Raw genomic sequence first — 142740 nt, 5'->3', positions numbered from 1 at the left:
TTGTGGAACTCTCTCTTGCACTGATTTCAGGAGAAATGTGGCTGAGGAAGTTGTCAACATCTTTCTGGAAAACATGCAAGTCGATAGAATTATAAACTGCTGTTAAAAAAACATTGCTGGTAAAGAAATGTAACTTACTGTGTTGTTTCTTGCAGAGATCCTTTCCATAATCGTGTCCAGCAATCCATACAGGCCAAGCACTGATGCAACTCAGAATGTTGCATAGGGAATAACTGCTTTGTAAACAATTTTAGCACAAGGTTGCAACGTAAAATAAAATGGGTCTATTTATGAAAGCATTGCAATAACATTTATTTAGTATTTAAAGGACAGTTAACCTGGATAATGTTTATTAATGATAGATGGTTACCAGCCAGAATATCTCAACAGTAGTCAACTAATGTAAACTTCACCCGTTAGAAAAGATGCTAATGTTACATGACGTGCAAATCTAAATTAGTTAAGATATGCATGGTATTATCATTCTCATGAGCTAGCAACATCACGCATTTACACAAATTCAGTCTTTTTCTAAATATACAGCCAATAATCTTAAATAACTCAATAGAATAACTAAACGATAGCACCGCTGACTAAACCCAGCTGGGCACATGTCAATTTAACGGACTTATGGTCGAATCGGTCAACAAGCCTGGCAGAGCGAACTCATTACAGATATAAGAAGTGTATCTGACACTCAGTAATGATATAATGATGTTTAATTACCTGTGGTTGTCCGCGATTTGCAGCTGACGGATATAATCCATCTTCAGAGGTATGCCGTGAGTCGCGTTTGGGGTGACGTCAACACCCTCGTTGACTGATTGGCTAGAGGAGGAGCTGTCAATCTAGAACTAGTGGACCAATGGTGGCGCCGAAGCCCGCCCTAATTACCATGAAACTTGAACTGCAGCATTTAGAAAACCAAGCGCAGAAAGTGGAAACGAGAGCAAAGGGGAAAAGACCGTAAGCACGGACAAAAAAATAAATATGAGCGAAACCTGATTTTGTTTGTGATTTGGAAAATGTTGAATTCATGTTTCAAGTTTTATGTAGAACTATTGTAAACGTGTTAACATTTTGGATTCACGCTTATTACTTTTCGATCCGTGACCGCGTTGTTTGTTGTTTGCATTTGTTTTTTAGTTTTTTGCGCTATTATTTTACACGTGTTTTCAATTTTTTTATTTACGCTCATTATTTTTCAAACCATGACCACAATACTTGTGGCGGGTAACTGATCCCATAAGTTCATTCACTTCCCTAAACTCAGAGCTGTCGCCACAAATGACCCATCTCTGCAGCAGCACTTCAGCCACAGAGAGTTTGTGAATGTTTTGGAAGAGCTAAGGGGGGAGTTTGAATCCAGATTCAAGGATGTGAATGAACACAAGGATATTTTTAAATCATTGAAAACCCCTTCCATGTGGATGTGTCATCTCTCACCCCAACTATCACTCTTCTCTGCCCTAGTCATCGTGCTGCTGTAGAAAGTGAAATTGTAGAACTGCAGACAAAAGACATTCTCAAAGCTGAACTCGGAGCAGGTGTTGAACAATTCTGGAATTTGGTGTCTGAAGGAGATTTTCCCACTTTGAAGCCACTTGTGCAAAAAATCATGTCCTTCTTTGTGAGCACCTACACTTGTGAGTCAACATTCTCAACCATGAACAATATAAAGAGGAAACACAGAAACCGCCTCACTGATGAACATCTTGCATGCCTCACACGCATCGCAACAACAAGCTACAAATACAATATAAGGAAAGTTAAAGAAATGCATGCATGCTTCCGCTCATCGCAGCATTAAGGTAATCCTGCTTTTTGTAATTAAAGTAAATCATCTTGTTTAATTTTCCCTCTTCTATATTTGTAACATTGCATATTGTATGTTCACGGATGCCAGATTGATAAGCAGACATTTTTTTTAAGACTGGATGAAAAGTGGCTCCCCTTTTGACTTTGTCCTGTTATTGTGGCTCTCATGACTAAAATAGTGCAGACCACTGCCCTACATAGTCACAAAAAAGAAATAAGCAACGACTTTCAAAGTATCCTATATTTATTTAACAACACCTACTCCCATCACAAATACATAGAATTGATAGAGCCATCACAGAGGAAGTCCACAGACAAGACACAAACAAAAATCCATTGAATCCATCTCGTAGAATCAAGTAGCATTTTGGTCCTCAGCTCATTTTAAACAGAAATCACCGTCACCTCAGGATTCAATAGGACAATCAAGTTATAGCGCAATATAAACATTTTGAAATCTGCGGTTTTATTCGCAACAACAATAAACAAACAAAATTTACAGCATTTTCATGGAGCCACCACAAGGAAAAAATGGATCAAATGCAGTATCATCTGCTCCTAAACTCTTTTGAACTGGTTTTAAAACAGTAAACAACCTGTCACATCACAGTTCAACAAGACAGGCAAGGGTTAAACATTTTAGTGCAATATAAACATTTGGAAATCTGCCCAATACACAATTTGAATCCTAAATAATGGGGAAGAGCATGTATGTAATTTGAAATGCTTGATTTCATTTGGCAAACACATCTTACACAAACATTTTTCTAGACTTTGAATGTGTAACAGGTGCTGCTCGCAGACGAGCGGTTCAGATAGTGGTTCAGATGGCGGTTAGACTCGAGACCCATCACCGCGTCCTCGTTGACGGATGGTGCCTTAGCAGACTAGTTGCTAACGTTTACTAGCGTAAAGAAATTCCCTATTTTCTGTATATATTTGACATTTTCTGCGTTCCTGATATCCTTCTCCCTTTTAAATTTCAGATAAGCGCTCCCACTTAGCTACTCCATGTTTGCATTTTTTGAGTCGTGTTGTGTTGTAGGGCTTGCCATCACGCGAATGGCTCAGTGCACGTTGATTGGTGTTACCGCCCGATTGCCCAATTGCCCATATGGTTAATCCGGCCCTGGCTGCAGCACTCTCCAGGAGTTCCACGGGCCGAATGCATTTTCTGTCACTCACTGTTACAGTACTAAAGGTTTCTCTCTTATAGAATGTTAAATGCAGGCGTCTGACCAAAACTGAAGGGAACATCTACTGGAATGACTGGACTGACCGCAGGAGCCGATGGAGCCGCTGGTCCTGCCCCAAGATCCCTCTTGTGCCTCCAGAGCCCCCTTCAAATATTCTAAAAGATTAACCAATAACTGATGCTCATACTCTCAAAAGCCATAAACCAAAGGAAATCAAGAGTATCAAGGTTGCAAGACCATGGAAATACCGACCTTGACCTGAGGAGGCAGCAGTAGATCCACATGTAGGTGCAGGGATTGGTTGCTGACCAAATACAGAGATATATTTGTCTGCCAAAGCAGAAATTAATTTGAAGGAAATTGGTGTAAAAGCAGAGTTAGAAAATGCATATGACCACCTGAGTATCATTTACCTTCAACACTCTTACCAAACGCAGGCCTGGGGGGATCTTTCAGGTGGTCTTGCTTGCTGAAAGAGAAAAGCACGGATGTTGTTGATTTTGTGGACTGCTGCAGCTCCTATTATATCTATTATAATCGAAACTTCACCTGGTTTAGGGCTCTCACATGCCACACATTTCACATTTGTGAACTAAGTACACATCCCAGTCCTAAATTTCTCTCCAAATCTCAGCAGTCCAGTCCCAGTAGAAGTGGTAGCCCTGGTTGTTGAGGAGGCAGCAGATGAGGCTTTGGCCAGAGAAGGGGAAATCAGGATGGATTTCACTCGAATGCCAGGTTTTGCCGTGTCAAAACACATTCAGCTCTTTAACTTTAACAGTGAATAACAATCTACATGTATGACTGTGACAGCAGAGATAAACTTGTGAAGGTGATCTTGTTGTTGATAGCAGAACCTCATTGATGATGTGTTGGACAGTGATTCCAGGTCCACTAACTGCTGTCAGCGAGTCTTCTGAAGATGTTGTGTACTCCTCAGTTCTCCTCTCAACTCCTGCTCTGATGTGTTCAGTGATGCTCTTCAGGACTTGATCGGGCCTCCATCAGTATCGTCCTTCTTCAAGTGACTTTGGTCAGCAGTTAAGAATCTGTTCCAGTGTTCTCCGTCTGCTGCTTTTCATTCTTCTTTATGTTACTGTTAAAGTCCAGATCAACCTTAACACTGCACGTGTGTAACAAAAATGTTCTTGATTCACACAAATTAATATCAATAAACATGTTAAATTATATTAGTAATAAAGATCAAATGTGTGAGAATGTTGTCATGTTGTAGGTAAGTAAAGTGACAGAAGTCTTGAGAGTTTATTGTCTTTATTAAAACATCAATATGACACTGACAGAGATGCTGTTTGACTCTATATAAGCATTGATGTGATTCTACTGTAGACAAACACACACATGATGATATATGTGCTTATACAATCATTCACAACAACATCAATGAATCAAACCTCCGTAAATCATCACATCATGAACATCAATTACACAAAATAAAGTCGAAACATTACAATATTTTCTTCAAATATTCACTCGCTCATGTTTAATCGAGACATTTTCCATCTAAACATCAACCACTGAATTATCACAGATGTCAATAAGGTATAAGACAAATTATTTGAATAACATCGATTTTCTATCATAAATTATTATTTGTTGAATATCTGTATTCATAAATCACAGATTTTCACCTTACTGAACAAGCCAAGTGTAAATCCAGGATAGAGCGGTTGAGTGAATGTGGTGCTGATGCTGTGGATGAGGGTCATTTTGTCAGAGATGCTGTAGAAGGACAGAATTCCTGCTCTCTCATCCACATACACTCCTATTCTATCAGATCTGAGCTTTACAGAGAGATCAGTGCTGATGTTATTGTGTTTGAATGAGTAACTGGAGTCAGAGCAGATCAAACTCCAGGACTGATCATTACATCCAAACATACACTTATGAGCCGGTACCTTCCTCCTGATGCTCTTATATGACACTGATATATCCACACAATCACCAGTCCACTCAATCTCCCAGTAAGAGCGTCCACACACACTCTCTCTACACAACACCTGACACACATCATCAAATCTGTCTGGATGATCAGGATACTGATGCTGTTGTGGGTAAGTGTATGTAATCTCTCTGTTGTCCTCAGACAGACTGAGAAGTTTATGCACTGTATTTATATCCGGAGTCAACTGAAGAGAATCTGAGGAACATAAAACACATCATCTGCATCTTTACATCACAAAAGTGATAAATCAGAGAAATATTGAGATATTCTTCAGTGTTGACATCAGACTTCAAACAGAGAATCCTCCGTCATTATTGTTTTCAAGATATGATTCACTCGGCTCAATTGATGCTGTTAAACTGAATGAAATCTCAGATTCTGTCCATCTGAACACACACACACATCATTTTATGTTGTTAGTTTTGTGAGGAGTTCATCTGTCAGCTGTCGTCCAGTACAGACGCTCTTTCTGTCGTCTTCATTAATGTCACAAACTCATATTTGACACCATATGAACTGAAGATGAGATTCTTACACAAACAATAATTCACTGATTCAAATCATTTGTTCTGGACTCTCTCAACAGCTCTTGATATCACACGTGTCATGAGATTCTTCATTGTTGTGTTTCTCTGTAAAGTTTGTGTGTTTGATGATGTTGTGGATGTGTTGATGTGTTTGGAGACACTTACACTGGAGGAACTGATCTCTGGTCTTGAGTTCAGGACTGAGAATAATCTCTGTGTGTCTCACTTGAGAAATAAAGAGACATTTGATTCTCAATCACGTCTCATGAAATCATTTGTGTTTCTACATGATAACAGCTGATGGATGTAAAGAGTCAATGGATGATACTTCACCTCTCTCAGAGATCTTTTCTAGCCCTCGTGTGCAGAAACGCTCCAGTTCGTCTCTCAGATGAGACACAGATTTGATGACATCATCAAAAGAGAGGAGAGAGCTGACAGTGATGCTGGACAGAGAGTCTGAAGATCCAGAGAGAGACGGCAAACTCTACACGCACACACACATGCACACACACACACGCACACACACACGCGCGCGCACACACACACACACACACACGCACACACACACACACACACACACACACACAGACACACACACACACAATGAAACACATGTTGTTGTGTATCTAAAGAGCACTGGTCTGTTTTTCACATGTCTGTTACCTTCAGCAAATGGATGTGATGATGTGAGTGTAAAAGCTTCTCCAGCTCAGCGTCTCTCCTCCTCAGATCATCGATCTCCTGCTTCAGTCGCTCCAAGAGTCCTTCAGCTGAACTCACTGCAGCCGTCTCCTGATCTCTGATCAGCTGTGTGACCTCAGAGCGTCTTCTCTCAATGGACGAGATCAGTTCAGTGAACATCATCTCACAGTCCTCCACTGCTGTCTGTGCACACCGCTGTTACACACACACACACACATTACTGTGAGACACACTGAGACTTCACTGAGACTCCTCTGAGATCTTCTGCTCCAAACTCACCTTGTGAGACTCAACAGCATCTTTGAGCTTCTGAAGGTCTTTCTGTTTCTTCTGGATCTGCTGCTGAAGTTTATTCTTTGTTTCTCCAAACTGACTCTGAAGAATTGAACACAATGACTGTATAACAGAGTCTGTTTGAACTATTAATGGTCATATATGTAGTGGGTTGGACTCAGCGGATGACATCGCGGCAAAGTGCGTCCTACGCAGGTTTCCGCTTGAGACCGGATAAAAGTGCAGACAGCAGGGCGTGGTTAGGATTGCATACATGGCTGTCTAGCGCGACACTCGCGAGAAGCTCTTCACTGAGTTTGGCATTTTTCTTTTTGTTCAAGTTAGTCTTTTTTTTGTGTGTTTGATACTCGCTTGCTTGTTTACTGCCGGTCTGTAAGGACGATGATCGTGCCGTAGCAAATTCCGCAGACCAGCTGCGACTCCGTGATCTGGCAGGTGACTAATAAATCCTGTATCAATTCTTTGTAATTCTCCTTGATCCATGAGGTTTCCCATAACGGGTGAAGCATATTGTTCTGCAGTTGCTGCTTGGTAACATGGTATCTCATGAATGGAAGAACTGTAAAGGTAGCTCTTGGATGGAAGAACTGTAAAGGTAATTGTTTGTTTTTATTATACGATTGGAATGAGTGTATTGTTACAGTGCAAGGTTTAATTGTGTATTGTGTTTTAACAGTGTCATCGGAGTTTGTTTTGTTGACCACTGTTTTTCCCATTACTTGAATTTTGTGAATTTCGTTTTCTAGTATTTGAACTCTGTTAATTGTGTCTTGAAGTATTTGTTTGGGTCATTTGTTATACTTTGTTTTCCTTTTGTTTGTTTTGTTCGTTTGGCTGTAGCCGCCATTTCTAGGTTAATGGTCCCCTTGGCCACTAAAGGGTGGTGTATTGCAGTGAAGACACAAATGTATTGGTGCTGTTGATATTACATGTGTGCTGTGATTTGATTTCTTGGCTTGTACTAATCATGGCCAAGGGTGGTTGTTTTAGATCTGCCCAGAACCTTGTCCGTTCGACGCGATGTGCTGGCTACAGCCTATATGTTAATTGTTTTGATTTTGTGTTACATGTTTGGTTGCCGCCTGAGTCAGGTGGTTATCTTGCTGTTGGGCTTAAATAAATTAACTGATGTTAAGTGAACTGGTACAACAGTTACAGGCAGAAAATGTTAGGCTTAGAGAGAAACAAGTCAAAGGGAGGTTGTCAACCCAGCTGTTGCTCCGGGGGAGAATTCTTCATCTGGGCCTACTCCACAGACTTCTTCCTCGTCGACTTCGATGCCTGAGTCTTCCCTCCCTGTGTTGACAGAACGATATGTTTATGTTCCGAGGGAACGGAAGTGTCCTCATTTCTCAGGAAAATCTTCCCAGAATCTGATGGGTGTAGAGGACTGGATAGAGGAGGTGCGTAGTTCTTTAAACCTACGTAAAATGTCAGATCCCGAACAAGTTTTCTTTGTTGTTGATTTGTTGGAAGGGGAGGCGAAGGCAGAGATTAAGTTTAGAACTTCTGTGGAGAAAGATACGGCAGAAAAAAATTTCTCCATTCTATTAGAAAGCTATGGTTGTCCCAAGTCTTGTGTAGGTTTACAAACACAGTTTTTCCAGCAAAAACAGATGGAAGGGGAGTCACTGCGGGAATATTCTTATGCCCTTATGTCCCTTGTTGAAGCAATTAAGAGGAGAGATCCAAAATCCCTTGTTAATCCTGACTTCGTGCTTCGAGACCAATTCATTGAACAAGTTAGAGATGACCTGTTAAGACGTGAATTAAAGCGACAAGTTCGTATGGCCACCTCCCTTACGTTCCTACATGTATGTACGGAAGCGATACAGTGGATAGAGGAAGGGGAACGTATTGTCGGTCCACGCCGCCGTGCTCATTCCTATAGTGCCCAGGGTGGAGTGGGAGAGGTTCATGCCAAGGTAGTTTCTGTACAATCAGTCGACGAGTTATCAGAATTAAAAGAGTGCCTTCGTAAGCAACAAACACAGTTAGATGCCATTATGAAACAACTGGAAACCCGTGTGTTGCCGAAAAGATTTGATGGTCGGTCACAGGGCACTAAGTTCCCCTATCAGCCCGGATGGTAAACCTATATGTATTTGTTGTAATAAACCGGGTCATATTGCTAGGTTTTGTAATCTATCCCAGAATGCTGTAGAGAGAGAGGGGTTACGAACTGAGAGCCATTCCATGGCTACAGGTAGACCAACAGTCGATCAATCGGAAAACTAAAACCCTCCGTTGCTGGTGCCCAGGCAGCGGATGGGGAGTCTTTGGGCGAGGAGGTAGATAATGGTATTAAGCTCATAGGGAATTGTCCGGTTGTAGAAATCAAACTAAGAGGAATATCAGTACCTTGTTTATTAGACACCGGTTCTATGGTGACTACCATTACCGAACAGTTTTTTACTGAACATCTTCAACCCATTTTGGGAACGGAGTTACAGTCATGTAATTGGTTAAAGTTAAAGGCAGCTAATGGCCTTGCTATCCTGTATTTGGGCTATTTAGAGGTAGAAGTTCAAGTTCTCAATAGATTGCTTCCAAGAATGGGAATCTTAGTAGTTAAGAATGCAAATGGAGCGCAGGAGCAGGGAAAAATCGGTCGAGTCCCAGGGTTACTTGGGATAAATATTATTAATCAGTGCTATCAAGAACTGTTTGTACAGCATGGAGATTCCTTGTTTCAGACTCCAGGAGTAAGAGTGTCGGGAAAAGAATGGAAGTCCGCTTTGGCGGAGTGTAGACAGCTTGACCGAGTCAAGGAGAATGGTCGGTTAGGTCTGATTCTGGTTCGTCTTGGACCTGCGGTTTTGGTGCCAGCTGGTACGTGGAAGTTTGTTCCAGCTACATGCCGTAACGATCTTGGATCTGCAGTTTCCTCAGGTTTGCTGGAACCCTTGCCTTTAGAGAATTGCCAACTGCCCTGCAACTTGATGATATCCTCATCTTTCTTGCCAGTAAACCGGGGGAGGCTAGAAGTGCCTGTGGTGAATGTGGGGAGGCAGGATAGGTGAATTCGGTCTAAAGCTGTGAATTCCACTTGGCTTCGGTACAGTCGACAATGCAGGTAGAATTTAATACCCAAGTATCCATGGAAGAGCAGGTAGCTGTGGTTCAAACCGTGATAGCCGAAGAATTTCCGGCATTGGGTTTTTCACAGCTTGCTTGGCCTAATTTGTCTTCCCAGGAAGAATCGAAGGTGTGTAGTCTGTTGAACAGGTACAGTGAGGTGTTTAGTAGAGGGGAAGGTGATTTGGGTTGTACTCCCTTGGTGGAGCATACTATACCTTTGTTGGATGAGGCGCCAGTACGACAGCGTTACCGTAGATTGCCCCCATCTCAATACGATCAGGTAAAACTGCACATCCAAGAGTTATTAGATCAAGGAGTAGTGAAGCCAAGCTCTAGTCCATATGCCTCTCCGATTGTAGTCGTTCAGAAGAAGGATGGTGCATTCGGCTATGTGTGGATTATAGAGTATTGAATTCAAGGACTCGGAAAGATGCCTTTCCTCTTCCGCGGACTGAGGAATCCCTGGATGCTCTGGGAGGAGCTAGGTTATTTAGCACTTTAGATCTAGCTAGTGGTTACAACCAGGTTCCAGTAGCCAGGAGAGATCATGAGAAGACTGCGTTTTACACACCCTTCGGGCTGTTCGAGTTTACCAGAGTGCCATTTGGGTTGTGCAATGCACCAAGTAGATTTCAACGTCTCATGGAACGGATATTTGGTGACCAGAGGTTCCATGCGTTGCTTTTATATCTTGATGACATAGTTGTTTTTTCAACTTCTTTCCAACAGCATCTGGATAGTTTAGAAATGGTGTTGAGTCGTCTCCAGAAATATAATTAGTTAAGGAAAAGGTTAGTGCCGTTTCACAGTGGCCAAGACCTGATAACGTAAAGGAATTACGGTCCTTTTTAGGTCTTGCCTCATATTATCGCCGATTTGTTGAAGGATTTGCGTCAGTTGCCGCACCCTTGCACAAGTTAGTGGGCTCTTTGCAGAGTAGTGGAAAGCACGTTCGAAAACAGCGGGGTCCGTTAGTACAACATTGGACTGTAGTACCGACAAGTTCTTGCTTTTGCTGTGAACGCGATACCGATTAGAGAGAAATCTGACCTTTCGGCACTCCAGGCTCTAGACCCTGTGATTGGCCATTTCTTAATTTTTTGGAGAAAGGGAACCATACCTTCTAATTGTGAAGTGGCTCAGGGTCCTGAAGGGTTCAAGGGGTTAGTAAAGCAGAGGGGATGCATCAGAGAGAACCATGGCGTATTGTATCGACAAATCTAGCTTCCGCCCGCGAGACTATCTTACAAGTGCTGCTTCCCAGTGATCTGCGTACGGAGGCATTAAATAATGTACATAACAACCATGGCCATCAGGGTGTTGAGCGAACTATACAGCTGCTTAGAGAGAGGTGCTATTGGCCAGGGTTGTGGACGGATGTGAAGCGTTGGTGCAATGAATGCGAGCGGTGTGTAATGGCAAAGGCTATACAGCCTAAGTTTCGCACCTATATGGAAAGGTTGACTGCCTGCAGACCGTTAGAAATCATTGCTATCGATTTCACCCTTATGGAACAAGCTAGCAATGGTCAGGAAAATGTGTTGGTGGTTACGGATGTGTTTTCCAAGTTCACTCAAGCATTTCCCATGTCCGATCAGAGAGCAAAGACAGTGGCTAAAGTATTAGTCGAAAAGTGGTTTTCTGTATATGGGGTACCTAAGCGTATACACTCTGATCAAGGCCGCTGTTTTGAAAGCGAGTTGTTTGAACATCTATGCTGTCTTTACGGCATTCAGAAAAGTCGCACTGCACCATATCATCCTGAAGGAAATGGGCAATGTGAACGGTTCAACCGCACGTTACAGGATTTGTTGAGGACCTTGCCTCCAGAACAGAAAAGGAAATGGCCACAGTTTCTTCCACGATTGTTGTGTGCATACAATACCACCATCCACCATTCACCAATCTACACAGCACTCACCTTACGAACTAATGTTTGGACAGAAGCCACAGTTGCCGATTGATTTTTTATTGGGCGCTGTGGGGGAAGAGTTAGTGGAAGGGAGTGGAAGTGATTGGATATTGCAACACAGGGATCATCTATTAGTTGCATATAAGAGTGCGCGTAAGTGTTTGGAGAAGAGAGCCCCTTCTCGGGGAGTAAACTCAGAGAGTGGTGTGCATTTACTTGCTCCAGGGACCTTAGTTTACTGTAGGAGTCACTAATTGGGTAGGAATAAGATTCAAGATGCATGGGCTCCTAATGTGTTTGAGGTGGTAGAATGTAAGGATGGCCTTGGTAATGTATACAAGGTACAACGACAAGAAGGGGTAGGGTCGTCTAAATGCCTCCATAGGTCTGTGTTGAAACCCATTCCTGCTGCAGGTGGATGGAATTCATTAGCCCCGGGACTCTTACCAGGTGCCGAAGGGGTAGAGGAAGACACCGAAGCAAAGGAGGGAAATTATGGGTTAGTGGTGGAAATGGTTGTTCCCCAGCCCAGTGTTTTGGGGCATGGAAGCGAGGTCAGGGAGAGTGGGAGTCGAAATCTATCTTCATTAGGGACACGTTTGGTAACATATGTAGATAATGTGCCAGTCCCAATTGATAATCAAAGAGATGGAGATGATATGGTTGTTACCTCAGCGAGACGTACAACTCGCTCTACTGCGGGGCTGCACTCTAACCCTTTCCGACTTCCTCAATCTGTATCGCAGGGTACGGGTTCTAGTGATGCTACTGTGAATTCTCACCGCATTACATTTTAGATCTTGACAGTGTGAGTAGTATTTGAGTATTCACCGGGACGGTGAAATTTTTTTGTGGGGGTATATGTAGTGGGTTGGACTCAGCGGATGACATCGCGGCAAAGTGCGTCCTACGCAGGTTCCGCTTGAGACCGGATAAGGGTCAAGACCAAGATGGCGGCGCGTGAACATCGCGAGGCTCAGCGTCTCTCCAGTTTTAGCATTTATATAGTGTATTTCTTGCTCATCTCGGGTCTGTTCGTCCAGAACAGTTGTGCATTTACATCGTACACCCGGCAGGAGCTTTTGGATAACAGTTTACGCTTGTCCGGAAGTTGCATCAGCAACATTCAACTCGTCCCTGAGATAGTCAGAACAAACGATGCAACGCACCCTACACGGCCGGGCGGAAGTGCTCGTCGGCGGCGGCGAGATTGTAAACAAAGGCGGGGGAAGCGCGGAGGGCTAAGAGCTAGGCTAAAGCTAACACCACACCGGCTCTCTTTACCCGGCATTTTCCTTGCTAATGTTCGATCATTAGTAAACAAAATTGACGAGATTAGACTCCGCATCGTCAACAGCAAAATACTTTTGAACTGCAATGTCATAATCTTCACGGAAACATGGCTACACAGCGGCATACCGGACAACGCTATTGAGTTAGCGGGCTACAACACACACCGGGCGGATAGAACGGCAGAGGAATCCGGTAAGACAAGAGAAGGTGGATGGTGCATTTACATCAACAAAGCTTGGTGCACGAACTCTGTTATTGTCGGGAGACACTGCTCGGCTAACCTTGAGTTTCTCATGGTTAATTGTAGACCGTTTTATCTGCCACGGGAATTCACTTCCACCATTATAACGGCAGCTTATATTCCACCGGATGCTGATGCCAAGCTTGCTATGAAAGAACTTCATGCAGCCATCAGTAAACAACAGATTGCTCACCCGGAGGCTGCATTTATTGTTGCGGGAGATTTTAATCACTCAAACTTAAAGACAGTGCTCCCTAAATTTCATCAGCATGTTTCCTGCCACACAAGAGGAAACAAAACTTTGGATCATGTCTACACAAACATGGCTGAAGCTTACACCGCGACCCCCCTCCCCCAACTGGGTCAATCTGATCACCTTTCTTTGTTCCTCACCCCAAGTACATTAATCGCATTAATCGTGTGAAGCCATCAGTGAAGACCATCAAGGTGTGGCCTGCGGGGGCAGACTTTTCACTCCAGGAAAGGTTTCTACACACAGACTGGAGTCTGTTTGCTTCTCAGGCCACCAGTGGCTCTCACACGGACATCGACAGTTACACCTCCTCTTTATTGGACTACATAAATTCCACCATTGATAGTGTCACAACCCAGAAGCAGATCCCCACGTACCCTAATCAGAAGCCATGGATGAACAAGGAAGTGCGCCTCCTGTTGAAAGCACGCAACACTGCCTTCCGATCGGATGATGCACAGGCCTATAGTACTTCTAGGGCAAATCTGAAGAGGGGCATCAAAAAGGCCAAGCACTGCTACAAGCTGAAGCTAGAGGAGCATTTTTCTAATTCTGACCCTCGACGCATGTGGCAGGGCATCCAGGCCATCAGTGACTACAAACCCAAACACTCCACCCCCATAGCCACAGATGCCGTCTTCCTGAACGAGCTTAATGACTTTTATGCTCGCTTTGAGAGAGACAATAAGGAAACAGCTACCAAGCTCACACCCTCTGCTGACCACCCAATCATCACACTTAACTCCACTGATGTTCACACTGCACTAAGCCGGATCAACGCGCGCAAGGCTGCTGGCCCAGATGGCATCCCTGGTCGTGTACTCAAGGCATATGCGGAGCAGCTCGCTGGGGTCTTCACGGACATCTTTAACCTGTCCCTCGCCCAAGCAGTGGTTCCAGCATGTCTTAAATCCACCTCCATTGTGCCCATCCCAAAACATTCGAACCCGACATGCCTTAACGACTACCGCCCTGTAGCACTCACACCCATTGTTATGAAGTGCTTTGAGCGGCTGGTCCTGGCACACCTAAAGGTCTCCCTACCACCCACACTGGACCCATACCAATTCGCCTATCGCAACAATAGGAGCACGGATGATGCAGTGTCCATGGCGCTGCACTCTGTGCTCACACATCTGGACAATAAGGACACTTTTGCACGCATGTTGTTTGTAGACTTCAGCTCTGCTTTCAATACCGTCATCCCTTCCAAGCTAATCATCAAACTTGGAAACCTAGGCATTAACAACTCTACCTGCAATTGGATTATGGACTTCCTGACGAACAGGCCTCAGCTTGTTAGGTTAGGCCACATCTGCTCCACCACCACCACCCTCAACACTGGTGTACCACAGGGCTGCGTCCTGAGCCCCTTTCTCTACTCCCTTTTCACACGCGTCTCTTCTTTCTGAGGACACTGAAGAAGAACCAACTGTCTTCAACTATCCTGGTGAACTTCTATCGCTACACGATAGAGAGCATCCTGACCAACTGTGTCACAGTCCGGTACGGGCACTGTTCTGTTGCTGAGCGCAAGGCACTGCAGCGGGTGGTGAAAACAGCCCAACGCATCACAGGGACTACACTTTCTCCCATTGAGGACATCCAGAAGAAACGCTGTCTGCGTCGAGCTCGCAGCATTCTAAAGGACTCCGCTCACCCCGCTCATAGACTGTTTACTCTCCTGCCTTCCGGTAGGCGCTTCCGGTGCCTCCGGACAAGAACCAGAAGACTAAGAAACAGCTTTTTTCCCAGAGCTGTTTCATTATTGAACTCTGCCCCCCACTGATTCCACTACCTCTCTTACCTTGAACTCCAAGCTGCTATAACATTGTTTACACTGCACTACAGGGCTGCATGCATGACTGAACTGTACACACCAGTACTTCATGTTATCTGCTCTACTGGACTGTTTACACACGCACAGCATCATTTGCACTCTATACTGCTCACTTGCACACCAGGAATATGCTCATTTGCACTAATGGACCACTTTCATAACTGCACTAACTTATCTACTGCACTGTAACTCTATTAACTGCATCTACTCATCTATTGCACTGTAACCTTAATAACTGCATCTACTCATCTATTGCACTGTAACCTCAATAACTGCATTAACTAATCTACTGCACTGTAACCTCAATAACTGCATTAACTAATCTACTGCACTGTAACTCTATTAACTGCATTTACTCATCTTCTGGACTGCAACCTATTATTAACTCTTATACTGCACTGTAACTTTAATAACCGCATTAACTCATCGACTGCACTGTTACTTTAACAACTGCATTAACTCACCTATTGTCATGATTCTGCTGCATCATGTCATGTTTTCTTAGTATAGTGGCAGGATCATGACAGAACATCATGTTAAATGTGGAGAGAGACAATTATTGTTCTTCTGGCCTTCCATAATCTCTCTCCGGTCTCGTCTTTGTTCCCATCCTCTCGTTACCCTCTTTATTGATTAATGCCCTTCACCTGTTTCCCTCTTGATTTGCTCCCTTATTTAATGCCCTTGTGTCTTCTGTCTTGTGCTGGTTCATTGTGATTTGGTTGGTGAGTTCATGTCTTGTCAGTTTAGTTATTTGTAGTTAATGTCAAGAGTTTATTTAAGTGTAGTTAGTTATAGTCCTGTCTTGTCATGTTATTATATTGTCATGTTTTGTTATGTTACCCCCACGTGGGTCTTTGTTTTATTATTTATTAAATTATCTGTTAACCCCTTACCCGCTGTCTGCACCTGGGCCCTCTCTCTGTCTCACACCACGAGATTCATGACACCTATTGCACTGCAACTTCAACAGCTAATGTCAATAATCTATGCACACTTAAATCACTCGCACTATTGTTTAGTCTAAATTATTATCTGCTCATATCCACCTGTACATTAATGTTCATAGTGTTAATGTTCATAGTATATAGTGATCTGTATATATTGTTCATAGTATATACCTACTGTCATATTTTCATAGAAAATACCTACTGTAAAATATTTTCATAACTGTATAATATTTTATCAATATTGTATTCTGTATTTATTCTAACTGTATATCCTGCACTTCTGGTTAGACCTAAACTACATTTCGTTACACTGTACTTGTATATGTGTAATGACAATAAATTTTAATCTAATCTAATAAAAGTGCAGACAGCAGGGCGTGGTTAGGATTGCATACATGGCTGTCTAGCGCGACACTCGCGAGAAGCTCTTCACTGAGTTTGGCATTTTTCTTTTTGTTCAAGTTAGTCTTTTTTTTGTGTGTTTGATACTCGCTTGCTTGTTTACTGCCGGTCTGTAAGGACGATGATCGTGCCGTAGCAAATTCCGCAGACCAGCTGCGACTCCGTGATCTGGCAGGTGACTAATAAATCCTGTATCAATTCTTTGTAATTCTCCTTGATCCATGAGGTTTCCCATAACGGGTGAAGCATATTGTTCTGCAGTTGCTGCTTGGTGACATGGTATCTCATGAATGGAAGAACTGTAAAGGTAGCTCTTGGATGGAAGAACTGTAAAGGTAATTTTTTGTTTTTATTATATATATATATATATATATATATATATATATATATATATATAATAAGGTGGTTATCTTGCTGTTGGGCTTAAATAAATTATTTGAAGCCGTGTACCAACACACATTCTGAAGTGTTCATTCCTTTGCAACTTGAGCGGGCTTATTGCCTTGATGGGTAATTAGGGTGAATGTGGACCTTATCACATATAGCTCAATAAACTTCTATGGTAAGACAATGAAAAAGCATCTTTTGAAGAATAAAATAAGCACCTGTTTCTCCGTCCACGCTGCAGCAGATGAAACCGTCTCATGGTTTTTGTGTTCATCTATACACTGAACACATATAAGCTTCTGATCCGTGCGACAGTAAATCTCCAGAATCTTGTGGTGTCGAGGGCAGATCATGTCATGAAGTGGTTCAGTGGCGTCTATCAGGTTGTGTCTTTGACCTCTGAAGAGATTCTCGTGCTGCTCCAGATGAGTTTGACAGTAAGAGTTGAGACACATCAGACAGGATTTGATGGCTTTGTGTTTTCTTCCAGTACAGACGTCACACTCCACATCTCCAGCGGAACGGTGATCAGAAACAGCACATTTAGTCTTCTTCAGTTTCTCCGTCATCTCAGCAAACATCACATTCTTTGCTAGAACAGGTCTTGGACTGAAGGTTTGTCTGCACTGAGGGCAGCTGTAGATTCCCGTCTGATCTTCTGGATTCCAGCAGTCTGTGATACATCTCATACAGTAAGTGTGTCCACAGGGAACAGTCACTGGATCCTTCAGTAGATCCAGACACACTGAACACATGAAGTGATCCTCTGAAAAACTCGCTTCTGCCATTTCACCGTATCAACACACACAGATAGAAACACCAAACACTCCACAGATCCAAGTCACTTGAGTTTCTTTTTCTCTGAACTGAAGGACTTCCTGCTTCAGTTTATGTAACAGGTTTTACATTTACATTTACATTGAGTCATTTAGCAGACGCTTTGCTTTTATCCAAAGTGACTTACAGAGAGTTCAGGGAGCAATAAGCGCTATGTCATAAGAGCAATAGTACTATAGGTGCTAATACAAAGTTACTAGTTTCAACAAAAGCTAGACCACTACCTGTTGAGAGAGGAGAGGGTTGGGTGTGTTTTTCTTCTCATTTGTCTGTCAAGTATTCACAGAAGAGATGGGTTTTAAGTCGTTTGACTTTTTGTTTGACAGGTGATGTAATAAGCACATACTCTAGATGACAGCAAAGTCCTTTATGATTTAATCGTTTTAAATAATAATCTGTGTTCAGCTTATTTTATGATATTTGTTGGAGAATTTTTTAAGGAGTTTTTACAGTGGCCTATACGGGACAAACTGCATTCTGTGAGTTTAATACAACTAGTTGGAATTAACTTTAACTACTTTGGTGTTTAAAGTCACAATGAAATGAATACTGAAGTTTTGTGGCTTTTAGTTTGAATGTGTCGCGCTGCTCAGAAAATACAGAGACTCTGATGGTGAAGCAGCATCCCTGTGTCTGTGTTTTATTTATCATACATCTTCCCTCATCAGGCTGTGGTGAGGGCGCTACATTTTGGAGGCACCGCTGGGATGAAATGCAGTGAAGGACGGCGTCCATAGGTCCAGTGTCATTCGTCTTAACTTGAGGTCCAAGGGAACAGCAGAGTGAGAACGATCAGCATCTGGAGGTCAAGCACACACTTTTTGAGGTTAATTGTCGAAACCAAGAGTGTTGTCATCTTTCAGATCAGCTAAGACTCTTCGTCCACATTACACTGCACACACCCAATGCCCAAGTGAACTATGGATCAATTAGAGGATTTAAGAGTGGAAGTTGTAGGAGCATTGTATTTATTGTCAAAAGAACAGTGTGTAAAATTGTGTGATTTTTTTGGGGCATTGAAAAGAGTGAAAATGTTATAAATGGGAGCTGCTCATTTGTCATTTTTAAGCCCTTGTGAGACATTTTGAGAGGGAGGGGTTAAAAGAACTTGAAGATGATGGCATGTCCGAACTTCTGTGCATTATAGACAAAATTTGGGGAATTCAGCAGGGTAGTGAATGTACCTCAGAGCAGCAGACCGAACAGAATGTCCAGCAGGTGATGATTGACAAAATAGCACAGACTACAGATCAAGAAAAGTTACAAAAAGAAATTTACATGTTACAATTAGCACTACAAAAGTGAATTGAAAAAAAAAACAATTTGTTGTTTCCACTACACTGTGGGGTGTTAGTGCCGCCCCCCACACAAACGCCCAGCTATGCTGGCAGCAACAACCACAACAAAACCCCATGATAAATTGTCCCTCGACTCGACCAATTGTACCGACATGGAACAGAGAGTTTAAGATCTCCGGCCAGATAGGTGAACCAGGGCAAAATGATAAACTCAGTTTCTCAGTAGCGCACCAAATTGAACATGCACTTAGCAGAGGCTTCTCTGAGCTTGATATCGTTGATGCAGTAATACGAGCAATTGCCCCAGGGATGCAGCTTCGCAGTTACTTGGAGGGAAAATCAAACTTAACCCTGCCCACACTAAGACGCATACTTAGAGCTCATTTCCAAGAAAGAGGTTCGACTGAGCTTTATAAACAACTTACTTCAGAAGTACAAAGCAGCAAAGAGACACCACAAAGCTTTCTTCTCCGCTGTCTAGATTTAAGACGAAAGATTTTGTTTGCATCCCAGGAAGCAGATTCCAGTTTGACGTACGACCCAAAGTTGGTCCAGAGTATGTTTCTTCAAACCATCCTGACAGGTCTACAGAACGACAGCATTAGAAGTGACCTTAGACCCTATCTGACACAGGCCAATGTTAGTGACGAACTGCTCTTCGATAAAGTCAATCAGGCATGTTTCCATGAGACCGAGCAGCAAAACAAAAGGAAACTTGTCCAGTCATTTGTCCCTAAAGTGCACACAGTTCAATCCAGTGACACCGTCGATGCTATCGAGAAAAATAGGAAACCACCATATCAGAAAAAGTCAGAGCAGAAAGAACTTGACATTCTAACTGAGCTGAAAGAGATGCGCTCAGGCATGGCCCTGTTAAAAGATCTCTGTGCAGAAGTCTCTCAAATCCGTGAGTCTATTAAGCAACTTCAGGTCATGTCTCCTCAGTGTCCTCCTCCAGTGTTGGATGTCACCAATTCGTCTTTACCACAGGTTCAATATCCACCTCCACCACAATGGTTTCCACGCCAATGTTATCAGCCTCCAAGTCGAGTAAGGACATTTTTTAGATTAGATTAGATTCAACTTTATTGTCATTACACATATACAAGTACAGTGTAACGAAATGTAGTTTAGGTCTAACCAGAAGTGCAGTAAATGCGTTACATGCCAACAAAGTGGATTAAATGTCTACTGTACTCACTGTTACAAGTGCACGGGTCGAGCACGGGTACCCATCACACAGCAGGAAGGACATTTAAACGAGGCTGGGTCACAACCGCGGGACTGGCTGTGACCAGAGTTGAAGAAGAGTCCCCTCAAATTTGTACATACTGCGGCACCATCCGTTCTAACTTATTACTGAGGAACTGTGCAAACTGTAAGCAGACGTTATATTGCTCAAAAGCATGCCAAGCAGATCACTGGGCAGATCATAGAAAACAGTGTGGACTGAACTCAAGTATAAATTTTAATCCTGGCTCAACCACAAAAACTCAAGATACCAAACAACCATCTTGTGCGGCGCTTGTTGGAAAACAGTGCCTTATACAATGCTATCTTCAAGATTTGCATGTAAAAGCATTATGGGACACCGGATCTCAAGTATGTATTGTTGTGAGATGTGGAAAAATGAGCACTTAACAAATGTACGATTGCGAGATGTTTCTGAAGCCATCGATGCAGGACTCTGCCTTGTAGCCGCTAATGGTCAGGATATACCGTTTACTGGGTGGATAGAAGTTACGTTTGCATTTGTGCCTTAAGAAAGAAAGGACAAAGGGCTCATCATACCCGTGTTAGTAATGAAAGGCGGACATCTGTGTCATCCCATCATCGGATACAATGTGATTGAGCAGGTAGCCAACCAAAACAGATTAATCCAGCTACACAGCAATGAGATGTTGGAGACAGCCGTTCCCAATTTAGAAGGACATGAAATAAGAGCATTCATCAAAAGAGTCCAGGCAGAAACGTCATGCGAGTACGTCCTCAAGAACACAAAGGAAAGAGTACATGTTCCTAGCCACACCTCTGTTCAAGTTGAATGTAGAGTACAGACATCGACACCAATGGAAGAAATTGTGTTACTTTATGAACCTGATGTGAATCCTACCTGGCCTGAGGGATTTGAGTTCTGTGAAACCCTTGTAAAATTGCGACGACAGACCTCCCCACACGTCATTGTCACTGTCCAAAACCCCACCGGTCATGACATCATGTTGAATGGCAGAACAGTGCATCCGGTACAGGCTGTATACCCAGCCGCTGCCCTCGAAACTCCCTCCTGTGAGCCTGTAAACATAAGTCATGTCAGGAATGAGATCACCCAGAATTCTAATTCAACACAGGAACCACCATTAGATTTAAGCCATCTCAGTGAATGGAAGAGACAAATGGTACAACAAATGTTGAGAGAGGAAGCAGCTTCTTTCTCAAAATCTGATGACGACATTGGCTGCATAGAAGGGTTGCAGATAGCCATCTCCCTGAAAGACACCATCCCCGTTGCTCGTACTTACCAGTCAGTACCTCGCCCCCTGTATAAAGAGATTAAGGACTACCTACATGATCTCATTGCTCAGGGATGGGTTCAGAAGTCAAATTCACCATATTCCTCACCTGTAGTCTGTGTTCGAAAAAAGGATGGCAGCCTAAGGTTGTGTATCGACTACCGGGAATTGAATCGGAAGATAAATCCTGACAGACAGCCCATTCCACGAGTTCAAGACATCATGGACAGTCTTGGGGGAAACACCTGGTTCTCACTACTTGACCAAGGGAAGGCATACCACCAGGGTTTCATGTCTAAGGAGAGTAGACCTTTGACAGCTTTTGTGACACCATGGGGACTCTACGAGTGGATACAGATCCTGTTTGGTCTCATGAATGCTCCTGCGGCTTTCCAACGCTGCATGGAAGAGTGCCTGGAAGATCTCAGAAACAACTGCTGTGTCCCCTACCTGGATGACACGCTTGTGTTCAGTAAATCCTTTGAAGACCATGTAAGTGATGTGAGAAAGGTCCTGCAACATCTGAGGCGATATGGAATTAAACTCAAGCCTAGCAAATGTGAGTTGTTCGTGGCGTGAAGTACGTTACCTGGGGAAGATTGTGTCCGCAGAGGGCAGTAAAATGGATCCCGCTGACACTTCAGCCGTAAGAGCTCTCAAAGAGAGAAGACCCAGCACTGTAGGACAGTTGAGAGCAGTACTTGGCCTGTTAAGTTATTATAGGCAGTATATCCAAGACTTTTCCAAGATTGCTGGACCGCTCTATTACTTGCTGAAAGGAGCAGCTGAGCCCGAGGAAAGACGACCAAATGGAGTTGCAAGTAAGTGTATAAAGAACAAGAAACAAGGAGTACCTTCTCGGAAACCCATTCTATGGTTGGAACATCATCAACAGAGGCTGGAGAAGTTGATTGACTGTTTGGCGGAGCCTCCAGTCCTTGGATTTCCAGACTTTTCAGAGCCATTTATACTCCACACAGATGCTTCGAACTTGGTACTTAGTGCTGTTCTATACCAAAAACAAGAAGGGAAACTTCGAGACATTGCCTACGGATCTCGCACATTGACAGCCGCTGAGCAGAACTATCACCTTCATTCGGGAAAATTGGAGTTTCTTGCTTTAAAGTGGTCAATCACAGAGAAGTTTCGTGACTACCTTTACTACGCACCTACCTTCACAGTATATAGTGACAATAATCCGCTGACCTATGTACTGACCAGCGCTAAACTCAATGCGACTGGATGCAGATGGGTTGCAGAGCTCGCAGACTTCCACTTCATGATCAAATACCCCCCTGGAAAAGACAATATTGATGCAGACAGTTTATCTCGAATGCCGCTGCACATTGAAATAATGATGGCACAGTGTACAGAGGAAATTACATTTGATTGTGTTGGGGCAACGGAGCAAGCAATAGAAGCGCAAGACCAAACATGTCCTGGGAAGCGATGACCTCACAAAAGCCAACAGGGTATACAGAGTTGACTGAGAACTACTCTCAAGACAAGATAAGACAGGCTCAGAGAGATGACGCCCACATTGGACCAGTAGTTAAACTGATGTTGGATCGAGAAAAAAAACCCAGACACTTAGTGAAGACCTTAAGTACACAGAGTAAAAGTTTACTTCGTCATTGGGACACGTTTTCCTTGAAAGAGGATGGAATTCTTCTAAGAAAAACAACTACCCGAACTCAGCTTGTGTTGCCAGAACAAACCACATGTCTTGCAGGAGTTACATTGTAAAATGGGACATCAAGTAGTGGAAAGGATAATATCTTTGATTGGAGACAGGTTCTTTTGGTGGAAAATGCAGGGTGAAATTGAACATTTCGTGACCAAATGTTGTCACTGCTTGAAACAAAAAAGTAAGGAAACTAGAGCATCACTCTTAAATATTGTCACCACCCATCCATTTGAACTGGTCTCTATCGACTTTTTGCACCTTGACAGGAGTAAAGGAGGGTATGAATATATCCTGGTGATAGTCGATCACTTCACGAGGTTCGCACAAGCTTTCGCCACCACATCAAAGTCGGCAAAAACCGTGGCTGAACGAATCTTTAATGATTACACCTTGAAGTTTGGGTTCCCCCAGAGAATTCACCATGACCAGGGAGCTGAATTTGAAAATCAGTTGCTTTCCCAGCTAAAGAAGAACTATGGAGTTGTAGGATCGCGAACGACGCCCTACCACCCACAAGGAAATGGGCAGGTGGAACGCTTTAATCGGACGTTGCTCCAGATGTTAAAGACACTAACAGAAGCACAGAAGTCCAACTGGAAGGAATCGTTGAACAAACTTACCTTTGCCTATAACAGCACGCGATGCGATGTTACTGGATTCTCGCCATTCTATCTCCTGTTTGGACGTTCACCAAGATTACCTGTAGATTTGCTTTTCGGATTGACATCAGAGGAAGGGACTGAGGATCACCAGGAATATGTAAAGAGATGGAGCCAAGGAATGAGGGAAGCATACGAGATTGCCAAAGACAACAACAAGAAAGTAACAGAGAGAAACCATGAGGGAAAAGTGAGAAGCTGCATGTTGCACCCAGGAGATCGTGTTCTGGTGAGAAACCTTACGCCAAGAGGATGGACAGAAAAGTTGTGAAACTATTGCAATACACACGGTTGTTCATCGTGTGGGAGAAGAGGGCCCTGTCTATGAACTAAAACCGGAAGGAGGAAAAGGAAGGGCAAAAGGGTTCCTCACCGAAATCTCTTGTTACCGTGGCTCAGAGGAAGAAAGTGAAGAGCCTGGCTATTATTACTTACCTGTGTTCCAGCCCCAACAACTTGAAGAGAGAAATCACCTAGAAGGAATAAATCTACCTGTCATCAAGCACCAGCAACCTGACAAGAGAAATCTGTTAGAAAAAACAAACTTACCTGCAGAACAGCGTTGTCGACCTGTGGAGGAGAATCAGTTTGCAGAAAAAAACTTACCTCTGGAACAGAGTTGTCTGCCTGTGGAGAGAAGAAACGAGTGTGAGGAAACAGACGTACCACTTTTCCAGCCAAAAGAAACTGGAATAGAAAGAAATGTGAGAGAAGGTGTGAGGGTGGATCAAGGATTTGTAGTTGATGATGTGCCAAATGGACATGCCGCGTCAATGGAAGGGAACATTGAAAGAGAACAGGAGTTCAGATAGTCTAAGAGAGAGCGAAGTTTACCGAAGATGGTCACCTATGATAACCTTGGTACCCCAGCATGCTATGGGATAGAGTGTATAAACCCACACATGTTTCAGTTCCCTCAATATGGGAGGCAAAACTTGAATCCTTGGACACCTCCAGTACCAATGTATCAGCCAGTATATTTACAGCCATACAAGGAATTCTATTGAATTGTAAATTGGGTAAAGTGTCTTGGAAGAACAACAAAAGACTGTGATTCTCCAAAATAGATCTTATTGAAGCACTTTAGATACAGTAAAACAATAGATACACGGCTTAGAACATTTAGTTAGAACAACACCAACTGGGAAAATAAAGGGTTAATGTCGGCGCGACATTTATTTTCGATGGGGAGAGTGTGGTGGTTCTAAAGTGCATGGGCCATGCACATATTGCCTGCTGAAATGTATTTTTCATATCGCTCTTGTTATGATACTGTTGAGGTGTGATAAAAATGGTTTAAATTACAATATTTACAAAAGAAGAAAATACAGAGACTCTGATGGTGAAGCAGCATCCCCGTGTCTGTGTTTTATTTATCATACATCTTCCCTCATCAGGCTGTGGTGAGGGTCCTACACGCACAGTAATGTTCTTTTGTAAAGTGTGTTTATAAAAACAACTTGCTGTAAATAACATAATTTAACTAAAGGCCTCGTCCTGTTTTAAATTTATTGTCCGGGAAACCGTCCCACTGAGATAAATTCATTTTCTTCAGCAGGTGTAAAACATCTTTACATGAAGAAACATCATATATAGTGAAAAGCGTTATGAATGCTAATCTAATATACACACATAGATTGAAATGTACGGTGTGATAATACATTTATCTGAAAGCTAAATAATGATGTTTTTTATTGTTCTTTAAGTGACCAATAAATCATCAGCGCTAACATATACAGTTTATACTTTCTTAACATACATTTATGAATCAGTTTGTTCGTTTCTTTCCTATAAACCTTTCACGTAAGACGTCTCATGGTGGAGGACTTTTGTTCTGGCAGGAGTTTACCGGACGTTATAAATGTTCATGGTCAGTCCATCTTTCTTCAGCTTTTAATAATAAACCTTGAAAACATCTGACATTCTTTATCCTGTTTGGTATTTTTTAAGAATCTGTTCTTTGGTCTGTGTGGATTATTTCTGTGTTTTCAGTGTAAGGTTTGCTTGATAATAACTAACTGAAGAACTCATGACAGAGGTTTATTTATTGTTAAATCAGCTGCACATCAGTTATGAAAACTCACGAGGATATGTGACGTATATTTGGCAAATTGAGAAGATAAATATTCATGCATTTTAAATATGTCAATATTTACAATAAAACGCTTTTGACGTTATAATGTACATCTATTGATGAAAGGCAAATATATCCACTCAGTCCGTTGTTAAAAACAGAAGAGACAGACGGTCTTGATGTACGGTTTCAGCATCCAGCCAAAGCCAAAGATTTTCTTAAATCCTCCAGATGATTGTTTGCTTGTGTGATCATCATACGGACGACATCCTGCAGAATACAAATGTATTTAAATAGCACTTATTCAAAGCAGCTCAACAAGAAATCACAGAACAAAATGATCAAATATACAGCATACGTGCAGAATATAATACATGGCATTATGGCACAATTATTTTATCCTCAAAGAAACGAGTCATTAAACATAACAGGTCTCACACCAGACAGTGATGAACTCTTTAAAGTGTCAAATTGAAAGACAGGTTGACCTGATCTGTCTCGCTCTTGTTTCTCTTGAACTCTTCTCTGGCCCAGTCTCTCAGATATCTGCGGTCGGACTCATTCGGTACTTTGCAGATGGTCCGAAGCAAATCTCTGTACATTCCTAAAACTCTCTGCCTCTGTAAAAACTGACCACGACAACACATGCAACAGTTCTTAACTTTACTTACCAACATCCATGTGCAAAATGTCAATATATTTCATAGACTGTATTCATTTATTTATGTAGTGATGTAAATCAAATATTTTGATTGAGCAACATTTTTTTATATGTAATAATAAATGAATAATATGCTCATAGTTCATTGCATGCATGCATCCTATTAATACATGAATAATTGACAGATCATTATTTAAAAAAGATAATGCAAATATATATTTATTGTGAGTTTGTATGTAACCTTCATGATCTGTGAACTTGTGTTCCAGCTTCTATAAACGATCATTATAACACGGCACGAGCGTAGAACAGTTACGCTTTCACATTGACTCAGTGCCGTCAGTTTGATATATTTGTGATCTAATAAATATAACGATGATATATAAGTCATTCATGTCCTTGCACTGTTTCCTTCGGTTAAGGGAGTTTAATCAATTTTAACCAGCCGCAGAAACTGCGGTCTTGCGCATGCGTAAAAAGACAAACAACAATAGTGCAGACAGACATGCGAAACGTGTGAATATATAATTTGTTCATCGTGTGAATGATCAGATTCTGATGTGACATGTGTAAATCTGTTAGATTCGTCCGTGTAATAAAGTAAAACAGAAAATGTACCTGTTTGAGAGTGAGAGCGGCCATTGGTAACCTAGAGACGGCCATGTTGCGGAGCTAGTTGATCCGAAGGTGACTTCTCATTGGTCAGAAGTGGTGGCGTCACAAAAGCGACGCAGGAAAAGTTCACAATAAAAGTCCTTCATTATGGTTATTTATGTTAATGATCATTAATTACATGCTATGCAGCATTAAAGCGAGAATTATTCCAGTGCAACCCCCTGAAAGGATGAAGGTGATTTGGTGTAATTCGCATTAAATGTAAATAGTTATGGATGTTCATTCAAACAGTTAAGATGTCGCACATTGATTATAACATTTGTAATAAACATTTAAATATTTGTGAATCCCTTGCAGTAGTTTTATCAAAGATTTTATCAGAGTTCTCTTAAAACCCTTGGGTCCAATCACATAATACAATTCTACTAATTAAAAGTCATTTTGTTGAACTAATGAAGTCCTATTGTTGTTCTGTCATTGTAACTAAACTACATTTAAATTGAAATGTAAATTTGCAATAAAGTTAAGCATGAAACTGGTCTTCCCTATTCTATACATAAAAGCTGATCAGTGTTGAGTGAGCCTCAACACTTTTACGCTAGGATGGATTGAATTTGAGCTTTTGTTAGTGTAATGTGTAAATAATTGAGAGCCTTTATAGATTCGTTTATATATTTTGTTGTGGGATCAGTGCTTCAGATTTGATTTATTATTGTATTAAAAAGTTCAGCTTTATTATTTTTAGTATCTAGAAAACAAGTTTTCACGTGTAAAAGCTGAATAGCACACTTGTCAAACAAAAGCAGACATGAAGACTGAAATAAGACATGTTTTGTGCTTTTATTTATCACCACGCCACTCCTTCCACATTCAAGACAAATTTACTACTCAAAATAGCTATAGCTGCACTTTTTTGGGCATAAAACCACCAGATTAATCCAAGAAATAGTGTTCAATACATTCAGAGCTGCGCAAGAGAAATATAAAAACATATGACTGAAAAAAGGTCAATGATCCAAACACAGTTGTGTAGTGTTTCTTGCAAATGAACGAAAGGCTTTGGTAGTGACAGTGAAGAGAAACCAGTGCAGGGCTTCTCCAATGTGTTTCTCAGACATCTGGAGTCAAACCCATTTAAACGTCATATACTGATAATGAGTTTATACATGTTGGTCATTATTTTTACAGTACAGTAGAGAGAATAAGAAACCGTTATTACCCCAGTTAACTTCCTAACCATTTAAGCAAATTTACACTGCATAATTTATATATATATACAATCTATGTGTGTATAAATAGAAAAATAACAGAGAGGAGCAAGAATTAACAATGTTTTCTCTTGAGATATAAATCACTGGTGAGTTGTGCAGTCTACATGGATGACGCCCTTCATAGTGTCAGTGAGAGAGAGAGATGAAACCTGTGCAGTCTGTCGATGGGCAAATCAACACAATCATAAATACAGATATCATCTGATCAACTAGTTTTTACAAAGTCTTTCAATAAGTTAAAACAAAAAGTGTAAAAATACAGAGTTCCACTGCATTAGATTCTCAGCTGTCTAAAGGCACCAGACATGTGAATCTTGAACACAACAAATAAATACAGCACAAAGTGTCTAGACAGACTCGAGCATTCACACCAGCCGAGAGGAAAATGAGAGAACATTTAAAAACCATTTCTCATGAAGACATGTCCGGCTCTCATCTCACCCCAAAGTCAAGAGAGACTAAATGCTTAACAATATGACGTCTATCTCATTATTATATGTTGCATCTCGTGTTCTCAATGGTGAAACTCATTAGATTCTCATTACTAATACAGAAGATTTAACTGTATGACTTATGGCAAAACAAATCAATTTGTAAATATTACACTTTTATATTACCGATCATTTGAATCTGCTTACAAAACAGTAAAACAATTACAAAAGAGCCATGACAGTAAAATGAGAAAAATTGTTATATTTTGGGGGGAAAATTTGACCCAGACATGTTCTCAAGCGTTTCACATTCACACTACACATACACCATATCCCGCTCCTGCTCCGCCCCCAGCCCTTTACAAGAGTTGACAGGCTCGTCGTCCTCCGTACCGTATCCCTCACTTTCGATGGGTTTGGGACAGCTGTACGGATGGCCGTTATCATCAAAGAATCGGCGGAAGGTGAACTCGTAGAAGGCGTGCTCCGGGTGCTTGCCGTTCTTGAACCAGCGGTTGAGCGTGTCGTTGTGATTGCTGTCGGCGTCGTCGCTCCATAGTTTGTCAGGGTCCACGGGGTCGAAGTTGGAGGTGTCGGTGCAGTGAGTGATTTTGGGGATGTAAGGTGCGTGGTGTTGCTGCCTGAGGTCCGAGGAGAAGTCGATGGTCTTGAAGAAGGGCTGGGCTTTGATCTCGTCGGCTCTGTTTTTCCCGAGCCGGTCCTCTGGGCCACGGCAGAGCTTGAGGATGAGATCGGTAGCCTCCGGACTCAGCTTGGCTTGCGGGGGGATGTGTAGCATCGTCTGCCAGTTGATCACCTGTGAGCGATACGAATGTTTACTATGAAGACAAACACATTATAATGTTGTATGTCAATGGATATATTATGATAAGCAGCTGTTTTTCTTGATGCCTCGGGTCAGGCTAGTCCTAGATTTTTTCCTGCTTTGCCAACAGCTTCACTAATCCCTCAAAACATTATACATTTACGTAACATAGTTTCACATCTACATTTTAAAATTAGAAATAAAAATATTACCAAAAGCAACTCAAAGTAAATACATAGATTTGTCATTAAACCAAACACGTAGCATTTTTGATAGGACAGTGGAGAGAAAGACAGGAAGCCACTGCATGAGAGAGGAGCACGTGGCAGGACTCGAACTCAGCATCAAACATATCGGCGCACTCTCCACCAACATCACATGATATGACAAACACATTTCCACACAGTCTCACCTTCATCTGGGTCTCAAGAGGAGTCGTTGCCAGAAAAGGAGGCTGACCGACCAACATCTCATAGAGGATAACACCCACACTCCACCAATCACACAGCTGTGTGTAACCTAAGCCAATAGAAATGTGTTTCAGCACAAATCATATCCTCAGCACAATTATACACACTCTGAACAAACAGTTACAACCATTTTACACTAGATTTACACTGGCAGACAACAATATTTATGGTCAGACGAGCTCTCAAAATGATAAAAAAAAGAAGAGTAATATGAGCATGCGAATTAGTCACATGCTGAATGACAATAAAGTAAATGTTAAAGAGCGTTTACCCGTGCGCAGCAGAACCTCAGGTGCGATGTAATTTGGTGTTCCCACGAGTGAATGTGCCAGACAGCGCTGATGTTGTCGAGCTGCTCTGCGCTCCAGCGGCTTCAGTCGATCTCCACAGCGGCAGCTAGCGGGATCCTCCCATTCCTTACTGAAGTCCATACTGTCCTGACGCACGTGATCACCTGACGACAAACACACACGCTTAAATATATGGACCAAAAATATTTATATATAATTATTATAGGTCTTAATCAACATTATATTAAGCACCTCTAATTATCTAATTGCAATCATATATCCAAATATAACTGTATAAATACAAATTTCTCGTATTGTTTAAAAGAAGTACTTATGTTTATGTCTTATAAGTATTTATTTAAAAACACAAAGTTAATCGATCTGACAGCACTAAAAATCGTATTCTTTTCAGGTTGTCGATTGGCTCACCACTCTGGTAGTATTTAGAGTCGTGTGTCCAGCGGAACCCCGTGCACAGACCAAAGTCCGTCAGCTTGATGTGTCCGTCCTGATCTATCAGAATGTTGTCTGGTTTGATGTCTCTGTGGATGAAACCCATTTTGTGGACACTTTCCACAGCACATGTTAGTTCTGCGATGTAAAACCGGGCCAAGTCCTCTTGAAATATGCCCATCCTGATCAGCAGACTCATCATGTCGCCACCGGGGATGTAGTCCATGACAAAATACAAATTATCTTTATCCTGGAAAGAGTAGTACAAGCGGACGACCCACTCATTGTCTGCCTCGGCGAGAATATCTCTCTCTGCTTTCACGTGGGCCACCTGGTTCCTCAACAGCACATCTTTTTTACGGAGGGTCTTCATGGCGTACAGCGCTCCTGTGTCCACTTTCCGCGCCAAGCACACCTCGCCGAACGCTCCGATTCCCAGAGTCTTGATCTTCTCGAACATGGATTTGTCCATTTTGGCACGCTTGAGGCGGATGTAGTTGGACTCTTTTTGGCACAGCATCATGCGCATCTGCTCCTGCGCATCGCCCGACAGCCCCACCTGAACATGACACACCATTTGAACACAATACATACTGTACATACTTACAAAATGCACAAACAAACAGGTGAACTCAAATGATTTCTGATAGCACACAGGGACTGGTCACACATTGCATATTGAAAACACTGGCAGGCAACATCCAGCAAAGCATGCAACGTGTACGAGTTTCCTACATTGACACTTCAAGCGCCCAACTGAAAGAGTCTTACTTTACCACACCCGAGTGAAGAACACTCCAGAAGAAACCTTAGAAAAGTATGAAAACCAGCTGATCAGACAGAAAAGAGAGAACATCCATAAACTGAAAGATAGAGAAGAAGAAGAGGACAAAGGGAAAGGACAGAAAAACAGCTGCAGTCAATAGAAATGATAGTGCAGAGCACAGGAGTAAAGAGAGAACGTTACATGAGAAGTCACACTCACCCGTTGCATCTCGCTCTCCAGCTGTTTCTTCCTTCTGTTCCTCTGCTTGTGATTCTTCAATATGTTCTCCACATGCTGCTCCATGAAGAACTTAAAGGCCTGCACAGAGTACACGGGAAGCCGGCTTTCCCCCTTACGGTCCTCATCCCGTTTATTACGCCGCACGGGTACGGGAGACGTGGTGATTTGTTTCTTCTCACGTTCCTCAGAGCTCTCTGTGCGTTCGATGGAGCAGGTGCTGTCAGCGTCGTTTTCCGGCCCGTCCTCTTCTTTGCTGCTGGGTTTGGAAGCGGGGTTAGAGTCATACCCTGGTGGAGGCGGCTGCTGGAGCAGGTATTTAGGGTAAGGCGGAGGTGGGCCTTGGTAACTCGGGACTTCGGGTGCAGTCACTGGTTCTTGATAGACGTTGAGCGGAGGGGCCGGCTGCTGCACCCAGGGCGGGTGCGTTGGGGCCACAGCGGTGTGCAGCTCTGGTTTCTGCACGCGCATGCTCTTTACCGGCTGCAGGATGGGAGCTTGCGTAATGGTGGTGACAGTGGTGGCAACGGTAGTGGCGGATGGCTGAGAGCTGGGACACTGCCGGCCACTGGACTGGCCGTTGGTGAAGGAGTTTGAGCGTCCTGGGACGCTGTGTGGCCACGACGGAGGAACTTCCTGTTTACCGTTGTGGCCAGGGGACATCTGAGGCTGCTGCATGGGCTGTCTGACCTGGGGCATCACTCCAAGGTTGTACATATCAAGGTTGTGACTGTTCCGGTTAGGGACCAGCATGCTCTGTGGAAGGTTGGAACTGTTTGAGGGTGCGGCTGCGCTGGACTGCACCTGCTGAGCCGTGGGACTCTGTCTGTTTGACTGGTGCATGGGATACGGAGGAGGGGGCGGCTGTCGGCTGCTGCTACTTATGCCTGCGTACTCGCTCTGTACAGTGCCATTCTGCGGCCAGGATGGGGGGAAAGTGAATTTACTGCCCCCGGAGTTCTGCATGATGATGGGCTGCCGACCCACCGGCACTGGACTGAGGCCTCGCTGAGCCTGGGACGGAGGGTTAATGTAGCTGTCCGGCCAGGGTCCCTGAGGCACGGGGGAGATACGGGGAACTAGATAATCGAGGTTCCCAGAACCGCGCTTGTGTTGGGAGTTATTGGAGTCCCACGAGGAGGGAGGAGGGGTGATGCTACGCACTTGGCGGGAGAGATTTTGAGGGTAGTTTGCGGGTCGTGTGAGGTCACCCTGAGGTCCTGGGCTACTCGGGCGGTATATTATGCCGTCAGTTAGCAGAGCGCTGTGCCGCTGTGGGGCAAGAGATTCCTTAGAGCCTTTCCAGCTCGGCCGTCGCAACACCGGCTGCTGAACTTGAGATGGACCTAGTTAGGACACATTCATATGTGAATAACAACTAGAGAATTCAGAATTGGTTATTTGCAATCTAAACACCAATAGAAGACGAATAGAGTTTGACTCGTCCCGCTGTAACATTAAATGATGCTGCAGATTGTCTTGAATTGTTCAGAGTAAATAAATGTCTGTAATGATATCTACCTGCTTGTTTTAAAGCCGAGTTTACCGGACGCATGGCAGCGGCAGGGATCTGCTCCCTCAAAGGCACCTGGAAGTTTTTACTGATGTAGTCCACAGCCGCCTCCACGCTGCGACTGTCCGTCTGTTTCAGAGCATGAACCACCAACTCCTGAAAACAAACAACACACATGAGGACGTGACATTCACATCGAGACTGAGAAGCGTTTACTTTCTACAAAGCATCTTACTACACTTGATTTATAAAAAGACACATTTATATACAAGCTTGTCAAATTTGTATTGGAATAACTTTATACTTTTCTTTATAAGAGTCCCATGTTAATATGGTGTCTCGTGATAATTACCATGATCAATTATAATATAATAACACTATTTGTTTAGTACCCGTGTGTTGATACAATAGTATTTAATAAATACTGATTATTTTTACAAAGGCCTCTTTTTAGAAACTTTTAAAGGTCCAGTGTGTGAAATTGTATGTACTAGTGTATGGCATCTAGTGGTGATGCTGTGAATTGCAACCAACGCCTCACTCCACCCCTCCCTTTCGAAAGCACTACGGTGGCTGACACAGGAATAAGAGGATGCGGTGTATGTAGATAGAAATAGCTCATTCTAAGATGATGAAAACATAACGCTTTATTTTGCAAGATCTTTAAACACCTCTCAACACACTTATGTACATTGAACTGCATTTCTGTCAATAGATCCTCTTAAAAATGACACTCTTTCATATCATGAAATCAAGTCAAATAAGAAATCTTGTTCAGTTTAGTTATCGAACTTCATTATTTATTATTATTTATTTGTTTCTTGTGTTTGGCCCAACTCAAATTGTCCAGAATAGATCAAATTCTTTAGATATTCTTAAATTCTTGCTAGTTGCATGTCTTGTATATCACTGCGAGCTGTTTTTCTGCTTACATAAATCGAGATCGTGCAGTCAGGATGTACCGTACATAAAAACGGGACAAACAAAATAATCGGGTTCTGATGTGTCGTGAGATATTCTTGCGCTCAGAAGCCTGTATAACGCATTATGTCTGAATACATAATACAGGCTTCTGAGTACAAGAATATGTATAAAAGCATGCAACATACAATTTAAAAAATACTCAACATAACTAGAACAGTTCAGCTGCCTTCAAAGCGTTAAATACCAGGCCAAGTTACCAAACCAGAACCCAAAAAACATTATAAGTGGTATGAAAGCTGAGAGGGAAGAGACACATTCCTGAACACTGTTGATCACAGTAACACTGCCATAAACACATGACATCTCCTGCAATGATGTACGCGGTTTGTGTTAGCTGTTCAGTACTCCACGTCCCTAACTGTTCTTATAGGAATACAATCACCTACACCTGCATACATTATTTTCATTTACAAACTAAAATTAAATATGGATATACATGACTGAACGAAATGCAAATGCTCTATAAATTATATTATGTATTAGTCAGGACGAGCAGTTTTACACAATTCTTCCGAAAGAATGTTGACATGCAGAAATGCTTTTTCTCTACTTTAAAGCAAAATGATGGGCAGAAGTTCTCCTCTGACGTGAAAAAAAACGAAACTAGATAATGAAATCTGCCATCAAACATTTTCACAAGTTATTATTTTGCAGCCCAAAATGAATAAAGACACTAGCTTCTCTAATAAATTATAATAAATGATTATTATTATAAGTAATGTACTACAGACTTTCTAGACGATGACATCATCGTCATATACAATATTTACTACGCTGCCCAAAGTGAACACAAGCTCAAAGTGTAGCGTGGACCACAACGTGAGGTTAAAAATGCAATAAACATCAAATAAATTGTGTACGTTTTCCACTCCAATCACTGCAACACACCCACAGTTGAGCATTCGAGTTATGACATTCAGAGCTCTTTATTTTTCCCGGAACTTGTCTGGCGACATACCATACCTTCATTTCTCAAATAACAAAATTATAAAGTGACAGCAGAGCACATTCTTAGCACAAACGAAGGATCGGACACGTCAGAGTTAACCCGCTCAGCATTTTCAGCGATTCGACAAACCTCATCAAAACCTGCATCTTGAAGCTCCTGCAGCATGCGCTTGTTGATGGCGAACGGCATCAGCGATTCGCGGATCTCCTGCAGGGCTCTGTGATGGGGGTTCTTGGGGTTGGTACTGCGCCCCTGTTGTCGGGGATCGTCCAGGGAACCCTTCCCGGCGTCCGACGGCCGGGAGAGGTTCCGCAGGCTCTCCCGGATCTCCTGCAGCATCTGTTGACTGTTCCCATTGCAGTTGCTTGCAGGAAATGTCTTGGGTCGCATCTGTCTGTATCCCTCGGGTTTCTCTGCCCTCTTCATGTAAAACTCATGCGTTGAGTGCCAAGGCAGTGAAGATGTGAAGAACGGTCAGGATCTGAAGCCGTGCTGAAGCCCCCCACCCCAGAACCATGTTTACAGATAGATAGATAGATAGATAGATAGATAGATAGATAGATAGATAGATAGATAGATAGATAGATAGATAGATAGATAGATAGATAGATAGATAGATAGATAGATAGATAGATAGATATTAGTAATAGTGATAGTTCAGCATCATAAACAAAACAGTTAAATATAAGTCCATGTTAAAAGCTCCCTCACGTTAGACCTCATACATGACTGTACAGGACAAAGCACATAACAACAGACTGGGATGTCCACAGCTAGTTACACACCGCTAGGCTAGCATTACATCAAGTAGGACGTTTGGTAAAACTACAAATGTCAAAAACCATTATATGAAATGAAATATCATGTTTAAACTCTCGAGTCGAATTTAAAGTTGATAATTGACGTATGAAACGCTGTAGCAGGTGACTGAGGCCTAAAGATGAGGCGATATGTTAGCCGTACTAAACTCGGCACGAGCCGCGAGTTCACGTCACTTACCGTTTAATTCGGGTGAATCATGGCGTTTGTACATGTATGTGTCGGATCATGAGGCTGTGCTGTATGCTGTGCTGTATGCTGTGTGCTGTGCTGTTGGTCACAGGTGAACTTATTCGGCTTCTCTGCGGTATTTACTGTCGTCTCGAGTTTAACATCGCCTGTCATGCGCGTCACAAGAGCCCGGATGTGGCAACCCTGCCGCCCCTCCCCCTCGCGGGTGGCCCGGATGTGGACCAGCTTCCGTCCCTCATAAAAGCTTTTCTGGCTTGTAAAGTTATTTACACAATTACGCGAGTAAAGATTATTATTAACAAAATTACAGTATTTCTAAAGAATACATATATTTTTAATATTTCATGTACGGTTACATTTTTATATTTCGAATGGTAATGTTCCTTGTGGCATTAGTAAAAAGAAATAGTTTTATTTACAAAATGGTAGAAATAGCTAGTAGCCTGTTTATTTATATCTATGGGTGTTTCCGAATAAAATTCCTCCATTTAGATATATAAGGGAGAGCCCAATTCGTTTTTTTATTCTACACGTGCTAATAAGAACAGCTACAATATGAAAGAATTGTATAATAAAAGCATAAAATGAAAAATGCAACATTGGACCTTTTTATGCAATTCAATATCTTCTTCTAAGAAAGAGTTACCCTGATGTTGAATGACATAAAGGAGGACAGAATTTTCATCTGTGGGTAAACCTTCAACACAACATGAACAGAATCTAATCTTTAAAAACATGTTAGATGCATCCAGAGCTTCTCTTTTACAAAGAACTGTTGTGATCATTTGTACTGAAGCTCAAATGATGACAAACCAGCTCCATGAAAGTAGCCCTTAATATATGTGCACTATATTTTGATCCCCAACAGAAAAGACAAGTGGATAAAAAGCTTGTTTAGCAGTATGTTTATTTGTTCAGAGCTGTTTGTGCGTGTGCAGGAATCACACAAACATGCACAGAGTATTGGCATTGAAAACCACGGACAATCAAAAGAAGCACTGAAGTGTGCAGCTTCATCCACTGCGCTTGTGTGGATCTGAATGAGACGGCACATCTTCTGCGAGAGATAGATACTGGTGAAAAGCTTCTGATCTGAGATCTGCAGTGATGTGAAATATTTCACGAGAGCTTGGCTATACTTGCTGCTGCAATGCACAATCCTCACACAAAAATAACTTCTCTCATCGTTCAAATCCTGTATTATTTTCCTTCCACGAAAGACAAAAGAGGTACAGAGAGCTTCTCTTTTACAAAGAAATGACATGATGATTTGTACTGACAAGCTCAAATAATGACAAAACACCTCCATGAAAGTAGCCCTTAACTTATGTGCACTTCTATACAAGTCTTCCTAACAAGCCATACGATGAAAGCTAAACTAAAATCATAATTCAACGATAAGCTCCGTCACATTTTTATAAAGCTAGAAAAAAAAAGATAATTGTAAAGTCAAGTGTCTTCATGCATCAAGTGTCAGTTTTGAATGTAACACTTTAGTTGTATAAACCCTCATTCGCTTTCATCATGCGAAAAACAACAGCTCTGACATTTCTGATCATCTTTTGAGGGTTAAAGAAAACAATGGAGGGCTGGAACAACTCCAGGATGAAAGGATGATCTTTTTGTGTGAACTGTCCCTTTAAACGGTACGGTGGAGTATATAGAGTGGATTCTTTATTCTGATCGGATGAGCTGCATTTGGTGCGGTTATGATAAACATGCACATTCGATATTAATGCACTTTATCGCTGCATTGCCCGGCAGCCGTAAACAGCCTAAAATAAGGCTAATGATCCATTTAGCTTACTGGAAGTAATTTGTATTCTAAATATTTAAATAATATGAAAAAATAATTTGAAATCTAAACATTAGTGTCATATCGCATTGCTGTGGCCAGCGAAAACAAGTTCATTGAAGTATTCCTGACATAATAAACTAAAGCCAATATTTCATTATTTCTCAGAATAATGTACAGCAGATCATTTTTGATAAATGATGATGATCCCATCAAAGTTCAATTTTGAGAAACGACAGACCGTCATTATTTATCAGTAAGATGCTTTGTGTTATAGGAATATGATCACGGCTTTGTTTTGCATTGAGCCTTATTGCTTTGCTCTAGAATTTCTTTGCCTGGGCATCTGAACACACAAGCCGCGACTATAAACATGGATCTTTAGAGCAAAGAGAACCCTTCACATTATAAACCAGTAAATGATGCTTTAATAACAGGCTGGATTCAGCATAACAGCCAACTGGCGTGTCCGTTTACATTAAGCTGAGATGCACGAAGAAACTATTCAATTGGCGTAATACTGAAATCAACACAAAAAAATGAGCATCTGCACGCCAACAAAATAAAACAAAAACAACAACAAATGCATCACGCAATCCTCAAAAATCACACAATCCTCAAACCACAGGCATGTCAATCCCAGCACAAAGCCCTATTCCACTTCTTCTAGATTAAAGATTCTGTTGAGGACATCGATCTTTAACAACAGTCCGACTGTCACGGGTATGAAACAGAGCATTTGTACAGGCTTCCCTCAGTGAAGTCCAGATGGTTGTCTTTGTGTCTGTGTGAGTTTGTGTGCACGTGGTGTGATGGGTATTGCCGGTATTGATCGTCCTTTCATAGTTCATCCCTATAAAAAACAAAAGAGCATAAAGTTACCACATACATTAAAGGTCAGCACACGCATGCGTGCACAACACAACATGTGCTTACTTGACTGTATAAACACAAAAGCATACACAACACAAGTGTCCGTACAGTTTAAAACGGCACATGATTTGTTTCTCAAATCTGAGCTTGACAACCGACTGTCCACACTTTCATTCTGAGAGTGATGTTTGTTCAGAAAGTGTGGTCAGTCTCTCTACAGGTTGCCATGGTAACAAGGTAGGCATCAGATTGAAGCCAGCTGTCTGTATGGATTAATTTAGCCTCATGAGCATCACAGCAATGAAATCAAAAGCTATAATTTATTCCTTTATATACACAATACTGCTTAATAAATGTCACGTGTACAGCTATAAAAAACATTTGAAGTCTGACATGCCTAAAAACATCCAGTGTCAGTGTGAACAAAGCCATGATGTCAAATCTAAACAGACTTTGCTTTCATATCATTCAGAAAGCAAAAAAGTTTTCTAAACTACAATGTTATGTTTTTTGGTGGTATCAGGCACACTGGTGAGTTAAGGCCAGTATTTTATATTGGCATGGATCAGTAGCAAACGCAGGCTCTTTCTGCTCCGCGCTGGAGCCTACGCTTCACCTGTGCCCTAGAAGAGAGTGGGACAGAGGACAGAAGTCACTTCCACCTTGACCACTGCTTGTCTTTGTCTGTTAAAGGCACGTAAATCACGCCCATCAGCGGCTTCATTTTGGTACTGCCATCCTCTAGTTTGTCATACTGCTCCAGCATCTGGTTACCCCCCGCTGGACCCACCGGCAGAATGAGACGCCCGCCGGGTTTCAGTTGGTCCAACAACTACAAAACAAACACATCGATCTCGGATTGTTGGTATATGTTATACCTGAAGCATATACATGTGCTGAACCATGTGAGGATGAATAAACAATCCCAGAATGTATATGGTTTGAATACTGGAAACACTAAAGAGTGTGTGAGTTTGAGGACAAACGTACTGCTTGTGGCACATTGGGAGCGGCGGCTCCAACATGTATGGCGTCATAAGGCGCTTCCTCTGGTAAACCCATTCTTCCGTCTCCAACTGCAAGAACACAGTACGTCAGTATATACACTCTTTAATTCTCTCCCTATGGTGAGCATCTACTCGTCACAAAACAGTAAAGTGTCTTTTAAATTTACTATAGTGGCTATAAGGACAATTTGTGAACATGGATTAACATATTAAAGACAGAAATGATAGAAAGCCAGCTTGGACCTCATTAATACAAAAGGATGTTAAAAATATTTTTAATAACTTGTCTCTTAATAACTGGTGTCAGTCTTCTAAAACAATAGCTTAAAATATTGACATTTGTTTTAAGTGTCTTTAGTTTGTTCTTTTTCTTAACACAATATTGTGGATTTTAAATATTTGCAATCATATCAGATGTCGTCCATTTGATGAAAGTGATTCATAGCTTTCTGGCATTAGCATCTCATGAACTGGTTTATTATGAAGCTAAATGCAAAAGAGAATTTAAGAAAAGAGCATAGTTTCAAAACCAACCGATGAGTCTGACTCTCCCAGAAGAGATCAAACTGGGGTCATCTTTCTTTACATTAGTTACGGATTCGTCCACCAGCTCCTTTATATGATCTATGCCAATAACTTTCCCCTTCGGCCCAACCTGCAACACAGACACAGCACAAACACCCAGACCTTCAATACACAATAGCTTTAATGAATAACATTTTATTTTATTTACTTCAGAAAAAATTAAAGTGAGAATTTCTTTGTTTTTAGGTTAAAATGTATATCAATGGATAAAGTGTATATTTTAGGTCTTTATTTCCAGTAAATAATTCATTAGTGGTGTCAAGTCACTTTCATTTTAATAATGTTTTTCACAGTTTTAGATTCGCATTGTTGCATAGCAGCTGTGCAGAAAACACACTGTGAAAGAAATTGACAACAAATATATGTAAAGTAATGATAATAGAAAAATGGAAAAGAAAATTTTTTTACCACTTTACAATAATGTGCGATTTGTGAACCATCAGTTAATGCATTAACTAACAGGAACTAAAAATGAACACCATGTCTACAGCATTTATTAATATGAATTCATGATAATGTCAGCATTTACTAATACATTTTAAAAGCAAACGTTGTCACTGTTAACATTAGTTAATGCACCATGAACTAACATGACTAACTGTATTGACATGAACTAACATTATCAGGGATTCATAAACACTGAAAAAGGAAGTTGTTCATCGTTAGCTAATGCTTTTACTACTGTTAACAAATAGCACCCTTTTGTACAGTGTTTCAAAAAAAAAAAACCATTATAAAATGTTGTGAGAAATGAGTTTTAAGTGTACATGGCAAATGCATTAGATTAAAATGCTACTAATATTACTACAAAAATGAATAAAGGAATATTTACATTTACAAATTAATACATTCAAGACTACATCACATTTACGTTTCGTCACCCATTTTTTGGTCCACATCTATAATACGGAATGTGCATATATGATAGATTCAAATATGTGACGTAATCAAGCGTGTGATGTGACTCACCATCCTGGCGAAGCAAGCAGACAGGATGCCAGAGCCTGATCCCACATCCAGAGCCTTTGCTCCTTCATACAGATGATCGTGGAGAAGCTCCAGAGCGTACGCATGCTACAGGACAGCCACATGTGTTCATCAGATCCAGACACCCCAAAACCCTGCTAACTTCACAAAATTCAACTTACCATATGTGGTGCGCTGATTGTTGCTTGGTAGCCTGTACAAAAATACAGACAAGACTAAATGAAAACACAATCAGAAAAGAGAGCAAATTTACCAGACTGTCACCGTGTTGAAACATGAATCATGATGCATGATAACATTATCAACAAAATTACATCTCAGGAATGTGTCACACACCTATAGATTGTGGCGAGTCCATGTATGGATTACATCTTGAGTAATGGGCACGGTCTGTGGCCAACATAACCTCATAGACACGGTCGGATTTAATGATGGCATTCTCTGAATAAAAACACAAATGCATAGACAGACATGATAGAGTTATACGTGTATTGTTCATTCACACAAGTGAATTGTAGACATAACGTCCATTATAGGCATAATGTTATTTCGATATATTTCCTCATCTTGACTTGTTCATATGACAACAAAATATCGTCAAATCACAAAGATGAGATATGTTATACTTCCACAATGCACCCAATAAATAAACAATTAACAAACTAAGAAATAGACCCCGATATACGGTAGTGTGACTATGGGGAATACTGAGATGGATGACAGTGACTTTGTGAACGTCTAGTGTTCATCATTCGGTCCATCTATAGAGCATCCGTGAACTTACACCAGGGCAACAAAACACATGTGGCATGCCAGCTATCCTACAATGGTATTTAAAACATACAAATAATTCCATGCTATGCATCGCAGTATACACATAGTAAATGTTATGGATTTTACACTTTCACACACACAGGACAGGACAACTCATGGACTAAAAGTTTTAATTTCATCCATCTTCACTTATTCAATTCAATTTTATATATAGCGCTTTTCACAATGTGCATTGTTCCAAAGCAGCTTTACAGGAGAAAATAAGAAAAGCACAAAAAGATAAAACACAGCACAGTACATGGTGTTTAAATTAAATTATAAATTATTCTAGTAAATAATATCTAATGTCAGCATCTCCCGGTGGTTTATTTAGCATATTTTGCATAAGTGAATGTTTGGCTGAAAAGATGTCTCTTTAATCTAAATCTAAATTATTACAGGGTAAGACACACTCGCACAGCGTCGTGACGGTTATTCCAGAGTTTAGGTGCTACGTTTGAGAAAGCTCGACCCCCTTTGGTGGATTTAGTTATTCTAGGTGTTATCAAAAGTCCTGAGTTTTGAGATCTTAGAGAGCGTGATGGGTTGTAGTGTGATAGAAGCTCTGTTAGGTAGGTAGGGGCTAAACCCTTTAAGGCTTTATAAGTGATTAAAAGAACTTTAAAGTCAATACGATACTTAATGTGTAGCCAGTGAAGGGTTGATAAAATTGGGGTTATGTGATGGTATTTTCTGGACCTGGTTAGAACTCTGGCAGCTGCGTTCTGAACTAACTGTAGTTTGTTTATTGATGATGCAGGACAAACACTAAGTAGTGCGTCTTGAGGTCATAAATGCATGTATTAGTTTCTCCTCATCAGCAAGACATAGAATATTTCATCATTTGGCAACATTTCTTAGATGGAAAAAGGCTGAGATGTGATTTTAAAATGACAGGCTGCTGTCTAATATAACGCCTAGATGTCTTACTGTATTTGCTGGAGTAACAGTACATCCTTCAACTTGCAGTTTATAATCAGAAATATTCTGTTTTCTGGTCTTTGGTCCGATAAGTAATATTTTTTTTTAAAAAAAGAAGGAAATAACAAGTCAACCAATGTTTTATATATTCAATGCACTCTGCCAATTTGGATAGCTGGGAGGAATCATCTGGTCTTGATGAGATATATGGCTGAGTATCATCTGCATAGCAGTGGAAGTTAATTCCATGTTTTCTAATAATGTTTCCAATGGGCAGCATGTATATGGAGAATAGCAGGGGTCCCAGAACCGATCCCTGAGGTAACCCATCATTTACTTGAGTTAGATTTGATGATTCCCCATTTAAATGGACAAATTGATGTCTGTCTGATAAGTAAGATCTGAACCATTGTAGTGCCTGTCCCTCAATAACGGTATAATTGTGCAAGCGATCTAGAAGTATGTTATGCTCTACAGTATGGAACGCAGCAATAAGGTCAGGCAGGACTAGGAGTGAGATGTTACCTTTATCTGATGCTATAAGCAGGTTTTTTGTCATTTTAACAAGCACAGTTTCAGTTCTGATGAGGTCTAAAGCCTGACTGAAATTTTCATGTATGTCATTATTTTGTAAGAAAGAGCACAACTGAGTGGACACTACTTTTTCTAGTATTTTTGACAGGTAAGGTTATTGACTCATTCAATCAAAAGGATGTTAGTTTATTCAGATATGAAAAAGTATCTGCTTTTGATATAGGCTATTACAAAAACAGGCTACAACAATCTAAATTCTCTCCAATATCCAAAGATAATATATCGCTGCCATTTTATTAGGGGTGCACGAGTTTGCATATTTTGCATTGTGGATTTAACCTAATAAACATTTTACATTCCATGCTTTTGCTGTTTAACTATGTACTGCAGTATCGGTTTCTGAAGCAAACCAGGCAGCTCTGCAGTGAGGCATAACTGACATGAAACTTATACCCTAAAGCACTTCTTAATGATCCTAACAAAATATTATTTCTAATTTCTCCTTTGACTTTCAGGTGAAATATGTCATGGATGTAATTATTTTAAGATTCGTCCTAAAATAGGGCGATGGGGTAGAACCTTTTAATGCGCGCTCTGTGAAACACTATCCTAAACATCTGACCTGGTTATTTTCAGAAGGCATGTAAATGCTGTGAATCACAACTAGCCAAGACACCATAAGACACACAGATCACATAATTCTACTCGGGTAGAAAAGAAATAGACAGGTCCAGACAGACCTGCAGATTTTTTTCAACAATTTCTGTGCTGATTTAATCTGCAGAAATCATGCAAACCAAGATGCATACAATATATATGTCAATTATATGATGATGATATGATATTAGGGATGCACGATAGATTTTCGGCCATATCAATATCGGCTGATAAACAGGTTATCAGTATCGGTCAGTAATAAAATTTAGGCCGATAAATTATGAATAAATGTTTTCTTCAGCTGCACGCTGCTCACTGTTAAAATACTGTACAGTCCTGTCTTTCTGTTCTTACTGCTATGAGCAAAGCATTGTTGATGTAGGTATAGTGTGTAGATGTTTATCAATGTTTAAGTTATAATTGTAGCCCCAGACTGAAGTGTTTAGGAGCGCAAGCAGAGAATATGTAGGGGCAAACCTTAAATCAGCCTGCAATGCAATAATCGACTGACATTTCCCCCAAAATATTTATATTACTGACAAATACTTTGATCATAAATAGACTTAACTCACAGAAATTACAATGTGCAGTTTTATTTTCATTTCAGAGGGCTATGACATGACCCAATACCAGGGTCATACGAAAGACTTTTTGTTTTTTCTTTGCAAAAATTTGGAAAGATCTGGAACATTCTGTGGAACAGATTCAAATGAGTTAACATTTGTAAAGAAATGTAAACGTGTTCAAATAATTTTAAAACACTATCAGTCTATGCATTTAACTGCATGTGACAGTGGTTTGGTTCGGCACGTCATTTAAAAAGAGGCAGAGCCTACAAAGAAGCTTTAAGTGCCAAGTAAAGAGACTCTGAATACACCCGACCATGTCATTTTGTATGAAGAAAGTAAATAAATTATTGCTTATAGTTTGAAAGCAAAATGAAAGCGCTCGACTTAATATGTTCTTATGATGATTTTATTGTGTATTAAGGACACTTTTATCATGTTCACAACACAATGTAAAGACAACTTCATATAAACTTAACAAGTGCATTCGCCTGTCATTCATTCTTGTTGTGACCTGTTCAGGCCTGGTTTCCCTCTGAGGTTTTTTTTCACCTCCGATGGAGTTTTGCATTCCTCGCCACCGTTTGCAGAATGTTTTACACTGTTTGTCTGGCCGGGGGGGCTGCAAGAATATTATAGTCTTATTTAATTAACACTGTATATATGAATTTATAGTGTGTCGGATATTTGATCTGTGTTTTGACTTTCATAACCTTTTGTGTTTTACTTATAGTTAATGTTTTCTTGTACAGCTGCTTTGTAACAATGGAAATTGTAAAAAGCGCTATATTAATAAAGCTGACTTGACTTGAACGGATTGGAAATGATTCAGCACCGTTTCAAGTAATCAAAAGATAAATGACGTATTCTGAACTTTTAAACTTCTCAAATAGTTCAAAATAGTTCATCCTCGGCAAAAAAAATCTATCACAGCAAACAGCGAATCGTAGTAATGTGCTCACATTGTGTCCGAAAACTTGTCAATAAGCAGATTTCCATCACTCTGGTTTTATTCACATTTTGAAGTTTTGCATCAGAAATGAGTGATGGAAAAGCTAAATTTTGAATTAAAGACCCTTAATTCGCAAAAAGTTTTTACGCTTGCATGAGGTGGTTTTTCCTTTTTGCGAACAATGGGAGATGGAAACGCATTTGGAGAATAAATTCCTCCGAAAAGTCACATAACTGCACTATGAGACGGCGTAACCTGTCTGGTAACCAGACTACTACTGATCCTGTTACACAGCAGCTGGGTATCGATTCTGATGCACCATTTCGATTCAATTTCGATTCACAAGTGCACGATTCGATTTAAATCAATGATTAGAGATTTAATTCAAATCCTGTAGATATTTCTAAAAAAAGATCAGTAAATATCAAATTACAACAGTGAATAAAAAATGAAATAAAGAGCCACAAACCTGTAGATTAAACTTTAAACACACTTGGGTATATTGAAACAGAAAAGGTTATTTTACATTTAATATACAGTATAACAAACAAAATTTGCTGTAAAGAGGGGCTGCAATCATATGAACCGCTGCCTTTTATTTAAAGGTGATGTTAAAATCGACCACACACCCTCATCCGCAATGTTATTTAAGCAACACGACTAGTATCTTTGTTTTAGCACCTATTGTACTATTGCTCTTTGTATGACGTATCGCTTATTGCTCCCTGAACTCTTTGTAAGTCGCTTTGGATAAAAGCTTCTGCTAAATGATTCAATGTAAATAAAAAAGCACTATGTTCTAGCAGTTGTAAAAAGAAAAGTGACGCAAATGCTTAGTGCTTGCGGAAATATGAAAGAAAAAAAAAATCTATTCAAGGCTTTTGAGAATCGATATTGAATCGTCCGCATTTTATCAAACGATTAATCGATCATTTATTGTGTTTAGTAATCGCAAGTATTATTTACTATTGAAGTTATTATATTCAGTGGCTTCTCTTACTAATATTTAGTGCCAGTTTATTATGAAGTGACGACGGTTGACTAGTTGAATGGAAACGGTGTTTATTCGCAAATTTTTTAATGCGACATTCCAAATTTGCAACTTTGGATGGAACGACGACAGCGAGGAACAGGAGTCATCCAGCCTCGCACAGCTCTGGACTCTCCCCTTCTACACTACACTAATGGGAACGCGATCTACTGGTCTTTTCACATGAGATATAACAACTAGAAAAAAATCTAAATCAAAAAATGTTCGCAAACTGTGATCATTTAGTCGCATTCTGAATTGAGCCCTGTAAGCAGATATTGATTAATACATCTAATTTTCCCCGAGCTGAGTGATTGCTGTGAAAGTGAAAAAGCCAAGCCCATGTCTCTGTATTCTGGTCCCTATGGCTCGGGTCTCTCTTTCAGAGTTGCTTTTAAACATTTTGTCATAAGTCTGACTGCTAAGAAAAATAATAATGCATCACAAAATGCGCAACACACGTTACACAACTTGTTTAAAATTCATTCTCAGGGGTTTGAACAAATCCCAAACGAATATAGGCAATATACTAAATGAAGGGCACTGACCACTTGACCTCTGGACAAATCCAGGAGCTCTGGCTGACCTGCTAATAGGTAACTAGGCAATAGACAACCATCTCTACAAGAAGAAGAACAGACATTTGACTTTTAAAATAATCTGAATGGATCAGCAGGAAGCAAATAATAATTTCATCAATTGCATTAAACAGTTCATAAGAAATCAATTCACAATTAGATGGCTGCTCATTTATATCAAAAAGACGTATGTGCTCAACTGCACGTGTTGTGAAACTTTTTATTATCCGACGTTATGAATTAAATTTATTCCGAAATGGATGTTAAAGATACTACAGCTATAATATAAAAGGCCCCAAAAGATCTGAAGTATTGAATGACGTCACAATTCAACGACACTGCCAACAGGTGGCGCGCCACGCCCACCACACGACGTTTCAATTACAAACTGCGGTTTTAAATACAGTAACTTTTATAATTATTAACAATCCAGAAAGAGAGCCTCGATTTTTTCCGGTATGCAAATAGTATTTTAACGAGTGTTGGTTCAACAGATACCAGCTAAATGTTATGTGCTTAATACGTTTAGACGGATCCTACCATTATGCTCAAGTGCAAGACTGCAAACTACCAACGGGCAATAACAGAATACCTTCATACCAATGATCAGGGCAATAACAGAATACCTTCATTCCAATGATCAGGGCAATAACAGAATACCTTCATACCAATGATCAGGGCAATAACAGAGCAGCTTTGATCAAACTAACGATCGCACACTATTCTGCTAGCAGCTAGCTAACACACGAAGAGCTGTAAAGCGTGTGTAAAAGTTTAAAACATCCTCCAGCAGTCGCCATACACTCGTTTGCAACACTAACACACATGACGACAAAACACATGATAAAATCACGAGATGATAACCCGCTCGAGCGCAGTTTCCCCTCGGCTGTACGCAATGCTAGTTCACATACGCGCATTTTACCCTGAGGTAAACAACCCCCCGCTGCTAAGCGCCTGAGTTATCCTTCGGCTTTTGCTCTTTGAAACATGCGGAAAGGTTGAACTCACTGCGGAGGTTGTTGACGAGCTCTGCGTGGCTCGCTCCTCCGGATTTCCAGGCCATCATTAAACACACTCTGCGGATAAGGTAGAGTGCGGCTGTCAGCGCCGCGCCTGCGCACACCGGCCTTCCGACCGCCGTCACCACCTCCAGCACTGTGACGTCAGCGGGCATGACGACACTCTTAACGATTCCCTGCCGCGGGTGCCGCTACCGCCACTGGTCATGCGCGCTTCAGAACCGCATCATTTACTGAAAACACTTGATTGATACTTGTTATTGTAAGGCTAGGTTATGGGTAGGTGTAGTAGCCGTAAGCTAATGTTATTTATTGTAATTATATGGAGAGATTTTGCACCACTTTCGGCCGTAGCTGTACCCCTTCTTGCAACAACCATTCCCCGAAGAGTCGTTCATCCCCCGCGATGTTTATCATATGAAGATAATGAAATAGACTTCGGTTGTTTGATCGTTGAGTCGCTGTGCTTCCAGCAGGAGGAGAACGCGAGCGCGTTACTGTCGTGTGACGTAAGGGATTAGGGTTAACCATTTGGCACATTTTCTAAAGGATTAATTTGTGCGTTTTGTATGGTAAATAAGCAAATACACGCATATATTTATATATATATATATTATATAGCATAAAGACACACGAGATGGTTTTTTGTGTTATTGTTTTATCCTGCCACAAAAGTTATGCGTACGTAACACGTCACAACGTGAGAAAAGCAGCGTTCCTTCGTGCAAGTGTATGCTAAAAAGAGAATAGTGAACGAGTGAGCGATTTCGGACACATATCTTGTCTGTAGAAGAAATAACAAAGCAAAATAACAACTGTCATATATTGCAAAGCCTTAAATATATCCTTTGAATTAAAATGTGTGGTCTATGGCCTACTTTTTAAACGTTTATTATTGCAAATATCCTTTTCCTATATTGTATTTTTCTTATTTGTATTTTTTCGTATAAGATTGATATAATTGATATTAATTTGCATTTAATTATTATGTTCACTGTTCAGTTTGCTGCAATAAAATAAATCTGGCCAGTGGAACGCAGACAACACATTATTATGTCATTGTGATTTATTCAATTATATTTGTTGCTTGTATATATTACGTGTCTCTTAAATCGCTGTTGTTGCCGTGTGCATACAGCATCTATGATAGTAATAGTTCTAGTTTCACGTTTGTTTTACCGAATCGAGCTCCGTGTTTTGATCTGCTGAGGCCGCCGTAGCCGAGCGTGACAGACGCAGCTGGCGGGAGACTGCGCAGCCACACACGTAAAACAAACGTCGTCGAACCGCATCTTTAAACTGCTGCAAGGTTTTAATGGAGGGCATTAACGCCAAATACATCTCACAGAAGATCAGTAAGACCCGATGGCGGCCTGTTTCTGCGGCTTCACTGCAGCAGCCGGAGGTGTTCGCCACAGGATCATGGGACAACGAGGCATGAAGTTCAACTCATTTCGACAACGTTTCGATCGATATTTCAATGTTATTCATCGATCACGGTGTATTTTCAGAATAACAGAGTGTCGATCTGGTCCCTGGGGGATCATGGAGGGTCACACATGGACGGGGAGTTTGAGGAAGATCCTCAGTTACTGTGCGAGATCAAACATGATGGGGATGTGATGGATCTTCAGGTGAGGGGTGACAGAAACACACCTGAGTTATCCTTTCTGCTTTATTATTGTCTAAACTGAAGAATGTTGTATAACAGGGTGGAACCATTACATGCAGATGTTTCGATTTTTGTTATTTGTGTGTATTCTCTTCTTGCGAATTCATATTTATAATAGTCCTTTGTTATACGTTATACCATGTTATATACGTTGTAAACAGGCTGGAATTTCTAATCTGATTTGCATAACAGTTTTACATGTCTTTGTAGTTTCTAGATCAAGACAGGCTTGTTTCTGCATCATCATGTGGGGCCGTGACCATCTTTAAACTGAAGTCTGACTGTCAGGTATGTTTTTTATGTCACATGACTGACTGATGTGTGCCAGACGTGTTGTATGTCAGTGATGGTTTCTGTTTGTAATGTGATTTCAGGCTCTGTCAGTGGCTCATGTGTGGGAGAGAGCTCATCTGTACTCGTGTGATAAAGCACCCTGCACTGCTGTAGTGTGCCGGAGCCCTGAAATTGTGTCAGTGGGCGAGGACGGGCGCATCGTTCTCTACAAGGCAGATCAGACTGAAGTTCTCAGTGTTATTGGTAAGTGTTGCACAGATAGTCATAATTATTATGATTTAATGCATAAGACAGAAAAAGCTTAGTTAGCTTAAATATGAATAATATTATAGGGTACATGCACACGGAGCGATGGCGTATTTCCGCTCAAATCTCTACCAGCTCTGTAACATCCGGTGCTGTAGGGAACAATGGCGTTTCTCATCAGGATACACTAAGGATTACGATCAACGGCGTGAGTCGAATTATTCAAACACTTTGCCATACGTCGACAACCAAAAGAGAGAAGCGCTTCAGGCTATCCGTTTCAAGGTGCATCAACAAATAGGAAAAAAAGCCAAGTGAACTTCTGCACTTACTATAGGGGCATGATCACAGAGGCACTAAAGAATGCTCACCCGTAGTTCTGTTGGTTCCCCAACATTTGAACGTTTTCTTACTAAACTCAACCTCATCACTTAGTGAAATATCCCCTTAGTGCTGTGAGAGCTGAAGTGACCCAGCTGGCTGAGATTTAAGCGGAAGTGCGTCATCGTCCCGTGTGCATGTACATCATTTAATGAAATCAACATGCATTCTAAAGAGTCTGAAAGACTTCCATATGAACACAAAAGGAGATTTTCATTTAGTTATTTTTAAAGCTTGTATGCTCTGAACAGGCAGGTCTCCTATTTAGGAATTACATTTGACCTGTAATGTAAACGCGTACTGTGTGTTATTGGGTTTCAACAGAGAATGCAGACAGCAGTACGATTCACGGCGTGACGTTTCTGAGGACGACAGAAGTTCTCACGGTGAATTCAATCGGTCAGCTGAAGATGTGGGACTTCAGACAGCAGAGCGACAGTCCTTCACAGATTCTTTCTCTGTATGATTCTCAAACACCTCCTTAAACTTAACGTCATTTTATTACAAACTGTAGCTGATGAACATCTTAAGCTATCGAGTAAAATCAAACTTGAACAATTCTTTAGAAACGTTCGCCCGAAACGAAATCCTTTTGTTTCCAACCTGTATGACTTTTTACCTGTAGAACAGATAATGTCATATAATGAAAATATATGAGGACTGGCGGTTTTCAAACTTAACAGTAACAGAGTGGACATCCAAATAATTGGGTTTGTTGGGTTGATTTAGCACTGGAGACAGAGTCCCTCTTCACTGTGTGGATAAGCACCCAAACCAACAGCACATCGTGGCTACAGGAGGACAGGACGGGATGTTGGGTATCTGGGATGTCAGACAGGGCAGCGCGCCCTTGTCTCTCATAGAAGCTCATTCAGCAGAAAGTGAGATGTGTTTTTCTCCCTACTGCTCTGCATTTATTCGGTTCCACAACACTGTTTGATCTCCATACATTTACAAACGAGTATGTGTCCGTCAGTGGTATTAGACAGACTCTGTGTTTTTTTTACTGTAGTATGGGAGGTTCACTTTCATCCGTCGAACCCCAATCACTTATTCACCTGCTCGGAGGACGGATCTCTGCTGCACTGGGAGACGACATCAGCCTCCGACATGAGCTCACTGCTGCAGAGTAAGATGAGACTCAACACGCTTCACATGAAAAGGAGTGAATACAAACACTCGCTATGTTGTTCGATGTCCAGTTTTTTGCTGTAATTTTCTTTCGGCCGGTTTGTTTCAGGGGGCTGGAACAGCAGGGTGATGTCACACAGCGGCGCTCAGCAGACGGGCGGGGACGAGTCTCTGGTCAGCACTTGGCTCACTGGAGACTCCAGTAAAAGTCGACTGGAGGCGACTCACATGTTGCCCACTCAGACCATGTCTGTTAACAGTCTGGATGTTTTGGAGCAGTGTTTAGTGTGCGGCACAGATGGAGAGGCCGTCTACATGCACACACAAATCCCTGTCTGATTTACCACCAACAGTTGTACGCTTCTAATATTTTTTATATATACATTTCTTTTCTATCCATTGAAACTGAAATGGAATGATTGAGTCATTAAAACAGCAGTGTTTCTATACTCTGTGTTTTATCTGCTCTCGTTTTTGGTTGAATGATTTTGACGATATTAACATTGTAGTTCTTTCAGGTAAAATCAAAAGGATCATCAGTGTTAGAATTATAATTCATCTTTAGGGTCGGGAGTTGGATAAAGTGAACTGTTGTATGAACATAAATACTAAATATCTGTGTACTAAAAATTATGTTACTTCTTAAAACATCATCTTTCCGCTTCACCTCTTGTCATCATTTTACCCAAGTATGCATATGACTTCCTTTTCTTTATGTCCAGGACTTTTAGAACCTCTCAAAAACATTTCTGCTGGGCGTTACACACATTTTTAAATGAAGATTTCAGAATGAAAACCAGAACGCACAACCAAATGAGAATCTGAAAACAAAGTTGGTCCACCTTTTAATGGATGATTTCCCATCGTGACCCATCATTTTTACAGTTAAATAGGTTTTATTTTTTAAAACAATTTCACAAAGCATCCGAATGTTGAATAATACAGACTAGTGTTTAATATCACAGTACGGAATAAAAACAACTCTTATCCAAAAATTCTACTATATAAGGCAATTTATATGTTTTCAAAGGGTGTTTTTTATAGTACAGTTGTCGTCTGTTTCTCCTTAATGCTTCTATATATCAAACTATCTCTATACGTTGAGAGAAAACAGTTCCACATGATGTCAAGCATACAAACCGAACGGAAATGTTTTTCATAATAAGGCTCGGAAGTGTCAGGTAAGGCGACGAGATGGAAAAAGCAGGCAAGCTACAGCAGTGGTGTCTCATGCATCTTAGACATCTGCACACTTCAAACGAGTACAACAAAGTATGTACTCTGAAGTATGCATTAAGCCAGGAACATACAATCACAGAATAACACAGAACCTTTAGTCTCGTTTCCATTCATCCTCACCAAAGAAACATAACAAACCCCCATTCTTCTGTGATGCAAGGGTTTGTGGGAAATATTCCAAAAACATGTCGTCCAGGCACTGCTGACGTATAACATACTGAACAGAGAGTATGTGAAGTGGGATATCTAAAGAAAACTTTGAAGTAAGAGTAAAGATAGCTTCTTCTAAACACACGCACACATGAATAGTTTGGCGGGTTGATGGTCAGGTGGCTGTTCTGCTATAAATACATGCCATTGATAAGATAATCAGACTCTTCTGTGGTGAGAGGCAAAGCTTTCTTCAGTCGACGGCGCACAAGCCACAGTCTAGAGATCACCATCAACAACAGCAGAATGCTGATGATCAGACCCAGAGCCAGAGGAAGAATCGCACCTATACAAACAAGTCAACACATACATGAATTATTTCAAATATACACAAACACATACTTGTATCTGTCCTTTAGTACAATGAAGTTCTTATTTGATCCATTCCTCCCAAAAAACACGGGGTCGAGGGGCACAAGAAACAAGTGGTGGGTGTTCAGTATGTAAAACGCACCTGACTCGGGAGGCGGGTGTCCTTCTATTATGTGATGAACTTTAGGTACAGGAAGTGAATTCTGACGCACCAGAAATGGAGACGGATGTGTCTCCTCCTTGACCGACGCAACGGCTGCTGCATATCAAGAACATTTTCAACATTATCAGTTCCTTTATACAGTGGCAGAACTGTCACAATAACATTACAGTGTAACAGGACTTTCTGAACAATGGCAGAATGCGTCAGTTATCACGTTAAGGTGGAAACTGATGAGCGTGAATGTCACGTGACTGATGTAGCTGTTGATACTTTAACGTGTATGCTGTGTGTGATCTATATCTGTGAATAATTCATGAGATCACAGATGCTTTCCAGTTGAACAAATGGCCGGCGTATTGCACTGTGACCGTACAAAAGAGAGTAAAAAACATTTGTGAGAGTTTGCCGTACATACTTGTGTATGTTTTCATGACAGGTGATGGAGTCGCGGTCGCCTGCTCTTTCGTTACTGCTAAATAACAGAAGCACAGAAGTCTATTACAGTTGAACTAAAATGAATGAACGTACACTTCTATAAATTATGTTTAAACCGAAATGAATATTTGTAAAACAATTACATTTAAACTAAAAATGAACAAATGTACACATCAACATATTATAATCAACCTAAATTAATAAAAACTATAAATTACATGACGAAATGTAAACATCTATAAATTAAGTTTAAACTAAAAATGAATGTTTATGTGTGTAAATAGTTTAAACTAAAATGATCAAATGTAAGCCTCTATAAATCCTGTTTAAATTATAAGGAATAAATGTGCTCATTTACAATATATATTAAATCAAACCGAAATACATGACCGAAAACTATGAATTACATGTTAACGAAATGCCAAGATATAAACATCTATAAATAAGGTTTAAACTGAAATGAATAAATGTAAAGAGGCAGTTGTGCTGGTGTCTCACATGTTTTCTGAATGCACTCATTGACACAGTCAGATTTCTGCAGGAAGTTGTTATGGTTTCCCTTGCAGCCGCCGTACTGAAAGTGCAGACACTGTCCTGTCACAGCATCATAATACCAGCGTGGAAAAACACCTTTACAGGGGCCGACCACCGGAGGCAATGAACAGGGATCTGAGAGAGAGAGAGAGAGAGAGAGAGAGAGACTTTTACTCTCTGTGCAGTATCAAGTGTCACAAAGACTCTCTGTTAATAACAGCCATTAGAAGAGAACGAAAGGAAAACAGAGATTCTGCGCTGACGTGAATTCATGTCTACACAAAGCAACACCTGTTGCATATCCTGCCTCACACTTTAAAGGTATAATTATTCATAAATTAAAAATGTATGTTTCATAATTAACATGTTTCTATTCTATAGTCATTCTAAACTATGTCGTTCTGTTCTCATGGAACACTAAATATTATTTTAGAAATTAAAATGCTTAAAATGCACTTCATCTCTTGGGCGGAGCATCTGTTAACTCCTCCCCTTCACATGTCAGTCTGCTGCCAGTTCCCTTTTAAAATTCTTATACATCAAATCACAGCGAAAAAACGCAATACTTGGCCACTCTTTTTCTCATTTGTCAAAATATGGAAGTAAAAACTGTTCACTGGGACATTAACATACAGTACATAGATAAATAAAATGAATGAATCACTGAATGATGTCTTACCTTGGATACTCGTGGGATAATGTTGTTCAGGGTTATTGGGGATTTCAGGGGTTTGTATTTTTGTGGATGGTTGTTGGGCCGCTGTTTCAGTCTGTATGTCTGGTCCAAGTCTAGAGGGGGGGCTGGATTTATGACCACTGTCAACTAAAAACACACACAAAAAAAAGTCTTTCAACATATTAACTGTAGTGAAACATTAGTCTTTACTCACATAAACTCTATTAGGGCGTGGACGGTAGGCTTTACAAACACATTTAACAGAAATAACAGTAATTGTTAAAGTCATTATTGCTGAAAAAAGGGAATTGGTTTTACTTCAACAAACCTGAAATATACCTGTTTAAGGATAATTGTGTGCATTATGTGTGTTATTACTGAATTGATTTGTTTTATTAATGTTATACGAAAATAAGATGTTTAATTAAAGAGGTTTGATGGTGTACACTCACAGTTTTGGCAGAAGTTTTCATCTGATCGATCAGGGCAATGCTGCTTCCCATCACAGGCGTAACCGATGTCAATACAACAGCCGTCGTCACACATGAACTGATAGCGAGAACAGTGACCTGTACACACTGTAAAACACACACACACGCATGAAAATATATATGTTTAAAAGGGGAATTGTAACCCTACATAACAGTCTAATTTTTAAAGTTGTATTGTCGACCTTCTGCATTTGGCGCGGGTGCGAGGACGCTGACGGACACATTATCAGAGCTCTTCTGTCCAGCTATGTCTGTCACAGTTATCTGGAAGGTGTACATTCCCTCTCTGAGACCACCGAGTTTCAGCAGACCCGGATGAGTCACCTACAACACACATCACGACACAACATAATAAACATACCTGAAAATGGTGATGTAGCATCATTAAGTTAATAGATGACCACAGTCCCTCGCACTAACTTGGACAATTCATCTTAATGGGCTTTTTCCCACGAATCCTGATGAACGTAGGTTGAGGCAATGCGTCCTGACATGTAAAGGTTTACCTTCATGCGAACAGAGGGATCTCCTTGGACGAGGGTCCATTGGTAATGTGCGATGCCGTGATCATCAGTGCTGTCTCTGCCGTCCAGCACGGCCCAGTCTGTCGGGAGCTGAACCACGAGATCGTGTCCGGCATCACTGCGGGGCGGCTCATCCAAACCTGCAAACATCAACAATGACTCAAACAATACAAACTCCCAGCACTTCTGACTCGGTATTGTCTCCCATATATATTCATGAAGTCATTTACACCCTATTTAATTCTCTTCAGCAGAAGGAGAAGAGAAAATGACGTCAGGAAGATCTTATTTGCTGTCGTGTTCTCTGACCCTTTGTTGTTGTTTACAAAGACAGATGTGATTATTTCTGCGATACGGATGTATGTTGCGCCCCAAATGAATGAATTGGGTTTTTTTAGATGATACAATTATCATTGATATCAAATTATTTTGGTAAAATATTCCCCTTGTTGTTACGTGCAGAAAACGACACAATAAACCCATCGCCAGAGAGAAACCCACCCTGCAGCGCATCCGACCCGTGTGGCGGTCTCCGGGCTGCGGTGTCGGCTGAGCTCCGCACGGGCTCGGTGGGTCTGGTGCTGTTCGCCCGGCTGTAGGTGCTGAACCCGGGCTGAAAGGAGAACGAGCACACGTTCCTGTCCCTGTACGTGCAGTTAAACAAATAGCAGCGTAAGCTTCCGTCCGGCTGCTTCAGGTCCTCCTGGATGATGGCGTCCGTGCAGCGCGGGTGCGAGCAGCAGGCGTGCACGCAGTCCCTCCAGCTGAACACCCGCGGCGGCGCGGACAGGAACGCTGCGCCCTGCTCGATGGACGCGCTCGCCCGGATGATGCGCTCCTCCGTCACCGCGAAGCCGCTCACGCAGAGGTCTCCGTCCCCATCGTCCTCTCCGGAGTCCGACTCATCCTGCTGGAGCTGCTTGCGGAACTCCTCCAGCAGCTCCTCCACGCCCGATATCTTGGATGTGAGGTCGGATGCAGGAGAGGATCGAGTCGCGCTCGTCACACAGAGAAGAACAGAACAGATGAGCGCCGACAAAAACATAATGACGCTCCTTCCCGCTCCTCTCCGACGGTGAAACGAGAATACGGTCTTCCTTACATCATATTCGACATCACCTGGGCTGTTTTGGGCTGTAAGAATCGCCGTTTGCGCATTTTAGGAGGAAGAAACCGAGATGCACCTGTCGCAGTCAAAGGCGGATTTAGCGCGTCTGTCCGCAGATGTGCAGGACATCGTATTCCTGCAGGGGGCGCTGTGTGGCTCACAGAACAACCAACGCCGTGCATCAAATCAAATATATTGATCGTTACCTTCACTAGAATATAATTAGCAATAGTGTAGTATAGTGTATTAGTGAGTATAGTATAGTTTGTAGTATACTACAATAATCAGTGGTATTCACTAATTGATAAAGAATAGGGTACTGGGGCTGTGCAATGAATCGAAAACTAATCGGAAATGTCAATTTTGGCCTTCATCAATTACAAAAACGAAATAATCGAGGCAAACGATTATTCTGCCGCATCCCATTTAGCAAGGATCCTCTCTTTTCTTGTAGTATAAATCCCCAGCGCTCACCTTTCCTTTACAGCGCTTCAGCAGTGATATTTCTTTACATTTAGTTTTCTGTGAGTTTAAAAGCAAGTTTTGTTTTATTTTCAATGTTGCGGTGTTGAATAATCGGGATCTCAACATTGGCCAAAATAATCGCGATTATGATTTCTGTCATGATCGAGCAGCCCTACAATATCTTGTATTTATAACCAAACCTTTTTGATATTTGTAGGTTTTAACAGCCACGAAAACAAAACACGTTTCATTGGGGTTTCAGGCAGAATTGAGCCATTTACAGACAAACAATCAACAATCAAATCCAGATGGTTACTGAATCATTTTCATGAAATAAATATTGTATTAAACAACGCGAATTCATAAAAACCCGCTTTTGATGTCTGTAATTAACCTACATAACATGATATAATATACTGTCATATTCTGTGATAATAGGCTTGTTTGAGATGCGCCTGTAATGTAGGTGAGAGGAGGCGGCTGCAGTATATGGGGGGAGGAGTCAAAAAAGACCTTTGAAGTCGGACACTTCGTGAATCTCGCTGTTTACTCGCCTGCAAACGTGAATAATGGAGGAGATATAACACTGTTTTTACATGAAGATGGTTATAATAATAATCACAGAATGTCCAAATAAACAGCTCACACAACAACATGTAACACATTTTCAAGGATTGTATAAACAAATGGTAAATTAAGTAAAAAGTTGCTTTTGAGAGACAGAGGTCATATCAAATGTTTATCATGTTTAATAACAAGCAGGTTTCTGCCACCATTTCACGTCCATATTATTTTTCCATACCATGCAAGTCAAAGCTGTATTGTAGCAAACATCTTCAGAATTTCTTCCCTTGTTTTAAGACCCAGACACTTCTCAGATGAAACCACACAAAGATGAGGCGTAATGACTAAACAGTCCATTTAGATATGTATGTGTGCATGTATATTTATAATGGATTGATTTATTAATTTACACAAACATACAATAGAATACAGAGAAAATTACAAAAAGTAAGAATTCTAATGAAGAGAAATATAAAATAAACGCATGTCCTAATTCTTAACTTCACTAGGCGTGTTATGTTTTTGTTTAGTTTGCATGTAAATATAAATAAACAGATGCGTAATCTAATTCTTAGAATGAAGGGAAAATGTATCAGTTGACATTCTCAGCCAATGAGCTTGAAGCTGTGTCGTCAGTCAGTCGTTTCCCATCATGCTTTTGAGTAGCGCAGTCGGAGGAGAGCAACTGCGCTCGACTGCTCAATCCGTATGGAAGGCCATTTAGGCAGAAATGTCTTTAGACGTAACGTGTACAGACGCTATAACGCGTGTACGCGTTATTGCGCCTAAAGACGTAATTTCGTGTACAGACGTTTGACGCGTCGATGCGTTATTGCGTGTAGACGCGTAAACCCACAACTTCCGCTGTCAAACTAAAAGTCACATCAAGAAATGTAGCCCTTACCATATTTCATTTTAGCTACACTTTCCCTTTGACTCTTTTTATTTTGCTTAAAAGCATGGCGAAAATACAGTTTAATATTATTATATAAATAATTAAATTTATAATTACTAAACATAGTATTTTGTGGAAAAAACTCTGTTTTGTGTACTGGTTAACCAATATCATATGCTGCATTTAGTTTGCATTTCAAAACATATATTTTAACAAAACATATTATTCACACTGCAAAACTGCGTACTGAGCCCCTTTCTCTACTCCCTTTTCACACTCGACTGCAGGCCTGTGAACGGATCTAACTCCTTCATCAAGTTTGCAGACGATACAACGGTGATTGTTCTCATCAGCAACAACGATGAAACTGCATACAGGGAGGAGGTCCGGCACCTGGCCACATGGTGCTCAGACAACAACCTGCTCCTTAACACCTCCAAGACAAACGAGATCAACGTGGACTTCAGGAAGGTGAAAGGAGGCACACACGGGTCCACATTAATGGGATGGCTGTTGAACGTGTTTCCAGTTTTAAGTTCCTGGGGACTCATATTTCGGAGGACCTGTCCTGGACCACCAACACCTCATGCCTGGTCAAGAAGGCTCACCAGCGTCTCTTCTTTCTGAGGACACTGAAGAAGAACCAACTGTCTTCAACCATCCTGGTGAACTTCTATCGCTTGCCCGTTAGAGAGCATTCGGACCAACTCTGTCACAGTCTGGTACAGGAACTGTTCTGTTGCTGAGCGCAAGGCACTGCAGCGGGTGGTGAAAACAGCCCAGCGCATCACAGGGACTACACTTTCTTCCATTGAGGACATCCAGAAGAAACGCTGTCTGCGACGAGCTCGCAGCATTCTCAAGGACTCCTTTCACCCCGCTCATAGACTGTTTACTCTCCTGCCTTCCGGTAGGCGCTTACGGTGCCTCCGGACAAGAACCAGCAGACTAAGAAACAGCTTTTTTTCCCAGAGCTGTTTCATTATTGAACTCTGCCCCCCACTGATTCCACTACCTCTCTTACCTTGAACTCCAATGCTGCTATAACATCGTTAACATTGCACTACAGGGCTGCATGCATGACTGAACTGTACACACCAGTACTTCATGTTATCTGCTCTACTGGACTGTTTACACACGCACAGCATCATTTGCACTCTATACTGCTCACTTGCACATCTGAAATATGCTCATTTGCACTAATGGACCACTTTCATAACTGCACTAACTTATCTTCTGCACTGTAACTCTATTAACTGCATCTACTCATCTATTGCACTGTAACCTCAATAACTGCATTAACTAATCTACTGCACTGTAACCTCAATAACTGCATTAACTAATCTACTGCACTGTAACTCTATTAACTGCATTTACTCATCTTCTGGACTGCAACCTATTATTAACTCTTATACTGCACCGTAACTTTAATAACCGCATTAACTCATCCACTGCACTGTTACTTCAACAACTGCATTAACTCACCTATTGCACTGCAACTTTAACAGCTAATGTCAATAATCTATGCACACTTAAATCACTTGCACTATTTGTTAGTCTAAATTATTATCTGCTCATATCCACCTGTACATTAATGTTCATAGTATATAGTCATCTGTATATATTGTTCATAGGAGATACCTACTGTCATATTTTCATAGAACACACCTACTGCTAAATATTTTCATAATCCATGCCCACTGTATAATATTTTCTCAATATTGTATTCTGTATTTCTTATAACTCTATATCCTGCACTTGCTAACTGCACTTCTGGTTAGACCTAAACTACATTTCGTTACACTGTACTTGTATATGTGTAATGACAATAAAGTTGAATCTAATCTAATCTAAATGGGAACACTGTGAGGAGTAGCAGATCACTTGGCTGTTAAGGGGAAAAACCTACGTTATACGTACACGCGTTATAGCGTCTGTACACGTTACGTCTAAAGACATTTCTGCCTAAATGGCCTTCCATACTTTTCTAACCGGTATGCAGCTCGCGGTGATCACCGGTGATCGGTTCTGCGCAGATTTTGCTCATCTCAAACAAGCCTAATGCCAAGCGAAGCCACGCCCATACGTTGCGTGCGAGTTTCCGTGCCTCCGTCTAATGGTCACTTTCAATGCAAAGCGATTAAACGACAATCATAACATATACTAACTATAATAATGCAATACAAGTTTACTTTGACCAGCGGGTGTCGCTAACGCGCTTAATTTCGATGAAGCTGTTTCGTCACTACCATAGTAGGATTTGTCAGCTGCACATTGCGTTGGTTTAACCATTAGGACGGACGACGCCTTCGTCATAGTACGACTGCTTCCTGTCAGACAGCGTCACTCCGCCCCTCGCTCGAGCGCGAGTTCTGTGCGTCTCAGATAGGGCAGGGTCCAGCGGGCGCGCGCGCTTCAGATGACAGCGATTTCGCAACTCGGCCATGACATAAACAGGAAGGACGAGGAAGCGTGAGGTGGAAGGTTTCGCGCGACGCTCCCGGAGTTTCGCGTATACTTCGGCAACTGCACGCGCGCAGCAACGCGTCGGTGAATTTCCTGGCGCGCGATGTAATCCTCGAGTCGTGACGATCTCTCTCTCTCTCTCTCTCTATCACTTTTACCGCGGCTTGGATTCTACGGTTTTGATTTGTAAATGACACGGTTATCGCGCCTGTTGTAGGTTGCAGTCGCTGGTGACGTCACGACACCTTTATTTGTCTGTTTGACGTCGCGACTGTAGCCAGACGTGTCAGCTATGAGGTGTGCAGGTTGAGCTTCTGCGCTGAAGCTTAAACCCACGAACAATGAATTCAGATCTTGAAGGAATTTCTCTTTCGGTTCCATCTTTCGGCCAACCGCCGGACACAATGGCTGAGAATGGCAAAGGAAGCGGCGGTAACGTGACCCTGTGGCATGACCCGTCCTGCAAGAGTGCCAATCCCGGGCTGATCAGTTGCCCGTCGGACGCTGGCACATTGTTGAGCACGTGCAAAAATAAGAATAGAGCCTTGACCGTGGTGTACGTGAGAAACACGGAGATGAGCCAGTCTCAGAGTCCAGAGAACATGGCATTACAGTGTCTGAAGGATGCTTGTGACATTGTGGGATGTACACTGGAGATCATCCACTTTGGGATGCTGGACTTTGGCGAAACGTCGGTCCTTGATCACTTTTACAATGCCGGTAAGTATACGGACCGGAGCGTCGGGTTTGTCCTGTATATGAAGGTTAAGGCATGTGCTTAATCCACAGAAATATCTGAAGAATGTGCTGGTGTTTAGTGTCATGGATCGGGAAGTTAGACATCGTCAGATGTTAAGACGTTGTCAGATGTTTTCTGGATTCTTTTCGGTTGTTTTTCGACCTTCAAGGTTTTCCAGGAAAACTCTCCGAGTGAAGTGAGATGTGATTCTATGGCTCGCCCACATACCGTACGCACGGCCACTTGAACTCCTTTTCCATGAAAAATGACTGGCATCCGAAACAGAACGCAGACCTGTAAAGCTGAAGGGCAGCAGAACCAGAGAGACGCGGCTTGTAAACATACCTGGAGAGTTTACTAGCGTGGGAAGTGGGATCGTTGGGGTTGGAAGTCAGTCAGAGAGAAATGAAAAGAAGCTTATAGGGAATGTGTCACAGACTTTAAACCGCATGAAAGATAGAGATGTAGAACAGATCCAGTCATTATTTGTATTTTAAATATGCGCAGCCTGATATCGTGAACACAAATATGTGTATTCAGAGTCGTTTAGTAGTTCTTATTAATGTCTAAACGGTTGAACTCCACAATGGGGGGTGTACATAAAGACAGTGACTCCTGTCCATCAGATGACCTTAATGTTGAGGTCATACACATAAAACTACTTGGAAACGGTGCGTGTGGTGATGTGTGTGTTAGTCACTGTTGTGGAAAAGGTGTGACACGTTTTGTTTGTGGGTACAAAAGCTATTGTTCCAGGACTGTGTCTGCTTAGCGTCTTGTTTGTAGCGTGTATGTTATCAACAGGCCGCTAAAAGATGTCTGCTTTTACATCTGCAAGACATTTTTTTTATTGTTTGCTCACCTGCAGTACGTCTACAAACATCTAGATGATTTTGAATGATTGTAAAATTACCCTTTCTAAGATGTTTATCGGATTCTTTCGTGCAGCAGATGTTCTCCAGATCTTTAGTAGACATCTTACTGACATAGCTGTGCTATCTGGGTAAACTTTCACCATCATAGCAATTTAAATATGTAAATGTGAACCTATTTTAATTGTTACACCAACTAAAGCATTCATTCAGTGTAAACTTGTTGACAAAAACAGCCGCTGGAGCTCTTTGCATTTACATTTACGCATTTGGCAGATGCTTTTATCCAGAGCGACTTACATTGCATTGTACATTTGTTTCTGACTATGTGCATTCCCTGGGATCGAACCCTTGACCTTGGCATCGCTCTAACCACTGAGCCAAAAGAAAGCTTTTTTGAGTTTAGGTATATTTTTGACACTTTGTATAGTTGTTAGGTGTGTATCGTACAGTATATCACAATACAAAAACATTAAGATATATGTCAAAGAGCTATTTAGATACGTATCGTAGAGCATTGGCAGTATATTTTCTCTATTCAGTTTACATAAAGAGGGTTAAAACCCAGTATTGTGTATCGTGTTGATCCGTGAGCTGAGCATTTCGTTACACCCCTAATAGTTCTGCTATTATTGTAAAATTTCTACGATCCAGTTTTAGATCACATACTGATGCGTTTTGTTTCTGCTGTGGTATTTTCTGGTGCCGTCTGGAGTTTGGCCTGCAGCGATTCTGATCTCCAGAATTTGTGATGATGGAGGGTTTGATATGGACGGGTTTGTTTAGCAGCAGCGAGATGAAACGGTTGTTTTTCTGTGCAGTAACATCACATGGCTCTTGATGAATCTGAACTTTTATCATTAGCATGTCACCACTTGTGGGACGCTCGGTATGACTTGCTGTGAAATGTAATGGCTCACATCCTTCGGAAATATTTCCCATCTTTGAGATGGTAGGATGGCAGGAGATGGAATCTCTTAAAGGGACCGTTCATTCACTCACCCTGTAGAAATGTTCTGAAGAACACGGAGATATTTGGAAAAATATTAGCAACTGACATTTCTTGGACATTATTGACTACCATAGTAGGAAAAAGTATTGTATCATTAATTTTGTTCTGTTGAAGATAAAATAAGATATTTTGAATGGGGATATATAAAATAAGTAATTTTTTTATGTAATCGGCCGATAATACAATAAATGACAATATATTATAGCCGATAAATCATAATTCATTTAAACTTCTTCAGATGCTCATAGTTAAAATAGTTTGTGTGATGAGGATTCATGGAGCAGGGTTAGCATGTCGGATCGTAACCCGTCCTGCGCATTGTGTCACGGTCATAAGTGATTGTGATGTCTGATCATAAGAAGAGATGTCGTATGATCTGCTGAGAACTGTCTGATAATCTAACATGAAGTGTCCGGTCGTGTTTCTAGCATATGTCTGGAGCTAACACTGATCCTGGACAAAGCTTCAATAATCCACACAACAAACTCATCTGTGTCTCACTCAAAAAACAAACACCCACCATCAAATACACTGGATTTTACATCGTGTTCACTTAATAAACACTCGCACTTCCAAAAAAAGCCTTTGCCCTGATTTCCGTTCCCCTGTAAGATCTTTTTATATGCTGTTATATAGGCAGCAGTATGATGTTAGATTCATGTTGAAGTTTAGATTTGGGGATCTGTTAATTGCCTTTTCTCGGCTACACTTTTTGTCGTGACTGGTTACATCAACATTTTTCATTTGCACAATTGAAAAGTGTCTCTTGTTGCAACAGACTTTCGTTTTGTTTTTGCACTTCGTGTCTGCAAAGAGCACAGTTATTGAGGTTTTCATTTGTGGTTTCTGCCGCACAATAACCAGAGACAAGAAGCAATATCACTGCAGCTCCACTGGACAGGCAGGCAAATCTAGCGGAGATTTACATGGGAGAAATGGGAAATACATTTGCAACAGATTTACATGTGCGTGTTGGAATGACTGTGAGCTTTATTATACAACTTGCCACTTCATCAGTTTATAAATGTAGAATTTCTCTCCACTGAGCGCACACTCCATCTGGCAGACGTCTGCAATACGTTTTGGAGACGTCTGCTGTCAGATGTCACATAGACATCTATAAGAAATCTGTAGGATGTTTATGATTTAGATCCAATCTTAGATGTTTATCAGATGTTGTCCAGATCTCCAGCTCCTCAGCATACGTCTTACAGACGTAAACATGCTAGCTGGGTCGGTTCATCTTTATTTACCCTTGCGCTCCTTTAACCGTCACAAGATTAATTCTGCAACTAAAATTCACACATACATATGATGCATATTTCATCATTTATGTACATGTATGAATTATATTTGCAGGTCAGTTTTCATGAACTGACAACTAAACAGCTGGAAACAGCTTTTTTTTAGCGCCTCACATAAATACTTTTCACAAGTATTGTGATTTTTGGCACACATCTCCAGAATGATATTTATACACATAAGACGGTTTGCTCGGTTTTGCTGTGATGTGCGTAACTGAAACAGCAGTTGTAAAAATAATCTGACACAAACGTCTGCAAACACAGTCGACTTCCTGCTGATATTTAAAGACATTTCGAGCTCACCCCTCGGGACGGGCCCGATAAATACAAACCACACACGCACAACACGCCATCTGCCATCTACTCACTTCCATTTCTTTGTTTGAGTTTATTTTTTAAACTAAGTTCTTATAAACGTAAAATATCCAAGTAAACCCTCGAAACATAAAAATTACACTTGTACAGTTGACGTCTCTATATGCTAAACATCGTTTAACTTGTTAGCTTTGCAGCTATTTTAAGTCACCATTCATAATGTTCATCATTACATAATCCCAAAGAGACTGTAAATCCACAGTATGTCTTTATTCATCCTTACAAACATTTATGGAATTTACTGTTACGCTTATATATGTATCGCTTGAAAAACTCTGTTGCTGTCCGGGAAATACAAACTCCATCCACTGCTGTCGTCGTGACACGGGGTCCTTCGCATTTTATCAATGATAAAAAAAAGAATTCATATATATATAGTCATATAAATGTTCATGTTCAAGTTTAAATGTTAGACGTTTTTTAGGGGTGGACTCGAGTAAATAGAACAAGTAAAGGAGAAGAACTTTATTTAAATCATACTAATAGCTAAAAACTATAGCGTATAGCATTTGTACATAAAGTGCACAAAGTAATATATAGACGGTTTCATCAGACATGTGTGTGCCTGGACTGCAGTAAACCTCCAGTCAGTGTTTGGCTAGAGTCTAATCATGATATAACTTTTTATATTTAATTTATGTTCATATTAAGTTATATGATTATTTTATTGTATAATAATTGAATGAAATATATACAATAAAATACATTTTGTTGTGTGTTTATTTTCTTAAATAAGCAATTTCTTGAATGGGTCCTCGGATTTAAAGAAACGTACGGTACATTCTGGTACATCTAGTGGTTAAGGTTGACGTTGCAGTCAAAATATTGCAGAGACAAGTTTAGCCAAATAACAGTTCTTGGTTTCTTTTGCTCGTTATCAGAAAAAATCTTCAGGCTCTCTATTGTTGCGTCCCAATTTGCCTTTTTATACTATGCTCTTAAAGTATGTACAGTATTGCTTCTTGCTATGGAAAAGAAGTGGCGGCGCTAGGGGGCTGAAGCCCCGAATGTTTTCAGTGAAGCCCCTAATAGGCATTTATTTTCAAGAAAATGAAGAAAATATTTTAAAATGTCTAACAGGTGTTTATAATAAAGTGGTGCGGTTAAGGCGAGTAGAGAGGTCTTATTAGGCGTCATCTATTTAATCATTTTAATACATGAAAGTTTAATTTATATGAGCTCATCAATATAAAAAAAAATGAAAGATTTGCTACAGACAGAAGCCGAGGTTAAGGTCTGCTTTAACTGTGAAAGAGCCAGCGCGACGAAAGTAGCTAAATGTTTAGTGTTTGAAAACGGTTTTATCATAGAAATGTTAGGGCCACTCGTATAAAAACACGTGTCGAACGCTGGCACGTTGCTTTTTCCCTCCTTCTTTTTCTTGATTAAGTTATATTTTAGGGTCTTTTGCCTTTATTTAATAGGACAGAGGAGAAAAGACAGGAAAGCTTTGGTTAGAGACTGGGGAGATGGATCGGCACTTCCGAGTTTGCACTTCCTTTGGTCTGCCGTTGAGCGTGATTGACGCGCACTAACATTTAAATGACCAATCTGAGTAAACAACCGATGTCCAGTTATGCGCACGGAGTTGCCCGTTAAAAGTGTTTGCATACGGGCCCGGAGTACCTGATCTGGGCTTTCCTGTAGCTCCGTGGTTAGCTAGCAATGCCAAGGTCTTGGGTTGGATCCCAGGGGATTGCACATACTTAAAAACAAATGTCTCGTATAATGCAATGTAACTCGCTTTGGATAAAAGCATCTGCCATATGCATAAATGTGAAACATATGTGGTGGACTCTGGGCTAAGCCCCGAATATCCACTTACATTAGAACCGCCCCTTTGGAAAGGTTTATACATTTCTTTTATTTCATGTTAATAATGCACTGTAGCGTCACTAAACTCCCGCGGTGAGTTATGGGTAATATCAGCCGTTAGTGGACCATCCGGGTACTTTGAGAATACTCATTTCAGCATACTATGATTGGAACGTACGAATTCTATTTTCCAATATTATTTAGGATGGTTAGTATGCGAATGAGGACACAGTGCGTGCGCAGTAACTCTTGTATATATTGTCGCTTTGAAACCATCTATAAATGGTTAACATTAGCGAGTATGACATTAAGTTTACCCCAAAATTGTACAAGTATTCTTTCTGCATATAATGTATTTTCATAAACTCAAAAAATGCGTAAACTATTATACTATCTGTATATCAGTATAAGTACATCATAGCTGCATTTACGTAAAAATGTGTTCTCAGTTTAACTATTGAAAGTATATATTCAACTATACTTTTATACAAATTGAAGCATTGAAACAGTACACTCATAAGAACTAGTACACTGATTCATCTCTCACAGACGTTTAGGTATAGAGTCATCATGTGCCATCTCATTGGTGTTATTGACCTTCTTACAGGCGTTATGATTGAAACACTCAACATGTCAAACATTCAGTCATCTCTCTCTCTCTCTCTCTCTCTCTCTCTCTCTCTCTCTCTCATGTTACTGATAGTGTTTTATCTGGATTTGTCTTTACTGAAGCTGTCAGATAAAGACCTGAATCTGTGTCTGCGTCTCAAACTACAAACAAGATGTCTAGCATTAGTTATATAAGTTTCATTTGTTATTGTGCTGATGCATATTTTGGCTGTTCAATAGTCGGGGTATGTATTTCTGAAATATTTGTTATCTCTTTCATACTGTATTTGCACAAGGGTTTGTTAGCCTCAGGCAGTTTAGGGCAGTCCCAGGCATGCAATCTCTGTCAATAGAGTGAAAATAGTGAGATGGGAAATTGGTCTCGTTTTTTGAACATGATATACAGAAATGACATGAACCAAATGAAATTTCTATTTTCTGTTTAAATTCTAAATGAATTTTCCCATGTCCATCACCAAAAGTGTTTTGGGTCACTGTTGTTCATCCTCTCCTCTTCTGTCTGTCTGTCTGTGTGTGTTAACAGATGTGGCAGCGGTTGAAATGACGGAAGCGTTTCGACAGCCGTCGCTCTTCTATCATTTGGGTGTGAGAGAGAGTTTCAGCATGGTGAACAATATCATCCTGTACTGCGACGTCAACTCAGACTCACTGCATTCTCTACAGGTCACCATGGCCTTCTGCCTCACAACACTACATTCTGTTTCTTTTCTTACTCGACCCGTCACACGGTCTGCCACACAAACACAATGTTTAGTTCTTCAGTAGTCATCAAAATCAGTATTCATTCCTCCTCATGTAGTTGCAAACCTGTAAATGATTCTTTCTTTAGTGGAACACAACGGAAGATATTTTGAGCGATGTCTCAGTTTTGTGTTCATACAGTGGAAGTCAATGGGGTTCAATGTTGTTTGATGAAACAATTAACAGTTTTTTTAAAGTTGTGTTTCGCTTGAAGTTTCTTGTTTTAATTTGACATTCCGAATACAAAAATCACATTAAAAACTAAAAAATATTTTGTACATTTCTGTATTATTACTCGCACGCAGAAATGTTTCGCAGAAAAAGCTTAAAGCAACAGTCTAACTGATATAAATGAGTCGTCCAAATCTTCAGAAGTGTACATTTAATGTTTTTTGTCTTATATGACTAATACTGTCCTCCCGATCCGATCATCGCTTAATTCCACCTTCCCTGCAGACATTTCTAGAAATAATTATTTTTAATATGTGTACATTTGTACAATTTTTACAAGGTCGGTGCAACAACAATTTCCTACGCTGTGTTATCGGCGTCCTTCAAAAGATCATCTTTTGTGTTCTTCAGGAGAAAGAAACTCAGATGGTCAGGCATCAGATTGTTGCTATGCGACAGAAATAACACTCAGCTATTGGTGAAGTGATGCAAATACTAGTTTGGGACAGAAGCGTGGCAGTAGTGACGCATCTGATGTAAAGTACTGGATGTCCCAGATATCTCAGATTGGCCTTAACTCTGTCTATTCTCTTATACTCGACTCCAAACTCAAGTTTGTTTTGCATTTATTCACGGCCGGGAGAAACCTGGGGAGACTCAACAATCAGATAAAACATATAAAAATTGCACACAATGTTTGATGGGTTCTATATGAATGGTTCAGTTTCTTCTCTGTTTGCTAAGTGAATAAACCTCCTTTTCCTAACAGTGTATATTTCTCAAGCCTATGAGCAGATATCAGTTGGCATTTGTGGCCCTGCATTCTCCAGAGAGAATGACCTTTCACCTCAACAGCTCCAAGACCTTGCTTTCCTATGAGAAATGTCTCCCTGACTGAGGTCACAGCGTTGGGTTATTGACCGCTGAGCAGACAGGAACTATTCCCTTTAGAACCATGATTTATTTTTGACTTTACTTTCCTAATCCTAAATCTAAAATGAGAGGAGCTCATTTGCATTTGCACATTATGGGACAAACATCTGAAGTGTCTGATGCAGGATTATCTGTGCCAATGGCAGATGGAGGGATTGTTCAGGAAATCTTTTAGATTTTTAATTTTGCAGTTCCATTTGGAGATGCCAGCGCCGCGGCACAAGCAAAGTCATGCACAATAGTGAGAAGTTGTCAAAACAAGTATTATTTTGCATTTAAAAAAAAGAAGAAGAAATAAATGATAAAATATGAAACAAGACAGATGGTTAAACATTTTGACATGTTGAGATTCCCGAACATAGCAATGTTTTACTAGAACCGCTGTGTTTTTGTGTGAGGGAATCAAAGGACTGTAAACTGCAGGACCATTTAAACCAGTGTTCACAAAATGTAATAAACAAATACCATGCATTTATAATATTTTAGAAAGAATGCAAAAATAACAAGAATAAAATCGTTAAAATTCTAGTATTTAAAAAAAGACAACTAGTTAAGGGTAAATGGAGATAATACGCGTTTATTTTTATGCCAATTTGATCAAACAATTCAAGAGCAAGTAAATCATGGAAGGTTAATGAAGCATGTTGCATCATGGGATACCATTCGACATCACGGTGTGCTGTTCAGAACACAATGAAACACACTTTTAGTGAAAAACTGCGACACTGTAATGAATAAAACGAGAGCTAAACATCTCTGTTTCTCTTTTACAGGAGCTCATATGTCAGAAGAATTTGGTACGTGTGTACATTTCTTTCTGTTCCTCATTTATTTGCTGTAAATATACATTCTTTTCATCTATCTTTTATTGTACCTTATTTGGGCTGTTCAATGATTAATCACATTCAGAAAAAAGTTTGTGTCTGTGCATATTTATAAACACATGCGTATATAATTAACTGCATGTGTTTATACTGTATTTATATATCATTTAAATGATATAGAAACAGTTCTTTTATATAACATTTCTTTAAATAACTATTATATTAATACTATAAATAACTTGATGTATACTATCTTATATATACATTTGTATGTGTTTATAATACAAAATTAATAATTGCTCAATACACACAGAAAACTTTCTTGGATTCTGGATCTGTAAGACAGGATGTGTTTTGTGAGCTCATTATTAAATAATCCTATTCATGCATGACTTCATTATATACATTCTACATTGCTTTGTTCTGTCCAACACCCTGACAGAATTTGGTTGGGTTGAGATCCCCCCGCCGCAAACATTCATGGTTTTCCACAGCTAACATAAGTTTCGTTCATCTCTCTCCAGTCGTGTGCCGCCAACTACACGTTCATCCCGTACATGGTGACCCCTCAGAATAAAGTGTACTGTTGTGAGAGCAGTCTGATGAAGGGTCTCAGTGAACTCATGCAGCCCAGCTTTGAAGCTCTGCTGGGACCCATCTGCATGCCACTGCTGGACAGACTCACGCAACTGCTGACCGGCTGTAAAACCAGCACCTGGTGAGGAACACCTCCATCCCTCATGTCTTCATCTTATCTCTCTCTCTTGATTCATTTCTTGCTGTAAACCGCAAAAAAGATTGTGACAATATTATCATAATATTTTAGGAGCAATGTAAAAGCAACAAGAATAAAGTCATAAACATTGTGAAGTTAAAATTCAGAAGAAAGAAAGTCAAATATTTTAGGAATTAAATGTAAATTATAGTTTAATTTATATTTCAAAATCATTAAGAAATCAAATCAAAATGACAAGAATGGAGCCATAGAGATGAGAAGTTAAAATCAAATTATTCTGAGGATAAAAAATATAGAATAGAAAATATTTCAAGAATGAACTTGAAATGACAAGAATCAGTCAATAAAATCATAATATTTGGTGATTAAAATTAAAATTACAAGAGTAAAAACGTAGCAATATTAGATTCAAGAAAAATAGTTTGAAGAACAAAATTAAAGTTAGAAGATCAAGGCTCTTTGGTTTGTGAAATTAAAGTTGCAATGTTTGAAGAATAAAGTCAAGTATGAAGTCATAGAACTGTAACATAAATGTTTTGAGAATAAAGTCAGAGCAGTACAAGAATTCAGTCATTATATTAAAAGTTATGAATGTAAAAGTCAAGGTTGTGATACAACAATTCATATAACAACACAACTAAATGGTGCATTTCCCCCCCAAAGAACATTCTTAATGCTTTGCATTTATATTCTAAGCTTGCCTGTGCATAATATATTTATTGATATCTGCTTGGCCTTCCTTTCAACATGACAGACTTTAACTTTTGCATGGTTCTCATTATATTGCGTCTTTTCTCTTCGTCCTCGTCCTTTAAACTTTGTTAAAACATTGCATCTTGAATTTCACGCTATGATTTGATTCTCAAAATGTCCCTAAAGTGATGTGCAACGAGAAAAAGAAACCAAAATCAATAGGGATGGTTTAATCATGTTATCACGAGTATGTTCATGTTCATAGCCTGCAGAGATCAATAAAAGTGTTGTTTGTTTAGCCAGTATTTTCGTGAGACGGTTCTGAATGAGATTCGTAAAGCGCGGGAGCTTTACACCGGAGCGGAGCTGGCGGCAGAACTCGGGAGAATCCAGCAGCGTCTGGATAACGTGGAGTGTCTGTCAGCCGATATCATCATCAACCTCCTGCTGTCCTACAGAGACATTCAGGTGCTGCATTTGACTCGCTCAGAACCGCTCATCACATTCACATCTCTATAAGAGTCACAGATCAGAGCATTTTACCAGTCGCTGTACGTGTGACACTTTTTATCTTCTGTATATTGAATTGAGCCCTCCTAAAGGATTTCGATTGGCTGGAAAATTACAGTTTGCCTACAAAATAGTTTTATGATTTGATCTATATTATTATACCTGTGTTTCAATTGTTTTGCTAAAGCCTGTAGGAACGATTGTGTGGTTATATTATATGCTAATCCTTTACACAGTACTTACTGACTACACCCTACGCGGGTCACTTACAGTACTGTACATGTGTATATCAAACAGCTGTCTCTAGGGGTCGTAGGCAGATTCAATTCAATAGACAGAAAATGAATTTAAATCTGTATCTGTTTTTACAAGCTGAACACTGAAGTACGTCTTTGTTATATTGTTCAATTTTGCTTGTTTTGTGAAGTGTAGCTTCTGTGCCTCCACCGCAGTGTAAAGATGGAAAGTGCCTTTTTTACATCATTTACATATGCAGATAGATATGCCAGTAATGATTCGCCAAAGGATTAAAACAAAATAAAGATGTGTCTATGAAATAAACATGAGAAATGTGTAAATATGAAGGTGACATACAGCTGTAGAAAAACTCCAAAGTTTATTTCTAGATGCATTGTGGTCATTTCAAAAATAGATATTTTTTACTTTTCCTAAATACAAATACAAACAGAAATATGACTGTTGTGTTGCTTAAAAGTGAATCTGAACGTGTTTTCTTTGCCGTATTTGAGGTGTTAAAAACACACATTTTCTGCGAATGAATGCAAATAGAAACATTTGACATTTGGGAGAAATATTGTTAGTAGTTCACAGAGGGAAACAAAGATTTTACCTAAACACATACTATAATATAGAAATATCAAAACATCCTTTATTCCCCTTCATGTCATTCAAAACCTGTTTGTGACCTGGTATTAAGATGCGTTTCGGTTTAACTCGGATCATCTTAATATCAGGTGTAAACCGGGCCAAGATATCTGCTCTCAGAATCTTTCTTTGTGTGTTTAAGCAGTTTCTTTCTTTTGACATTTGTGCTTTTTCCTTGTCTGTAGGATTATGAATCCATTGTGAAGTTAGTTGAAACACTGGACAAGCTGCCGACCTTTGACCCCGTGGCTCATCCTCATATAAAGTTTCACTACGCCTTTGCCCTCAACAGGTGAGAGCTGCTTTCATACACAACAACACTTTCTCTCCACGCTGAATTTGAGAACAACATGCCGAACGATCACCTGATGCGTTGATCAGATGTCTTGATGCGTCATTCTCAGTGTTTGTCTACAGGAGGAACCTGTCGGGCGACAGACAGAAAGCTCTGGACATCATGTTGCCTCTGGTGAGCTCAGATGAACAGGTGGCGTCTGACATTTACTGCCTGGTGGGCCGAATCTATAAGGACATGTTCCTGGACTCTCACTTCGCGGACACGGAGAGCAGAGATCACGGAATGCTCTGGTGAGGATTTGAGAAACGCACGTCCGTGTCACATCTCACCCCGAAGCTGAAGACAGAAATGTAAACGTAGGATAAACAAAATCGGTCTTAATTATTCATGCTAAGCATATTCTTTCTCTCTTCTGCTCTCGGAGGGAATTATGACCTGGACGGGTTCTTGACAGATTTTGTGAGATTCACCCATCATGTTGCCATAGTAACAGAGGATGGATGTTCAGCGGTATAATAACGCTCTCTCTCTCTCTCTCTCTCTCTCTCTCTCTTTCGGCCTACAGGTTTAAAAGAGGTTTCGAATCGGAGCCCACGTTGCATTCGGGTATAAACTACGCAGTCCTGTTGCTGGCTGCAGGGAATCAGTTCGACTCGTCCTTTGAGCTGCGGAAAGTAGGTGCGTTTGACTGACAGACGTGAAGGACGATGGCTTCCACCTCATCCAAATCATTTATATTCAACTATTTATGGTTCGCCCACATTGAGAGTATAGACATTAGATAGAGAGCTCATATGCTTCTCCTGAGAAAATCACAAATGTCAATAGAGTTTCAGAAGAGATGTCAACAACAGGCGGGTTTCCATCAAAAGCTGCAGACTTAGGTCATGCGCAAAATAGGAACATTTGCGAATAAGCACCGATTCCATCAACTAGTCAACCGTCACTTCCAAACAAACCGGACACTGAATATAATCATTTTCATGTATAATAATTACACAATAAATGTGGTGCTTTTGTGGATGCCTGCTGTTTGGGAATCGTAAAAACTTAGCTGTTTCCATCCCCGGTACAGTCTCAGACTGAGCTCAGACTGGTCTCGTCTGCAATCAAAAGTCAATATTATTGAAGATCTCAATATGAACTCAAACCTTTCACATCACATTTACTCAAATCCAGAATCTCCGTTCATGTTACACCTCCACATTCTTCATGGGTTTCAACAATTAAACTCTAGTGTCTTAATGTTTTTATTCTTGGAGGTGACAAGTTTTGATTTGACAAAAATGTTTTTCCGTGATGATAAAAAGTTTTTATGTGTTCTGTGCGTGTGTGTTTCGTAGGTGTGAAGTTGAGCAGTCTCCTGGGCAAGAAAGGCAGTTTGGATAAACTTCAGAGTTATTGGGATGTGGGTTTCTTTCTGGGAGCCAGTATCCTCGCCTGTGACAACACACGAGTCATTCAAGCTTCTGAGAAACTCTTCAAAATTAAAGCTCCCATCTGGTATCTACTCACGTTTTATACACACCAATGCAACAAAACTGATCATTTACAACCAATAAGATAAACATCACTTGTCACTTGCCTTAAGAAGAGTGTTTTACTGTCGTCGTCGTTGTTGTTGTGTGTTTCTCAGGTATCTGCGCTCACTGGTCGAGACCATCCTCATTTATAAACACTTCACTAAACCAAACACAGATCCACAGACCCCTAAACAAGAGCTGGTGGACTTTTGGATGGACTTCATGGTGGAAGCCACTAAAAAGGATGTGACATCCGTCCGTTTTCCAGTACGAACACTGTTCACATGCACAGACTCGAACACATTACAGTCAAGACTTAAAACAGATCCTAAGACACGAGGTGAACCGGATGAAATTATGTTGCGTTAAAGGGATAGTTCACCCAAAAATGTCAAGTCTTTCTTCATTTATTTCATTCCAGACCTGTACAGTATGTACAATATTACTTAAATGGAGTTGAGGGAATTAACAATTATAATACATATTATTTAGTGCATAATACTTGGGGAGTTGACAGATAAAATGTATCATGTGTTCTAGGTGTGACGGCAGAAATAATACAAACAAACCGTTTTGTATATATTACATTTTATTTATATAATAATATAATGTTATATTATATTATTTATAATATCAAATAGCATAAGATTTTCTGGATGAGCAACCTTTGACATCAACAACAAAGCACAGGATGTGTCACACCATAGGACACTTTTGCGGTTATTTTGTATCTGTAACGAAGATCCATAAAGGAAGGAAGGAGGTGGGAACCGGCGAACATAAAACAACTTTTAATAAAATAAACAAACAACAAATCGAACTCCCTCATGGTCGACTGCCGGCCAAACAAATACACTAAAACACGACGTAAAGTCCAGGCGTGGTCCTCTCTCCTCGTACCCTCCTGTCGCTCATCATTTTATGCTCCCGGAGCTCCTCCGTGAGAGATGCGAGACCGGTTCAACGCGCATCTGACACTCATTATCACTCACATCACCGGCCTCGCTCCTTTCCCTCACCGCTTTGCTCGTAACACTACCCATTTGTGTTTACTGTCTATATTAGCTCTCAATGTTTTTGAGAATATGAAATGTTCTTTTATTTATGCTGGTATTGTATGTTTGATATGTTTGACGCTTGTAGGTATTAATTCTGGAGCCCACAAAAGTGTACCAGCCGTCTTACCTCTCTATAAACAAAGATGCGGAGGAGAACACGCTCTCTATCTGGCACGTCACTCCTGATGATAAAGTAAAGACACTTATACACATACAGTCTCAAGACAGAGCTTATTTTTATATCTGTCTCACACACTCTCTCTCTCTCTCTCTGTCAGAATGATGGGATTCATGAGTGGAATTTCAGTGCAGCATCAGTACGAGGTGTGAGGTAAATAAATGTAGTATAATTATATCAAAAATGTTTAAAGACGCTGCAGTTTATTATCAATATTGTCATTTTAAAACCAAATTCAAGAAGATTCCTCCCGACATAATGATATGTGAGCTGTGAATAGTGAAAGTAAACTAATGTTGGCTGCAAGGCTTCAGTCAAAAACCTTTTCTCTTTGTGACTTTGACACGCCCAGCATCTCCAAGTTCGATGAGCGCAGCTCTTTTCTGTACGTGGTGAACAACTCTGAAGATTTCCAGATCTATTTCTGCACAGAGATGCACTGCAAGAGGTGTGTGTTCCTGTTCTGTGTTTTATTTACTCTTAACATGAGCGACGTAAGGACAGACGCTGTTTTATATTATGTTCAGTCTGGTTCAGTGCTAGTGTGTCTGTCACAATCATGTGAACACATCATAGTCTTATTGAAATACTTTGTTTGTTGTCTTATTTTAATGCAGATTGTGTTTATGAAGGTGATGTGTGTGTGTGTTGTGCAGGTTCTGTGATCTTGTGAATACACTCACCGAGGAGGCCTGGAGAGGCTCGGACGAGACCGAGTGTGAATCTGAGGCTTTAGAGGTACTTCATTCAAGATACTCTCAATATGTTTTTTTTGTGAATAATGGCTGGAACACACTGCATGGGGGCAATTCTCGCTATTTATAATTAGTTTTTATATTTGTTATTGATATTTTTAAGCAGATGTGTGTGCTCATGTGTGTCTGCAGTATGATTATGAATATGATGAACATGGAGACAGGTTGATTCTGGGTAAAGGCACGTTTGGAGTGGTTTATGCGGGTCGTGATCTTAGTAACCAGGTGCGTTTAGCCATCAAAGAGATTCCTGAACGGGACAGCAGGTGAGCGACGCTTTCTTCTGAAGCTTTCATAAGCATTAAAACACATGAACAAACTGTTCATGTACACGCGTGCGTTCCCTGTGTTGTCAGATATTCACAACCTCTGCATGAAGAGATCGCCCTTCACAAACACCTGAAGCATAAGAACATCGTTCAGTATCTGGGCTCCATCAGTGAGAACGGCTTTATCAAGATCTTCATGGAGCAGGTGCCTGGAGGTCAGACGGCATTTACTTTCACATTTTTCAAAGTTCTTTCTGATTTCTTGGGTTTTTAGTCGCAGATTTTCTCACATCTGGTTTTGTTCTTCTAGATCGTAACCTAATGCATCTATGATCAAAAATGTGTTGTGTTTGTGTGTGAACGGCAGGCAGTCTGTCAGCGCTGCTCAGGTCAAAGTGGGGTCCTCTTAAAAACAACGAGTCCACCATCGGTTTCTACACCAAACAAATTCTGGAGGGTCTCAAGTATCTGCACGATAACCAGATAGTTCACAGAGACATCAAGGTAATGATCTCTTCGTGACATCATCAGTCTGATCTCAATGATGGCCAGTGCATCTGTTTTGCTGTCATGGAGCTCACATGCAAGTCAGGAATCAATTCAACATCAATAGCTAAACAATTATAGCACCACGATGTAAAAAATCTATCTTAAAAACTTTAGGTTTACCAAAAAGGTAAATCAAATTGGCTTTGCACGACACTAGAATTTAGTGCAATTTCAGTGCGGTTAAATGCAACAGGATCCTTTTGTCAGTTTAATACAATTTTAAATATAGCTGCAAGCGGCAATAAAGGGGCCAAGCTCCTCAGGTGCACGGATGGCAACGCAGAGCCACAAGAGCAAAAATGATAGAAAACAGATGAACTGAAAAAAGTAAGGATCAGCCGAAGAGTTTGCATGAAAATGCACCACATTTATATAATAAATGTCACATATAAACATCAAATTGGGGGCTTGGTCCCTAATTCTTGTAAAGCCAACTAAAGTATTCAAGTCGATTTTTTTACAATGTGAAACAATCTGATTACAGAACTGTTTTAAATTCAGCATTTACGGCTATACACCCATATGGCTATATCACTTGTTAATGTACGTGTCCTGAAGTGAAGTGAACAGTTTGTCTTTCCTCACATTACAGGGTGATAATGTCCTGATAAACACTTACAGTGGTGTTTTGAAGATCTCAGACTTTGGAACATCAAAACGTCTGGCTGGAATAAATCCATGCACTGAAACCTTCACCGGTACTTTAACAAACATATTAATCCTGACACTGATCTGCTTGAAAGACTGAAATTTACCAGACTGTATATTTATATTTGCATTGAAGTGATGAGCATGTGGATATCCTGCATGCATTTCTGGGAGGTTTAGATTTTATTTTCACACCATAATGACAGACAGTTCAAATGTGTGATGTTTGTAACACATCAGGATTTAATGTTTGTTAATGTTGTTCTTAACAGTGTCATAGTTGCTGTGAGTAATGTTTATGCTGTGTGTGGAAATTTCAGGTACGTTACAGTACATGGCCCCTGAAATCATAGATAAAGGGCCGCGGGGGTACGGAAAGCCAGCAGATATCTGGTCTCTGGGTTGTACTATCATTGAAATGGCCACGGGGAAGCCACCCTTCTATGAGCTGGGAGAACCACAGGCAGCCATGTTCAAGGTCACAAACACTTTCTTTGATAGAATTAATCATAATGTCTAAATAATCTAAGTAAATATAATCTTTACTTCGTAGAGTAAAATGTTTTTTTTGCAGTGTTGTACGTTGAGTTGTGAGATAAGTTTTCATGTCGGGTGTGTGTGCAGGTTGGAATGTTTAAGATCCATCCAGAGATTCCTGAATCCATGTCCACTGAAGCCAAAGCATTTATCCTGCGCTGTTTTGAACCGGATCCAGACAGCCGAGCCACATCCAATGATCTGCTCACTCACGAGTTTCTGACTGTCACCTCACGCAAGAAACGATCAAAGACTAACAATTTCACAGGTCTGATACGTATAACTCATTCAACCCTGTTACCTTGAATGCTTTCTATGTTATAATAAAACGACATACATTAGTGGCCAAAGTGATGTCGAAATTTGGACACTTGATGTCTTCGTTCTTTCTTCAGATTTATTAGAAGACATTGTATGGATGTTGTGTAGTTGTGTTTGGAGTGTAAACAATTTTAAGAGGTTTGGCAAGAAATGACACATGAGCCAAACTTATTGAGTCAAGATCGAGGAGAATTACTGATGTAGTCAAAAACTAAAATACCGATCAAACTCTACTTAATATGTGCTTTATTTACTGCCAGTATTTTCTATTTTTAATACACAAGGATAAAACCGATATTCCATGATATTTCCAATAAATACCATAATCAAATATATATATTGTTTATTGAACCAGATGTGCTGTTACAAGCAAATAATGTACAAATATGCCACGCCAGACATCACATTTAGTCACTACTGTATTTATTAGTATTATTATTTTAATTATTTATTTATAATTTCATTATTACTTGTTTTTCTTTTATTTTGTATTTATAATTTAATACATACACATTATTTAATAAATGTAAATCTTATAATAAATCACTTTCCCAAAGCACATTAGATCGAACATTATCTGAAGGTTGAGCACCTCCTGAACTTGAAAAATATTCAACAGGAATATTTTGACCCCAATTTTTACTTCTTACATTTGAATAAAACCGTCTTTTCTCTTTTAACAGCTCTGACACCAGGACCTGGTAAGTCTTGTTCATTCTCTGAATGATAAAACAAATCCTAGAAATAATTTACGTGCCAAACCGAGGATATACAATATTCTAAAACACAATAGTCTCACAGTGTGTGTTCTGTATAGTTGTGTGTGTAATGACGATGTGTGTGTGTGTGTTAGAGTATCTACGCAGTATATCACTTCCTGTTCCTGTGGTGGTGGAGGACACCAGCAGCAGCAGCGAGTACGGTTCTGTGTCACCTGACAATGAGCTCTGCTCCAACCCCTTTAACTTCAAACCCAGCACTAAATGCTACAGTGAGCGAGAGGTCAAAGGTCCTCGCTCGCTCTTCCTCAGGTCAGCACTAGGACGTCACTGGTCTCTCTGTGTGTAGTGTGTTAAGAGATGATTCATCTGTATTCTCTCTTTCAGTATTCCTGTGGAGAACTTTGAGGACCACAGCGCTCCGCCCTCGCCGGAGGAGAAAGACTCGGGTTTCTTCATGCTGAGGAAAGACAGCGAGAGGAGGGCGACTTTACACCGCATCCTGACGGAGGACAGGGAGAAGATCGTGCTTTACCTTCAGGAGGCGCTGACACAGGTCATATCCGCGACATGACATCATCATTGTTCGGTTGAATTTATGGCGTCACATGTTTTTAAAGTTATGTGGTTGTCTGCAGGGCTCTGAGGGGACCAAACTGAAGCATCAGCACATCTCCACACTGGTGACAAGTCTGGGGGATTTTGTGCGGATGGCGGACAGAAAAATTATCGCCGGCACCCTCTCTCAACTCAAACTGGAGCTGGATTTTGATAGTACGGCAGTCAGCCAACTGCAGGTGGCGCTGTTTGGATTTCAGGATGCCGTGAGTGTCTGGCCAACGTTTGCTTTACAATTGCCCTTAAAGTTCTTTTGACCATCCAGTCACTTCCTGAAGTCCAAAACTTTTGTGTGTTATGTCTCCAGGTTAATAAAGTCCTGAGGAATCACAACATTAAGCCGCACTGGATGTTTGCTCTGGATAACATTGTCAGAAAAGCTGTGCAGACCGCTATTGTCATATTAGTACCTGGTAAACAAACTACGTGCAAACAGTAAAATAAATAATTCATCATTTAATCATCCTTGTCGGTCTATAAATGTGTAGCCTTGGTGTGTGTCCGGCAACAGAGTGTTTATATGAACCCAGTGTTGGGTTTTAATTATTATTGTCTGTCTGCTTATTCTCAGAATTGCAGCCACACTTCATGCTGGCGTCTGAGAGTGACCTGGCCGATCAGGAGGACATCGATGATGACAACGGTCCTCAGAGAAGAGCCGACTTCAAAGACATAGCACCACCTCTTGCCCATCATGACGACACGGTGGCCACGTCGGGTGTGAGCACGCTCAGTTCAACCGTTTCCCATGAGTCTCAGAGCGCTCAGAGGTCCATCAGCATGGAGCTGGGACGCATGAAGCTAGAAACCAGGAGGTGAGCGTCTTCGTTCCCTTTCGTTGCTTGATAGAAAGCAGAGGATACTTGAAATTTCTGTTACAAGTAATAACTCAAGTATATGATGATGAATATTCATTTTATTCCTTTAAATATCAGCTATTATTGGACTATGTACCCTTGGAAAATGAGCCATACCGATATCCAAACCCACATATTTGTTTGCTGTAGGTTGTTGGAGGAACTGATAGAGAAGGAGAGAGAGTATCAGGCCATCTTACATCAGGTCTTGGAGGAGAGAGAGCAGGAGATCAAACTCTTGAAGGCACGGTCCACACTCACCGGTCTGTCTAATATCCATATTCATTCCCATACACACTATACACTAAACAAATCATAAATCCCACAGTCCAACCCAGTGTTGTGTCATGTGTTTATGGCAGATGTTCCTGAGCCCTTCATGAACACACAGAGATCATTTGAACAAGATGGAGACCAGGAGCTTCAAGAATGGCTGAAACTTCACGGGGCTGACACGGAGTCTGTGGAGAGAGTAAGAAACTACAATTAAATTAAAAGATTCATTCTGCGATTCTTAAAATTCTATAAAATTATATCTGAGCGACAGATCATGGTTTTATATAATATGTTTTTGTCTATTTTATAGATTAGAGCTGAGGAGTACACCCTCGATGACATCCTTCATTATGTCACAAGAGACGACCTGAAGACTTTGAGACTGCGGTATGTACAGTCCATCATTTTACAATTCCACTTTTCAGATTTTAATGTAATTGAAACTGTGAAGCTCATATTTCACCCGCTGTTATTTTGTTAAGCAAAATAAATGCTGTATGCTTAATTTCACGGTAAGTGTACAATTAATCTCGATTAAAAAGCGTGTGATTAATATCGATTAGAAAGCGTGCAATTCATCTCGATTAGAAAGGGTGTGAATAATCTGGAATATAAAATATCCGATTAATCAGAATTAGAAAGTTTATGATTAAACATGATTAGAAAGGGGCGATTAATCTCAATTTGAACGTGTGTACTTGATCTCGATTAGAAAGCATGTGATTAATCTCGATTGGAAAGGATGCGATTGATCTCGGTTAGAAATCATGTCATTAATCTCGGTTTGAGGGTGTGCGATTAATCTCTTTTGGAAAACATTCGATTAATCTCAATTAGACCGTGTGCGATTAATCTCTTTTGGAAAACATTCGATTAATCTCCATTGGACCGTGTGCGATTAAACTCGATTAGAACTCATGTGATTAGTCTCGATTAGATGGTGTGCGATTAATCTCTTTTAGAAAGCGTTCGATTAGTCTCGAATTAGAACCCATGGGATTAATCTCGATTAGAAAGCATGTGAGTAATCTCGATTAGAAAGCGTGCAATTCATCTCGATTAGAAAGGGTGTGAATAATCTGGAATATAAAATATCCGATTAATCAGAATTAGAAAGTTTATGATTAAACATGATTAGAAAGGGGCGATTAATCTCAATTTGAACGTGTGTACTTGATCTCGATTAGAAAGCATGTGATTAATCTCGATTGGAAAGGATGCGATTGATCTCGGTTAGAAATCATGTCATTAATCTCGGTTTGAGGGTGTGCGATTAATCTCTTTTGGAAAACATTCGATTAATCTCAATTAGACCGTGTGCGATTAATCTCTTTTGGAAAACATTCGATTAATCTCCATTGGACCGTGTGCGATTAAACTCGATTAGAACTCGTGTGATTAATCTCGATTAGATGGTGTGCGATTAATCTCTTTTAGAAAGCGTTCGATTAGTCTCGAATTAGAACCCATGGGATTAATCTCGATTAGAAAGCATGTGAGTAATCTCGATTGGAACGGATGCGATTAATCTCGATTAGAAATCATGTGATTAATCTCGGTTAGAGGGTGTGCGATTAATCTCTTTTAGAAAGCGTTCGATTAATCTCGAATTAGAACCCATGGGATTAATCTCGATTAGAAAGCATGTGAGTAATCTCGATTGGAACGGATGCGATTAATCTCGATTAGAAATCATGTGATTAATCTCTATTGGAAAGGATGCAATTAATCTCGATTAGAAATCATGTGATTAATCTCTATTGGAACGGATGCAATTAATCTCGATTAGAAATCATGTGATTAATCTCTATTGGAACGGATGCAATTAATCTCGATTAGAAATCATGTGATTAATCTCTATTGGAACGGATGCAATTAATCTCGATTAGAAAGCATGTGAGTAATCTCGATTGGAACGGATGCAATTAATCTCGATTAGAAATCATGTGATTAATCTCTATTGGAAAGGATGCAATTAATCTCGATTAGAAATCATGTGATTAATCTCTATTGGAACGGATGCAATTAATCTCGATTAGAAATCATGTGATTAATCTCTATTGGAACGGATGCAATTAATCTCGATTAGAAATCATGTGATTAATCTCTATTGGAACGGATGCAATTAATCTCGATTAGAAATCATGTGATTAATCTCGATTGGAACGGATGCGATTAATCTCGATTAGAAATCATGTGATTAATCTCTATTGGAAAGGATGCAATTAATCTCGATTAGAAATCATGTGATTAATCTCGGTTAGAGGGTGTGCGATTAATCTCTTTTGGAAAGCGTTCTATTAATCTCGAATTAGAACCCATGCGATTAATCTCGATTAGAAAGCATGAGATTAATCTCGATTGGAACGGATGCGATTAATCTCGATTAGAAATCATGTGATTAATCTCTATTGGAAAGGATGCAATTAATCTCGAGTAGAAATCATGTGATTAATCTCTATTGGAAAGGATGCAATTAATCTCGAGTAGAAATCATGTGATTAATCTCGGTTAGGGGGTGTGCGATTAATCTCTTTTGGAAATCGTTCGATTAATCTCGTATTGGAAACCATGCGATTAATCTCGATTAGAAAGCATGTGATTAATCTCGATTTGAAAGGATGCGATTAATCTCGAGTAGAAATCATGTGATTAATCTCGGTAAGAGGGTGTGCGATTAATCTCTTTTGGAAAGCGTTCGATTAATCTCGAATTAGAAACCATGCGATTAATCTCAATTAGAAAGCATGTGGTTAATCTCGATTGGAAAGGATGCAATTAATCTCAAATTAGACCGTGTGCGATTCATCTCGATTATAAAGCGTGCAATGAATCTCGATTATAAAGCGTGCAATGAATCTCAATTAGGCGGTGTGCGATTAATCTCGATTGGAAAGGATGCGATTGATCTCGAATTAGAAACCATGCGATTAGTCTCAATTAGATCGTGTGCGATTCATCTTGATTATAAAGCGTGCGATTAATCTCGATTGGAAAGCTTTTGGTTAATGTCGATTGGAAAGGATGCGATTAATCTCGAATTAGAAACCATGCGATTAGTCTCGATTAGACCGTGTGCGATTCATCTCGATTATAAAGCGTGCAGTTAATCTCGATTAGAAAGCGTGTGATTAATCACGAAAAAAAATGTGTATCTTTTTACAGCCCTAATTGTATTTAATAAAACAATTAACATTAAATAAAAGTATTAACAAAAATACTGCAATCTGTTCATGAGAATGGAGTTTTAATAATGTCACCGAATGAGTGCCGCAATTCAATTTTGATGGGAATGAACCTAATTCACATTGACTTTGTAATTATCGTAACTCTTTTGTGTGTTTTCAGAGGTGGAATCCTGTGTAAACTGTGGAACGCTATTACAGAGCACAGAAAGAAACCATCCTGAGAACCCTATGTATACACATATATGACCGTCCGGAGCCACCCGACATGTGGAGAACAGAGTGAAATATCCACTGGGATCAATTCATATAACATGTAAATAACAGTGTTTTAACAGCTGCAGCTGTAGAATAATATCTACACAGCTAATTCGTTTGTGATGTTGTGGCAACTTTGTACTGGAAACTTGTTTTATTTTTATATTTGTTTACAAACTCCTGTCTGGACCTGCCTGAGAACTTTTGCAGCTCCGATCCCTTTAAAGGGAAAGACATTGAAACTATATACACACACACGTATATAAAAACTGATTTTGTATGTTTTTTACATGTATCATTTATAAAGTGTATCATCAAGGTATTTTACCTTTTTTAGCGAATCTGTGTATATTCTAACAGCTATGAAGGAACATCCCGACCAATCTGATTCCTCACAAATTCTACTGTGTTCTCTGATACTTGGGGTGATAAATGAAATGAGTAAACAGCCTAAAATTATGCGTAAAACTTTTAAATATACATTCCTGAGATTATATTTATATTGCAGAATTTCACTATTCAGAAGCAGCTCACACAAAGTATATACTCACATTTTGAAAGATTTGCCAAAGCTTTATTTATTAAGCACAAACCTCCAACACCTCAACTATTTAAACTCTGTACAACTACTGCAAGAGTCTATTATCAAACACACACAAACAAAATGTACATGTTCACCTGTTCCTGTGCATTTCAATTGTTTTAACCCACTGCTATGTGTTATATATATAAATACAGGGCTATGTAATGTGACAATCATATAACAGTAAATTAAAGTTTGATTTCTGTCATTTGTGTTGTCATGATCAGTGTTTCTTGATTCGAATGTTTCATTTGATAAAAATTGGAACGTTACCTATTACTAAATTCAATTCAATTTACTAAAAGTAGTGTCTTCTTTTTCTAGAGCAACATTTTTTTTAAGGTGAAATATGTAAGGATAATGTACAATCCACAGGTCATTATCACAAAAAAAACCTCAACAGGCTGCAAACAAGTTCAAGTTCATTAGCACATTATATTTCAATCAAGAGTTTATGCAGACAAATACAGCAGAACTTAAAGCAACACTTTACAATGAGATTTATAATCGCTGTTAAAGGATTGCTCATTATTAACAAACTTTATGTATTAACTCTAGTGAGCAATTGGACATTTATTTTGCAGAGTTACCTCTTTATTGTTCAAATATATATACAAAGCATTGAATATAGAAGATAGCAGGGTTGTATATTCAAAATATACTAAAGATATTTCCTACATTGCTAAATCTATATGGATAAGTGTAGATTATATCAAATCATTTATGTGGATATTTAATGTTTATTAAGACTATTTTTATTTATTTTTGTTAATCATGTATTCAGGGGAATAAACATTATTTTGTGTGGTTGACGTCCAAAGCCCTCTCGTGCCATTGTGTAATAAAATGTCATATGCTGTTCTGTTATATATGTCATGCATGTTTCTGCAATATTAGATTCAAAGTTTCTTCGCATTCTTAAATATGAGCTATTAAATAACAGTCCACATTTATATAACATTTAATAGCATTTAGGACGTCATTATTGCCAAATAACATCAAAGCAAGTATTTTTTCAAATGAAAAAGTGGAAAATGAAAAATAAATAAACTAATTCAAATAAATGAAATGATCGCGTGCAGAATACGTTCAGACAGTTATGTTAATTGTAAAAGTCTTATTTTCTTAGATCACAATAAAAGACTCTTATTTGTGTTGTGATGCGCTAAAGGCGACTCTTGTCAGTGCGCATGCGCACGCTGCGCAGCGTCTTTGCGACTCGTGACGGAATCGGCGCGACATGGCGGTTCTGCTGGAAACAACATTGGGTGATATCGTGATTGATTTATACACAGAAGAGAGACCCAAAGGTGATTATTCCCAGCAGATGACGTTTCACGTTATGTTGTTACTCTGTGTGAAGTGTTTTCAGTGTATGAGACGTAAACGTTGTGTTATGACAGACTGTATGTAGCCGTGACGTCATGAATCCTATCTATTCTCGTCCGCAGCCTCTCTGAACTTCCTGAAACTCTGCAAAATCAAATACTACAACTATTGTCTCATTCATAATGTTCAGGTAACGCATTCTTCATTCTGTGTGTACAAGAACAAGTCTCTAACTGTGTGTCTATCAGAAACAAACACTCTCTTTGGACCGGGACGGAGGGTTTTCATATGATGTCATCATATTGCCATTGCTACTTTACCATGAGAACCGTGATCAAAGCAAAAGAAACAAAGCCATTTGCATATTTACATTGAGATTTATGTGTAACCCCTTCAGAGAGACTTCATCGTTCAGACGGGTGACCCCACAGGAACGGGACGCGGAGGAGAGTCTGTGTTCTGGTTGGTCAAAACTTTCTTTGCTATCTAAACACACGTTGTAAATAGAGATGGAGATGAACGTCGGTTTATGTGCAGTAAGCTGTATGGCGATCAGGCAGGCTTCTTTGAGTCGGAGAAGATGCCGAGGATCAAGCACAGAAAGAAAGGAACCGTGTCTATGGTGAATAACGGCAGTGACCAGCACGGCTCTCAGGTTTGTTTTTTAGTTTTAGTGTCGATCATGTGGATTTGCTAACGTGCTTCACGAGTCTTTGTGCTTCTGGCTTCCAGTTTCTGATCACCACGGGTGAGAACGCGGATTATCTGGACGGCGTTCACACGGTGTTTGGAGAGGTCACAGAGGGCTTGGACGTGCTGGCTAAAATCAACGAGGCCTTCGTAGACAACGACTTCATCCCCTATCAAGACATCAGGTACTGTAGAAGCGTTAAAGAGAGATGGTGCTTCGTGCTGCGCATTTCAAATAACTTGTTGAACCTTTTTTCAGGATTACTCACACGGTGATTCTGGACGATCCGTTTGATGATCCAGCGGGTCTGCCGGTTCCAGACCGCTCGCCCGAACCCACTAAACAACAGCTGGATGTGAGTGTTTAGAATACAAACTCGCCTGGATTCGAATGTGTATCGGATCTTTGTCCCAGAGGAATGAAAAATGGTGGAAAGTCCTCTTAGGAAAGCATGTTGATGTTTCAGAGCGGTCGCATCGGAGCGGAAGAGGTCATAAATGACGATGACGGGAGAGATACAGAGGAACTGGACGAACTCATCAAAGATAAAGAAGCAAAGACACAAGCCATTTTACTGGAGATGGTGAGTTTATTTTCAACACGCCGCAGTGAAGAGTCTCATCTCATCTGTTTGACCGTCACGTCTGTCTTGTTGTAAGGTGGGGGATCTGCCAGACGCAGAAATTAAACCTCCAGAGAACGTGCTGTTTGTGTGTAAACTCAACCCCGTCACCACAGATGACGATCTGGAGATCATCTTCTCGCGCTTCGGCTCCATTAAATGGTGAGAGAAGAGATGACTGGTGTATGATGATGCGTATCCCACAATGCTTTGCACCGTTTTGTAACATCATTTCGAGTAAGACTCACAAATGGCTTTAGGAAGAAATCACTTAACATGTTCATATTTGTTTGCAGTTGTGAGATCATCAGAGACTGGAAGACAGGAGAATCTCTGTGTTACGCTTTCATCGAGTTTGAAAAGGTTCGTGTCCGCGGTATCGTTCTCGATCTTGCTTTAAAAAAACTTTATTTTATTTTATTGCACATATCATGGTTAAACTATGGTCAGTGTAGTAAAACCATGGTTCGTTTATGGATGTGATCAGGAGGAGGATTGTGAGAAAGCCTTCTTTAAGATGGATAACGTCCTGATAGATGATCGTCGCATTCACGTGGACTTCAGTCAGTCGGTGTCGAAGATCAAATGGAAAGGGAAAGGTGAATGTTTGTCAACCATGGCCTACACATTAGTAATGTTTCCAACAGTATTCAGAACATTAACAGGATCATAAACGGAAACATCAGGTTCTTTCGATGATGTTGATCTAGAAAATGAATTCAGTTTACAATCAGAAAAACATTCAGAAGGTGTTATATGTTGCTCAGGCCTCACCGTTTTATCTCCGTGTAAAATGGTTACCGCTGATGTGGTTTTGTTTTGTTTCTAGGTGGGAAGTATACCAAAGATGACTTTAAAGCGTATGAGAAAGAATTGGACAACAAATCCAAACTGGCTTTAAAAGACAAAGTGAAAAGCAAGCAGGAGTATCCTTTAATTCAGCTCTTCACATTCATTTCTGATGCAATTTAAATTTCTACTACTTTAGACCACCTTCAGACATTTACTGTTTACATAAACATTGACTGTATAGACGGTTTCAAAGTGACAACATAAACAAACGTTACTGCGCATGTGCGTGTTTGTGGGCTGCCCTCAACTTCCAGATACCAACAAAAGAAACCGAAGCGTTACTTGGTGAAACTTTTCTCTCTTAAGAATTTGAATTAAGACTGCGATGCCAAGCTCAACCGCTAGATTTCAATGTATCACACATATGGTTTCTTTAAATGCCATTGAACTACAGGACCCATCCAACAAATTGTTTATTTAATACAATTAAATGATAATACAAATGAATATGAACATAAGTATTAACAATAGCCTACATTGCCTGCATTCAAACAGGGCTAGAATTTTGCTGCGGGACGGCACATCTAGCTTTAATATGTGAACAAAATGACGATCTAAAATTACCAGGTTTTTTGTGTGGATCGTCCAACGCAAAATCACGAAAAAAAGTGTCAAAATCCAAATGCACAGAACAGGATGCATGCACGTGTGTCGCCTGATCTACAAATGCACAGCTTGTCCTTGGTGTGCGCAAAACCATCATATATTGACACAAAATACAACATTTGCATTCAAAAGTCTTTTTTGTGCAAATCGTCTCATGTTTATAAAAGTCTAAAGTTCACAGATTGAAATCGTAAGACATTTGTGTGTGGATGGTAAAATGCATGCAAACATTTATCACGTTTACGGATGACTGCGCATGCATTTGTTAATAGTTTTGAGATGAAATTCATCCCACAGCAAAAATCAAAGCTGAAATCATCTATCTTTTGTCGTCCCCAACCCTGAGCTCTTAGAGGTAAAGACAAGTTTATATTCATCTTTAGTTGGATTTCTTAACCGTTGCTGAAAAAAGTTTGCGTTACGAGCTTCTGTTAAATGAAGATGAGGAGGAGAGCAGAGAACGCGACAGAAAACGACATTCAGACAGCGAGAGGACAAAGGACAAGAAATCAAAGGTACAGATGTGGTGTTTTTAATACATCGCCGCTTGTTTGGTTTCAGGACACACATTTTAGTAACGAATGCTATGCCACATGTCTACTTTTATTTCTCAAAAGTGTTCATTCTGTCTTCTCCGTGCACAACTTTACGGTCAATGTTTGTTAACGGATATTCTTCCCAAAACTCTGGAGTCTCACACTATTGCAGCTGTCTGTCTGAGCGTCTTCTCTTAAATGTGTTTTGTAGGATCACGATGAGAGTCGGAGAGACCGAGATAAAGGCCGACCACGTTCTCGATCCAGAGACAGACATAATGAGAGGGAGAGAGGCGGAGACAAACACAGAGACAGAGGAAGAGAGAGAGACAGTGAACACAAACACTACAAAGAGAAGAGCCGCAGACGAGAGCGCAGCCGCAGCCCCAGGAGATCAAAGTATTAGAAGAGAGATGTGAAGAGTGTTAAGACAATAATGACACACGGCCGCTTGATGAATTCATGAGGTTCAGCTCTCAAACATGTTATTGTACAATGAAAATATTGCTTGTGTGTTACAAAATGTCCAGGCTGTCATTAAACATGTGTTAGTCAAATGCACGTTTAGACCATTTTTTTCAATAAGTTGATTTATAGGTCACGTGTCCTTTGAGTTTCAGGTATGATGTGTCTGCAATGTTCATTAGAACCCCGGGAGGTCTGGAAAGGTGAATTTCAACTCAATCCCATCATTTATATCATGATTTGGGTTTTTAAATGTGCAAATGATGCGGTCAAATAAATGTCATGAGCCGTGAGTGACAGTAGCTGTGGTCGGTGAAGTCATCACATGTGGACTAATTTCATGTTGGTTAACACCTTTCAACATTGTCAATTTGTAACCGCCAACCGACACAACTGACAAGGCTCTGATGGTAATTTATATTGACATAATTAGACAATAAAAAAACAGGCTCACGTGTCTCTATGCAGATTTCTTCAACACTGATCATGGGCGATTTGCGTTTTTCTACATCAAACGCCTTGTAAAGAGCATTCTGTGAAAATATGAACATTAATATCTTTAAGGGACTGAGTAGTTGAAATCATAGTCAAATTCATGGTCGAAATCAAATTTGAGCCTGGATTTCACAGGCATTGTCACATTTGTTTGTGGATCTGGATATAGATGAACAACAGACACATCACTTGATCTTCATCACGAAGAACCTCCAGTCATCTGTTCTGCAATATTTCAACTCTACAGATGTTGTGGCTTTTGTGTAACTCTTTTCGGTTAAGTTTGCATCGGTGACTCTTGAGAAACTGTTGCACATTCTTTAGGGTCACTTCTTCATCAACCCCTTCAGCTTTTCGTCCACAGAATGCTTGCGTGTAGACATACATTTTCAGAGAATGTATTTGTTACCAATATATTGAATTATTTGTATATACTTTACTGAACTTATGATAAGAGTCAGCACATCAGAAATCAGAAAAAAATCAGTATGTGCACAGGTTGAAAAGGGAAACGTGCATTATGGACGTGCCAAAAATGACACAGACGGTTTTTGGGAGACGACTCTTTATGGGATTTTTGTGTAATGCTACCCGACAAATAGAGAAGGGAAGACCCAAATAATGTTTCATTTTCACGTGCACATATTTAGGAATATGGACCGTTACGGATGGGACCATTCTGAAAGCCACACTTGCATGTCTATAGGAAATGATGCCGTTACAAAGGATGCTTCAACGAAAAATGCTTCACGTGGGTATTTACAGTTTTTCCAACCGTTTACACACAAAATGTTTACTTCTCACACAATCTCTGAAACCTGACACTCAAAAACCAGAACCACACACCAAATCAGCCGAACCAACACTAATTCCTCGGCCTTTGACTTTTTTCAGTTTCATAAAACACTTCGCAAAACACACAATTCTCTATGTAACACAAAGGTCTTACAGGAATTTCATTGACTTCACAAGCAATCAAAATGCCCCACTTATACATCAGTGCCTCCCACTAACACCACATTGCTTTACTTTTAACACCAACCAATCATGGCGTTAGAAGAGGCCTACGGATAGGCCAAGGCTCAAGTTATAGGTTTTGAATAATCGATGCAAACAATGTAGACCGAGTGAGCGGAGTTGGATTGAGACCCAGAGGACGAGTTCCAATAAGAGGAAGAGGAGTTGGAAGGGGACGCGGAGTCATATCTCATGTGATAAACCTTATTTACTGTAACAACGAGAGTCCAGCTTAATTTGAGTCCATTTACAGTGTATTTACAAAGGAGGCATAACAATCGCATGTACACATACTGTAATAGCTATAACAGTAAAACATGTATTTAACAGTAGTACCCTTGAGTTATTTACAGTGCACTGCATTGGTCACAAGTCTGGTGAGGTATGAAACTGTACAACAGTAAAGCAGACTGTAAGAAGACATATATTATATATATATATGTTACAGTATAAGGCACACACTCACTGTTTCTGAATCAAAATGCAATGTTACAGAGTGGAAAGGCAAAGATGTCACATGTTCACTGAAGAGCAAGAGACAGCTATCGTGAATTTGGTTTTGGCCAATAATGCCATTAGAGTTGATGAAATACGCAACAATATCCTTAATGATGCCATAATTCTTGGGAACATAGATGCTGTGAGTCTATTTCAGAAGAAAATATATTTCGTACTGTGTATTCACAACCACAAACGCTTACAGAAAAATACAGAAAATAAAACATTTGGTTTCAATCTTGCGTTTTATTTTTACAGTGACTTTTCAACATCTCTGACAACTTCTTTCAATCTTGTACAGAAACGCACAAAGAAGCTCATGAAAGAGCAGATTTAGGTTTTGAACAACTGTGTGTATATGATATATCCAAACATATAACATTATGGTAAAGGTGTTTGCAACGGAGGCCAAATGTTTCTTTTTGAAATGTGATATTTTTATTTGTGGTGCTTCATCTTGCAAGAGATGTGAGGCATATGATGTCAGTTCTTGGATTTGTGTGTAGTTGAAGTTGCAACTACCTGAATGGTGAAAAACTGGATTTGTACATGGTAAGAGTGACATTTGCATGGATTTGCTGTTATAGAAATTAAATAGAGTTTGTTGCAATGACAATATTTCATTGACACAAAAAAAAAACGTACAGACTTTAATAAAGAAGCCACGACACACACACATTTGATAGTGATTTACTTTATTGAAAGCATCAGGCTCTTAGTACAGATATATTTAGCACATCTTGACCAACCATGGATATAGCAAGAGAATCAGGACCGCAAAGTTTTTCCTTCCAAACGTGACGACTCCTTCACACACCGGCACAACAGTCACTCGCCACCTCATAACACGCTCAGAAAAGGAGCGCTTTATAAAACTTGGTCCGCAGCATTACTGCCCACACCTTCCACGCTTATGTAAAAAATAAACCGTGTATAAAGACCAGAGAAATGCTCACAACTGCCCGCTGCCTATCCTTACCCAAAGAAAACAAAGAAACAGATGCCACATGTGATGCTGTTATTTCTCCAAACACGTGAAATTCAACATGATTGTCCTGTCATGAAAATCCAATAGAAATTACTTTCATCCACCACCACCACAACCCCCCCTCTCTCTCTCTCTCTCTCTCTCTCTCTCTCTCTCTCTCAACGGCCTGTAGTGGAAGATTTCTGCTATAGAGGAGAAATAACAGCATCGTCTTCACAACATCAGCAGTGAGAAATAAACAAATCCTCAGATACTAAACATTACAGTGTATGAACATGTATGACGCACAGAAACGTCCCGCTACACGCCAATGGCATGCAACAGGATAAAAACTTCAATCGAAACTTCCCTCAATGCAAAAAGAGGGTTTATTAAAAAAATCCAAGAGTTTTTTGGAGAGGTGGAATGAGGTTTTTGACACACGTGCTGATTTGTTTGATAAAACTGCACGCTTCTGCAGTGGTGTGGAATGATCCGGTTTGACCCCGACATGCTCAGATCCAGAAGCCAGCCCATTGTGTGCTAACCGCTAGAGAAAAGGACAGACAAGTCGGTTTTGTTGAAAAAAAGAAAAACGCTTGGCTGTGCGATAGACACACTGAAAGTGTCGCTCTGACGGTTTTAATTCAGCGCCGGGTGTTGAACAGGCGCTGTGCCGGACAGCCCAGGGTCCTTCATGTTTCTCTTTATTGTTAGACAGTCATCCACGTGTTTTTTGTATACATTCATGTTCATGCAACAAGGGCTCATTTATTTACAGAAGGAAGACGGCAGGACTGCTTTCAGCTTCATTGCGAGATTTAAACAGACAACGATGAAGAAACGAAACCGTTGCTTTACTCAACTCTTCAAACATTCAGTTGTCTTGTGAACGACAGTGTGGAAAGCAGATCACCAAGAAATACAGTTTCTGATCCAGGACCTCCAAAACTAAACGAAGTTCATAGAAACATATTGTTTCAAAGCTAAATGTGTTCGACTAACCAACGACAGAAATAATTAAAGACAGATTTGGGTTTTGCAATGGTTTTGTTGCTCATAATGTAGAGTCTCATATTCTGACTTTCTTAGCCTAATTTAAACAATAAAAGTAAATAAGCTTTGAGCGTCGAGTAAATAAACTGTTCTCTAGCCTCTAAAATAATGACATCTATCTGGAAGGATGATGTAAACCAGATAAAACTATGCATATTATTTGTTAGTGATCCTTTTTAAGACAGTTTGCTTAACACCGATAAGCGATCTAAAGAAATAAAGTTTTTCAATTTATTTAATAAAAAAATATACAGTTTAACGATTAATCACGATTAATTGCATCCAGAATAAGTTTGTGTTTACATAATATATGTATGTGCACGTTCACACATGTATACATTTATGAAATATTTGCATATATATATTTATATAATTAAAACATATACAAACCTTTATTCTGCATGCGATTAATCGTTGAACAGCCCTACATTTGAGTAAACAAAACCCCGAGAGAATGTACAAAACTGTGTTAAAAGCGACGGCACTTGTTTTGGTCTAAAGGAGCACACAGGTCGAGATGTGAGCATGTCAGGGTCCTCATCTAGTGAGGCCTGAAGCCTTGTCTGTGAGGGATGCGAGGGGACGCTTGCAGGAAGGGAAGGGAACGTTGCACACGCCGCGGCAGTGTGACATGCCTCACGCTTGCCGGCGCATTCGGTAACTCTACGTGCACTTCAAGATCACAGCAAGAATGAGCTAGAATACACGAGAAGACACGAGAGGAGCTTTCATGCACGAGATCTACGTTACAGATACGAGAATGCATACGGGTTAAACTCAGGGAAGATCTAAGGGCAGAAGACAGAATCCGCCTCTCTGCTGTGACGAGACCGCGCCGCCCGCCGACATTTTCCAGACGGCAGCGAGGTTTCTTCTTACGCTTCTTCATCGGGGAGGTTCAGATCTGTTGGTTCTGCTGGCGGTTCTTGGCGTAACTGGTAAAGAGGAAGTTGTAATCGTTGAAGTAAGCGAGCTGGCGGTCGAGCAGACGGTAACCCTCCAGCTTCTGAGCCGAAGAGAAAACGCTGCGACATTTGGAGCTCTGCGGAGAAAGAACCAAGTTGAATTTTCTGAAGAATAGCGTGTGGACACTGTGTTGGCCGATTGTGCTTTCAAATACCTGATTGACGAAAAGGGTAGTCACGAATTTCCCTGGTTTAAAGACATCCACCACCTTGCGGATAAGCTCGTCGTAGGATGTCTGGGAGAGGTTGGTTTCAAAGCTGACATAAGAGAATTCTGGTTCGGGGGTGATGTGAATCGTCCAATAAGTTCCCTAGAAAGACAAGATGAACTAAGATTAAACTGTGCGTGTGGATGCGGAGAAGCCGGCGTTTAGACATCACGTCTCTTACATCAGTCTTCATTCCGTTCATCGAGTATCCACACGGGTTGAAGAGCGTGGCATCTATCACTGAACCTGGAATCAGGTCACAAATTCCACTCATCTGTGAAGATACACACAGATAACATCTGTCAGACACTGACGTCAATACGCAAACACTCTCCTTTCTGAAGACTATTACAGAGACCAAACAACAACATTCACTAAACTAAAAATTCTGTTGGCTGTCATTGCAGTAGCTTTAATAAAGCTCACATTATTGTAAATCATTTGAAGAACTTCCCTGAGTTTAATCCGTTGTGCATAGAAGACGCGTGACCGAGCACACTGTGTTGTATATAGAAGACGGGTGTCTGCGCAGCTCGCATTGTGTAAGGAAAACGTGTGTCTGCGCAGCTCGAGTTGTATATAAAAGACACAAGTCCGAGCTGCCTGTGTTGTGTAAGGAAGACCCATGTCTGAGCACTTACACGAGTGACATCATTAGCAGAAACCCCATCTTTCATAAAGAACTGGTCCATCACAGCTGGGTTGAGATCACTCATCAGAACTTCTAGTGTCTGGTCCGCCTGTTTATTTTCCCAGAATTCAGGCAGCTCCAGAGTAAACAAGTACCTTCAGGAGAGAGAAGACACCGCAAATAAGAAGAAGCTGGTGTGATGTGACATGTACAGCTGATGGATGTTGTGCTGGGAACTCACCAGCAGTCAGAGTTCAGGCGTCCCATACAGTAGGCGGCTCCATCTGCACAAACAAACAGCACACGTTCATTCATCCGTCCGACAGAAAAGATCGATTTAAAATGCTTTCGCCAGAAATCATACTTGGAAAAATCTCGCTGAGGAACTCGACCTCTTCCTGGAAGTTACGGTGAGGGGACTCTTGATGGGCGGGCTTCATGAAATTTTTACGCGAGTAGAAGAAATTCTGAAAACAAAGGAGAGACCAGGGCATGTGAAGATAACGCAAACCTCGCAGATCACATCTCGTATCACCCTCAGGTCACATCCATACGGAGCCAGAGCTTTCCCTATCCAATCTTTTCTTTTCACGCCGTCGTCACAAGAAATATCTGCGTACACACGAACCCTCTAAACCCACTCAAAACTATGAACTATACACGCCAAATCAGCACGCAGCGCTGTAATTCTGCCACAGAGATACACTAAAAACCAAGAAGATTTGGAGCTTGTGCATAATCTTTACGTGCTGATGACATCATCGTTTCAAAATATATACCGATCCGCTATACACACGAAAACACAATGGTGCCGTTTACTGATTTATTCACTCTTAAGATGTTTCATGCTCCCAAGACACGTGCGTCTCCGTGTGGATGGCACTTCAGTGCGAGTTATGGGAAACATGTGTGAAAACAGTGACGTGAGCTGATCCTCAAAGTGACAATAAATTTCATCCTTCTCTGTGTGTGTGTGTGTGTGTGTGTGTGTGCGGTACCTCGATGGCATCAAAGCCGCAGTACTCGCGGGCCAGTTCCAGCAGAGGCACCAGTGCCTGCAGTAAGAGGGTTGTTCCGCATGTCTTCAAAATGAAACGTCTCTTGGAGACAAACATGCTACTCTCACTAAGAGACAAACAGAGAGAGAGAGAGAGAGAGGTGGATTTCATTAATGACTTGAAAATGAAATACCTAATTTAACGAGATAATTGTTGGTTTTGTCAAATGAAAAATGCCTTTTTCAGAAAGAACCAGTAACTAGTTTTTGCATTTGCATCACACAGACATAATAAAAGCCAGCTAGGGCTGTTCACAGATTAATCGCATCCAGAACACAAGTATGTGTTTACATTATACATGTCTGTATACTGTACATGATCATTTTGTATTTATAAACACCAGGGTGGCCAATATATTGGAGTATTCAAATGTGCAAATCGCAATATTTACATACCGCCACAGTCAAAAATCTGAAAATCTTTATCACTAATGATCTAAAATCTATATAGGAATTAAATATATACATGTATGTGTTTATAAATACAAATTAATAGGCACAGTCATAAATTATTATACACTTTTTCACGTCACCCGCGAACCATTTAAACAAACTTTTATTCTGGATGCGATTAATCGTTGAACAGCCCTCCTGCCGACCTAGTGTACTAGTTAGAAAGCAGAAATTGAATTTACTGGGCTAATAAGATTTGAGATGCAACAGACTTAACCGACACAATTATTGAAATGAACCAATATGAGTTACGATCATTTCAAGTGTACCGATACATGACAAAATATGCAGAGAAAATCAAACTAACAAAAATATTCAATCTGACACGCATGTAAAGACGCGTTACACTCACCTGAGTATATAAGCTTCCTGCTTGTCAGTCTTTGTCACACTTATAATCAAACAATGCACATTCTCCAGAAGTTTGTCCCATTCAAATCTGGAAAACAATATTAACAAGGCTTTCATTATCATTAAAAAACAAGTTATTTTGTTTAATGCCAATGTGAACAAACTCTAACGTTATATATATATATATATGGCGTGGCTTGCCTGTGACTGCACATCATCATGTAACCAAGGAGTTGCATCCATTTTATTATTAAAATCTTATCAGTTAACGGTTAATGTTCGGATAACAAGTTGTTGGTTCTCGTTTTGGGAAACGAGCATCGCTCAGATCTTCATGACATTCTGCTCTCTAGATAAAACTCTGGTTCTCTTTCAGAATCACTGGAATGTTTGATCATTTACAGGATAAAATATTTGTCTGGTGCGTCAGATGTGTAATGCTGATAACAACGTCTCTATATGTACATGTTGGTATAGATGGGACGGATCTGATATTGAGCTCAGCTGCAGCTGACCGTGTTCTCACGTTACATACATTAGGAGCGCATGAGCGCCGATGGTCTGTACGTTGCATACGGGACAATTCTGAAGATCACGAGTCATGATTCATTAAGAAATAATGTGCAGATGGCCATTATTGAAAAAAAACACTATAGTATAAACAAGTAGTATTAAATTATATAACCATGTAAAGGAATAGTTTAGGATAGGAATGACTTTCTCCCATGAAACAGAATTGATTTATATTTTAAGGCATAATGCACAATGGTGGGGATTTTATTTTCCCTGTAAGCAATTTCTTACAATCATACAAATAAATGTGATGATGCTTTCTCATGTCTGGGAAGGAGGGGCAGTTCCATGACCTCCATGACCTCCATGACTTACACCGCAGCGCTCTCTCTCTCTCTCTCTCTCTTTCCCGGAAGTAAACTAATACCCCTCATCATTCATCCTGACAGCTCAACCTCGACAAACCACTGAGATCCTCTTACAGTACCGAGAAAAGTGATGCACTCATTCATACTTTATGCACTGCTTTCCGTGGCTCAAAACTTCTCAATACCTCGGTAACACCGCGGTACTCCGACACGTTATTGAGCCACAGCAGCAATGGAGTCTGACGGATGCGATTTACCATCATTATAACGCGACCCCTTCGCTATTCGAGCCTGTGACGCAAAATGTGACGTTAATAGATTAAAGTTGTCCGTGAACATCATTGTCGGTTATAATTATTCATAGTTTTGATATTAAAATGTTCGGTATTTAACTACACGTTTAGCTACACGTGTGCGCTGCTGCAAGTGCGCTGACCAATGAGCGGGCCGGACTGTCGACCAATCGCGGGCGACCGCTCACGCGTGACTTTCACATGGAGGCTGCGGCTCTGGACGAACCGCCATGACGGTTTCCTAAAAATAGAGCCGTTGCGCGAACACATGCGCATTTCACGTCGCCGCGATTCAAACGATCCGGCGAACGTGCAGAGTACGAGTTTAAACGCCACACTTATTTTTTATAGCGGCTATATTTGATGATCAGAGCGAAACTCGTCCTAAACGCAGCGGCGAGCACCCAGTGTTCGCTGTGGCGCCATGTCACCTAGCTGTAGCCGCTGGCTAATAATCGATTAGCATTCACTCGCGTTAAAGCTCGTCGATACGTCATTGTGACAGAAGCGGAGCTGAAACAAACACGCGTCGAAAACATATTTACGAGCACGCGCGTGTTACCAGTGAAATAACGCGACAGCTGCGGTTCTCGCAGCTACCACGAGACACATCGGCGAAAGCAAACTGTTGAGTCAAATAAAACACAACGCGTTCGATTCACCCGAAACCACGACGAAAACTAAACGTAGTATTTAGCTGCGCAAGAAAAAACGAGGCTCAGAGACGCTTTGATTCCTGACAGCTCAAATGAATGAGCGCAAAGGGGGATGGTGTCAAAATGGCCAAAGCGGCACGGGTGTCAGACGCAGACCCGCATGTCACTCATCTTCCCCTCATTCATTCTCATTCAACACGGCGAGACCTCACTTGTGTCGCTGTCGAGTTTGACGCACGTTTGGATTCGCGTCAATCCCTCGAACGCACTGTTTTAAACTCAAAACGACCCGGACGTTACCCGGTCGACATACGGCTCGGAAACATTGGCCCACCTGGGGATTGTGCGCAGATCCCCGGTTCCTTTGGCTTCGTCTTGTCGGGAGAACCACACCTCCAACAGCTTTTCGGTCCCCTCGAAGAAGTGTGCACTGCTTTCTTCCATCGTGAGACAAACAGACTCCAACAACAGAAATTATAGCGTCGGATGGAATTACAATTGATATTAATCCGTTATCGGTACTTATAATTTATTAGCTTAGTTAAAGTCCTTGAGCAGTCCGGGTTGTAGTTGCCTTGATTTTTGCCGTCTTCCCCTTTTACAGAGAATACCGTAGGCGAATGCTAGCTAATATCGCCGGCCATACTGTGTAAGCGCAGAATGCAGCCTGCGCGGAGCTTTTATTACCTTCCCGCAAACGTCATCATCGTTTCGACCAATCTTGATCGAGAAGCCCGCCTTTACGTCGGCAGCGATTGGCTGAAATTGTGTGTTCGACATGAGATTGCGTAATTGTGTTTGCAGTGCAGTGGCGCAGTTGTTGTGTAGGTTTGCAAACCAATTTTCACATTTTATAAATGACTTTAAATAATATATGAGCACTTTCACAGTTTAGAAATGACTTTAAATTATACATAAGCAAAACAAAATATGAAATTCTTTAAGAATGTGCAAGCAGCTAGTGCTATTAACGTAACTATGTAATACCTCTTCTTATGGCAGTGAATTAATCCAAAGTATTTGTTTAGACGAAAATGATTACGTTGCTTAAACGCTGGGCTAAGTATTGTCAAAACAATGCACACAAATAATAAAGCAAACAATAGAATAATTCCACCTAAACATGTGAATAATTATTATGTATTTATTTCGTTTCCGGATGCTTTAAATTTAGCCAGCCATAAAATGACACAATAGACTACTGCAGTAGGCTACACGTTACGCAATAGCACGTGAGCAATTATCACCTCGATTGCAAAGCTTATTCTATTCAAATGGCAGTAAACTATGTCCATACATTTCTGAAAGCGAGTTGAATTGCCAAACGTCGACGTCCGCAAAGCGATGTGCGCGTTGTAGTTTACAAGCGACGCATCGCCCGACGACTGAACCAGCGATGGACTCCAGCTACCAGAAAGCCGTGCGCCACAATAAACAAACGTCACCGCACACGTGAGCATTAAGCGGAGCTGACCAAAATCCCAAACAAGGAAATGGTGGGGTAATAAAACGAACGGATCATTTAATCAATGCATGTAATAATTAATATTTTATTTTATTGTAAATTAAGAAATATTTATGGGTTAAAATGGACTACGACTTCAAAACGAAGCTCGCCGCCGAGAGGGAGAGAGTGGAGGATCTGTTTGAATATGAAGGTTGTAAAGTGGGTCGCGGCACGTACGGGCATGTTTATAAAGCGAAGCGTAAAGACGGGTAAGATCCGCGCGACACGCGTTTGATCGACGCGTTTCACTCACTGTGTGCGCTTGTGCTGTTTGCGGGGTGATCGCATATGTGTCGGAAGAGATCTGTCATGCGGGCTTGTTTTTGTTTTCATGTGCGCACTTCGCGCGGTCCACCCCCAAACCACCACCAGCACCACCAGCACCATGTGTGTCTGTCTGTCTTACTCATGTATGTCACTTAAGCATGATTTGCACGTGTAGTTATGTTCGTATTTGCACGAGCTCAAGCGTGTGTAATTGTTTGTTCGTGTGTACGCATATGTGCAGAAGTTCATGTTTTCATAGCATGAAGTCATTTAGTAGATGCCAAACTCGTAGTATGACAGTGCCAAGTTTGAAAAGATTTAAAAGAAAAGGAGAATATTGGAAGTTTGTGGTGGTTTCAAAAGGTTTGATGGAGCGATGAGGCTCATTTCATTACAGAAGAGAGAGAGAGAGAGTAAATGTTCTGGATGGTGGCCCAGTTTCAATGGCACCTAAAGCCCATTGTCATGTCCTGAAGTCACATTTACTCTTTTGGTAGGTTTTACAACTATGTGTCGTGCTTGGCAATCCAACCCATGACCTCGGCGATGCTGTTTGAGATGGGCAGAACCATATTGTCTCAACCACGTAAGAATGTTTTTAGCTGTGTAGCCATGACTTATTATTATCTTACTTTGAACGAGAACCTTGGAATACAAATGTTTTTTTAAGAACAGACGGTATGTTCCTGAGAACATGCATGGCCTTCTGCAGCCTTATAAGATATCTTCAGAGCTTATCGTCACTTGCGAGTTAATGAAGTAGAACCTTGACTGAAAAAGAGTTGTTCTTCATCTGTGTACCAAAAGAACAACAGATGACGCAATAAGATGCCTCACCAACATACAGCAGGATTAGTGAACGACTAGGACAATAATACTAGAATTGAGTGCTGTGGGGTCATCCTAGCTAATAAAAATATATTTTGTGAATGTTCCAATTGATTAAAAGAGCGTTAATGTTACTGGAACCTTTTCATCACAAACGCTCTTTTGATGTTACCACAAGAGAACTTTTAGAGCATGTATGGTGCCAAGACTATAAGATGATTATTTAAAGAGGCTTTTATCTCAAAGTGTTTTTTGTGTTCATCTGAACCAAAGATTTACACACGTCTACGGCAGAAATCTTGTTCTAACAAGTAAGCGGAGAGTCATTTGTTGTTGAGTGCAGCATACTGTAAAACAATGCTTAGAAGAATGAAATAATAATCTATTTTCATGCTCGAGGTTAAAAATAGATAGAAAGTGACTGATTATTTGTAGCACAACCTCTGGAGGGAACATATGTCATGTTTAATGCATGGTTGGCTGTATTTGGGTCAAGTACACTAGGTTTTTTGAATAATGTTATTTAGGGGGAAGCACTGCATCTAAATGAATGAGTAGCACTTCTGAATGAAGGGAAGGACATGGTCAGAAACAATGCTCAGGTAGGCCGTGGCATTTAAATGATGCCCAATTGGCACTAAGGGGCCTAAAGTGTGCCCAAAAACATCCCCCACACCATTACACCACCACCACCAGCCTGCACAGTGGTAACACAGCATGATGGATCCATGTTCTCATTCTGTTTACGCCAAATTCTGACTGTCTCAATAGAAATCGAGACTCATCAGACCAGGCAACATTTTTCCAGTCTTCAACTGTCAAATTTTGGTGAGCTCGTGCAAATTGTAGCCTCTTTTTCCTATTTGTAGTGGAGATGAGTGGTACCCGGTGGGGTCTTCTGCTGTTGTATCCCATCCGCTTCAAGGTTGTGCGTGTTGTGGCTTCACAAATGCTTTGCTGCATACCTCGGTTGTAACGAGTGGATATTTCAGTCAAAGTTGCTCTTCTATCAGCTTGAATCAGTCGGCCCATTCTCCTCTGACCTCTAGCATCAACAAGGCATTTTCGCCCACAGGACTGCAGCAAACTGGATGTTTTTCCCTTTTCACACCATTCTTTGTAAACCCTAGAAATGGTTGTGCGTGAAAATCCCAGTAACTTAGCAGATCGTGAAATACTCAGACCGGCCCGTCTGCCTCCAACAACCATGCCACGCTCAAAATTGCTTAAATCCGTTCTGTTATTTTCACCAGTTTCTCTGGTTTTCATTTTCTGCCAAATAATCGAAAATTGAAATTCGAAAACAATATTTTTATTTAAAATTTGCGAGAATTGTAGTTCACAGAATGAAACAAAGATGATAATTTTACCTGAACACGTACCTAGAAATAACAAATTCAGAAAAACTGAAAATAATTTTGAATTGTATGTAGTTTGGGCGATCACAAAGCCACACAAAACGTTCATTTTGTCTCTAGGGGATGCATTGTATTTGTATGTGTGCTGTTTCAAGGGGTCTTCACAATGTCATTCAGTTTATAAACAGCTCATTGTATTGTAACAACAACATGCTGTACGTTTCAGAAATGTGAACTTTCTTTTAAGTATAAACACCAATTTTATTCAAAGCAAACTGTTGTCTGCCGGAGTTTTCTTTGATTTCACACTTGTGTGGGTGTTTTGTATGGGAGATAACTGAAGAATTCAGGAGTGTGTGTAACATGAATATTTATTTGTAAGTAAACGTGCTGCTGCTGTGTTTGGGAAGCTGATTCAGGATCAGACTTGAATGTTTTCTAGTTCTGTCTGTTAATACTTATTTCCTGTTTAAAGGTGTTAGCCAACATAACAGTTTAAACTGTGGTCTTAAAGGAGCAGCAGCCGCTAAACTGAGTGTTTACTTCAGAGAGCAGATGGAAAAGACTGTCAAAAGACATTAACTTACACTTCATTTAATACAAACGGACCTTACGATGGCATCACATGACCCCTGTAAAAGCAGCAGAACAGTTTCTGAATGAAACTTCCTGAATTCTTGCAAGCTGCACATTGGCACAGAAAACTCAGATTTCTATCCTTTCAGTCAATATTAATCGCATTTCTTTTACTGCAATTTAAGTTTATTGATTTTAAATAACATCCCAGAGGGAAAAAATGTGCAAGAAAATGCACTCTTAAATAGACTAATGCTCTATCTTGACATTTATGCATTTGGCAGATGCTTTTATCCAAAGCAGTAATTGTTAAAAACTATGTCTTCTGGTGGGAGAAAGATCTTACATGATGATGCGTTATGTTTTTATGACCTTAGAATGAGCTATTTCTACAAACATACACCGCTGGTCCCCTTACACATTGTTTCTACAGTAGCCCTAAGCAGACAAACTTCGCTACAGAACATGTTTTGTAAATACGTTATCTCCTTCAAAAAAGAAGGGGAAATGTAGGGCTGGACGATTAATCGAAAAGTATTCGAAACCGAAATTCAGAACCTTTAACCGCAGAATTTTTCTCAAGCCGATTCCCATTTCGATTATCTTCCCTTTAACATCCAAGTTGACGGATGCCGCTACCTCACTTTTTTTCTTATCAGAGCAAAAGAGACTTCAAATACTCCATTATATCTGGGAGAACACATGTATGTAAGACATTATTAGATAATGTAAGTTGTCTTCTTTTACGTGTCTACACTCACACTAACAACAAAACGTTGTGATTTCGTAATTTAAGAGAAAATAAACAATCTCTGTCTCCCATCCGCTCACATATTTCTGAAGCGCATCTCTATGACTATCACACACATGTAGTGCCTAAAGAAGAAAGTTTGAATGATCCAATTCAGATTGAAATAAAATATTCTGTGTTTATGTAACATGAAAGACAGGTACAGTTGGTAAGAGACATTCTTACTCGTCTCTTCCCATTTTTTAATTACGGGACTTTTTGTCCAAAAGTGTGTATATTGGTTGAAATATAGATATACTGAAACACGTCTTCATATTTCTTCAGACAGACTGATGGTTTTTAAACTCAAACTCTGTTTTAATAATAAGTACTTTTTCTTTATTAAAGAGCAATACTAAATATACAAGAGAAAATAAGATCTGATCTCTTAAACAACTCATTTGTTTCCATTTTTAGAAATTATTTGATATTTAAGATCTGTGAAAACTAAACGCATTTAGTACATTTCATTGCCATAATACATTCAAAATGTAATACAAATATATAAATAAGAAACATAAATAAAAATCGAAAGAATAATTTCAAAGGTAAGCGATTAACTTCAGTTTATGCATAATGAACCTAAATTAGTAAAAAAATTCAAAGTCCTGTTTTTAATTTTTACTTTTAAAAAGTAATATATTTGTCCACAAAATGTTTAACCGAACTATTATTTTGGAAGACGCTTGTTTTTTTTAGTGTGTTTGATAGCTTCACTTCACATAGCTTCACTCAGTAAAATGTTCGTGAAATAAACTCTCAGAGCAACTGTGAAGATGAATTTCATGTCCTCATACAGCGCAGATGCTGAAAAATCCATGAGAACCACGCGTGTAACAAAGCATGTTAAGCTGTGCTGTTCGTTCACTCAGACCAGAATTTGGCGTCCACAAGTCCGCATCTAGTTATATGGACTCAATGCAGCTGGGAAACGAGTTTCACTCGCAAAATAGACTAAACCTATATAAAAAAGCTTTAAACCGTTGAGATGTCTTCTCCTCCTTTAGTTATGTTGTGTCTGTGTTTTTTTGTTCAGGAGAGATGAGGGAGAGTACGCCCTGAAACAGATAGAAGGCACTGGGATCTCCATGTCTGCCTGCAGAGAAATCGCTGTGAGTTGCACAACTTTTTTTAAGCACTGCTTTAAAGAATTATACCCGTAGGGTTGCCAAAGAAAGTCATTTGGTGTCCTTCCGCATTTGTAAATACAAGCTGGCACCACAAAAAAACAAACATGTAAAATATTCAACAAAGCAATCATACATATTTTACATTCTGTGGAAGTTATATTTTGGCTCTATATTGCTTGGTATCTGTTAAAACAATCTATCTTGAATATGTTTTAATCTTTGGATGGTCTAAACGGATATGAATCATATATTCTATTCCCGCGCAAAATCCTCTCATTGTGAGCGTGGTTGTTGTATTTATATATTTCAAACAACGGACTTAACTTGAGATGAGACGCGGCTAACATGCTAAGAAGCGTCTGGAATGTGTCCTAATTAAATCACATCCTGAAGTCTCGAAAGCCTTGCGGATGGCCGGTTGCATAAGACTAGTCTTACAAGTTAGTCATCTCATTATTTTCTTCAAGACTGGTCATAACTTCCTCAAGTCAGTTAAATGAAAAGGCAGATTTGTCTAACTGAAATCTGAAAAGTAGAAAACTGTATTTGAAGCTTTGGGGGGTCTTGTTTAATTCCATGATTTCATGCTTCTTTCCTTTGTGAAACCGTGTGTATTGCCAAAAGCAATGTGATGCAAAGAAAATTGAAGTTAAATGTATAATTTTTTTAAAGCTTTTAAAGGGGTGATATGACACGGCTAAAACGAATATTATCGTTTGTTTTAGATGTAATGCAATGTGTATACACGATTTAAGGTTTAAAAACACTGTATTTTCCACATACCGTGCATGTTTGCCCCGCCTCTCTGAAACGCGCAGATTATTTGTACAAAGCTCATCGCTCTGAAAAGCGAGGTGTGCTATGATTGGCCAGTTGACCAGTGCGTAGTGATTGGTCGAAAACTGTGACGGTAATTTAACGCCTCTTACCAAATTTGGGACATCAGGTTCCAAAGCAATTGTACTGACAGGTATGCCCACCTGACTTGTTGCGTTTACATTTGGGCGGTCTTAGTCAAATCATACCATGAAGTGACATAGATTTGTGGGGGTGTGGTTACACGAGGCGTTTCAGGCAGGTCTGGGTGAGCATTCGCTTCTAGATAAAATACATCTTTTGTTCCGACACTTACATTTGAGCAATTTTACGTCTAATACATGCATGGACAGCTTAATAACACATCAAAGACACGTATTTGTGCCATATGACCCCTTTAATTAAAAAATGTGCAGTCAGTAGGGGCAATTCTAGGACTTTTTTCCACTGGGGGCACAATCATCTGCTGTCCAAACGACACGTGCGAACGGCCAGACACGTCTGTCTAGAGTAGGGGTTCCCAAAGAAGGGGTCGCAAGGCCACGAGGGTTCCAAGATGATATCCCGAAATCAGTTTTTTATTATGAGAATAGCGTATTTAATCAATGAGTGAAACTAAATATAAAAAAATTTGTTAAGTTAAAAATTAAACAATGGAAATAAGAAGCCATCAGCCTTTGGAATTTCCTCCCCCTCGATCACGAACCCTGAGGTGATTACGTCACATTAACAACATTACCAACAGCATATAGGTTAGATGAAGCAAGTCAGTTTACAGCACCATGTTAAACAGTCCCGTGTGCATTCAGATAATTTTTCAGGCTTCACGTTTAGGATATTTTTATTTGTCGAAATGAAACATTGGTTATTACCGACCAAGCAACGCAGGCAGGCCAGCGGAGGAGGGCGGAGAAGGGCCGCAGTCAGAAAGGCTCTCGTCCTCAGGTATGAAAAGAGGCCGACGTTTGCATAAAGAGTACATCCATCAGTGCTCACTTTGATGAATTTCGACCATCTGTAATGATAGTTCATAGTTTATGTATAACAATTAAGTAATGTAATGAGTGAATAACTATAAAACGTTTGTGTCGTTGTTACGCGTGTGTTTGGATAAAGCGAATAAGTGCATAGGCTCAGTTGTGCCTAATGTTTGTATTCTTGGAGGATAGCGGGAGTCTCCAGTCCCTGTCACTGTTATTTTGGGGGTCGTGGGCTGAAAAGTTTGGGAACCCCTTGTCTAGCGCATGCTAACATAGAAAAACAATGGAAAAGTTGCGCCACCCCGTGGAATACAAAAAATCGTTCTCTGTAGATGAAGAGTTCACCGTAGCTCACAGCATGCACATGTTGTGTTCAGTCCGAATGAGATAAACTTACCGTGTTACTTACAACATCTGATTATTATGATTTAAATGTGTTATCAACAGCCTGTCAGGCAATTAGAGGGGTCGGGTCACACCGGGGGGCCAATCATCTTTCAGAGGGGGCAAGTGCCCCATGGCCTCAGCCCTGGATATGTCACCGGGTGTCAGTAAAGCTGCTTTGCCTTATTTGAAAGTCTTAAGTAAGATCATTTGACCATCACAGTCACACAACTGTTGTCTCCCCAAATCCCATGACACCGGTCCCTTTGTTATCGCACGACTAATGGAAGGTAAACATTGTCCTGACATTATTGTTTTTCCATGCTACGAAAGGCATGTCACGTCATGTTGCGTGTGTTGCTGCTTCGCGTGCCATTTTTCAGAATCCTGTCCACAGATCACAGATTTCTGTGTGCATCTATAGTCACATTCGGGCAGACATCTTGTACCTTCATATAAGCGGACATTACTATCGGTTACTTTTCACACCTGTCTGTAGGTTTGCAAATATTTAACCAATAATAAGTAGTAAAAAGAGCTTGCGATTAAACTTTGTAATTCTGTTGGATCCTTAAATTGTCAAGCAATTCATTCACGTACAGTCAGGGTGGTTAATTTCTGGACTATATAATGAACATTTAGTTCTTTCTATCATGTATGACACTGCAAGACAGTGATTCTAACCTGGACCCAATTCATCCGTTTAACACGTGTCAACTGACCATGAAATATAACATGTAATGATATTATTATGTCATAGGCCGAACAGGGAAATTGACTGGATATAATGTGGTAGATGAATGTGAGTCTCTCGTCGTCTGCCTTTCACATGGAGAGGAAAGGCTTGGAAACGGACATGCTGTGTTAGATCCCTGGAGTCATCTTTATTTAGAGACAATACGGCCAAGGGAGTAAGTGAAGGTCTCAGCTCTCTTCTTAGGGCCAGATAGAGCGCTCTATTCCTCTCGAGGTGAGCGCAGGTGCATCACTATGATGATCTGCTTCATTCAGTCTTTTCCGCTGCCCGGGGCAACGCTCATGAGCATCACGGCACAGTTGCTGTCCCGGAGGAAAATGTTATTTCTCAGATGTTGCTCTTGCATAGAGTTCTCACTTGAGTTTTATTTAAGGATCAACACAGTCTCTGATCTTCTAATCTTGTTTAGGAGAAATTAAAAGAGAAACAAATGATAGTGAAGAGTAAGGAGATATAAATGAATATAGATCTGGGTTTGGGTAGATTTGATGAGAAATGTTTGAGTTCATATTGAGATCTTCACTAATTTGAGACTTGAGGAATCTGAGCTCAGTTTGACACATTGTTGACATCTCTGACTTTTGTTCTCTCGGGAGAAACATCTGAAATGAGACTTTAGCAAAAGGTACTAGTAGCTCTCAATTTGATCTACTGGACTCATTTCATTGTGCGTTTTATTTTCGGTTTAATTTTGTATTCTTATTTAGAAGAATGTACTTTGATGACAGTATTTAATGTAAGTTCACCGCACAAAGAAATGTGTTTCATCATAATAAAATAAGCTGTGAATATAAGAGAAACAAGAAACTGTAATGATCTGTTATGCAGATTCCTCAGCATTGACTCACTTGTTATTTGAATTTTAATGAAAGAACAGATCTGTTCCTTCGGAAATCTTCATATTTGACGCCTGAAACATGTCACCTGGAACAGGTGTTCAAAGACATGAACCATCTAGACACACTAACTCAATGAGGTGGAGCTGCTTAAACAAATCAACATAAACACGAAACTCAATGTCAGAAAGATCCATGTTGATTCCAGACAGATCTGAAGGTTTAGTGACACTCCAGGCTTTTTCCAACCTGATCTTGCACGCACACGTAGGCCTACCGTACCTTTAAGTGGCTCAACAAAACACTTTACATATTAAAACATTAAAATGAGATGAAAATGGCAATTAAGTTCAATAAAACTACTTTAATACAACCAAACAGAAATGTTTAGTTTTTTATCAAATAAAGCTTTTTATCCTTTTCGACTAACGTTTCAGCCCACAACAGTCACCTACATTAACTAGTCTTACACATCCTGCGTTCTCTTGTGGTTCACTGAGCTTTTATATCAGTTTAAACGATTCAGTTCAAAGGAGTCATTTGTTTACGAGTCGTTCTGATCACAACTCGCTGTCTACAGTATAACGTTGAATCAACAAGACATCTGCACATTACAATCTTTAAGCATTGCAATGTCGTACGCCACGTTCATTTAAGTAACATTTTAAGAAATTTTACGTACTTGGATCCAGACCAAACAATATTCCGATAACCTGTTTCACCGGTCAAGGGGCAGGTGCTCCGAGTTGGCGAGAATCTCTGAGCCCCCGCCCCGGGACAGCACGCCAGATGTGATACTATCCGTCCCACCTGATTATCTGCGAGAGGAACTCGTCAACCAGCAGTAATAGGAATGTTTGTGTTTGCAACACTTAAAGATTTGCGTGTTTGTCTAAATGAAAGCGATTATGCTCGGAAATTCTTTCAGCACACAAATATTTGCTGTGGTACAAGAGAAAAAGGAGTGTAATGGAATGATGAATATGAGACTACAACCAAAGACAGAGGGAGTGTGGACGTCAAAATCTGTTGTGTCTGAAAAGACTGACTTGTGTCTTGATTTTCAGGAGTGGGTTTATTTGCCTCCTGTTGAATAAAACAACAGCGATTTCTGTGTGTGTTCATACGTCTGTCAATCTACAGTGTCATGAAAAGTATACAGTCCTCGATGCAGTTTTCACTAAATGAGTAAACACTGCTATCTGATAACCGTGCTAGTAATATACAGCGACACCGGACTATCACAGATACCTTTAGTTTGTTGATCTGTAAATAGCAAGATGCTGTAAATAACTGAAGTCAGAGTTACGCAGTGTCACGGTCAGCTCTGGGTAATCCCGCGGCTCAAAACAACCGCATAACAACATTCATTGTTCGGGTGGAGCTATACCGGGTGTTGAAGTCTCAGAACGACACAACATGACTCAGGAAGTTGATGACAAACTGCTGTTGTTTACACAGCGTTCTGTCTGTTGAGGCCGGGATTTATTCGTGTGTTTGTTAGTTGATCATTTGTTCAGACGGACAGAAAATGCCTATTTAATAGCAAATGTAACTTTATTTTGTATCATTTATCATGTGTTTCCTGGAGAATCAAACCCGTGACCTTTGTACAGTGTACATAACAGGTTATCTGTCATCTGAAAACTAGAATAAAAAAATATTTACTATGTTTTAATTCAGTTTGCTTTAGTTGTGACACTAACATTTAGTTGTTTTATTTTCAACCTGATCTCACAGGAAATCTTAACAATTTTACGGGGTGAGTCATTTGAAGGCATTTGCACCCGTTGCGGTTACTGTTACCTTCAAACCAACGTGAGACTCAACCCCATTACCTTCTAGGTTTAACATTTAAGAAAACAAGTTGTCTGTAGTCATATTGCCTAACTTTATGGTTGACCTGCGACGTCTTGTTTTTTCAACATCATGGAGTTTGTCCAATTATTTTTCAACAAATGGTTTGTTTACTTTTGTGACATTCTAGAATCAATGCATCGTTTGTCAGCACGATTGAGATTTTTTAATTGTAAATGTGTTGATCGGAAACAGTGACAGAAGAGATAAACGTCTCTGTGTGTGTTTTACAGTTACTGAGAGAACTGAAGCATCCGAATGTCATCGCCCTGCAAAAAGTATTTTTGTCTCACAGCGATCGCAAAGTTTGGCTTCTGTTCGACTATGCCGAGCATGATCTGTGGGTACGTACACACACACACAACCCTGCTGCTTTGACCAGTATGGTTGGAATATGTTGGTTAATGTTCTAGTCTGAACATTTCCTATAGTCAACTCATCAATAGTTTATAAATCATATTGTACTCTAAAAATGATTTGGGGTTTGTTGTTTCGTCCCTTGTTTGGGACAGATCCAACCATTGGTTTAACTGAACATAGAAAAAGTCCGTACTTGACCCAAAACTATCCAGTAAAGGTTCGTTTAAACCCAATGATTCGGTTTGTCCGTATTTTGGCCGAGCGTGGGTTGGAAAAATCCAACATTCACACTGACACACATGCAAACACTCTCATGTTCCTGTTGTGTGTTGTGTCCAGCACATCATTAAGTTTCATCGGGCGTCGAAGGCCAACAAGAAGCCCATGCAGCTGCCGCGGGGAATGGTGAAGTCATTACTCTACCAGATCTTAGACGGGATCCATTACCTGCATGCCAACTGGGTTCTGCACAGAGACCTGGTGAGTACAGAGTACCTGAACCGGATTACGAAAGCTCTCGTGCACCGAAGTGAACATTTGGGGCAGTCAGAGTTTTGGGCACTATCATATAGTAAGCATCAGTAGGCCATGTAAGATTGGCAGTTTTCAATTCAAATCGATCACATGTAAAACTCAAAAAAACCTTTAGGCAGGAGGGCATAATGAATACGGAAATAAAATGCAGAATTATAACGTCAATAAAGCTTCAATCCACACAAACAGGACGTTTAAAATTGAATCGAAATGTTAAACATCTTTAAGACTTAATGTGTGAAATAAAAAAATTGAAAAAGGAAATTATTTTAGGCCTGTGTTTACATTTACCAAAGCGATCTATATATTGTGCTGTCGGCTACGATTTTGCTCGTAATATCCGTTTTTAAATCATTGACTGATGTTCAGTACGTAAAGTAAGCTGCAATTTAATGTTTCAAACATAGATGGTGATAGAAAGGCAAATGTTACGAATTGCAGCTTTAGTCTAAATATTTTGCATAGAAAACTAAATAGATGTGTTTAATTGGGGTTATAGCTAAACTCTTAAAACAGTGGCCCTTCAGGACCAGAATTCCTCATCTCTGTTCTGGATCAACACCTCTTACTTAGGGTGTGCCTCGCGGCTCAATTCTCGGCCCTACTTTGTTTTCATTTACTGTTTAATTGCTCCCACTCGGGTCTATTTCTAAGAAGCACACACAGATTATTTGCAGGCCTGTTTGCGTTTAAAACATAAAAGGGTCTCCTTCTTAAACGAAAAGAAGTTAAATGAAAATAACAAAAGTATGTTAGGATTGGATAAACAAGTATGCTCCATATTATTTGGGTTATTTAGCCAAGATACCATTGTTTTTGACATTGGTCATTGGTATTTGAATTGTGCTATAATGATAATGAAAATTTAACTAATTCTACTTGTATACAGAGGTGGTTTGCTCACAATTGTAATGTACAGCTAAAAAACTGTGTTGTGTTGTTGCCTAGTGAATTACGAGCGAGATGAGATGGTTGCTGTTCCCTAGCAACAAACCCTCATTAGGAAGAAGGACAGAGACTCGAGCATCTTTGACACATTGCTTACTGATGCAACAGCTTCATGCAGCACTGTCACAGCGCTCTGTGTTTCTATCATCCATTTTATTGTCCTATATTCAGTGTTCCATATTATTCTGACCACATAGAGGGTATAAAATAATTTATGATTGAGAAAAGAACGAAAACACTCATTTATGATAGTAATTTACTCCTGTACGTTAAGGAGGTCATTCTCTTTATGTTTCTTTTCTGCCGTTGCTAATGGCACATGAATGGCTCACAAAATATGCGCTATTAAACAGTGGTCTCTTGAAGACATATCAATGGAATGATAGAATTTCATAAAAAAAGTTACTCTACAACTGTGGAATATAAAAATTTCTACAACTCTAGTGTTACAGAAAACTATTTTATAACACTGATGACCTCAGTCACAAGAGCGACGTTTACGAGGGATCTCTGAGCCTGTGAAACAGAATATTTTCATAAACAAAGTGGCTGTTATGGCTGTGTGCTTCATGCAGATGTCTGTCAGACACAAATACAGTCCCGTCTAAATATAGGGATATGCAGACATCAACAATTATTTTACATAAGGAGTTGACTACGCAATAATACTAAAAATATATTTTCTTAGCCAGAGGTTTTTTAAAACAATTTTATTATCTAAATCCTTCAACATGAACTTTTAAAGTAATAAGTCACCCAACAATGAAAATTAATTAATGCTATGTCAAAACAAACACTTCCCACAAGGGGGGACAAAAATAAACTAACTTCAGGAGAACATCATACAAAACAGGATAGGAATGGCAATGGACATGGCAAGATGAGGCAAGGAAACAAACAAGGTATCTGAACCACAAGCAAGGAAAAAAGTACAACAAAACTAGGGATCTCAAGCAATACTAGAACCAATCTAAAATACAAAATAGAAAACAAACATGCCCCACAAGGGGGTCAAAAATAAACTAACTAAATTTTAGGAAAAAGACACAACGTCATACAAAACAGGATAGGAATGGCAACGGGCAGGGCAAGACAAGGCAAGGAAACAAACAAGGTATCTGGACCACAAGCAAGGAAACAAGTACAACAAACTAGGGATCTTTGAACAGCAAACAAGCACAAGACAATGGACAAGAGGGCATTAAATAGGGAGACTAACAATGGCGATGACAATGGGCAGGTGTGGGTAATGAGACACAGGAGGAAAGCTATACTAGGAACGAGAGGGGCGGGGCCAATGGCGAGACTGGAGAGAACGCATATTATGTCCTGATTGACAATAATATGTTTCTCTCCACACAAAACGCGTGGGTCTGTCATGATTCTGCCCCTAGACCAGAACATCAAGACAATAGAGGACAGAATAATGACAGTTACTTTCTTTCTTCTGCAGAACCTATGAGAAAATATTTTGAACAACACAGAACAACACTAGACAAAAAAGGGTAACGGCCAATGCTAACGCCTTCAGCGAAACGAAGGAAAGGATACCAGAGGCAATTTTTTAGAATAGATGACAATGGATGATGTTATCAAATTGTTAGTGTTACATCTCCCTTCTATAGTAACGTTAACTCTCTGCTTGACCTTTGGAGCAGGTTTTGACAGAATGCGCGATGTGAGGATGTCACGTGGCACGTCTTTGGCCAAATTATGCAGAAAATCTTCGACAATCTAAAGATTTGGCTAATTGTCGCAAAATCACAAAATGCTGCAGGGACTGATATGCTATACACACATACATATATACACATTATATTTGTTTCTTTTTCAGAAACCTGCCAATATCTTGGTGATGGGTGAGGGTCGAGAGCGAGGGAGGGTCAAAATCGGTAAGCAAATGTGTCACGACATTGAATAGGAATATCATTCAGACGACTGAAAAATATATGTACATTTATTTTGATTTTAAATATACTTTTAGAGTCTCTAATTAAGGTGTCCTTGTAATTGAAGAAGATGGGATATTCTGTTACAATGTTAAAACGCGCTCATTGTGTTTTAAGGTGACGTGGTGAAGGTTTAGAGAGCTTAGACAGGCAGTCAGGTCAATCCGGGTAGAGGTCAAGTTATCGTCTTACATCAGATGCTATTTTGGGCTGTGGGCACTATTTTTACCCCACTGGGAACGTGCTATTGTCTTTCTGTGTCAATTGGGTGCCAGTGAATCCGTATCACTCATTCACTAAAACCAAAAAAACACTTGACATGAGAACATTACATGATCACATGTACAACTTTTGAAGTATTATTAAAAATAATTGAAGTATTTCTAATAATATACTTTAAAACTGCAATCATAACGTAAGGTCTATGCCAACATCTGTGTGCATTTTACATGTCTTTATGTTAGTTGATGATGAGGTTATCCGTGTAAACGTCGTTTCCCAAACTCTCTGCTGTAGGGCTTTTCAACATCCAGAATACACTTTTGTGTTTACATAATATATCTATGTACACTGTGCATATTTATTTTGTATGTATAAACACATGCTCGTATACATACATGTACAAATATTAAGGAAATTTCATTTAAATGATATATAAACATGTATTATTTTATATTTTAATACACACGTGTGTGTGTGTGTGTATGTGTTTATAGATACAAAATGTATATGCACAGTAAACAGACATAAACACAAACTTTTATTCTGCATGCGATTCATCGGTGCACAAAGCATGCAACAACATTTAAAATGTGCTACACATACATTATATATATATAAATTATATTTGTGAAAATGATCAGTACATAACGGCGTATGTTTAAGTCTGTGCACCTCTATAGCTATTGTTGAATAGAGGTGAAGCTTACTGCCTTATAGAGTCACGAGGAGTGCCGCTTTCATTTATCATCTATTTGCATCTCCATTTGAATTTCACCTCGCATCCGAAACATGACTTTTATTTTGTTTTCCATGATGCCTTTGCATCCTCTCTGTGACCCTTAAATGACCCGATCTGTTTAGATTTTCGCTTCCTTGATTTTAAGACATTAGTGGAAAAGAGTGTTCTTAAAATGGATAAATAGATGGCACAGCTAATGTATTTATAAAATAATTGAATCTGTACGTTTGAAGTGAATTGAATAAGGTTTTAAGTACATTATGTATCTTTGCTTAAGTGGATTTGATGTTTGTGTGTTTTAGCTGATATGGGTTTTGCGCGACTGTTTAATTCTCCATTAAAGCCGTTGGCTGATCTGGACCCGGTGGTCGTGACGTTCTGGTATCGAGCTCCTGAGCTTCTGCTCGGGGCGAGACACTACACCAAAGCAATCGGTACGGTACGCATTGTCTCCTTTCTATGTTCTATGCGCTAACCTGTATGTGTTTCTAATATACGTTGCTGGTTTGTAGATATTTGGGCAATAGGCTGCATCTTTGCTGAGCTGTTGACGTCAGAACCGATCTTCCATTGCCGACAAGAAGACATAAAGACCAGCAATCCTTTCCATCATGACCAGTTAGATCGCATCTTCAGTGTCATGGGCTTCCCAGCAGGTGACTGATCTCTTTACTCTACTGTACGACAGTCTTCTCTCGTTTATAAACACTTTATTAATACAAATTACGGACATAAATCAGAATATATGGGTTGTTGACGAATACATCGTGTGACAGCAAAAATTTGAAAACAAACTCTAAATATTACATTATTTTATATTATTAATATTGATGCATATATAACACAATACAACATTTCCTGTAGATTTATCAAATGTACTGATGACTGAATTTGAGAATTTTCTGTTGCGCCATTCTGTATGTCTGTGCTGTTGTCCAGCTAGCATTTCCACCCCAATGTGGAAGCGCCACCTAGTGGCAGTTTCATAAAGAGCTCCGGAGTCTCGCCTCTTGGAATCATTACTCATCGATACTCCATTTCTCCAACGATAACCGATTATCTGCCGATACTGATGAAATACCGATACCGAAGATTCAATTAATATTTCTTAATGTTATTAATTCATATAATGACTATTAATATTGAACATCAAACTGGTGATGGTTCTTAAAGGCACCTCTTCTTTTGCTGTTTTCGGAGCTCAGATTGTGTTTCTAGTGCGCACATCTGTTCATATTTCGTTACAATTTATCTTTCTCTATACCCCTGTCATTAAAACGGGTGGATGTCGTCCTTGTTCTATGAAATCCATCCTTCAGAATGACGTAACGTGTTCTGATTGTGTGTTGTGATTCAACAACAGTGTAACGCAAGTTACGCCTCTTACCATAACAACTATTTCTCCTCTTTGTGGAAGTGCAAAAAGGCCACACCCCCTTTTTTGCGTATTCCTGTGGGCGGAGGTTATTCAAAACACTCGGAATAGTGACATCATGTACCCGGGAAGTAAAGGGCTGTAGTCCGATCCAGCCGTTCTCTGTAGTCCTTGAAAAGGGAATTCTGTTAAAGACAATATCTCGCTTGGCACTGAACTATGAGCTTTATCATTTTGCAGGTATTATTTATGCTCTAACAGCAACATTACACACTAACTAAAGGTTGAAAAATGGGAACATTTTCTACGTACGGAGCACAAATCCGTTTCATTTTCCTATTCTCTATAGATAGACAGGACATATCGGCCTTGATCATCGGCTGTTTTTAAATTATCCGCCGATAGTGTGAAAAGTTTCTTTTATGGAGGATTACGTGGAATGACTCTGAGATCTGCTGCTATACAAAACATTGACACAAGTTTGTTCCATTTGCAGGTTTTACTTTGACAGACTCAATGCACTGAACATCAACAATAGAAGTATTTGTACAGCAGTCCATATATAACACGCAGCCCTCCTCTCTTTGTTAAAAAAGACAAAACGTTTCTGTCCATCCGGCTGAGCTGGAAATGTTGTCATGTCGTCATGAGAATTAAGACCCAGACGTCTTTCTGTTGCCGCTGTGGAGCTCGAGGAGGTTTTTGTTTGTCTGTAGAGATGTTGTTGAGGTTAATGAAGGAGTTGCAGGATTGCTCAGGTGATTTATGTACATTGCACGGTGGATTTTGACACTGGAGTCACTATGTTTTATTTTGTGTCCATCAGTATCCAGATAAGCAAAAAAGTATGAAATATATTGAAGAAAGAAATATATTTCTGCAAGGATTTATTTATGATAAAGATAAATAGGTTATAATATAATAAGTAAACAATAGTTGCATAATTAAATAAATAATGTATGATAATAAAAGTGTATTTATACATGGTTAACATATGATCTTTAATTGTTCATTTGATTGATCATTTATTATGAATTAACTTAATTTAATCATTTTAGTATTCACATGTAAAACTTAAATGTACATAGAATTTAAAACTTGATTTGATTTTTCAGCAAAGCTACTTTCCTGTGGAAAAGTCACATGTTCGAAATCACGTGTTCACACGTCAGTTGTGTAAAATTATACTTGTACGTCTTCTACATACACAAAATTCATTTGATAGCGTACAGAAGACTATGAACGCTTTATTTCTTTACTTCTTAAACACAGTTTGTTAACTCATATACAGGATAACATAAGCTTTGAAAATGTCCCTGTTTTAATGGTACTGCACATTCATTCGACATCGTACCATTGAGAGAAATGGCGTTTTCAGTCATCAGACTTTTAGCCTATTAATGTAATGTGATTTTTCTAGATAAAGACTGGGAGGACATCCGGAAAATGCCAGAGTATCCGACGCTTCAGAAAGATTTCAGACGAACCACGTGAGTGTTGTTTTATATTCATCAAATTGAACATCAAAACAAGTGTCTTCTCAGATGTGATTTAGTGAATGTATGACCTCAGTTCACATGGGTGTAACGCAGCACAGGAGCACATCAGCACAATACCTTTAAGGGTGGTTCCCCGACAGGGATTAGTTTAAATCACGATATTTAAGTCATTGTCAAAACATTCTTTACATAAAACCACGTGTATCTTGCCCTTACAAACCTTTAAAGAGATTAAAAATATATTTAAAGACAAACACTAATTGCTTACAATATATGAAACTAAACATTTATTTTTGAAACAAGTGTAATAGATGACTTGTACTGAACAACGAAGAGATCAGAATCGAACATATGATATAGTAAGATGTCACAACAATCTTTTGTGTTAGAACGCAGAAACATATTAATAAAGACTCGGGCGGTTCTGGAGTATTGAATTTGATGTTTGTGTGTAAATCATGGCTGACAATTTAACGTGTTAATAAGATGAATTCATTAATTATGATCAAATAAATAGCGCTTTAAAATGAACGCATATAAACCCACTGCAATGCCTTGTCACGCACAGCATTATTTGATGTGTTGTCACCATTTCAACTGAATAAATGCAGAGACATATCGAGTGGCCACGCCCCCATTTACCTTCCTGTTATGTTTGGGGTCAAATTGACACCAAAGCTACTTTCATTTTTTTTTAAATATGCTAAATATATTTTTTCAACTTGATTCTTTCTGACTTTTCTCATTTCATTAAAATACTTCACAGACATGTTCATCTTATGGAACAGAGTTTTCAGAACACATTTTGACCCAATCGCTGATGTTCGGGGTCATTTTGACCCCAAGTTCTTTTTATCTTTTTATAAGTCAACTTTTTTGTATGCAAAATATTTCTTTTTCTATATTCTATCTGACCTTTTCCATACAACATTCTGTGTTGACCTCAAACGGGTCAGATAGTGTTTCAGGGAATTTCTAGATTTTTTTAGGTGCACGTGCCAGACTGTCAGTTTTGAACGCTTATTTCTTCTAAATGGGAATTATGTCAGAGCGTGGGAGCGTATCACTTTATTGAAGTCCTCAAGACATATTTTGAATAAAAGGAAAGAAATCATTCATTTTGATTTCACTGGGGCTTTAACACACTCGGCCTGTCCTGTACCTACCGTCATCTGTCATTGTAAACCATCGGTTGAAGAAGAATATGATGCAGGACAACAACAGTGTGTGATGAAGCTTATAGAATGCAGTCAGAATGTCCCTGAAATGAAAGATACCTGTTTGAGCTTTTATCTCATATTTATAGTTTATCTTTATAACACAAGTACTGAGCGTAAAATCACTTGTCCCCCAAATAACTGTGTGGTGGTAAATGTGATGTTGATTTTATACAACAGCTTAATATATAAGAAGTTAATATTGTGTTATTTTAGACAATACTGTCTTTTAGCTGTATGACATTTACCACAAGCTACATTTTTGTTTTGCCTCTTTACATACAGTAATAATGACTTACATTTCTTCTTTTGGGCGTAATTTCTCAGCAAAACTTGATGTGTTATATATTTGTGATTAATAAACGCCATCCCAGCTAGCCAAAATAACTGTTAACTGTTAATTACCAGTAAATGACGTGACCGCTACATCATGTTTTATAGTGTGAATATATTTAGTTTTTGTGTATGTGTGTGTTTTACAGATATGCCAACAGCAGTCTCATCAAATACATGGAGAAACACAAAGTTAAACCCGACAGCAAAGTCTTTCTCCTGGTGAGTTTAATATACTGACCACTGTGATAAAGTGTTGAAACCCCCGTAACACGCCCATGTTAACAGACTCCATCATCCACACAGCACGCGCATGCGATGCGGTCCGTCCGCTGCGGTTGCCGTTGCGGTGCAGTGCCGCGATCGTTTACGCATCGACTCTATTTAAGCTGTACATCACGGACTGATTTAAAGCGATAGCACACGTATCTTGCTCAAATCCCGCAGATTGACATAAAAACGCAGTCATTTCACCCAATAATCGCCTAAATATTAAAGTAAACCACAACTTTTGACAGTCATCTCATTACTTTGATTTTGGGAGAAAGCAAGAAAAAGCTAAACACTTACCAGGAGTTGCAAAAACACTTAGTCCGGTAAAGATTATATCTTAAAGTATATTTGATGTGAAACACAATCATGCCTGTGGTTGGGCTTCTCTGCTTAAAGTGACAAATATGTGACGATCGTTGAATTTGTGTCTCATCCAGCTTCCGCACCGCATGCGGAGTATGTGTGCGTAACACACTGTGTTATCTGTCTGATAACACATAATGTGAATGTTTCTTTCACGTAGCTTCAGAAGCTGCTCACCATGGACCCCACCAAAAGAATCACATCGGAACAGGCACTGCAAGACCCCTATTTCCTTGAGGACCCCTTACCCACATCTGAGTAAGAGTCATCACACACACCCTAAAACTACACCGAGACCCAATGTCATTTTTGTTCAACTATAGGAAGAGTATCTGTAAATGCCTATTTTGACACATTAAATGAATCGTTTCATACTGACATTCCTGAACGAAGAACATGAACTATGTCGTGTGTGATGCGTTTTAGTGTGTTTGCCGGATGTCAGATTCCCTATCCCAAACGAGAGTTTCTCAATGAAGATGAGCCCGAGGAGAAAACTGAGAAGGTAACACACACACACACACGTGATGCTTTTCTCACTATATCCACATGTGACGTGTCCCCTGTGTTTACAGCAGCATCTTACACTTTACAGGTTGTTTACTAGAATCTAAACGTATGTCTTATGTAAGAACTCGCCTGTGTAGTTAACCTTCAGTGGTTGCCAGGGTGTGCTGGGTGGTTGCTAGGTGTTCGATTTTTTTAATCATGCTTAAAGCGTCAAACCTCGGGTGTGTATAATATCATGTGTTTAAAGTCTGGCGGTTTTGTTAAAGACTTAAATTGGGATTTGTTATGTGGCGGGGCTCTGTGGGGGATTTTGAGGGGTGAGTAATGAAGCTTAACATCTCATTCCTTCAAAAAACTGTAAAGGTGAGAGAGCCCTTTGCTATGAACAATAAAATGCTGGCATAGCAGTACATTTCTGCATGTGCTCTTTCCTTGTGTAAATGTCAAAGACCTCCTGGTGTCCGAGAGATCTCCAGGCCTCCTCATAGACATCATGGTATCAAGTTGTTGTCAAGGTCCAGAAAAGTACTAAAGACATCATTAAATTGGTCCATCCGCTCAGATTGGCTCCATTGAATTGTTTTGAAATGACGAGAAACTTGAAAAACAAAGCAAAATAACCACTTTAATGGATCTATTCTTGTCTGTCTTGTCAGTGTATGGTGTGCGTTCATGAGCACTTTGACGCACGCACATTCGGTTTGTACGGTCGGGCCAAACGTGCAAGTCTTCATCAATATCGTAGATCTTTTGCAAAGATCAGCTTATATACAGCTTGCGTCTGCTTGTAAACACAGTTCAGTTGCAAGCGACTTGAAAATCCTGAGTCTTCGAAATGACGTTCACAAACAAAAACATTCCGTTGCTGTCCGGGAAATACAAACTCCATCCACTGCGGTCGTCGTCGTGACACGGGGTCCTTTGGAAACCTGAACAAGGCTTTTTTCCCCTCACGTCCAAAAGCACACCTCGTAGGTGCCATCATTAGCTCTATTAGCTTGAGTGCCCCACACGTTTAACAGTGCAAAGAAGCCACAATGGATATAATAGCACGTCTTAAGTACTTTTCTGGACCTCGGCAACAACTATAACCATGATGTCTATGAGGAGGCCTGGAAATCCCATCTCGGATGTGGGTGTGTAAAAAATAACACAATTAAAATTTTGAGATGAACTTTGCCTTGTAGTTGTGCATCATTGGTGCCGCACACAACATGAACAAACCTATTTAAATGCTTTAATTTGATTAAAATGACATCATTTGGAAGTCGAGCCTTTTTTCACGAGAAGCGGTCACGTGGAGCAGAGTGAGCGTTTTCAATTCATTTGAATGAGAGCTGCGCTTGACGCTCACATGTTGAATAACGCTGGATTCACACAGAGCGTCAGCGTCAACGCTTCTCATTTACTTTGAAGGAGTGATGTCATGCATTGCCGAACTGAATTGAGGGTCCGTCAGCGTCGCTCGCTAACATTTCTCAAGTTTTCATGCGACAACGCAGGCGTCAGCCAATCAGATCACCTTATGCAAATAGCCAATTGCGTTCGTGCAAGACCGGAGAACAATTTAATTGGCCGTTGTCACTATGACGATTGCGTCAGCCACGCCCTCCATCAAGCGTTTAACGCTGACGCCCCGTGTGATCGGAGCGTTATTGGATCGACAGCTGGGTGGAAAGGGCGCCGGGAGCCGTAGAGAGAAAGTTGGGCTCTTCTTAACTTTATGATAACATCAAGCGACAAATGCCGGGCCGGAGCCAATCGCTGTAAACAGTAGGCAAGCCAACTTTATGAAGCATGTTTCCAACTGCTTGCCAAGCTAATGCGTTTCAGCGGTGCCAGCCTTTGTTAAATTACAATTCTAGGCAATCATTGACTAACATAGAAGAAAGCAGTGTTGTATACAGAATAGGTTTTGTTCTGTTAAACATTAAATATATTTTGAAGAATGCAGTTCTGGGGCTCCTTTCACTAACAGTTGATTCATATTGTTTTATTATTGTTAGGGGTAGGCGATCTGAAATCAGTTTAATTTAAGGCACCAAAATGAATATAGCTCACGTATCAGTATAAAAAATAAACAATGAATACATTGACTGAAGCACAGTACAGATATGCTTAGAATTACACTATAATAAACATGCAAACACGTTTTTTTTATATCAAAATCAGTCAACGGTGCAGGTTTTGAGCTCCGCGGAGACATTTCCAGGAATATCATCCGTAAATCATTCAGAATAAAAGCATCTGCTAGAATCATTTCTTTCACAGGCCCTGATGATCATCTGTGTAGCAAGTGTGTAATATCTGTGAAAATGAAAAGCCGCAGGACAAGAGAGAGGATTCTCAGAGAATAACAGGTTGTGGAGCAGTAAAGTTTGCTCAGGCAGAAGACAAACACACACTGCAGCGCTGGACAGAGTCAATATTTACTTTCACATTAAGACACTTGTTTAGTTTGTGCGCAGTATAATATCAGGATGGTTAGGTTTTGGTTAGCCTTTGAGGACACTGAAAGGTACACAAACACACACGTCCATCATTACACTCAAAACTACACACATGCGCTCGGCTAATAACAACTTACTGACTCCACTGGAACAAACATGACAGCCCTCGCTTAAAAGTGAAAATTCTGTCATGAACTACTATATGTGTTTGTTAGGTTGAACACAAAGAACAATATTGTGAAGAATGACAATTCTTAAATAACAATTCTGGGCGAACATAGTAGAAAGCATTATTGTATATATTATTTATTAGTTAAAGACATTTTGAAGAATGCAGAAAAACAAGTTCTGGGGTCGAGGAATTCATGACAGAACATTATTTTTGGATGAACTGTGCCTTTAACGAAGCTGCCTCGTGAGACGCCATATGTCACAGTTGTTTATAAATGTATTTTCTTATTAAATGTATTATTTAAAATGTATTAGTATTATTATTATCTTAATTTATTAGGATGACAATTGCAGACATCTTACTTATAGATAAAATATTATTCAGAGCAATACTACAACAAGTTCCTCTTTTTGAATTGTTATTCATTTCGCACATGGCGTGTGTAAACTTATAGGTGCATGTAAATAAACAGTTGTTGACATTTAACCTTTAAGTTTGTGAAGGGTTTGTCGTGTTTGTTTGACTTTGAGGCACTTTATCAGAGCTTTGAGTCCTTTTCTCAAACACATGTGAAGTCTAAAGCATTGAGTAAACGGATCAAATGTGACTTTCTGCTTTCAGTTGGTTATAAACGGACTTCCCTGCATTAGAAAAGCTTTAATATAATACACGATCATCCTTCCAGTTGAGCTTAGTTTATTAATATGGATTCACATAAAGGTGTTTTTCTGTAGTGAATGATACACATACAACACAAGCTTTGTATTCGACATTAAACAGTTTTGGTCACAGACCAGCAGATGGCAGTAAGGTTACGTGTGTGATGAAGCTCTCAGCCATGAACCAAACCTCTCAACATTTCTATGAAATTGCTTTAGACAACGAAATGATTTGTTAGATATTAAAGTTTGCATGCACATCTCATACATTTATAAATCACTTACAGAATTGCTAAACCAGATCCAAAATAACTTGAGTCGTGTTGCCTCAGACACAGTGTATACAGACACAGAAAAATACAGCATTCCAAAATAATTTCAGTTTTTCTAAATGTATTATTTATAGGTGTGCTTAGGTCAAAATGAGAATTTTAGTTTAGTTCTGGGAACTACTACGTCTGCCAAATTAAAAATACAAATATTGTTTCTATTTGCATTTATACGTAGGAAATGAAAACCGGTGAAAATACCAGAAAAGATGCGGTGTGTTTCTTTAGACCTCAAATACCGCAAAGAAAACAAGTTCAGATTCACTTTTAACCAACATAACGGTCATATTCCTACATGTATAAGTTTAAAAGATCTGAACAATCTGGATTTTCATGTCTGGTCATGCTGTCAACATTCTGAGGTTTGATCTTATTCAAATTGAACACACACTGAACTGAAATTTGTGAATGATAATGTATAATACTAATAATATACATTTATATTCTGTAAGAAATGTACTGTAAGAGCATTGTGTTTACAACTCAAGGTTGTGTGTTGCAGATACCTGTGTATAAATGTATAGGATAATGCAATGTAAGTCGCTTTGGATAAAAGCGTCTGCCAAATGCCGTAATGTAAATGTAAATGTCTTGTTAAAGTGCAGAAATAATGTCATGTAACTCCTTCGGAATCAGACACAGCAGCACCAGCAGACGGCTGCGCAGACGCAAACACAGACGCAACAGGCTCCATCCCAGCAGAGTTCAGCGCAGACAAACGGCACGTCAGGGACCAACACGGGTCCGTCCATACAACACGGACAAGACCAGGGGCCGCCCAACAAAAAACCCCGCCCCTCAGGAACCAGTGTCCTTCAGACAGAATACCAGGTACCCGAACTGTTATTATTCACGTGCACAGCTCAGATGCCATCTACAGTATATAAATGAACGATTCGTGTAATCCTCTCGTTCCAGCACTCCGGCTCGAGGCTCGGTTACCAGAGCAACGTCCAAGGCTCCACCCAGTCGCAAAGCACTATGGGATACTCTTCGTCGTCTCAGCACCAGTCGCACCGATACTGAGACTGGAAAACACCAACATAAGTATTTAAAGGAAATATAGCCGCACGCATACAACCGGATGAGTGGATATTGAACTGGAATGCTTTCATGTCTCTTGTCCAGTAATATCCACCTTCAGAATTACAAACACACCAGTTTAACCCCCCCATAACACACCAGGAGTTCCCACAATCCTCTACTGATGTGTCGATCGGCCGAAGCGCAACCGCAGAACCCTTCAGCACTCGATTGAGGTTTCAGAGCCACGATGGTCGTTTTCCTGGAACTACAAAATGATCAAGTTTCATCCCTCGGGCCAGACTTACAGGAGGAGGTGATAAACCTGTGACAATAGATCTCCCACTGGATAGATTTGAGTTCAGTCAAGCTTTGATATAATATCCATAACTATGTGTTTCCTACATAGAATATCTTATTCGGCAAAACATGACGACGTCTTAGTTCTGTGTCAGCCACCGTAGTGTTTTAAAAGGGAGGGCTGTTGGTTGCATTTCCCAAGCTCACCACTAGATGCCGTTACATTTCATACACAGGTCATGTAAGCGCTGGTTGTGTGGGTCTAGTGGGACGTCATCCTAATGAATCTTTATTCACAGTAAACCTCTTTCCTCACCGCTCGTGTCGGTTTATCGTAAGCCTCTGTCAGAGACATCTGCATTATATGAGCAATTGTACATAGGAAGCCTCTGTTATCTCTCGTCCGGTGAAATGAGCTGCCTGCATGTACGGACAGTCCACGGGACACTGGATGGTGTTATATAACACGTGTATATTCTACAGACCGAAGAACAAAGAGCACTTATCACGGGACCCCCGACCTCTACACACTTTCTACACTTTCTCCTTCTGATGTCTAACAGACGTGTTGTTTTTGATATACAGTACATTTCACAGATCGATGTAGATGAGGGGAAGGCCTGTTCGTTCTCGTCCCGCCGGTTTGCATTGGTTACGATAACAATTAATAACTAAATCATAAATAATATGAAGGCGTCATTCTGCAAAACGGGGTGTCGTGCATGTCTCAAATATATATATATGTGTGTGTGTGTGTGCGGACAAATGATTTGAGCAAAGAACGGCTCGTGCCAGCTTTACTATGTGTTCCTATAGACAGTTTTCTAAACATATCAACTCAAATAATTTTTTTATGTTATCTTCATCCAGTGTTTCTCACTATTCAATTTGACCAAATACTTTGTTGAAAGCAAAATATATGGTGTTTTTAATCTTTCTCTCTCTCTATATAGAAAGTGATATTTATTATAAAAAAGAAATGAAGTGGTGCCCATAGATAACGCATCAACCGTCTTACTATTATATTTTTGAGAGGAATAAATGTAAACACTATGGTTCTTTCAGGAACCTCTTGAAGTTTTCTCTTTTCAATCACTTCAAGTTATGTTTTGAGAGTTTATTAATAGAATATTACATTTCTAAAGGCATAATTATATCCCGCAGTATAACACATACTCTTTCCCTTCCTTCAGAGGAATGTTTTAGGATTTTGGTCGTGACCCTTAATCTACGCGTGCACGGCGTGTGTGTGTGTGTGTGTGTGTGTTGTTACTCGGGGCAGCTAGCAGTCGAACTGCTTGTGTGACTGTTACCTCTTCATCTCTCCTCTGTTTCTTCAGTGTTTTATATGCTTGTCTTTTATAATCTGTGTATTATTGGTTTTGAAGTCCAGTCCTCTCTTGTTGTCTGAGCTCTGTATCAATCAAAGTCTACCTGACTCGCTCCTCTGATGTTCAATCGGACATGATCAGGTGAAGCCGGAGACCTCAGCCGTGGGTCTTTGTAGATGGTGTGTGCTGTTTTCTCAATGTACAGACGACAGGATCTTTTTCAAATGACTCGTGTGAGATGATGTGACGTATCAACAGGTCTCATTTCTTTTGCCTTTGTTTTCCCACAGTGTGCTTTGGATTTGGTAAAAGCGATCGAGCCTTCTTTTCTTTTCTTTTTTATTTCTTGTCTTTTAGATGAGTTGGAATCAGAGGTTGTTGTGAGGTTCCTCGCATGTCAAAGTGAGGTGAATACATATACATATAAAAAAGTCTTGAGAATATAACATATAGATTTTTTTATTTCATTTGAAAGGCTTAAATGCTAATACTTGTTTTATAAAAACGAAAATTTAGATAAAAACCTTTCGTGTAAGAAGTCGAAACATTTGAGATTCAGCTTTTTCTCAAATTCTCAAAAAGGATCACTTTATCTCAAAAGCTCAAAATGTCTTTGTAAATCGTCAGTATTTGCAAAGGTTGAGGCCTTAACGCAAAAAGTTGCACACGTTTAATACTACACATGCTTTTTATCTGCCTTCATTTTTTTAAGTACTCGCCACCGGCCAAAAGTTGAAGTAATATACTATTATGACTCGTAATGCCAATTCGACATAAAGAGTTAATTTGCAAAACAGATAACACGTGTTTTTATCGTGTCTGTTAGCTGTCCTTTTAATTAGTTATTACTATTGAATCAAAACAGTGTAACTTCAGTATGATTTATATCATGTTCTTATAGATATGGAATACTAATTATTGGAATGCACATAAAAAACATGATTATTATATTTTTATTTAAAAAAACTGAGTGATCTGTGTTTGCAAATCAACTCTTGGAATTGAAAGAACAGTGTAAGAATTTGCATGTTTATATTTTCTTTTCATTCTTTTTCTTATGCAGCTTTTGACTCCGATTGTACATTTGAAAAGCAAAACTGTCTCGCTATGAGATTTTGTATTATGTGTGGGGTGAAGGGTTTCGAGGAACATTTTCTTAAATGATAAGGAATACCTGTAGTCCCACATTTGTATTTAAATGAGAGAAAACAACGTGTTGTGCATGCCATGGCTCCTTAACTTTCAAACAGAAATGAAAAGAACACAAGAAATAACAAGCGTGTTGTTTTTGTAAACACATTTCATCAACCTATTTGTAACCTTAAAACCAAAAGCGTGCATGGAGTTTTCATGACAGCCAAATACATCGCTCTAGTTTTAAAATTCAAATGTAGACAAAATCGTTTTCTCTCCGCATGAATCACGAGCTGTACCACATGTATATCACGTATAGATTCATATTGACACTTTGTTGTGAATTGTTGATCTATGAAGAAAGCGAGACATCTGGGGACATCTGGTCACCCTTTGTTTTGCTCTGTATGATTTGGGACATGAACGTCCGTACACACCTTCTATGCAAAACATCTAAAGGGAGCTCCGATCAAAGATGCGTTTTTTTCCACGTTGATCTGCACTTGAAGAGTTTGGTTCCAAAAAGAGATCACGTTCATGAAAAATCACATTTTTTATTGTACATTCCAGTTAATATCAATCAAACTGCAGTTGGTTTCTTTTGATTTAAGCCACAATAACTCAAACAATACAGCTGACTTACACTATAAAACACAATGAAACACAATAACATCATACATAAACATGTCATTTTGGAATGAAACTCTTAACTTGTCAAATGTAGTCTTTGAATGAGGTATTCATGGGTAGTGTATTGTATTTTTGTTTTCAAATGATGATAGACTGTCAAATATTTATAATGAACAATCTGATTTAGTACTCGTAAACTATTACTCTGGTTTATATCTCTCTGAATAGATGTTTGAAAACCTATCTGACCTTTATTTGTCATATAAGCTGTACAGCATTGAAAAGAGATAGTTCAGCCAAAAAATGAAAAATCTTTCATCGTTTACTTAACTATTTTCAAGAACCAAACAACATCAGACCCCATAGACATCCACTATATGAACCCAGAAGCGGATTGTTTTAGTTTTGGGGTGAACTATCCCTTCAAAGTCATTTGAATCTGAAATGTGTTTTTTTCTGCTGTCAGACACGGCGGTGTACATGTAGTTGTTGAAGCAGTGAAATGCACTAAACTCCATTACCCAGAAATCCTGCATTGTAGTGTTTTGCATGTAAAGCTTCACATTGGCAGTCTTTGGCATGGCATTACGTTGAAATTCATGTAGCATGACGTTTAGATTTGATCAGTGGCTCTCAACTGGTTTTACATCAGGACTCAGATTGTATATTGAACAGTGAAATAATAACACAATGCAACTACCAAAAAAACAATCATTTCAATACAAAACACCCTCAAAATCCAGCATCAACGTTTATTTATTGCTTTTTTTCAATGCTTTGAGGAACAAAACATGTGAAGTTTGTGTCAATCCTTTCTCATGTTTTATGTTCAAATTTAACTTTGAGTTTCATGTCTGTGCCATTATTTGTTTTTTTTTGGCTAACCGATGATTTGTCACTTAAAAATATAATGTTTTTCAGTCCAAATGATGCATGGGATGTTTTGGATTGTTTGTATTATGTGATGGACCGGTTGAAAGCCACTGGTGAATAGATTTGGCTCTGACATCTGCTCAGAGGATTATTTGCACTTCCAGTTTTGAAGCAAGGCAGTTGTTGAGTGTTTTTTTTACAGATCACTTACAGATGTACATTATCCAGATACATGTTTCACTTTCTCTCTGTGACTTTTTTTTACTATGAAACATCTCAGATTGTTTTTGGTTTGAGTATTAAAGGTGTTCTTTTTAACGCATGGGATTTGTGAATTGATTTATGGACTACAGAAGACGGAAATTGGTGTGATGCTGATCTGTAGGAGGTACATGTATATGGTCCTATTCGTTTTTCTATCCCTTAAAGTGACCGTGCTCTTTGAAAGAAATCTCAATAAATGTTTGAAAATAAAATAAGTGTACAGCATTTTAAATCTATTGCCACGTTAGGATATGTGGCACTATTCTTACAAAATTTTGGAGGCGGTGGGTCTATTGTGTGTGCTTTTTGTCATTAAACGCTAAACTGACAACCTTTATCCTATAGAAATAAATAAGATGAAGCCCTTATCTGAACATACAGCCTGGAAAAAATGTAAAGACCCGTTCAAAATCTTTTTTGCTTTAATGTCGCTCAAATGTTTCTACCTAACTTCAAATAAAAATACTGTTTCTATTTGCATTTATAAGCCGAAAATAAAAACTTGAGAAATAAAACAAATTAAAAACAGTCCTGTTTCTACATGTATTTAGGAAAAGATCTCAAATACTTTTTAATGTGATAATCTCACAGTTTTCACGTGCTTTCAGTCTTTCATATTGCTATCTTTTTGTCACTGATGGGGTTTGATGTCATTGAAATTCAACAAACACTGGACTGACTTGAACACAACGTATCTGGAAAAATAATGATGACATGAACATTTGGAATGTATAATATTATAATATATGTATTTTTATGTTGAATTGAACTATATATTTTTAAAAACAGCGAGTGAGATCAACACAGGGATATGTTGATGGTAGTGGACATATGAGCATTACAGCCAATTAAAGTCAATGCAACCAGAGTCTGGCCGGATCAGAGTCACCATGAAATCCTCATCTTATGACGTAACCTGTTGCACTACAACATTGTTATATTTGTAAACGTATATAAAAAAACTTGAAAAGATGACAAAACAACCAAATGATCGAACACATAGTTTAATTACATTATAATTTAGCTGTTTTTCTATGATTGAAATGTGATAGTGGTGTTCTTTGATCATTAAGACTTCTATCGTGTCATTTGTTATGTGATGGACATGCAGTACATGTGGAAAGCTGCGGGGACGTTTAATTCATGTGATGCCAGTGAGGCTTTAGTATTTATAGTTCAAGCCTTTGGACCGTCAATGGCGGCTGTAAATACTTCTTACTTTCTACTCATCCTGATCGCAGGGGTCACAGTTCAATACCAGCAGACAGGCTCAACAGACTTCACACTTTACACTGAAATATCAACTTAGTCCCCGATGTCTGTCTTAAAACTGGAGAAATCAAACCAAATCGGAACCAAATGAGAGCGTAAGACGTCACGAGAAGAGTATGGAGGTGTAAAATGAATCCAGCCAGCACACTAAAGATCTGGAAGCATCTGACTCGTATATTCGTCTGTTAAACATCTTAGAAAGAGCAGTTTCACATCCATTCGAAGTTCTTACAGACGTCTTCTAGATGTCTATATGACATCTGACAGCAGACGTCTCCAGGGCGTATTGCAGAGGAGCAAACTATGTATGTCTTGCAGACGTCTAATAGACGTATGCCAGATGTATGTGTGCTATCAGGGAATGTAGATTGAAGAGGTGAAACCATCTGGATTTGGATAAATGTGATGAGTTCATATTGAGATCTCGACAATCTCAGTCTGACGCATCTCTTCTGAAACTCTAATGGGCAGAAACGCTTTACATTTTCTCTCCATCTCATTGATGTCTAAGTAATTGAGATGTTAAAGATAGTTGTGTGGTTCTTGGTGTAGACTGAGGACAGCGGGTCAGAGGCTGTGTTGTGGACACTGAAGCGGTGACTGGCATCGAGACTGACAGATGCTTGAATGGAAAAGCCTGTAATTGGATGAGGTGGGTGGATCCACGGGGTAAAGCGGGATTATGTCTGAGCATCAGATAATCAGATTATTCCCGAAACAGAGCTTGCTTTTTTAACTACCTCAACGTAATCTGTCGCACAATATCGCGCCTGGACTCCTGGAGTACTGGACCTTCAACAGATTTACTCTATTCTGCTTTGTGAGACTCTAAATTTCCCTTAGGTTTTTTTCTAGGTCTCAGCATTGACCTTTTAAATATCGGACCATCATGGCTTTACCGGCTTCTGACGGACACGCGTCCGTGATAAAGGACTGAGAAGCTGATCTTCTTGTGTTGTGTAAAGACAGCATGGGGTTGGATGTACGACTTCAGTTCACCATGTCTTTAAAATGTGCACTCTTCACAATATTCGTCTTTATTCTGCCTGTCATTGGCATTAAAGGTAAGAAATACATCTGGGTTGGTATGTTTTGACGAGGACATCAGTCGTCGGGGTTCCTTTAATACGACAAAAGAGAGAGATAACAGAACAACTTGACAGTCAGTATGCTTTTATGTTGTATGGAGAAGTGAAGCTTTAACATTGTGAGTAACTTGTGACTTATTTAACATTGCGAGTAAATTACTAATATTGTGATCCACAGAAAAAAATCTGAATTGTTTGGAGCGACATGTGGTTGTGTGGATAATGAGAGAATGTTCAGCAACTCAATTGAACTGGTCATATGTAGATGAATGTCGCAGTATTTTAAACAAACATATAGAAACTCTGGGATTTATAGCATTCATCGACAGAAAAGATTTTACAAACCTTAAAACAAGTATAGCTGATTTCACAACTCAACAAAAGACGGAGTGCGATTAGACAAGACATTTTGATGAGAAGCTAGTGCAGAGTGATGTCATCCAAATTCCAGACACTTTTTGTGAGAGGCTGATATCTTCTTAATGTGATTTTTGTAAACTTTTTGGAAGCACACTAGTTTATCGATAATCTAACACTCAGAAATATTCAAATTCACAACGCTTAGTTTGGATTTCATGGGGACTTTAATGTACTCTGAAATCAGAAATCAAGCCATGTTCTTCGAAGATTAACCTAGACATGAACTGTAAACAAACTGTAATTTTACTTTTACTTCTTTACAGATTGTTCATGTATAAAACTTTAGCACTCATTTTTAACTTTTAATTCTTCGCTTATCTTTGCCTGAAAAATGAAAGTTTTTTACATAATTGTAAATTTTTCATGTAAAATTATTGATTTATTTTTATCAGACGTACTCAACCCAACGAACCTGCCGAGTCCACCGAAGCAGAATTCGGGGATGAGGACTTTATTTGAGATGGAACAACGTCGAATCAAACGGTCAGAGTTCTTCCACCGTGAAGTGAAAGTTTGTCCTCAGGAATCAGTGAGAGATGTCATAGCAAGTCACCGAGCGTACTACACTCTGAGAGGTAAACAAACACAAAAGGCTTTTATGAAAGAAAGATTAATACAAACATTTCTGCTTGTGATTCTGCATGGTGATGTTTCGGATCATCTGCAAATATTAAATATAGAGTGTTTATAATGAAGACTAGATTGATTTCATGTACACTACACCTCATTCAGCACTGGAAGAATATCATCGCTGTCCTTTCAAAACCTTGTTGTCCAAATTTGCTGTTTTTCAGGAAATGGAAAGAACACGATATTTTTTATGATTAAATACTGTGTTGTCTAAGTTGACAAGCACTTTTTATGGGTTAAATATATGCAGAACCCAGTGACAAACATAAAGGCTGACTAAAAATAACTATGTATTGGAAAATATTGAAATACGTGGTTTCAGTGAAACTGATCAAATGTTTTCCACATCTCTTTCAGTCTGCCAGGAGGCCGTATGGGAGGCTTTCCGGATCTTTCTGGACAGAATTCCCAGCAGTCCCGAGTATCAGAAATGGGTTCACACGTGCCAGCACGAGTCCTTGTGTATCTCTGATCTGGCCGTAAACTTCAGCAATTCTCAGGAACACATAGACATGGTTTACAGGGTAAACAAACGTACATGACACACTTTTTAAAGTTGTTTTGGAGCAAATAGTTCACAATTGATAAATGTCAGCGTGCAGAAATGTCACTGTGACTTGATGACTAAAATATAGTTCTGTATATGTAAAAAATAAAATATTCAGTTTTGTAATGTATTTCCTTTTTGCTTTACAGAGGGTGAGTCTGAATAATGAAAAAGTAAAAGAACAGTAAGATCGAATCACTAATTCTTTGTTTCACTATTTCATTTTCAGTGATATAAAACAATATAAACTATGATTAACGATACGTGTTATTTTTATTTTATTTTTAGAACAGTAACCAAAAAAACAGTAACAGATGAAGCACAAAGAATAGAAGGTATACAGATTTCTCTCGTTTTTTGCTCAAATTTCTCTCACTGTTTACTCACTCTCAAGTGGTTCCAAAAACAGAAGAAAATGGGAAACTAATCACTTCTGGGTCACCATTTGACTACAATACTTTTTTCCCTACTATCGAAGTCAGTAGTGCCCCAGAATGGTTTAGATACAAACATTCTTTTAAATATTGTCTTTTGTTTATGTATGTAAGACATGTATACAGGTTTGGAACAACTAGAGAGGAGTAAATCATGACAGAATGTACATTTTTGGGTGAAGTGTCTCTTTAAGTGTTAGCCTTTCAGGTAAACTGATATCTTCATTCTTCAGGTCCAGAGAAGGACCAGACTGAACCACAAGCAGATGAATCTACACCTAAAGCTGATTCTACTGCTGGACCTATTGAATATGTTACTGAACCAACTGAATCTATCACTAAACGTATAGAATCTATCACTGAACCAACTGAATCTATCACTAAACATATAGAATCTATCACTGAACCAACTGAATCTATTACTGAACCAACTGAATCCATCACTGAACATATAGAATCTATCACTGAACCAACTGAATCTATCACTGAACGTATAGAATCTATCACTGAACCAACTGAATCCATCACTGAACATATAGAATCTATCACTGAACCAACTAAATCCATTACTGAACGTATAGAATCTATCACTGAACCAACTGAATCCATCATTGAACGTATAGAATCTATCACTGAACCAACTGAATCTATTACTGAACCAACTGAATCCATCATTGAACGTATAGTATCTATCACTGAACCAACTGAATCTATTACTGAACCAACTGAATCCATCACTGAACGTATAGAATCTATCACTGAACCAACTGAATCTATCACTAAACATATAGAATCTATCACTGAACCAACTGAATCTATTACTGAACCAACTGAATCTATCACTAAACATATAGAATCTATCACTGAACCAACTGAATCTATCACTAAACATATAGAATCTATCACTGAACCAACTGAATCTATTACTGAACCAACTGAATCTATCACTAAACATATAGAATCTATCACTGAACCAACTGAATCTATCACTAAACATATAGAATATATCACTGAACCAACTGAATCTATTACTGAACCAACTGAATCCATCATTGAACGTATAGAATCTATCACTGAACCAACTGAATCTATTACTGAACCAACTGAATACATCATTGAACGTATAGTATCTATCACTGAACCAACTCAATCTATTACTGAACCAACTGAATCCATCACTGAACGTATAGAATCTATCACTGAACCAACTGAATCTATTACTGAACCAACTGAATCCATCACTGAACCAACTGAATCCATCACTGAACGTATAGAATCTATCACTGAACCAACTGAATCTATTACTGAACCAACTGAATCCATCACTGAACCAACTGAATCCATCATTGAACGTATAGAATCTATCACTGAACCAACTGAATCTATTACTGAACCAACTGAATCTATCACTGAACCAACTGAATCCATCACTGAACCTATAGAATCTATCACTGACCCAACTGAATCTATCACTGAACCAACTGAATCTATTACTGAACCAACTGAATCTATCACTGAACCAACTGAATCCATCACTGAACCTATAGAATCTATCACTGACCCAACTGAATCTATCACTGAACCAACTGAATCCATCACTGAACCTATAGAATCTATCACTGACCCAACTGAATCTATCACTGAACCAACTAAATCCATCACTGAACGTATAGATTCTATCACTGAACCAACTGAATTTATCACTGACCCAACTGAATCTATCACTGAACCAACTGAATCCATCACTGAAAGTATAAAATCTATCACTGACCCAACTGAATCTATCACTGAACGTATAGAATCTATCACTGAACCAACTGAATCTATCACTGAACCAACTGAATCTATCACTGAACCAACTGAATCTATCACTGAAAGTATAAAATCTATCACTGAACCAACTGAATCTATTACTGAACCAACTGAATCTATCACTGAACGTATAGAATCTATCACTGAACCAACTGAATCTATCACTGAACCAACTGAATCTTCAGAAACTGCTATTGAATCTATTAAACCTACTGACTCTACTGATTCCACTACTAAATCTACCACTGAAACCTCAGAATCTGTTACTGAACAATTTGAATCTACCGAAACTTCTAAACCTACTGAATCTACTGAATCTACCGAATCTACTGAATCTACCGAATCTACTGAATCTACTGAATCAACCGAATCAACCGAATCTACTGAATCTACAGAATCTACTAAATCTGCTGAATCTGCTGAATATACAGAATCTACTCCTGTCGGCACTCCTACAGTCAGCTTTTCTGCGTCACAGGTACTGTATGTGTGGACCATGATTTACTCCAATACAGATAGCATGAGCCAATGGGAATAATCAAATTGGTTTATCAAATGGTGGTGGTCAGAATCATTATTATAGCGTAATATAGCAAGCCAGCTTTACGTTAGAACAAGTTACATACCTATACAGATACAAAACCATTTATATATTCCATAAATTAAAGACTCATATTTTCAATGGTTGTTGATTATGTTATACTCTGAAAGAAGGACATGTTATATTAATATAATGTACTGTAAATAGAACAATAGAATGCTAACAAACAGTCGGGCTAGAAATTGTGAAACGACCTACATTTTGTGTAATGGTTTCTCGGTTGTTTGTACAGGAGTCAGAGCTTCCAAATGTAGTTCCCGAGCAGCCGGTTCATCAGGTCATAGAGTTCAGCATCAAACTGATGGATTCTGGGTACCAAGATATACTAAAAGACACAGATTCACCTCAGTATCACGATCTGTCACGACATCTACAGGAACAGGTACTGGAGCAGCTCACAGTTAAGAATGGGACACAGATGTTCATATATTTTATGTTAAACTGCACACTTCTCTATGTTTTGCAGATGCAACATGCTTTTGAAGGCATACCTGGATTTATTGACGTACATGTGTTAAAGATTAGGTATTAACTGAGGTTCTCCTCTTCAAGCCCTGTTTTCGTTTGTTCTGTTTCAATCTATAAAATGGCAAAACACCTTTGCTCTTTATTCATCAAATTAACTGTAATTTGATTATTTCTTTTGTTTCCTTTTTTTGCATACAAGTGAGACTGAAGCTTCTGAGAGGTAATAACGTGACGTTTACTGTATGTATAGAGTTCCCAAATTTATTTGAATTTTCATTTGGTTCAAGGAAAAGTATATAGTATAGTCTAGTTCAGTGGTTCTTGATTTTGGTCTTGAGGACCCATAACACCGCATGGTCAGTTTTACTGTTTTATCTAACAGTTCTGTCTATCCATCCATCCGTTGTATCCATCTCCTCAGGGTTGGAAGAATATCAGTGGCCTATGCAGTGGTTTTTGAGGCAGTCGCAGCAAACATTGCTGAGGAAAGTTCAGACACAGTTGTCTCGTATGCAGGACAGAGCGTGAAGGATGTGATAGTTAAAGTCCTCAGTGAAAAGGCGTCTCTTCTTGATCTGAACTCGCTGGCATTTGACACAGGTAAATGGATACATTGGGAAAAAGCACAATTCCAAATGAAGTTTTGAAATTCATAACATGAGCTTTGTCTTTTGTGTACATTGTTTCACACCAGGCAGGAAACCTTCCACAACATTGATGTCCGTCACCAAGGTTTCTGAAGACATCATAACTGAGGTGACTTTTCTAATTCACATCATAGCACTAGCATATTTCATTCTTATGTAGCAAACAAACAAAATAAACATACACTCGTTAATTTGCAGTCCTCCGATCAAGATTCACGCAAAGACCTTAGTTTTACAACAGGAGGAACCAAAGTTTCTATTTCATTGGATGGTGATGATAATGCTTTGGATTCAACAAAGGCTTCAACGTTTGCCCCAACCACAACAATGAAACCAACAATGGAACTTGAGAATAAAGCGGTCATTATACACACTCTTGAAACCGTTCAAGGTGAAACGAGCGAACTCATAACCGAATATCTGCCAGCCCCACCCATAGAGGGAGCTCCTATTGAGGGAGACCGCAAAACAATTCTCACTATAGATGAAGACAGCAATCTGACTCCATCAGCTTCAGATAATATCTCACTAGCTCCAAGTGATGAATTGCTTGGAACAACACTGAACCCTTCACCAGACAGTGACTTTCATATAAACACCATTCCAGATGACGTTATATATAACCCAGTAACCACCACCCGCATTTTGTTCAACACAGCAACAACGGTTAGTCTAAAGACCGAGGAACTCAAGTTACATAAAGAAGTGGATGGAGGTGTTGTTGAACTTCAAAGAGAGGCTCATGGTTCAGAACTTGAAAAGATCAACACTGAAGAGCCTGGTTTGGGGAATGAAGTTCCCCAAACCAGACCCAAATCTACTGAACCTCCTGTAGAGATGATCAAGATTGAACCACCAAGGATTTCTGTGACAGACACCTACCCTGTTGAGCTCATTGACTATGATCAGCCTGAAGAAACTCAAAATCTGCCTTTTGGGACAGCTGTCAGTGCTCAACCAGAGTTGGACATCAGTAAACCTGAACCTGAGTTTATAGAGGAATCTCCAGAGATACCATTTATTGTTCCAGAGGACAATACCGTAGAACCAGAGGAGACTGCGGCTGATGTTCAATATACCATATCAACTGCTACAGACTCTCTATCTGAAATGATCACTGCACCAGATTCAAAGGAAGATAAAGACCTACCAAGTGAGGATCGAGAGATCTCACATACAGGTGAGGGTTGGATTAACAAGCACAAGACTAAAACAC

General features: G+C 39.8%; 11 protein-coding genes across 16 annotated transcripts in view; 5 read left to right on the top strand and 6 right to left on the bottom strand.

The window, feature by feature from the left end:
- Positions 1-4642: 4642 nt before the first annotated feature.
- LOC306905085 (tripartite motif-containing protein 16-like) lies at positions 4643-17650 on the bottom strand (the record flags this gene model as incomplete). The annotated part of the gene is made up of 6 exons (XM_079475468.1): positions 4643-5172; positions 5670-5729; positions 5838-5991; positions 6171-6404; positions 6489-6584; positions 17081-17650. 6 exons carry the CDS (start codon positions 17648-17650, stop codon positions 4643-4645), a joined length of 1644 nt encoding a protein of 547 aa, XP_079331594.1.
- An 8230-nt stretch (positions 17651-25880) lies between these two features.
- On the bottom strand, positions 25881-27331 carry lyrm2 (LYR motif containing 2). Its single transcript, XM_079474051.1, has 3 exons — positions 27207-27331; positions 26416-26556; positions 25881-26197 (listed from the first exon to the last, which is right to left on the bottom strand). Exons 1-3 carry the CDS (start codon positions 27249-27251, stop codon positions 26117-26119), a joined length of 267 nt encoding a protein of 88 aa, XP_079330177.1. The 5' UTR covers positions 27252-27331; the 3' UTR covers positions 25881-26116.
- Positions 27332-28024: 693 nt separating this feature from the next.
- On the bottom strand, positions 28025-36641 carry lats1 (large tumor suppressor kinase 1). Of its 3 annotated transcripts, none has more exons than XM_079474349.1 (8): positions 36393-36641; positions 35523-35885; positions 33469-33616; positions 31930-33293; positions 30921-31503; positions 30473-30655; positions 30144-30250; positions 28025-29722 (listed from the first exon to the last, which is right to left on the bottom strand). In XM_079474349.1, exons 2-8 carry the CDS (start codon positions 35817-35819, stop codon positions 29222-29224), a joined length of 3183 nt encoding a protein of 1060 aa, XP_079330475.1. In that variant the 5' UTR covers positions 35820-35885; positions 36393-36641; the 3' UTR covers positions 28025-29221. The 3 variants fall into 3 exon arrangements, with proteins under 3 accessions (XP_079330475.1, XP_079330477.1, XP_079330476.1); XM_079474351.1 differs by having other exon boundaries at positions 36389-36616; XM_079474350.1 differs by having other exon boundaries at positions 36384-36580.
- A 651-nt stretch (positions 36642-37292) lies between these two features.
- pcmt (protein-L-isoaspartate (D-aspartate) O-methyltransferase) lies at positions 37293-49223 on the bottom strand. 2 transcript variants are annotated; one of them, XM_079475000.1, is made up of 8 exons: positions 48714-49223; positions 41988-42092; positions 41813-41844; positions 41634-41738; positions 40614-40734; positions 40063-40148; positions 39735-39904; positions 37293-39052 (listed from the first exon to the last, which is right to left on the bottom strand). In XM_079475000.1, the coding sequence occupies exons 1-8, from the start codon at positions 48877-48879 to the stop codon at positions 39040-39042; spliced, it is 798 nt and encodes a 265-aa protein (XP_079331126.1). In that variant the 5' UTR covers positions 48880-49223; the 3' UTR covers positions 37293-39039. The 2 variants fall into 2 exon arrangements, with proteins under 2 accessions (XP_079331126.1, XP_079331127.1); XM_079475001.1 differs by having other exon boundaries at positions 37301-39052; positions 39689-39904; positions 48714-48859.
- On the top strand, positions 48863-53438 carry nup43 (nucleoporin 43). Its single transcript, XM_079474999.1, has 8 exons — positions 48863-50159; positions 50236-50358; positions 50607-50684; positions 50771-50933; positions 51642-51777; positions 52047-52198; positions 52330-52446; positions 52558-53438. Exons 1-8 carry the CDS (start codon positions 50040-50042, stop codon positions 52785-52787), a joined length of 1119 nt encoding a protein of 372 aa, XP_079331125.1. The 5' UTR covers positions 48863-50039; the 3' UTR covers positions 52788-53438.
- On the bottom strand, positions 53264-58270 carry lrp11 (low density lipoprotein receptor-related protein 11). The gene is made up of 9 exons (XM_079474998.1): positions 57534-58270; positions 57015-57172; positions 56691-56832; positions 56470-56595; positions 56021-56164; positions 55306-55476; positions 54788-54844; positions 54352-54468; positions 53264-54183 (listed from the first exon to the last, which is right to left on the bottom strand). The coding sequence occupies exons 1-9, from the start codon at positions 58075-58077 to the stop codon at positions 54029-54031; spliced, it is 1614 nt and encodes a 537-aa protein (XP_079331124.1). The 5' UTR covers positions 58078-58270; the 3' UTR covers positions 53264-54028.
- Positions 58271-62458: 4188 nt separating this feature from the next.
- Positions 62459-87610, top strand: map3k5 (mitogen-activated protein kinase kinase kinase 5). 2 transcript variants are annotated; one of them, XM_079474632.1, is made up of 30 exons: positions 62459-63250; positions 69801-69940; positions 71896-71919; positions 72471-72664; positions 73675-73843; positions 74956-75062; positions 75188-75358; positions 75634-75746; positions 76412-76571; positions 76705-76858; positions 77735-77842; positions 77928-77980; positions 78180-78275; positions 78484-78565; positions 78715-78848; positions 78939-79066; positions 79219-79355; positions 79993-80098; positions 80369-80526; positions 80673-80853; positions 81590-81607; positions 81760-81937; positions 82013-82181; positions 82264-82449; positions 82551-82656; positions 82815-83058; positions 83251-83363; positions 83463-83572; positions 83687-83763; positions 86725-87610. In XM_079474632.1, exons 1-30 carry the CDS (start codon positions 62872-62874, stop codon positions 86783-86785), a joined length of 4056 nt encoding a protein of 1351 aa, XP_079330758.1. In that variant the 5' UTR covers positions 62459-62871; the 3' UTR covers positions 86786-87610. The 2 variants fall into 2 exon arrangements, with proteins under 2 accessions (XP_079330758.1, XP_079330759.1); XM_079474633.1 differs by lacking the exon at positions 81590-81607 and having other exon boundaries at positions 80673-80862.
- Positions 87611-88566: 956 nt separating this feature from the next.
- ppil4 (peptidylprolyl isomerase (cyclophilin)-like 4) lies at positions 88567-92962 on the top strand. The gene is made up of 13 exons (XM_079474265.1): positions 88567-88712; positions 88854-88921; positions 89129-89193; positions 89269-89386; positions 89464-89606; positions 89681-89777; positions 89889-90005; positions 90082-90206; positions 90341-90407; positions 90532-90643; positions 90874-90970; positions 91915-92017; positions 92250-92962. The coding sequence occupies exons 1-13, from the start codon at positions 88643-88645 to the stop codon at positions 92442-92444; spliced, it is 1377 nt and encodes a 458-aa protein (XP_079330391.1). The 5' UTR covers positions 88567-88642; the 3' UTR covers positions 92445-92962.
- A 2231-nt stretch (positions 92963-95193) lies between these two features.
- amd1 (adenosylmethionine decarboxylase 1) lies at positions 95194-102727 on the bottom strand. Its single transcript, XM_079474210.1, has 9 exons — positions 102367-102727; positions 100204-100290; positions 99340-99466; positions 98706-98808; positions 98583-98625; positions 98352-98496; positions 97892-97984; positions 97657-97812; positions 95194-97578 (listed from the first exon to the last, which is right to left on the bottom strand). The coding sequence occupies exons 1-9, from the start codon at positions 102474-102476 to the stop codon at positions 97435-97437; spliced, it is 1008 nt and encodes a 335-aa protein (XP_079330336.1). The 5' UTR covers positions 102477-102727; the 3' UTR covers positions 95194-97434.
- Positions 102728-103500: 773 nt separating this feature from the next.
- Positions 103501-131148, top strand: cdk19 (cyclin dependent kinase 19). 2 transcript variants are annotated; one of them, XM_079474029.1, is made up of 13 exons: positions 103501-103748; positions 108395-108470; positions 114352-114462; positions 114818-114958; positions 117795-117852; positions 119173-119304; positions 119383-119526; positions 121666-121735; positions 123444-123516; positions 124091-124188; positions 124357-124435; positions 128687-128881; positions 128969-131148. In XM_079474029.1, exons 1-13 carry the CDS (start codon positions 103621-103623, stop codon positions 129074-129076), a joined length of 1413 nt encoding a protein of 470 aa, XP_079330155.1. In that variant the 5' UTR covers positions 103501-103620; the 3' UTR covers positions 129077-131148. The 2 variants fall into 2 exon arrangements, with proteins under 2 accessions (XP_079330155.1, XP_079330156.1); XM_079474030.1 differs by having other exon boundaries at positions 103507-103567; positions 128969-129753.
- A 4448-nt stretch (positions 131149-135596) lies between these two features.
- Positions 135597-142740, top strand: part of impg1a (interphotoreceptor matrix proteoglycan 1a) — a 12830-nt gene continuing 5686 nt past the window's right edge. Inside the window, exons 1-12 of the mRNA XM_079474720.1 lie at positions 135597-135941; positions 136778-136960; positions 137373-137539; positions 137712-137746; positions 137851-137897; positions 138230-140286; positions 140642-140791; positions 140876-140934; positions 141077-141097; positions 141299-141477; positions 141572-141633; positions 141723-142704. Of these exons, the coding sequence (XP_079330846.1) occupies positions 135848-135941; positions 136778-136960; positions 137373-137539; positions 137712-137746; positions 137851-137897; positions 138230-140286; positions 140642-140791; positions 140876-140934; positions 141077-141097; positions 141299-141477; positions 141572-141633; positions 141723-142704 (4036 nt within the window). The 5' untranslated portion in view covers positions 135597-135847. The remainder of the gene's footprint in view (positions 135942-136777; positions 136961-137372; positions 137540-137711; positions 137747-137850; positions 137898-138229; positions 140287-140641; positions 140792-140875; positions 140935-141076; positions 141098-141298; positions 141478-141571; positions 141634-141722; positions 142705-142740) is intronic.

Source organism: Barbatula barbatula (genome assembly GCF_947034865.1).
Source record: "Barbatula barbatula genome assembly, chromosome: 15".
Classification (NCBI taxonomy): domain Eukaryota; kingdom Metazoa; phylum Chordata; class Actinopteri; order Cypriniformes; family Nemacheilidae; genus Barbatula; species Barbatula barbatula.
This window is presented reverse-complemented; position numbering and strand designations above follow the sequence as displayed.

What these genes read in the sequence shown, in the direction of transcription:
- amd1 (XM_079474210.1), bottom strand. Translation starts at nt 102,476, where the DNA reads ATGGAAGAAAGCAGTGCACACTTCTTCGAGGGGACCGAAAAGCTGTTG. An exon ending in CTGCTAATGATGTCACTCGT is followed by an intron (nt 97,985 to 98,351) that starts GTAAGTGCTCAG and finishes GTATCTTCACAG; the next exon opens with ATGAGTGGAATTTGTGACCT. An exon ending in TGAACGGAATGAAGACTGAT is followed by an intron (nt 97,813 to 97,891) that starts GTAAGAGACGTG and finishes TTGTCTTTCTAG; the next exon opens with GGAACTTATTGGACGATTCA.
- map3k5 (XM_079474632.1), top strand. Translation starts at nt 62,872, where the DNA reads ATGAATTCAGATCTTGAAGGAATTTCTCTTTCGGTTCCATCTTTCGGC. An exon ending in GCATCAGTACGAGGTGTGAG is followed by an intron (nt 77,981 to 78,179) that starts GTAAATAAATGT and finishes TGACACGCCCAG; the next exon opens with CATCTCCAAGTTCGATGAGC. An exon ending in TGTTTGGATTTCAGGATGCC is followed by an intron (nt 82,450 to 82,550) that starts GTGAGTGTCTGG and finishes TTATGTCTCCAG; the next exon opens with GTTAATAAAGTCCTGAGGAA.
- ppil4 (XM_079474265.1), top strand. Translation starts at nt 88,643, where the DNA reads ATGGCGGTTCTGCTGGAAACAACATTGGGTGATATCGTGATTGATTTA. An exon ending in AAGCCATTTTACTGGAGATG is followed by an intron (nt 90,006 to 90,081) that starts GTGAGTTTATTT and finishes TCTTGTTGTAAG; the next exon opens with GTGGGGGATCTGCCAGACGC. An exon ending in AAAGTGAAAAGCAAGCAGGA is followed by an intron (nt 90,971 to 91,914) that starts GTATCCTTTAAT and finishes TGCTGAAAAAAG; the next exon opens with TTTGCGTTACGAGCTTCTGT.
- pcmt (XM_079475000.1), bottom strand. Translation starts at nt 48,879, where the DNA reads ATGCCCGCTGACGTCACAGTGCTGGAGGTGGTGACGGCGGTCGGAAGG. An exon ending in TGGGAGAGTCAGACTCATCG is followed by an intron (nt 40,149 to 40,613) that starts GTTGGTTTTGAA and finishes GTGTTCTTGCAG; the next exon opens with TTGGAGACGGAAGAATGGGT. An exon ending in CTCCCAATGTGCCACAAGCA is followed by an intron (nt 39,905 to 40,062) that starts GTACGTTTGTCC and finishes TTTGTTTTGTAG; the next exon opens with TTGTTGGACCAACTGAAACC.
- cdk19 (XM_079474029.1), top strand. Translation starts at nt 103,621, where the DNA reads ATGGACTACGACTTCAAAACGAAGCTCGCCGCCGAGAGGGAGAGAGTG. An exon ending in ATGCCGAGCATGATCTGTGG is followed by an intron (nt 114,463 to 114,817) that starts GTACGTACACAC and finishes TGTTGTGTCCAG; the next exon opens with CACATCATTAAGTTTCATCG. An exon ending in GCGAGGGAGGGTCAAAATCG is followed by an intron (nt 117,853 to 119,172) that starts GTAAGCAAATGT and finishes TGTGTGTTTTAG; the next exon opens with CTGATATGGGTTTTGCGCGA.
- lyrm2 (XM_079474051.1), bottom strand. Translation starts at nt 27,251, where the DNA reads ATGGCCGTCTCTAGGTTACCAATGGCCGCTCTCACTCTCAAACAG. An exon ending in CCGCTCTCACTCTCAAACAG is followed by an intron (nt 26,557 to 27,206) that starts GTACATTTTCTG and finishes TGTCGTGGTCAG; the next exon opens with TTTTTACAGAGGCAGAGAGT. An exon ending in ACAAGAGCGAGACAGATCAG is followed by an intron (nt 26,198 to 26,415) that starts GTCAACCTGTCT and finishes TGTATTCTGCAG; the next exon opens with GATGTCGTCCGTATGATGAT.
- nup43 (XM_079474999.1), top strand. Translation starts at nt 50,040, where the DNA reads ATGGAGGGCATTAACGCCAAATACATCTCACAGAAGATCAGTAAGACC. An exon ending in TGAAGTTCTCAGTGTTATTG is followed by an intron (nt 50,934 to 51,641) that starts GTAAGTGTTGCA and finishes GGGTTTCAACAG; the next exon opens with AGAATGCAGACAGCAGTACG. An exon ending in AGAAGCTCATTCAGCAGAAA is followed by an intron (nt 52,199 to 52,329) that starts GTGAGATGTGTT and finishes TTTTTACTGTAG; the next exon opens with TATGGGAGGTTCACTTTCAT.
- lats1 (XM_079474349.1), bottom strand. Translation starts at nt 35,819, where the DNA reads ATGAAGAGGGCAGAGAAACCCGAGGGATACAGACAGATGCGACCCAAG. An exon ending in TGGAGAGCGAGATGCAACGG is followed by an intron (nt 31,504 to 31,929) that starts GTGAGTGTGACT and finishes TGTCATGTTCAG; the next exon opens with GTGGGGCTGTCGGGCGATGC. An exon ending in CTCTTGAGACCCAGATGAAG is followed by an intron (nt 29,723 to 30,143) that starts GTGAGACTGTGT and finishes TATCGCTCACAG; the next exon opens with GTGATCAACTGGCAGACGAT.
- lrp11 (XM_079474998.1), bottom strand. Translation starts at nt 58,077, where the DNA reads ATGTTTTTGTCGGCGCTCATCTGTTCTGTTCTTCTCTGTGTGACGAGC. An exon ending in TGAGTGCATTCAGAAAACAT is followed by an intron (nt 54,845 to 55,305) that starts GTGAGACACCAG and finishes TCTGTTATTTAG; the next exon opens with CAGTAACGAAAGAGCAGGCG. An exon ending in TGTCATGAAAACATACACAA is followed by an intron (nt 54,469 to 54,787) that starts GTATGTACGGCA and finishes CTTGATATGCAG; the next exon opens with CAGCCGTTGCGTCGGTCAAG.